General features: G+C 43.5%; 1 protein-coding gene across 2 annotated transcripts; it reads right to left on the bottom strand.

The window, feature by feature from the left end:
• Positions 1-4,165: 4,165 nt before the first annotated feature.
• ATP1B4 (ATPase Na+/K+ transporting family member beta 4) lies at positions 4,166-75,897 on the bottom strand. Of its 2 annotated transcripts, XM_040323943.1 has the most exons (10): positions 75,655-75,897; positions 66,913-66,961; positions 60,388-60,478; positions 51,080-51,227; positions 29,231-29,359; positions 20,558-20,662; positions 15,919-16,115; positions 13,887-13,943; positions 8,905-8,997; positions 4,166-5,506 (listed from the first exon to the last, which is right to left on the bottom strand). In XM_040323943.1, exons 4-10 carry the CDS (start codon positions 51,180-51,182, stop codon positions 5,348-5,350), a joined length of 843 nt encoding a protein of 280 aa, XP_040179877.1. In that variant the 5' UTR covers positions 51,183-51,227; positions 60,388-60,478; positions 66,913-66,961; positions 75,655-75,897; the 3' UTR covers positions 4,166-5,347. The 2 variants fall into 2 exon arrangements, with proteins under 2 accessions (XP_040179877.1, XP_040179876.1); XM_040323942.1 differs by lacking the exon at positions 60,388-60,478.
• Positions 75,898-105,855: the final 29,958 nt, after the last annotated feature.

The raw sequence follows: 105,855 nt of genomic DNA, 5'->3' as shown, positions 1-105,855 counted from the left end.
TTTTTTATTATTCAATCAAGATTCCCCTATATGTTGCTTGAGCTGCTCTGTATTCACATTTACCTGGAACAGTATACCCTCAGCAATAGCTTTGGAGGCCATATCGGTCCTTGCTGGACTCAAATGATTGGGGGGCTTTGCTTTGTAGTGCTTTCCAGACCTGTCCGTTATCCAAAGAAAGTTTTCTTGGTCCAAAGCCAAGGCACAGCCCCTAAAAAATCAGAGTAAGTTAATAGTGCTGTGACCCTGAGGTTTGGTTAAATTATGGTTTTGTATTGTTCTTGCTTTCCAACAGTATGATGATGGTATAACTATGGGGTATATAAATATTAGCTAGGCTTCTGAAAATCAAATCATTGTCTTTATCACTTTCACTTGTGATGAGGATTTACTATTGAAGTGCCACACCATAATATTCAAATCCAAAAGTAGGCTTATTCCAAACACACACTTTATATAAGAAGCCAACATGTTCCAGGGCTGTACACAACACTCTTTATCAGGGTTTTAGGAAACAAAGTATGAGGACTCAAGGATAGCTAGAATTGTTTGACTGTGTGTGGATTAGCACAGAAATTGTCAGTGGTTGGTTCCCATCTGTTTATCATGGAAAGGTTTAATACTGGGGAGTGTCATTGACCATAAGGTAACACATTCCCACCACAACCCCTTAGTGCAAGTGGAATCAAAGCGGTGGTAAACTAAAAAAAAAACAAAAAAACTTTTACCCTGCAAGGCAATTTTATAATGTGCTAGTATGCATTGCACTGTCACCGCTAACATGGCTTCCATCTTCACCCAGTCTTCGGTCTGGGTTTGCGGACTTCTATCCTTTGCATGCGCATGGGATTCAATGTTTGCGGCACAGGGCTCTGAAGAAATGGCACGGGTATGCCCATTGCTTCAGAGCATATGCGCCGCTGATGTCACTGGTGGCTTCACAAGAAAATATATCCTAAACGTTCCATGTGCTTACACTTTAAAGTGTTCAGGTGGCTTTTTGAGCTGCAGGTACCCCAAAGTTCTGTTGTTATTTTGTGGAATTAAAAGTTTTTTGTTGCCGTTCATCCCTCAGTTGAACTGATTTTGGATGTCCCAGTTCTCTGAACCCCAATGACTTAAAGACTAAATTAAATTTTTGTACTTACTGTAATATCCATTTGTTAAAGTTCATTAAGGGAAGCAGATCCCATCCTCTGTGTCTATGATCATGCTGTTAATATTGCTTTTATGTTTTAATAGTTTTTAATAAGTTTAATAAATACATTTTTTACAAACGTCCGTCTGTCAGTCTTTCATTTATGACACTTCATTAGCAAAACACGAGTATGAAATAGGTGTATTTAGCTGAGCATCATAAGCAGTCACTAGATCAATTCTAGCTTCAGAAGGTAGGATCCAAGTCTCAGCACAGCTGCTGTTTGCCCGTGACAGTACAAGTTAGGCCAAAGCAGGCTGGATCGATGTAGTGGATCTACTCCACACTTGAAGTCCAGTCCCAAACACTGATATTTTCAGAGCCATACTAGTAAGTCATTAGGCTGTTCTAAAGCCTTAAGGTTTTTCATATTAAGGTGAAAAACCTTATGTGCTGCAGCTTTCCCCTTTTCTTACCTGAGTCTGTTCAGATCCAACGATGTGCACAAAAACAGCGGATCCTGCTGCTGTTTCCCTCCTCATTGGGCAGCTATTGCTCCTGTTGCTGTCGATCAAATAATGTGACGCTAGCGCAGGGGGCTGGAGTTGGCCCTGCTGCCTGTATCAATGGAGGAAGTAGCTGGGCTCGAGAGCAAGCACACTCCAGGCCCCTCCTATTTAACTTTCAACTGTTAAATAGGAGGGGCCTGGAGCACTGGCAGGGGACCCCAGAAAAAGAGGATCAGGGCTGCTCTGTGCAAAAGTAATAATGGTGCGCTGTCTTGAATAGTGCACAAAAAATAACAGTGCTATGTATTCAAATAGTGATAAATCCAGTAATATGTGCCTATACCAAGGACATTACCTCCCTTAAATATTTGTAGTAGCACATATACCACTTATCCCATGTGAGAGTACATTCTAGTGAAAAATCAGAAAACAAAAAAATCCTTTTAAACAATGCTGTATTGATATACAGGGGCTGTAAATTGAATCCAGTCCTTCAATGAATCAAAAGAAATCAAGTTGTAAAAGTTCATAGGTGAATATAGTGTAGCCAACTACAGGTACCCATCCATCTCCTTTAAGAAATACTGCCTTAGTGTAGTTATGCTTAAAAGGGTTTATGCATCACCACCCTGCCCTTAAAAAAAGGATGACCACTTACCAGACCCAATAGATTCCAAGGGATCTTATGTGCATGTTAGATATCTCGGTTGAAAAACCACAACTCCTTGCAGACCACTCTCTGGGACTCGAGGTGAACTCAGGCTCCCTACTCATGGATTGTTTGGTGTTAAAAGTGATAGAGAGGACTCCTAGTGCATTACCATTAAAACCAAATGTTTAATATAAAATGTTTTGCACTTAGAGTAATCGTTTGTAAATAAGCAGAGAATTTTGTATCGGCGTGGACGGCTGCAGCACGGTCCGTGCACTTCGGACGTCACATTCTTTTCCTAAGACTTTTTTGTTCAAAATTCTATCCATCTATGGCCAGCTTTAGTTTGGGCATAGGTTTGGGACATGGCTTGTGACTAAACAATATTTTCAGTGTTGAGTTTAGGGGAGGGTATTTCATAATAAAATACTGTAACTTTTATTTTACCATCTTATTTACAGTACAGACAAAAAGTTTGGACACACCTTCTCATTCAAAGAGTTTTCTTTATTTTCATGACTATAAAAATTGTAGATTCACACTGAATGCATCAGAACTATGAATTAACACATGTGGGAATTATACATAACAAAAAAGTGTGAAACAACTGAAAATATATTTCATATTCTAGGTTCTTCAAAGTAGCCACCTTTTGCAGCAGACACATCTCTAGAACTGTTAAGAGGAGACTGTGTGAATCAGGCCTTCATGGTAGAATATTTGCTAGGAAACCACTGCTAAAGAAAGACAACAAGCAGAAGAGACTTGTTTGGGCTAAAGAACACAAGGAATGGACATTAGACCAGTGGAAATCTGTGCTTTGGTCTGATGAGTCCAAACTTGAGATCTTTGGTTCCAACCCCCGTGTCTTTGTGTGACGCAGAAAAGGTGAACGGATGGACTCTACATGCCTGGTTCCCATCGTGAAGCATGGAGGAGGAGGTGTGATGGTGTGGGGGTGCTTTGCTGGTGACACTGTTGGGGATTTATTCAAAATTGAAGGCATACTAAACCAGCATGGCTACCACAGCATCTTGCAGCGGCATGCTATTCCATCTGGTTTGCGTTTAGTTGGACCACCATTTATTTTTCAACAGGACAATGACCCCAAACACACCTCCAGGCTGTGTAAGGGCTATTTGACCAAGAAGGAGAGTGATGGGGTGCTGCGCCATGTGACTACCTCTTTAAGGCGCATCGAGAGAATGCCAAGAGTGTGCCAAGCAGTAATCAAAGCAAAAGGTGGCTACTTTGAAGAACCTATAATATGAAATATATTTTCAGTTGTTTCACACTTTTTTGTTATGTATAATTCCACATGTGTTAATTCACAGTTTTGATGCCTTCAGTGTGAATCTACAATTTTTATAGTCATGAAAATAAAGAAAACTCTTTGAATGAGAAGGTGTGTCCAAACTTTTGGTCTGTACTGTATGTGTAATATTTTTTTAATGTTCCAAGTCATCGCACACAAGAGAAACTAGGCAGGTGATGTGTCTCATTTACAGTGAAGGGAATTCACACGTTTAGGGAAAGAAAATGTCAAACAATATAAATAGGTTTGGCATAATTCTGTGACAGCCTTGAAGGTCATTGGCTGCTAATGTTCACAGTTCTAAGAAGACCAGCATCCAACTAAAGAGTAAGCAGGTTGTTTGGACAGGTTACAGTGATTCCTCATTGTTTTCTGGTGGCAGAGCACACATAAGATAGCACTGACCTTCTGTTCCTTTGAAGAGGGTGTCATTCATGCACTGATAATAGATGTGAATGTTGGCTGGGAAAAAGATCTTCTGAGTGTCTGATCATTTGACAAAATTGCAGATATAACTAACTTTCCATCATGAAAGACATAAAGCAAGTTGATTAATGTTAACTGGAAATTCAACTTTATTTTGACTTTTTTTGTATCTGTTTTCTAAGTGCACCACTGTTGGTGCATTAAATTTCAACATAAGACCTGACTGTTTTTTTTTTATTTTAATACACTAAATCAAAATCAAAGCATCTCTTGTGTTTTTATAGCTGCCTGTGTCTTTATTAGGGAGATTTTCCCTCACTTTTTGTCTATTTGAAGGATGTCACAAGAGACAGGAACACAGACAGTATTACAACTATTAATTAAGCAAATAGGGAAGGCGTAGAACCCCTCTACATTTTTTGTTGATTGGTTTTGAATAGAAAAAGAAGTAAAGCAAATCCTCCTAAAGGGCCACAGGGAGCAGGTAAAATTCAACGGATATTCTAGCCTTTCCCTGTATGGTTTAAAATGGAGGAAAAAAATAGACAAGTTGAACTTTAACTGGCCTCACCTTTAAAAAAAAAGTCATTATTTGCTATTGGTTAGCCCTATGGTTGGAAAAACACTTTTATTTATTAGTGCTCAATCTATTAGTATATACCCAGCTCCCCACACCTGTCAATCACCTGGCTCTTATCTTGTTATACTTACTATAACACACTGTAACACTTTAACAGAGAGAAAGTTGGGTGGCTGTATTAAGACAATACACTTTATGGAAGCTAAATAAACAAGTGAGCTACCAAAAATTCAAAGTACATGTTGCCTGTTGATTTTGACCACTGGTTTGGAGCACTTCATCATTTTGAAGTGTATGATGCACAGAAATGGCAGGTAAAAATATTTGATTCTACTATCATTCGATGTAATCTCTGTTCAGCTCTAGTATTGTTTTAAACATTCTGCCTGTCATAATCCATGTAGGTAAAAACAACGAAATTATCTTGAGCTGTTACTTTTTTTTGTGACAAGTAAATGTAAATTTATTGTGTGCTGTATATGGGTATGACATCATCAAGGCCATGTGTTGCTGTTTAGGTCAGTACTTAGGTTAAGACACAACTTATGTTTAGGACTAGGATTTGTGACCCCTGCACCACCACAAGGCTTCTAACAAACAACCTGTGAATCTAGAGGATTGACAAGCAGGTATATTGTCGATGTTTACTTTAAATATGTGTAGAGACTGATCTGGCTGCCAAGATCATTACTGAAGTTGCTGGAAAGAGATATCAGTTGGACAAAGATCATCGGATATTCATTGTGAACACTATTCTGCCCAGAAAACGGTCAGTTTTATGATCATTAATAATGTCTTTTCCATGTATTTTGCATTGTATGGTGACGTCAGTATTCTTTGCCAAGTCTGTGAAATGGATGGCGACTAGAGGTGATGTATAATTTACCTATAGAAAGAAAACAAAACTCAATTGAATTCCCACATTTCCAATGATTTAGGCATACAAAACACAAACACGTTATAAATCAATTACTGGAATTTCAGCCAGCTTTGGATTAATGCTGTGTCCAGAGAATTAACTAGAACTTCTAACCGTAGGTTTGAGTCATTATTTTGACAAGCAAAATACTAATACATTGAGGATGGCAGGGGTCCCCTTTTCAAGGTGGAAATTATGTGAATTTGAATGCAGGAATCATATATAATGGTAAGTCTACCAGGAAATGTGTGTCAGCCTATAATAAAATGACTTATTTAAACGTTTTCCCTTTGTGCTGTTACTGCAGAGAACATCAGATACCGCAAAGAAGATCTAGGACAAGGACCGTTTGTGACACTGGTCAGCCATATACACTGGTTTGAAGGGTGCATATAGGGTAGCAAAATAATGTATTTGATGTTTACTTTAGAAGTTTAAAGGGACTTTTAACATGTATGAGTATTTAGAGTGCATTGAAAAAGTATTCATACCCCTTAGGCCGGGTACACACGGACAAACATGTATGGTGAAAGCGGTCCGTCGGACCGTTTTCACCATACATGTCTGCCAGAGGGCTTCTGTACGATGGTTGTACACACCATCGTACAGAAGTCCGCGCGTAAACAATACGCGGGGCGTGTCCGCGGTGTCGCCGCGTCGATGACGCGGTGTCGCCGCGACAATGACGCGGCGACGTGGGCGGCCCGCCTTTAAAATGCTTCCACGCATGCGTCGAAGTCATTCGACGCATGCGAGGGACGGCGGGCGCCTGGACATGTACGGTAGGTCTGTACTGACGACCGTACATGTCCGAGCGGGCAGAATTCCAGCGGACTGTTTTAAAACAAGTCCAGGAATATTTGTCTGCTGGGAAAAGGCCCGGCGGGCAAATGTTTGCTGGAATTCGGCCCGCTCGCGCCCACACACGACCAAACATGTCTGCTGAAACTGGCCTGCGGGCCAGTTTCAGCAGACATGTTTGCTCGTGAGTATGGGGCCTTAGGATTGTATGTGATAGACCAACACAAAGTGGCACATAATTGTGAAGTAGAAGGGAAATGATAAATGGTTTTCAACATTTTTTACAAATAAATATCTGAAAAGTATGGTGTGCATTTGTATTAAGCCCCCTTTACTCTGATACCCCTAACTAAAATCTAGTGGAACCAATTGTCTTCGGAAGTCACCTCATTAGTAAAATGAGTCCACCTGTGTGTATTTTAATCTCAGTATAAATACAGCTTTGAAGCCCTCAGAGGTTTTGAGAACCTTAGTGAACAAACAGCATCATGAAGGCCAAGGAATTCACCATACAGGACAGGGATACAGTTGTGGAGAAGTTTAAAGCAGGGTTAGGTTATTTAAAAATATCCCAAGCTTTGAACATCTCATGGAGCACTGTTCAATCCATCATCCCAAAATGGAAAGCGTATGGCACAACTGCAAACCTACCAAGACCTAGCCGTCAACCTAAACTGACAGGCCGGGCAATGAGAGCATTTATCAGAGAAGCAGCCAAGAGTCTCATGGTAACTCTGGAGGAGAGCCACAGCTCAGGTGGAAGAATCTGTCCACAAGACAACTATTAGTCATGCACTCCACAAATCTGGCCTTTTATAGAAGAGTGGCAAGAAGAAAGTCATTTTTGAAAGAAGGCCATAAGAAATCCAGTTTGCAGTTTGTGAGAAGCCACGTGGGGGACACAGCAAACATGTGAAAGAAGGTATTCTGGTCAGAGGAGACCAAAATTTTTCTTTTTGGCCCAAGAGCAAAACGCTATGTGTGGCAGAAAACTTACACTGCACATCACCCTGAACCATCCCCACCATGAAACATGGTAGTGGCAGCATCATGTTATGGGGATGCTTTTCTTCAGCAGGGACAGGGAAGCTGGTCAGAGTTGATAGGAAGATGGATGGAGCCAAATACAGGGCAATCTTAGAAGAAAACATGTTAGAGTCTGCAAAAGATTTGAGCCTGGGGTGGAGGGTCACCTTCCAGCAGGACAACAACCCTAAACGTACAGCTAGAGCTACAATGGAATAGTTTAGATCAAAGCATATTCGTGTGTCAGAATGGCCCAGTCAAAGTCTAGACCTGAATCCAATTGAGAATCTGTGGCAAGACTTGAAGATTGCAGTTCGCAGAGGCTCTCCATCCAATCTTACAGAGTTTGAGCTATGTTGCAAAGAAGAATGGGCAAAAATGTCACTTTCTAGATGTGCAAAGCTGGAAGAGACATTTTACAAATATTTTTTTGTAAAACCATTTATCATTTTCCTTCCACTTCAAAATTATGTGCAACTTTGTGTTGGTCTATTACATTTAAATTCCAATAAAATACATTTACATTTTTGATTGTAACATGACAAAATGTGGACACTTTCAAGGGGTATAAATACTTTTTCAAGGCACTGTGGGCCTGATCCACAAAAGGGATACGCCGGCGTATCTACTGATACGCCGTCGTATCCCTGTTTCTATCTATGGAACTGATCCACAGAATCAGTTTCTCATAGATAGGCAGAAGATCCGACATGTGTAAGGGACTTACACTGTCGGATCTTAGGATGCAGTACCGCAGCCGCCGCTGGGGGCATTTCTCGTCGAAATCCAGCGTCGGGTATGCAAATTAGCACTTACGGAGATCCACGAAGCTTTTACGCTTTGTTTTTTCTCCGTAAGTATTAGTTTGCCGTCTCAAAATTAGGGCTGCTTTTACAAGGTGTAAACTGTTTACACCTTGTAAAAGTATACCCTTCTATCCCGCGTCGCTGTCATTTTTTTTTTTTAAATTTTTTTTTCCCGTCGCAACTCTTTTTTTTTTTTTTACGCCCATCGCGATTCTCAAAACCCGGCGCAACGTAAAACCGCGCAAAGCACGTCGGAAAAATAACGTCGGGAGCATGTGCAGTACGTCCGGCGCGGGAGCGCGCCTAATTTAAATGGGACTCGCCCCATTAGATTAGGAACGCCTTGCGCCGGACGGATTTAAGTTACACCGCTCAAAATTTCTAGGTAAGTGCTTTGTGGATCGGGCACTTAGGTAGAGATTTTGCGGCGATGTAACTTAAACGGGAAAAATTAAGTTACGTCGGGTTTTTGTGGATCAGGCCCTGTGTTCCTTTCATCTGACTTTAAATCTTAGTGACCTGGCTGTGGCAAGCCTTTTTCAGCTGTATGCTTTCTTAAGTCAGCTACTGCCTGCAATATCAGCCAATCCAGAATCACATCTGACAAAGCTTTGCTAAAAAGCTAATAAGAGGAAAGAAAACACTGGCTCAAAAAACAATTTTTAGAAAACATATAAGACAGTCGAAGCAAAAAGAGACTACATGCAAAATGTAAAATCTAAATAAACTTACATGGGTAAGCTTGCCATAGTATGGAAAATACATAAGATCAAAGTAATTCACTGGGTAGAAGCCAACTTCTCCTGTGAGACTGTGATTGCCTCTCTACAATAAAAAATATGGAATAATAAACTGTAAGGAAGGAAAGCACAATGTTGCTAATGATATGTTGTACAAAGAAATTATACAAACAACAAGAAGTAAGGCCACCGAGTGACATTTTAGAATTGAATTGAATATATTGCATTTAAATCGCTGCCTTTTCATAGATCGCCCATTTCCAAATGTATCCCTTCCAGGTCCTTTTGCTGCTCAATGTCATTCCTAAATGTCATTTTAAAAGCAATAAGGGCAGTCCTCCTAAGCTGGGTTCCACACTAATGGAATATTGTTTGAATTTTTTCATTTTAAGAACATTCATTTTTCTAGTCATTAGTGGGGTCAAATTGATGTTCGTTTTGTACCACAGTAATGATAGAATTCAAAGGACCAGGATTGAAAATGTATTGTGTATGTGGTAAATCAAATAGTGTATAACCAGGTTAAGGCTTCATGTACACAATGTCTACTTTGACCGCCGGTCGTGGTAAATCGGAAAATGTGGCAGAATCGCGCTACGATTTTGTCTTGGTTTGAGACTGGCAGTCAAAACATTGCTATCCTGAATGCGAAATTGACACATAATGAAGGAAGGATTTCTGAACAGCTGCATTCCAAAACTTGTTGCTTTTATTGTAAAACAAAAAACACAGGATACATGCCACAGCAAACAGGGTACAATTTGACGCGTTTCACACCAAACCTTAGTGCTTAATTAAAGCGACATATGACACATATGCTTTTATGGAATTGAGTTTAGGGGCTTTAGGAAAAAAACACCAAAAGCTCCTAAACTCAAGTTTAGGAGATGTAGTGTACATGAAGTCTAAGGCCTCGTACAACCGATAGGTTAACCAGAGGACAACAGTCTGAAGGATCGTTTTCATCGGTCAAAACCGATCATGTGTGGGCCCCATAGGTTATTAAACCATAGGTTAAAAAAAAGCCAACTTGCTTTAAAATTAACCTATGGATTCCTAACCGATAGGTCAAAACCGATCGTTAGTAGGCACGACCATCGGTTAAAAATCCATGCATGCTCAGAATTATTTAACCTATGGTGTGTAGGCGTGACGGACCATCAGTCAGCTTCATCGGTTAACCAATGACAACTGTCCTTCAGACCGTTGTCCTCTGGTTAACCTATCGTGTGTACGAGGCTTAAGGCTACATTAACTTCTGAATAAGTGCAATGTGTTAAAAAAAATCATACTTGCTGCATCTTTGATTGCTCCAAGGAAAAAGCACCTTCTATCGGTATAAATGTTATTTCATGTAAAACACAAGACTATACTGCACTGCAAACACACCACACAGGTGTAAAAGTAGTAGCTCAGCTTTAGCCCAAACATTTTATTTTGTTTTGAATAGAGCATGGAAGGGTTAGAACCTTTGCCATAAAGTTGTTTATTGAAATGTATATATGACACAAAAAAGCTTTTCCATTCTCAACAGTGGTTACTATTGACATATGAGGGATAGCACCATCAACTAGTAGTAGTACAGAATAAAAAAATACAACTTGCATTCCACATGTTCAGAAATTAGCATATAACAAATCTTAAAGGGTGGAAAACCTCATCTGTTCAGTATTAAACCTTTATATTGGTTTTGGAGCAAAGGAGGTTCATTGTGTCATAAAAGGGGTATACATAGTGTGGAGAATACAAAGGGGTAATGTAGGAGGGACAAGAAGAGAACCCCCACTTTTACTGGTGGGCGTGTGCCCAAATCCTTTCATGTCGAGGGGGGTTGCGGATAAACTGACATCGCTGACCACAGTGGGTGATCCACTATGGATTCTGCAGCTATTGTAAGCAGGGGTTGTTTTAAAATGGACTGCACAGAACCATGTAGTAGTACATTTTGTCTGTCCTGAGAAATGTGGATGAACTCTTCAATCTTTTCTATTCAATTGATTCCTTGGAACCATTCCTTTACTGTTGGAGTTCAGTCTAATTGCCAAGAACAAGGTATACACTGTCTGGCAGCATTAACCATACAACATCGCAAGTGACTTGGAGCACATTGTTTTTGAGAGAGACGTATGATACAGAAGATATTGCGTTGGAGAGTAGTCCAGGTTGTCAATAGTAACTGCAACAATTATATTGTGCACCTTTTTGTAGAAGGGTTAAAGCTTGGAGCATAACCACCAGATATGCAACATTGTGCCTTCCCCAACACAAGTTTCGAGAGTGAAGGAGTGAAGAAGAGGTTCTGTACCATCAGGTAAAGATTTTAAAACCATTTTCCTGGATCGATATGTTAAGAGATTGTCAGGAACCACGAATCGGACTGAGACAGAAAATGCAGTAAAAATCACATTGTTTAATATAATGGTAAAAAAGGTACAGATCAGTAAACGTAGTCAAAACATAGCCAGGGATCGGAAGCCAAAATGAATAGTCAGACAAGCCAGTAAATCAGGAAACCAGAGATCACCGTAGTCAAAGGCAGGAGAACAGGAACAGAAGGGATGTCACCCGGTCAAAGTCTTTAACAGGAACACAGCAGAGAATCTCCAGATGTGGAGATTCTCTCTAGTCTTAACACGGAGAAGGGAGCTGCTGAGAGCCCAGCCCTGACAGAGAACCTTTCTGAAAGTAGGTACAAATGGATTCTGATTCCTCTGCCATGCACCTACAGGCCCTTCTCTTATGCCAAACAACAGGAGCTCAGGAATGCAAAAGTGCCTATAAATAGGTATGAACTTATAGTCGAGATCACGTAACTCTGTGGGGTAACTCTGTGTGCCGATATAAGTGATAGCCTCAGAGTTTTACATGAAAGGAAAGTTAGCCTTACACAGAGCTACCTCAGCATCTGGGATCAATACAATCAGTGCCTGACACTTGGAATGGTTCACTTTCAAGTTGGATAGCACTTGGAAATGGTTCAGGTCATGAAGAAGATTGGCTTGTAAAACATGGAGTTCTGTAAGAAAGAGCAATATATCATCTGCAAAGGCAGCCAATTTATATATCATGTTGTGAACCCGATATACCCTAATATTGGGGGTAGAGCGCAATCTATTAAAAAGGGGTTCTAGGGTGAGTACAAAAAGCAAGGGGGACAATAGGCACCCCTACCTAGTCCTGTTTTGCAATTGGAAGGCACTCAACACGTTTCTGTTCACTCGTACTTGGGCCATAGAGTTTGAGTATAATGCTTGCACACATGTGGAGTAGAAAGCCTATTGATCTGAGAACCACCGCCATGTAATCCTAGGCAACTCTGTTGAACGCCTTCTCAGCATTAAGAGAGGGAAAGAAGCCCTGCTGGCCTTGGGAAGTCAACCAGTAATGTAGAATCAGTGCCTTCATTATATTGTCCTGTGCTTCCCTACCTGACAAGACCAGTGAGGGAAACAACAGAAGTAAACAATTTGCCAGGATTTCGGTGTACAGCTTGATACTGACATTAGGTAAAGGTATGGGTTGATATTTAGAAACCTATGAGTCCTTCCCTTCTTTTGGGATTACGGTTATATGGACTTTGAGAAACTGGCCAGGATGATGGGGCTGCTTTAATAAGGATCTGAAAGCCGCCCAAAATCTAGGCATGGGGACATCTGCAAATGTTCTATAGTATTGCAAAGTCAGACCATCAGGACCTGGGCTCTTGCCTGGTTTAATTTATTGAAGTGCCTTAAAAAATTCATCCACGTCGTTTCCTCTAGTTGTTCCGCAGTCACTTATGAGATGGGAGTAGGGCCATAGTTATGTAAAAACTCTGCAATAAGGGTTGTTCGATGACCTTCAGTCTTAGAACTAGAAGCTTACGATAGTATACCTTATTGGAATGAATAATGCCTAGAGAATTTCTATTGTGGTGGATTGTCAGCAAGGCTTTTCTACCTTTTTGTACTTCTCTCGCTAAAAGCCTCCCACATTTATTGCCCCACTCGTAGAATAATTTTTGGCCGAGGAGGTATTGCATTTTTGGTTGTCTTTCCCAATTCATCAAGTATAAACACTCTAGCACTCAAAGGTAAGAGTGGCTCTAGTGGCTTGTATGCCATTTCCAGACACTTAATAATGGAAATAAGGGAAGCAACCTTGGCTTGATGCAGATTTTTGGCTTTAGCTGACAGAGCTAGAAATTCCCCCCGAATTACACTTTTGTGCACTTCCCATCGGGTAAGAGATAGCGTCTTGGCAATTTAGTTATGCGTGAAAAACTGGCAGATGCAAGTATTAACCTGGTGTACATTAATTATATGTTTGAGAAGTGAGAAGTTAATCCTCTAGATCAGAACAGTGTGGCTGTGATGGAGTTATGGTCGGAAAGAAACATGGGCTCTATGGAGGCCTTTGCCAATGTTTTTATGGCTGTTCACACCTTCCTGTCCTTGGCAAAACCATACCACCTATTTCCTGTATAGGCATCGGAGGGACAGGAAGTGAAGGAAAGTCTCCCCAATGGGATCACAGACCGCTAAAACCTGGATAAGAAATAGTGACAACCTCCTGAAACAATACAAATTTATTTTATTTAACCTACAATATCAACTAGTAAAAATAATATATTCTAGAAGGCTTGTAGAATCCAACTACATAATCGTTGCTTCTATAATGCGAAAGAAACTTCTATATATCCTTTGAAAAATTGGAATATATATTCTCTGATTGAGTTCTATACATCTTCTTTGTGCTAGAGGTAAAACCTGTCACAAGTTTTAACTTTTCTCTACTTCGATATAAAAAAAAAATCACATTTTTACAATAGTATAATCTACAGATTGGAGAATGTTTCCTCTAATATATATTTGTATCTAGATTTACCCAGTCTGTAATAGAATATACATATAGATGAGAATCTTTACTTTTACTGGTTACTACATTTATCAGTACAAACTGCTTTATAAAGTGGTACTAATAAATATTACTTACATAAGTGTCACAGGTGACAGTTATTGGTGTTCCAGAGCCGGCCTTGAAACCAACAATCTAGTGGAAATAAGAGAGTTTGCTAGTTTTACATAGTAATTACATTATTCTTTATAAATATGACTGCAGACCTGACAAGGTTTTTCCCCAACTCTTGTGCAGAATGCCCTGTGAATGGAATATTTCCTTTTCTGTTTTCTGGCCTGTCAGAAGAGCTAGTAATACCGTGCATACACTTTATTGCTTGGATGTTAACCTCTCTATACTGTCATATTACTTCAAACAATTGCAGAAGTGGTTGAATCAATGCTAAATATTTGACTGTGTATTTGATGTCTTAAACAGTACCCAGGACATTAGATCATCCCATCACAGGACAAGGAATAGGGCGCTCACTTTTTCTTTCTTTTTTTTTTTTTTTTTACTACTTGGCAGCCAATGTCCCAACTAACCATCCAAAAACTTTTCCGTAAATATATCAGTTTTCCATTAACAATTTTCCGTTACATATACACTCAACAACCACTTTATTAGGTCCACCTTGCTATTACTGGGTTGCACCACCCTTTGCCTTCAGAACTGCCTTAATTTTTCATGGCATACATTCAACAAGGTGTTGAAATATATTCCTCAGAGATTTTGGTTCATATTGACAAGATGGCATCATGCAATTGCTACAGATTTGTCGGCTGCACATCCATGATGCAAATCTTACGTTCCACCACATCCCAAAGGTGCTCTATTGGATTGAGATCTGGTGATTGTGGAGGCCATTGGAGTACAGTAAACCCATTGTCATGTTCAAGAAACCAGTTTGAGATAATTTGAGCTTTGTGACATGGTGCATTACCCTGCTGGCAGTAACCATCAGAAGATGGGTACACTCTAGTCATAAAGGGATGGACATGGTCCACAACAATACTTGGGTAGGCCGTGGTGTTTAAATAATATTCAGTTGGAACTCAGGGGTCCAAAGTGTGGCAATAAAATATCCCCCACACCATTACATCACCACCATCAGCCTGAACCATGATGGATCCATGCTTTCATGTTGCTTACGACATATTCTTACCCTACCATCTGAATGTCGCAGATGAAATTGATACTCATCAGACCAGGCAATGCTTTTCCAATCTTCTATCATCCAATTGTGGTGAGCCTGTGTGAATTGTTGCCTCAGTTTCCTGTGCTTAGCTGACGGGAGTGGCACTAGTGTGGTCTTTTGCGGCTGTAGCTCATCTGCTTCAGGGTTCGATGTGTTTTTACGTTCAGAGATGGTATTCTGCATATCTTGGTTGTAACGAGTGGTTGTTTGCGTTACTGTTGCTTTTCTATCACCTCCAACCAGTCTGCCCATTCTCCTCTGAATTCTGACATCAACAAGGTATTTTTGTCCACACAACTACCGCTCACTGGATATTCTCTGTAAACCCTAGAGATGGATGTGCGTGAAAATTCCAGTAGATCAGCTGTTTTTGAATTACTCAGACCAACCCGTCTTGCACCAACAACCATGCCACTTTCAAAGTCCTTTAAATCCCCTTTCGGCCCATTCTGATGCTTGGTTTGAACAGCAAGTTGTCTTCACCACGTCTGAATACCTTAATGCATTGAGTTGCTGCCATGTTATTGGTTGATTAGCAATTTGTGTTACCAAGCAATTGAACAGGTGTACCTAATAAAGTGGCCAGTGAGTGTACTTTGTTATGTACATTTATTGGTGAAGCACTGGCAGGATCAACCAGCGGATATACAGTATGAACAAGACTAAATTGTCCGAATCCTACTATATCAATGCAAGGTGTTGCTGTTGGTAACCCTGGTTAGGAAGGCAGCATTTCCTGGATGTGTTTCAGTTGTGTGCACAATCTGTAAGTTTACCTCTTCATATATTACAACGTTCTTCAGAAAATCTATTTTACTTATTCATTGCTGCTTTCTTTGCACACTGATCAGACTACTTACTACATATTTTGACTACATTGCTGAGAAGGTTTATGGTTATTTTAATGATTCTGTAAGTATTTGATTTTACCCGATTCATCTTCAGTATGATACATGGCTTCCCTTGGGAAAAGCCAAATGATGGGTCTTCTATACCAGAGCAGTTCCGTAACATTGAGCGGCGGAACTGACAAGCCTTCCTTTCCTCATGTTCCTCTCCTTCCTGGATAAAATACTGTCCTTGTGTACAACCCACATTGTTGGCTATTTGCTTTTCATCATCATAGGCTAGAAATGAAGTGAAATATTTTTCCGGTTAATTATTCATACTTTATTGAAACTTTATTGAAACTAAAGGCAAAAATGTTGTTTTAGTTTTGGGTAGAATGCAAAAGGATTAGTAAACTTGTTTTTTTTTTTGCTGTCTGGGCCCCTATTGGGGAGATTCACTCTCTCTATTTGTCCTGTTTAATGTTATCATACAATTATTGAAAGTTAAAGTAAAAGAGAGGAAATCTTCCAATGGGACACTAGTTCTGGTGACCCACCAGGATTTCTTTTCACTTCCTGTTCTGGCTATGGGACAGGAAGTGAAGGAAAAAACCCCAGTTGGCCACAGTTTTTTTGCCATCTGATGGGGGTTATAACTTTTGTCTTTAGTTACACTTTGAGTTTCTGCTTTATGTACTTCTCAGGCAACCTCTGATTATGTATTTATTTATGAATTTGCCTTTGTTAAGATAAGTTTGTTTTAACCATTTCCCCCCCAATTGGATGTACCTTAAGCTGCAGTCATGACTAGGGGTGCAACGGATCAAAAAACGTATGGATCGGATCGATCCTCGGATCAGAGTCACGGATCGGATAATTTTTCGGATCAGCAGAAAAAAAAAAAGACAAATCTTGTTGCACCCACCGGAGTTTTAGATTTCACAGTTCTTTTCAGCACAAAACGGAGCTTATATGCTTAAATACAGTATATGTAAATCTGACGGACTGTTTACATGTTTTAAATTTTAAAAGCTAAACTAAATGTTAAATGTGAAAATCAGAGGGGTTCTGTCATCTTAGCAAGCATGTAAGGTTTGCTGCTGCTTTTAAAATTGAACATGTAAACAGTCTGTTGGATTTCCAAATACTGTATTTAAGCATATAGGCTCAGTTTTGTGCTGAAAAGAACTGTGAAATCTAAAACTCCGGTGGGTGTAACAAGATGTCCGCTTGCCCCCTTTTCACTATCATTACTGTGCAGGAGTGCAGGGTGGAGCAAGATGGCGGTGAGGAAACTTCACTAGAGCGGCAACTGCCGGGTGTAACAAGATGGCCGCCGCTCCAGAGCTAGGCCAAAGCCTCAGCCTTTCCTGTGGCCGAGGCTGCGGAGCGAGTGGTGTGCCGATCCGAACAGGGTGACCCGTTCAGATCACGGATTGGTGACGATCCGTTGCACCACTAGTCATGACCCTGGTATCTTTGTTTTTAGAGCTGGCGATATAATGTAAAGTGATCCGATTTGCTATACTGCCGCTGGATCATTTTTGCATGTGATTGAATCTGATCCCCCCCGCCACCTTCCCGGGCTCTCCTGTTCCACTTGGTAGCCTGGGACAGAAACCAGTGGACGGGGTGGAAAACCATAGAGATGAATGAGAAAATTCCATTACCTGATCATCTCAAACCAGAAGTGACATGGACTTTGTCATTTCCAGTTACTGGCTTGTAGAGCATCTGATCAAAACGATCTTGGTTTAATCAGATGCTTTTGAGGGCAGAGGAGAGATCTGGAGTCTAATAGACCCCAGATATCTCAGTAAAAAGCACCTGTCGCTGCCCCAGTTACCACAAATGATGTTGTTTATCCCTTGCGATAGCAAGAAAGTTGATTAAAAATGTAAGTGTACCGTGTAAAAATAAATTTAAATAAAATAAATAATAATAATAATAAAAAATGTTTTAAAGCACCCCCATCCCCCATGCTCACGCGCAAAAATGAACTTGTACGTTAGTCCTGCACACATATGTAATCACACCACACATGTATGCTATCGCTGCGAACGTCAGAGTGAGTGCAATAATTTTAGCACTACACTTGCTGTGTAACTGTAAACTGGTAACCTGTAAAGGCTTTTAAGGCGTCGCCTATGGAGTTAAAACGGAGTTCCACCTAAAAATGGAACTTCCGCTTAACCCACTCCTCGCCCCCTTACATGCCACATTTGGCATGTAATTTTTTTGGGGGGGAGTGGGGGCTTCAGGAGAAGGGGACTTCCTGTCTCACTTCCTCCTTCTGCCGACTGGCTGTAAAGGCGATTAGCTTAATCGCCTTATTGCAGCCCCTCCCTGTAGGCGAGCGCCTGTCCAATCGGACGGCGCCGCGCCGCTCGCACATGCGCAGTGCCGCTCGCGCATGCGCAGTGGGTGCCAGGCCGTGAAGCCGAAAGCTGTCACTCCTGGGTGCCCACACTAGGAATGAAGACGCCGGCCGGCGAGCAGAGGCGTCCCTAGGGGGGGGCCAGAGGGGGCCCTGACCCCCCCAACATTATGCTGTGCCCCACCATGTGCCCCCCCAAAAAAATTTTTTTTTTTTGCAATTTTTGTATTTTGCTCCCCGAGAGGGAGAGCGTCCCCAGTCAGCTCTGCAGGGGAATTTCTCCCCCCTCCCTGTGCTCGCCGACACAGCATAATGCGAGCGCTCACACAACCAGATATTCTAGCCTGGGCCGTGTTTAAGTGTGTGCACTGCAGACTGCAGTACACTGTAATCACTGAACTACATGGGTGGGAGATGGGGGGGAGAGAAGGGATGGAGATACCATCCCTTCTCTCCCCCCCCATCTGTCTCCCTCCCCCTCTCCTGTTCTTTCAAAACATTCACAATTTACTTTCACTTTCAGTTAGGCAGATAATATACAGTGCAAATTTCTTTCCTGCATCCACAGATTGCAGGAAAGAAACTTGCATGATTCCCCCATCAACACAGACAGTGCTGACAGGGGAATATCCCTCCTGCCCAGCAATTATATTCTCCCGACAAACAGTGATTATCACTAGTGACTATACAGCAACCACTAGTGATAATTATAAGAGAATCTGCTCATTAATGGTTCAAATCTCAGCCAGTTTCTGCTGAACCAGCTGAGATTTAAACTGTCTATGGCTGGTCTTAGCTCTTAGGCAGCTCATACATTGATTAGCACTGTGGAGTGTCAGCTTCCTGGCGTGATCGGGCATGTGGGATTTCAAACACACCCGAGCCCATCTCTATTGGTTGTAGACAGTTGAGCTCCCTGCAGGTTGCTTAGCAGCAGTGGAGCCTTCTCTGACATGCTGATCGGGATGCAATCCAGGTGATGCTCTTAGTCAAATCCTAGTCATAAATATCAGTGATTTTATTGATCAAAGCCCACACTTTACAGGCATAGAGCCCACATGGCTGCTGACCATACGGTTGATTATATTCATGTGGTTGTACTCTTGATGCTAATAAATACTGTGTTTATTAGATCTGACTGGGAGCATCACCTGGATCACATGCCGATCAGCATGTCAACAGAGAAGGTTATACAGCATTACTGCTGCTAGGTGACCAGCTGGGGGCTCGGCTCTCTATAGCCAACAGTGCCAGCCTTCCCCTGCATGCACCCATAATGTCACCAGCACTAGGTCCTAACAGACTGCCGCCGCTGCCAAGGAGACAGACGCCAGACCAGCGCTGTAAATAGCAGGGACAGGACAGCTGGGGATCCCCCACTGTGGCAGAACACCAGGGCCCGGTGGCAAGACAACCTTTGCAACCCTGAAAGTTCTCCCACTGCTTTGGACCCTTATATTTTCTTGGTGTGCTGGTGACATGTATCTCTTGTTTTCTGCCACCCTGGGGGGCCCCAGTATAGTAGGAAGGGAGCTCACTGCAGAACATGTGAAAGGGCCCATAGTGGGATCGTAGTAAAGGGCCCCAGGATATATATATATATATATATATATATATATATATATATATATATATAAAATTGCATTTTATAGTTGGCCCCCTACTTTTGTCCCTGTCCCCCCATGTGCCCCCCCTAAATATGAAAGCTGGAGACGCCACTGCCGGCGAGGGGGGGCGAGGAGCCGAGCCCCGGCCGGCGCGGCGCTGGAGCCGTGGAGCAGGTAAGTGTCTGTTTATTAAAAGCCAGCAGCTACACTTTTTGTAGCTGCTGACTTTTAAAAAACTAAAAAAAAGGCTGGAACTCCCTTTTAAGTACCAAAGTTTGTCAGCCTTGCACGGGTGTGCACAATTTTAACGCATGACATTTTATATTCTACCAAACAATAAGGTAATAAATTGTGAGCATTAAATGCATTAAAGTGTTTTCTTCCCAAACAATTTGTATTTAAAAAAACACTGCAAATATCGTGTGACATAAAAAACGGCCAACATTTTTTTCTCCAGGGCTTTTCCTTTCAAAATATATAATGTCTGGGAGTTCCAAGTAATTATCTAGTAAAAAAAAATAAATGCTGATTTCTACATACTGTATATGTGAGACATGTCAGAATTGGCATTTTTGTTATAAGGGCATATATACATCCAACTACTAGAGTTTTAGTTGAGGTGATTGTAGCCGTATCAGTGCACTTGCGACAGAAACATTTGAGTACTGTCTGTAATACTATTTGTTTATCTGCATTAACATACAGAGTTTCAGTTATAATTCATGTATAAATGTTTGTAAAATAAAAGAAAGTACCTTCCATAAACTTGTGTAGACTTTCTGAATATTCCAACCATGTTTTTTTTTCTGAAGCACTAAAGGAGTAATGCAAACCAGATACATGTGGTCTGATTGCTAAACCTGCAAAACAAATAAAACAGATTCCTGTTACTTTTTTGTTTGTCTGCTAAATGAAACCTAAAAGCGCAATATTCAGTGCCTTGAAAAAGTATTCATACCCCTTGAAATTTTCCACATTTTGTCACGTTACAACCAAAAACGTAAATGTATTTTATTGGGATTTTATGTGATAGATCAACAAAGTGGCACATAATTGTGAAGAGGACGGAAAATTATAAATGTTTTTCAATTTTTTTTACATATACATATGTGAAAAGTGTGGCGTGCATTTGTATTCAGTCCTGAGTAAATACTTTGTAGAACCACCTTTCACTGCAATTACAGCTGCAAGTCTTTTTGGGTGTGTCTCTACCAGCTTTGCACATCTAGAGAGTTTTTTTGCAAATTCTTGCAAAATAGCTCAAGCTCCGTCAGATTGAAGGGAGAGTGTCTGTGAACAGCAATTCTGTGGACTTTGACTGGGCCATTCTAATGAATATGCTTTGCTCTAAACCATTCCATTGTAGCTCTGGCTGTATGTTTAGGGTTGTTGTCCTGCTAGAAGTTGAACCTCCGCCACAGTCTCAAATATTTTGCGGTTTTCTTCTAATATTGCCTTGTATTTGTCTCCATCCATCTTCCCATCAAATCTGACCAGCTTCCCTGTCCCTGCTGAAGAAAAGTATCCCGACAACATGATGCTGCCACCACCATGTTTCACGGTGGGGATGGTGTGTTCACAGTAATATGCAGTGTTTGTTTTCTGCCATACATAGTGTTTTGCTTTTAGGACAAAAACTTCAATTTTGGTCCCATCTGACCAAAGCACCTTCTTCCACATGTTTGCTGTGTCCCTCACACGGCTTCTCACAGACTGCAAACAGGATTTCTTATGGCTTGCTTTCAACAATGGCTTTCTTCTTGCCACTCTTCCATAAAGGCCAGATTTGTGGCGTGCACAACTAATAGTTGTCCTGTGGACAGATTCTCCCACCTGCAGCTCCTCCAGAGTTACCTCTTGGCTGCTTCTCCCATTAATGCTCTCCTTGTCCGGCCTGTCAGTTTAGGTGGACGGCCATGTCTTGGTAGGTTTGCAGTTGTGCCATACTCTTTTTGTATTTTCGGATGATGGATTGAACAGTGCTATGTGAGATATTCAAAGCTTGGGATATTTTTCTATAACCTAACCCTGCTTTTAACTTCTCCCCAACTTTATCCCTGACCTGTCTGGTGTATTCCTTGGCCTTCATGATGCCTTCATGATGCTGTTTGTTCACTATGGTTCTCTAACAAACCTCTGAGGGCTTCACAGAACAGCTGTATTGATACTGAGAAAAAAAATTACACACAGGTGGACTCTATTTACTAATTAGGTGACTTCTGAAGGCAATTGGTTCCACTAGATTTTAGTTAGGGCTCGCAGATTAAATCGGGCTGAATACAAATGCATGCTACACTTTTCAGATATCTAGTTGTAAAAAAAAATTAAAAACATTTTTCATTTTCCTCCCACTTCACAATTATGTACCACTTTGTGTTAATCTAGCACATAAAATCCCAATAAAATACATTTATGTTTTTGGTTGTAACATGACAAAATGTTGAAAATTTAAAGGGGTGTGAATACTTTTTCAAGGCACTGTATCTTTTACATTGACTGTTCCTAGGCTCAGTAAAATATAGTTTTACTGGCAAAGCACATCATCAGAACACATAACTATAGTACATAGGAACCTTCTATTACTTTTTCAGGGTTAAATGTTTTTTTTTTTTAATATGTTCAGAATGGATTTCTTCCCAAAATAGACTTAAAGGGTCACTAAAGGATTTTTTTTTAGCTAAATAGCTTCCTTTACCTTACTGCAGTCCTGGTTTCATGTCCTCATTGTTCATTTTTGCTTTGATGTTGCTGTAATTCCTCTCTGTTCTGGACACTTCCTGGTTGTCTGTTTCCTGATCACCACAGTACTGGGAGATTTCTCACTGTGGCCACTAATCAAGGAGGTGTGTCTAAAACCCCCTCCTATCCCACTGCCCCCCTCCTGTCACACTGCCCAGATACTCCTTTTCTGTTGCACTGCCCTCCTCCTGTCAGACTCTCAGGACAAGTTTTGATCCCTTTACATATACCACTGACAGCTGAAGTGTATGTGCAAGCCTATGATATGGTCTGAGGGAGAGAGCCTTGCCAATGTGGTGGTGCAGGATAACATGGTGTCACCCCGGGGGGTTGATTGCAAATATGTTACAAAGTAGAATAAATGAAATGCAGAAGGAGTTCATGAGTTGACTATTCTAGGTCCAGTGTTGTCCTACTAACTTTGAAACAGTGGAATTCAAAATGCAGCGTACCACTTCCAGTGAGCCTAAGGCCAGAAATTCTTTCTTGGTACACAAATAGTAACATCCTGCTTTACATTGCAGCTGCTTTTATCCAAACAGGACAACTTAACTTACAAAACACTATCATTATTTAAGTAATTAAAACGCTGAAATCAAATAGCAAGGGCTGAACAATACTTATTCTATATGAAGGCAGTAGTTCATGGTTTTAAAATGTATAATAGAGATATGAGCCTTCAAAAATGTTCTTACTAATGGTTTCTTCCTGTACGTACACGTTATTTTAGTCTGCTTGATTTATTCTTATCCCTTTTAAAACATTCCTCCACTCTAAGTTATATGCCTAGTATACACAGGCCGAATGTTGGGTGACATTGCAGTCTGTCTGACAAAAGCTTCTGTTGAAGGGGCATTACTGAAAACAGTCTGACAATCGGCTCCCTATTATGGGGGTCCCCCTGTTCGGACACAATAGAATAGCAGGGAAGATTGCTGTACTAACATTGGATAGTTAGTGCATCGACTCCTCCTGAGCTGTCAGTTTTTTTTTCATTCAGCCCTCGCGCCTTTGAGAATATGGGAGCTCTAGCAGATACTATGAATAAGAGAATGGACTACCTCCTAAAGAAAACCTGGGAATCAACCATAGGAAATCTGAAAAACAGAAATGGCTGTCACAGTAGTGGCCTGTAACCTGGAGCATTGGCGTTCTCAAATTCAGGCTCATATTGAAGCGGGAACCACCAAGGAAACTATATTGTCATCTTTACCTACTATTCTGCGAGTCGTGTCATATATAGCAGATGCGTCCGCAGAGTCTGTCCGCATGTCTGCCAACTCAGCCAGAAGAGCCCTCTGGCTAAAAACGTAGCCGGACGATAGTGCCTCTAAAGTTAAACTGGGTGGGTTCCCATTGACGGGAGATTTACTTTTCGGCCCAGGTCTAGAAGCTGTGCTAGACTGCACAGCGGACGAAAATGAATCCTTCCCGGGTTAAACGCAAACCCCAGTTCAGACAAAGAAAGGGTTTCGTACACAGAAACAATAGGGGCCCCCAAGCCTGAGGGGGAAAAGAACACTTGGGGCCAAAGGGGCAAGGGCAGAGGATGTACAATTTTTCTTCCTCCTGAACAGCCCCGAAAAAAACAATGACATTGCAAACACGTTAAGAGAAAGACTGGGGGCCTTCCTCCCACAGTGGGAGGCGGTCTCCTCCAGTCAATTTATTTGGGGGATTGTAAGGAGGGGGTACTGCCTGAAATTTACAAGACCACCCCCATAAAGATTTATTGTCACACACCTTCCCAGGTGTGCGGAGTAGGCCGAGGCCCTACTGGGGGCGTTAAAAGAATTGGAGGAACAAAACGTAGTACGCAGAGTTACAAAGAGGGAGGAAGGTGGGGGTTTTTACTCACACATATTTGTTGTGCAAAACCCTCTGGAAAATACAGACGGATCCTGAATCTAAAACCCCTGAACCAGTCTGTATTCTACAAGATGTTCCTTATGGAATCAATATTTACGGTCAGAGCCCAGTCCTTTGTCCCCAGGTACATCAATGGAACCTAGCGGCCTGGCTACTGAGGAAGGGTTATTAAAAACCAAGGGATTTTCAGAAAGACTGATATCCACTCTCCTCAATAGCAGAAAGAAGTAAACGCGCCGGATCTACAAAAAGGCCTGGGTACGCTTTAATGAATGGTGCACAGGAAACTTCTTCGAGGTGTAGAGCCACATAGCAGTTTTGGAGTTTTTGCAGTGCGGGGCAGATAATGGGTTAGCCATGAGTACCCTAAAGAGCCAGGTATCAGCACTTCGGTCACTGCCACACCAATACAGTGTAGCCAGAAACAGTGTTCCTGATTGCAGCCACACCAGACCAGGGTAGCCAGGAACAGTGATCCTGATTGTGGCCAGACCAGTGTAGCCGCAAAACAGTGTTCCACCCCAGACCACTGCCACCACCAGATCAGTGCAGCCAGAAACAGTGTCCCTGAACACTGTCCCAATGTCAAAAAAACTGTTTTCCTGATCACCACTACACAATGCAGCAGCCCTAGTGTCACCAAACCAGTGTAAGCTAGTAACTATGGTCCTGATGATCCGTCCTAAAAAATGTCCTCTCAATCAGCGCTTTAGACCAGTGTAAGCCATCTAGTGAATCTTTAGTGAAAAAAATAGTAGCGTTCTGTTTCATAAAACAGTACTAGTAAAGTGATTATATTAAATAACATAAATAAACACATAAAAATTAGCACATAAAAATTAACAAGTGAAAGTGAATTAATAGTGCATGTGAATGATCCATAAACAAATAAAGAAAGTTGAAAAGAAAATGAATTCATATACAAGTGTCCATAAATCACACCAATCTTCAAGTGATTAAGCAGTGATTGATCAATGAATGGTATCTTTCTTGAAGAAATCTTGATACAAACTTTCCACCACACCTCATGTGCTTGTGAATCCACTCCCAAAGGAAAAAAACTCACCAAAACAATATGCCTCACATTCACATGTTCGGCACAATAGCTTGATAGCCCACCCGGGTTGATAGACAATTCCAACGGTGATCACAAATCAATCAAATCCACATGAAAAAAAAAAAAAATGCTTCCCATGGTGAAGTATGTAAAACCAATTTATTAAAAAGTGCTCACAAATCCTCACTCATTGTACTCACATGTTATAAAATTCACACAGACACTTCAAGCAAAAAAGTTCTCTAATGAAGGAAACTTGCAGTAAGAGGTTAGATTATTGCGGTCATGGCGGACACAGAACATCCAGCAGATCTCACCCTCCACTTGCTCGCTCACTTCCCCAGCCGGAACAGCTACCTCCCTCGGCGGTGATAGTCTGTATAGGAATCACAAAATTTGCAGGCCCCGCCCAGACATGTTTCGTCAGTATAGACTTTCAATGGGATTCATTGATCATTCATTCATCCCATTGAAAAAGTCTATACTGACAAAACATGTCTGTATCAAGAAAGATACCATTCATTGAATAATCACTGCTTAATCACTTGAAGATTGGTGTGATTTATGGAAACTTTTATATGAATTACATTTTTTTTCAACTGTCTTTATATGTTTATGGATCATTCACATGCACTATTAATTCACTTTCACTTGTTAATTTTTATGTGCTAATTTGTATGTGTTTATTTATGTTATTTAATATAATCACTTTACTAGTACTGTTTTATGAAACAGAGCGCTAATATTTGTGTTCACTGAAGATTCACTATATACATTTCTATTTAAGTAGCAGCTGTAGGTAATCAAGTTTATCCTGTGCGCAGTGGTGGTTTAGAAAGTTACTAGGGGGTGTTAATTAGCTTTGTTTACCAGCGTTTATTCAGTGTAAGCCATCAACGATGTTCCTGATCACTGCCACACCAGTGATAATGTCACCAGAGCCAGTGCAGCCATCAACAGTGTTCCTGATCACCACCACACCAGTGCAGTTTTGCTTCTTCTTGCCTCTTGTACTGACCCTGGACTGCTTAATAAACATGTTTTTGCCTGCTGCCGAGACCAAACCTTTACCTTTTTATTGACTATCACCCCCAGCCATCCCCTGTGGACAACTGGACTTCTGAAACTACAGGAACTCTTTTGTTCACCCTTTGTTCAGCTTCCTGGCCAGTGAACACGGCATCTACAGGGGGCATCCATGTACCAATAGGCTAGGCTTACTTGGCTTATAGAAAGGACTGCTATAGGTGATGCTACACTAAGCTAAATTCTGACCATTTGTTCAAAAGTAAGCATTACAGTACAATGTTTTTGATACAATGTTGGTTGATTTATGTGATACATGAGATACAATGTCTGGTAGATGATCAGTTCAAACACTAAAAAAGTCTCATGCATGTGGATTTCCCATATTCCAATAGGAGTAGCAGAATATGTTTTTGGTGACACTCCAAGTATGCCTATGCTATGTGTTAGAAATATCTTATTAAATTGACAACATTTGGCAAAAAATGAACTCTTCAAAAGACTCACTATACCTCCTAAAAAAATGCCTTGGGGTGTTTACAAACCAAAATGTGTTTTGTGGGTGTTTCTACTGTCCTGGTGCTCCAGGGCCTCCAAAGTGTAATAAGACACAAGTCCAGCTTATGTGTGTGATTATATGTCAGTATTACCTTGTATATCCCTGTATGTTGTGGTCGTTCAGGTGCTTATCTAATAGCTTCTTGAAACCATCGATGCCCCCCACTGAGACCACCACCTGTGGAAGGGAATGCCACATCCTTGCAGCTCTTACAGTAAAGAACCCTCTACGTAACTTAAGGTTAAACCTCTTTTCTTCTAATGAGTGGACACGTGTCTTGTTAAACTCCCTTCCGCAAAAAAGTTTTATCCCTATTGTGGGGTTACCAGTATGGTATTTGTAAATTGAAATCATATCCTTTCTCAAGCGTTTCTTCTCCATAGAGAATAAGTTTAGTGCTCACAACCTTTCCTCATAACTAATATTCTCCAGACCCTTTATTGGCTTTGTTGCCCTTCTTTGTACCTGCTCCATTTCCAGTACATCCTTCCTGAGGACTGGTGCCCAGAACTGGACAGCATACTCTAGGTGTTGCCAGACCAGAATCTTGTAGAGCGGAAGAATTATCATTTTTTTCTGGAGTTAATTCCCTTTTTAATGCATGCCAATATTCTGTTTGCTTTGTTAGCAGCACCTTGGCATTGCATGCCATTGCTGAGCCTATCATCTTCTAGGACCCCCAAGTCCTTTTCCATCCTAGATTCCCCCAGAGGTTCTCCCCCCCAGTGAGTAGATTGCATTCAAATTTTTGCCACCCAAAAGCATTATTTTACATTTTTCTACATTGAACCTCATTTGCCATGTAGTTGCTCACCCCATTAGTTTGTTCAGATCTTTTTGCAAGGTTTCCACATCCTGCGGAAAAGTTATTGCCCTGCTTAGCTTAGTATTGTCCGCAAATACAGAGTTTGTACTGTTTACCCCATCCTCCAGATCTTTTATGAAAAAATAAATAGGATTGGTCCCAGGAAAGAACCCTGGGGGACCCCACTACCCACCCCTGACCATTCCGATACTCCTCATTTATCACCACTCTCTGAACTTGCCCTTGTAGCCAGTTTTCAATCCATGTACTCACCCTATGGTCCATACCAACGGACCTTATTTTGTTCAGTAAACATTTATGGGGAACTGTGTCAAATGCTTTTGCAAAATCCAGATACAACACATCTACGGCGGGCCTTCTTTCATCTACTTGGCAACTCGCCTCCTCATAGAAGTTTAATAGATTGGTTTGGCAAGAACGTGTGGGGGGAATCGGGGAATGGTTGCAGGAACTGGAACATATTACATGTTCCACTCTCAAAACAGGTAGAACATGTAACATGTTTCCAAAGGTGAATCTATCCTTTAAAATTTAAAATTTGTGGTAAAAAATAAACTTTATTTACTTCCTTTTGCAAAAAATTGTGGCAAAAAATTACAACTTAAAAAAACAAAAACGTATTATCCTCTTAGCAAATGCCTTGGATTATCTGCTTTCCAAAAAGAGGTCATTTTGGGGTTATATTTGTACTGCCCTGGTATTTTAGAGCCAAATGTAGCCAAGTATATTTTGGCTTAAATTTATAAAGAAAGAATAATTTATAAGTTATATCACAGAAACTAAGAGAAAGTGTTTTTTTTTTTTAAATGCTGGTCTTTATTTCTTTATACAGTAAAAAAAAAAAAACAGACCTGGATGAATACCACTAAAAGAAAGCTCTATCTGTCTCAAAAAAATTGATAAATTAATATGGGTACTGTGTTGCATGGCCAAGAATTTCTTAGTCAAAGTATTACATCGCTGAAAACGGACTGGACATGCCTGCCTTAAAGTGGTTAAGGGGTCACATGTATTACAAGCGTATTAAATTTTTATTTTTATTATTTATTTTTAAATGTTTTGCTTATATCCAACTATGTACTAGACATGCCACAAATTTTGTACTGCAATGCAGCACAATGCACTATTACATTTATGTTTTTATGTCCAAGACATGGTGACTGATTGTAATTCAGATTACTAATGTTACTGAAGCCAGAACTGTAAAAGATGAATTCTTCGATGTTTGCAATGGGTTAGTATACTTTACCTCTTGCTCTTTCTTACCAAATATGTTGTACAGAGCCAAAAGAAAATGAAAGAGGAGGAAATATTTTAAGCTGCGGTAATATATAAAGAAATCAATTACTTACCTGGTGGGAAAACTCTCTCTCTGTATGTAGGTACGTATGGGCTTATTGTTGCAAGCAATCCATACATACATAAGACAAACATCCCAGCTAGAAATGCATACAGTGAAAGGTAAAAAAGCAAAATAAGACCTGAAATGATATAAATGAGCTCATTAGTAAATAAAATTGTTAATTTATACAAATAATTGTTTTGGACATAATTATGCAAAATGTCTTCATAACAGAGTGATGAGTCCTTTTGCATCACAAAAATTACTAATTATACATCAGACAGGAGGCTCCTATCTTATGCATTATCTTTCTTTAATAATGCCCATAGCAGAAATACAGTAAACATTTATTGTAACTTAAAAAATTCAAAGAACTACCCTTCCCAGCAGTCCCTGGGCCAGTGTAGCCCCTCCCAGACCGTAGCCTATATAAGGGACTGTCTGAGGTAACCTATTCCTCTTTCTTTCTGCTCATAGCCAGAACTCAGATAAGTACATTACTCTATGTTTATAATTTTTATGTAGGCTTGCTTGTTATTTGGTTATCAGCAGCCTTTTTAATTTGTGTAGATCCTAATGTCACATCGTCTTTCCACAGGGTGCTGGGGATCCCCCCCCCCCTCCCACTCCGGCTTTTATTACAGCTACGGAGGTTTTTCCCTCCTCCGCTATTCCCTTCAACTTCCACCTGTATCTGTATATACCCTCTGATCCCCTCAGACCTTCATCTGTGTGTTGTTCTATCAACCTTCTGTCTTATGAAGCACAACTGATATTTCTAAATATGATAAACGTTTAGTTTTTGCTGTATGCTTTTCCCACTTTGCTATCTGTGCCACCCGTTTTGTAGAGAACGCGGTTTCCTCTGATGTGTACATCTTACAGTCGTTGGGCTTCTTTATTTGTTTATTTTACAATATACCGCTGCTTTGCTTCTTTTGTTTCCCCCCGGTGCGCTCTGCACACTGCTCGTTTTCTGACTGGAGGTAGGACGGCGCCATTTTAACATCTCGGCGCCTTTTTTCCTACCTCCCTTCTTCTCCTTCTCCTCAGAGCGTCTCATCTCTGAGGGGGCCGTGGCGGTGAGGATCTCCCTGCACCAATCGCGCTATTGTCGCGAATCGACGGCGCCATTGCTGCGGACCTGTCCTGGGGACCCCATCCTCCGTGTGCTAGACCGTCTCTCCCCATCGCCGCCACGCCAGGGTGCGAGCGGCTGTATGGTTGGAACTCTGTGTAGATCTCACTGATCTATGCGAATCACGTTAGGCCATAGTCTCGCGAGACTACGGGCCCGAGCCTCACGTCTAGCTCCCCTTGTGGTGGGGAATATCTCCCCTCATCTAACTTCTGTCACTCACACCTAGCTGGTGGGGAATTCCTCCCCTCCCCTGCTTCTGTCACTCCTTCACCTTCAGTTACATTAACATCAGTTCTTGTTCTGGGAATTTATTCCCCTGTAGTCTATTCTACATATAATGAATATATTAATACATGTAAATAAATAATACATTTAAATAATTATACGAATGAATAAATTATTGACTTATTAAATAAATATAAATAAATCAATGAACATAAATGTCTATAAATAAATAATTTATACAATCTATATGATTGAATAAATAAATAAATAAATATATAAATATATATAATAAACAAATTTTAAAATATAAACTATTAAACTATACTTTATATATAATTGAATAAATAAATACATATATATATATATATATATATATATATATATATATATATATATATATATATATATATATATATATATATATATATATATATATATATAAATAAATAAACAAATTATAACAATAATTGAATGAATTATAGAAATTACTATACAAGTTATAGTACATAACTTCCGTATCTTCCTGTGCTGCACGGCCGTGCTGTCCGCAGACAGCTGACTCTTCTCCTGTGGCTGGCGACAGATCCTTTACTCCCTACTGGTGCCACTGAAGTGGTGGACGCAGCCCTGGAAGGCCCTACCTACCTCAGTGCTGCACTGGTTCCTGAGCTGGTCGATAGGTCCGTCCAGACTACCAGGGCATCGGTTGTTCCAACCCACATGCACCCCTATGTCCGGATCTCCCGGCAAGGATATAACGCCCCTGAGTAGGGCATGGCATCCCGTATGCGCCGTCACATTAATATGGCCTCCGTCTCCCCGGCAGGGGAAGTAATTAACATGCCCCAGGCAGTACCCTCCCAGGACTGCCGACCCATTGACTCCCCGACAGGGGAAGTAAATAACATACCCCAGGCAGTACCCTCCCAGGACTGCCGACCCTCTGACTCCCCGGCAGGGGAAGTACATAACATGCCCCAGGCAGTACCTTCCCAGGACTGCCGACCCACGGACTCCCCGGCAGGGGAAGTAAATAACATGCCCCAGGCAGTACCCTCCCGGGCCTGCCGACCCACTGCCTTCCCAGACTCCAATCGACCCCCGAGCCTCGGGGAGATGCACATGCAGAGGCAGCGATCCGCCAGACGGACTGAGCCAGACTCCTCGTGGACTCTTCCAGAGTCGTCCGCGGAGTATGAGGCGGCTAACACCTTTGAGTCTGAGGATGAAAATGATGATGATAATGATGATGATTATGTGAGCAGTGGGCACATGGCGCTCCATGACGACGCCAACCCTAGGTCCCAGGGTAAAACCTTATTGGACTCTTGTGGAGTACCATTTTTCGATCAGGAGGTGATTGGCCACCCACACTCTGGTGACTGGGCACCTCTACCTGAGGTGATCCAATAGATCGAATGCTGGACCCGGAGATCGATCGGTACGCTAACCGGACAAGTTGAGGGTGGAATACTCACCCTTCCATTACCAAATACGGTGGTGCTCACTCCAGAGGTGAATCCCATAATCATTCAGTATTCCAGGAAGGGAATAGAGAGGGCCTTTGGGACCTCACAGTACTGGGTCCTAGATCTCTGGACCTATCACCTAACCCTACGCCTTAGTGAGCAGGCTACCGCCTCTGTAAGCCGGTTGACCTAGCACAATGGGATCACGCTAATTGATGATATCTTTAAGACGGTAGGACAAATGGAGTTATATTACCAGGCGTATACCTGGTTCACCATCCCATTCGGTTTTTCAAACCTAAACACCGTCCTAATGGACAACAGGTTGCTAGACCTTGGACCAAACAGCCGATAGTAGAGATGGACCCGCTCTCTTTGAACTTTCTCAACAACATCTTCCCGATCAGGAAGAAGAAAGGCGGTTTTTCGTCCGGTGGGAGCTTGAGAAATCTCACCAACTTACTGCCCTGTGGAACAAGGGTGAGGTTGAACATCTACTTGAACGACCTACTTCTAATGGCTGGTTCCCCTCGCCTAGCGAGCGAACACGCCTCCTGGATGGTCGGATCGCTTCGCGATCTGGGACTCCCCATTTCAGGAGATAGAGTTTTTGGGGTTCTTGGTGGACACCAACCGAGCGATCCTTCGGCTACCCATACCCAATTAGCCGCCATCCGCAAAGACATCAGTATCATGCTGGGCAGCAGCGGGTGTCCTTACGCGGACTGACTCGCTTAGTCAGCCTGTTCCCGGTGTCAATCCAGGCCACTCTCCAGCCCCTCTTCACTGTCAAACCCTCCAGAGACTCGAGACTCTACATCTTCGCTAGGGGCTTCGCTATACAAACTAAGTGAAGCCATGGTGGACCTACGGTAGTGGTTACGTCATGCCGTCAAACGGAACGGCGAGACATTTTCAACTCCTCACCGGATTTCGTCATAGGGTCGGATACCAGCCGCCTCGGCTGGGGTGCTCGGTGCAGTCCCTCGTCCTCCGGTAGGACGTGGTCCGCAGAGAACCCTCGGCTGCACATCAACATGTACACCCCTGACGGCCTTTTTTGCCATCGGAAGTCTGTTGCCACGCACGTCCATCTGCTGTGTGCTATTGCGTTCGGACAACGTACCCGCAGTCCGGTACGTCGTTCGCTTGGTGGGCCCCTGATCCAAAATCCTAGCGGATCTAGTAAGACTTCGGGCACTTCTGCCTGGAATGCAACATCGTCCCGATTGCGGGATATGCCACAGACTATCCCTATAGGGTGGCAGATTGGATTCTCGTTACCTGACCGATTCCAACGATTGGCGACCGCACCGGTCAGGGTCCCTGATCCTCGCTCACTTTGCGGATCCTTCTCTATGGACCTGTTCGTTCCCCGTATCAGCCACCAGTTTCCGCGCTCTTACAACCGGAGGCCGGATCCGGAGGCGTACCATGTGGACGCCCTCCACCAAACGTGGTCACAGGGGACACATTACGCGTTCCCCTGTTCCCGGTGACCCTCAGGGTCCTCCTTCACTTAGCGAGCCGGAGGGCATCAGTCGTGCGGTTCACTCCGTGGTGGCCGACGCAACCATGGTTTCCCCTCTTTCTGAGGATGACGGTGATCAGGTTGTTTCCTCATTCCCCCCACCTCCTCGCTGGTCTGAACGGGGATCTGCACCCTCTACTCACGAAGCACATCCTACCTCTCCTCACATGGTTAGTATCGGGGTTCCGGTCGCAGACTACGACCTTTCAGGAACAGCTAGGGATTCCCTGCCTTGGACTGGGCCCCGGGACTAGATCGGCATCTCGATCTACCTGGGGACTCTGGGTTACTTGGTGTGATCAACGACGGGTCGCCCCCGTTCAAGCGCCAGGGTCTGTAATAGCCAATTATCGGGCGGACTCTTTGGATCCGTTGGTGTGTACATTTTGAAGGCGTTAAGTTTAAATCGCCCAATGTACCAGCACACTTGGGATTTTTCCAAGGTCATGATCATGTTCTCGGGCTGGGGGACGTTGACACTCTGTTTTGAGGTTACTGTCTTTCGAGCTTACTGTCTTCTTGTGTCTGATTTCCATCATCGTGGGTCAGACGTCAAGGCTTTTGACATATCCAGGCGTCATTCCTCGCCTCAGAGACTCAAGCCTTTTTCCGTCGTGCGTTGGACCAGACGGTACTTCGATCGGTTTTTCTACCCGTTCTTCCCCGCACATCCACAACTGTATGTGGTCCGCTGTCTACAGACTTATATGTCCTTGACAGCCTCGCTGCGATCTTCGCAAGTCTTTCAACTCCTCGTTTCCTACGTTAATCCTCTCTTCCCGGTTTCCTCTGTGACTTACTATAGCGGCGGACTGTTGTCAGCGACCGTTTTTCCGCCAATCCCGCTTTGAACAGGAGGTACACATATCTATGTCAGTGTTGTGGATTATTTTGATTGTTATTGGTCATATGCATTGTTATAGCTTTGAACTTGCATAAGATATGAGCCTCCTGTCTGATGTATAATTCGAGATTTTCCTAGCTTGTGACGGAAAATATTAATTATATGAAGACAGGAGGCGAGTATCTTCCCTCCCAACCCAACCCTGTCACGAGGTTGTCTCTCTCTCGTTCTAGACTGATGAACCACGCACCCTGCAAGTCGGAGGCTGGTACGCCCCGGGAGTTCGTTTTCACTATCCCCGTTGGGATTGCTGTCCGTTTCGATCCATGGGTTTAGTTCACCGCAGATGGAGGTTCCTACTGCGTTCCAGATCCGGAGTCGGGATGCCGTTGACTGAATCCGTTGGTCCATGTTCCTGAGGACAACTGACCGGTCGGCTCCGAATGGTTTGGGTTTCCTATAGTCCCCGTTGGGATGAAGCTGGTCCGGACGAAGTTGGTCCGTGTTGGCCTTGTCCTTTCGTTTCCTCCAGATTCGGATGTTGTGTTCCGGTCGGAAGGTTCCCGGCAGCCGCGGAGATGTCTAATTGGACTTTCGGTTCCTGTTTACACTAATTCGCATGAAGAAAGAGGAATAGGTTACCTCAGACAGTCCCTTATATAGGCTACGGTCTGGGAGGGGCTACACTGGCCCAGGGACTGCTGGGAAGGGTAGTTCTTTGAATTTTTTAAGTTACAATAAATGTTTACTGTATTTCTGCTATGGGCATTATTAAAGAAAGATAATGCATAAGATACTCGCCTCCTGTCTTCATATAATTAATATTTTCCGTCACAAGCTAGGAAAATCTCGAATTAAAAAACGGAATACAGTCAAAACTTTGTTTGAGAATAACTTGGTTTGAGAGTAAGGCCTTGTACACACGACCGAGGAACTCGTCGTAAATGAAACATTGTTTTCCTCGACGAGTTTCTTGTCAGGCTTGTCGAGAATCTTGACAAGCTGTAACGCCGTCAGCGTTACTTCCTCCTCATGGAGCGCAGACTTGTCACTTATGACAGTTGCGCTCCATTCAGATTCACGTCCGCGTCACTTCCGGTGCGCGGACGTCTGCGCTCCACGTTGGAACGCGGAAGTGCGTTCCAACGTGCGGCGCTCAGCTCAGCCACTGCCCGGGCTATTTAAACTCCCGGGGATGGCGGCAGGGTGTTCGGATATTCCTGTTGGACCCTGCCGCCATCTGGGAAACCCTGGACAAGCTACAGACTCGCTGTAGCACCTCTCTCCACAACTTACTCCTCCAAAGTCTCCTGTGTTTCACTATCCTGCTGGATACCATCACCACCTGTGCGGACTCCCTGGTATAGACTACCTCCTGAACTGCAAGTATATTTAAATACCAAACTACTGCTGTATATAGATACCACCACCACCTGTGCAGACATTCCGGTACAGACTACCTCCTAAACCGCAAGTATACTTGAAACCAGCTATTACAATAACATTGATTCCTAGTATATTCCAGAACTGTGTCTCTTACCTTAGACTTGTTATTATATACTAGCACCAGATACAGCAGACATATTTCACTCTATTGGTACCAGTGTGGAGATATCTTACTAGTAATACTACTACCCTGATTGTTGAATTTACTTAGACAAAGACTTATACTTGTAGTATCCAGATTGTTCTCATTAGTTAAGCTTAAGAGGAATTAAGCTATTACTCTTGTGTTTTGTTCCATAGAGGATATGATGATATAACCCCAAACTCTTATTGTTCAGTGAGAGTGATCTGGTGGTTCATTTCTGATAAGCCTCTACAGCTGCGGTCTAATCTCATATAGAGTCCTCTCACTGTCAGGGTCATAACATAATATCCGAACCCAAAAAAGATAAAGGATATAATTACATATATCTTTTAAATGGATCCAGCTGACCTTGCAAATCATTTAGTTGCACTCTCTCAAAGAGTTGATAATCTTACTAACAACATGAATGAGTTACGTATGCAGAATGATGCTTTAAGAGATCAAAATCTGGCACAAGCCAGGCAAAGACCTGAACCAAAGGCCTGTTCACCGGAACCATTTTTTGGAGATAGAAAAAATTACAGACAATTCATTAGTTCATGTCGATTGATGTTTGAACTACAGCCACGTACTTATCATTCTGATAGGATAAAGATCCTTACATTAATTTCTTTTCTTAAAGGTGAGCCCAGGGTATGGGCTGACACCTATGTAGAAGAACACGGAGATCTCTTAGGAGATTTTGACACATTTCTTGATGAGATGTCTTTGTTATATGAAGATCCCAACAAACAGTTAACAGCTGAGAATTCAATCAGGAGTCTTAGACAGGGAAGGCGTCCTGTTGAAGATTTTATTTCAGAATTCAAATGTTGGTGCAGAGAAACTCAATGGTCTGATATTACTCTCAGAAACCAGTTCCGTTTGGGTTTATCTGAAGCTATGAAGGATGAGTTAGCTCGTGTTGACCTACCCACTACTTTGGAAGATCTTATGCACCTCTCAGTCACTATTGATCGTCGCCTTCGCGAAAGAAAGACCGAACGTGCCACTACCTATTCTGTCACTCCCTTCAGGAGATCTAGATCACCTCCCAAAGATTCTCCAATGGATCTTAGTGTTATTAAAGGACCTTTAACCTCTGCAGAGAAACAGCGTCGCAGAGCTAACAATCTTTGCCTATATTGCTCTGCTCCTGACCACATCGTTTCCACCTGCCCTCTTCTCAAGAAGAATTCAGAAGGTAATTTCTCCCACATTAATAAATTAAATTCACCCGGAACCATATCTAATCATTATATTTTTGTTCCTCTCACCCTACAGTGGGATCAAGGAAAGATTTCCATTGAAGCAATGGTCGACAGCGGCGCATGTGGCAACTTCATTGACTCAAATGTTGTAAAAGCAAATAAAATTCCCAGTGTGTTAAAGCAGATTCCAGTGTCACTCACATTTATTGATGGATCTAACTCTTCTTTCGGTCCAGTTAAATCTCAGACAGTTCCTTTAATAGTTTCTTGTGCCAATGGCCACACAGAGACTCTCAATTTTGATATTATTTCATCTCCAGTTTTCCCTATAGTTTTAGGTTTACCATGGTTGCATCTTCATCAGCCTACTATTCTTTGGCCCACAAGATCTCTTTCTTTACAGTCTACTTACTGTACAGAATTTTGTCATCCTCCATGTATCATCTCCTTCTCAGAGATTCATCCTACTAATTTACCAGATTACTTACAAGATTTTGCTGATGTGTTCAGTAAGACTAACGCGGAGAAACTCCCTCCACATAGGATTTACGATTGTCCTATTGACTTAATTCCTGACAGTCCTATCCCTACTGCTCGGATCTACCCCCTTTCTCAACCAGAGCTTATACACCTAAAAGATTACTTGGATGAGAACCTTAAAAAAGGATTTATAAGGCCCTCCACTTCTTCTGCCAGTGCAGCTCTATTTTTTGTAAAAAATAAGGATGGATCACTTCGACCGATAATAGATTATCGATCCCTCAATAACATCACAGTAAAGAATAGATATCCATTACCACTCATTCCAGAGCTTATTGAAAGGTTACAGACAGCTAGGATCTACACAAAGCTGGACCTTAGAGGTGCTTATAATCTTATAAGGATTCGCTCTGGAGATGAGTGGAAAACTGCTTTTAAAACTCGATACGGGCTTTTCGAGTACTGTGTAATGCCTTTCGGTTTATGTAATGCCCCAGCAACTTTTCAGTGGTTTATTAACGATATTTTTCATGATCTGCTTGACATTTGTGTTGTTATCTACTTAGATGACATATTAATTTATTCTGATACTCTCGAGGAACATCACAAACATGTGCGTTGGATTCTGGAGAGACTCAGAATTCACTCTCTATATGCAAAACTTGAGAAGTGCGTCTTCAGTCAGACTACTATCTCCTTTCTTGGTTATCAGATCACTCCAGATGGAGTTCAGATGGACCATACTAAAGTGGATTGCATTTTGTCTTGGCCTTCTCCCCAGACCAGAAAGGCCCTTCAGAGATTCCTTGGATTTTCTAATTATTATAGAAAATTCATTAAAAATTTCTCATCAATTGTGAGACCACTTACTAGTCTAACCAGTTCTAAGATACCTTTCATATGGTCCAAGGAAGCACAGAAATCATTTGAAACACTTAAGCTTAGTTACTCTTCAGCTCCCATTCTCCAACTCCCCAATCCAATGTTTCATTTTACGTTGGAAGTTGATGCTTCACATTTTGCCTTGGGTGCTGTACTTTCCCAACGACCCACATTATCACATCCACTACATCCTGTTGCCTTTTATTCCAGAACTTTATCACCAGCTGAAAAAAACTATCCGATTGGAGAAAAGGAACTGTTAGCAATAAAGGACGCTCTCGCAAACTGGAGACACCTTCTGGAGGGTTCTACACACCCTATCACTATCCTCACTGACCATCGTAATTTACAGCATCTCAAAACTTGTAAAACTCTTTCTGCCCGTCAAGTCAGATGGAGTTTATTTTTTGATCGTTTTGATTTTGTCATCTCATACCTCCCCGGTACTCAAAATATCAAAGCAGATTCTCTATCTCGTATGAATGAAGATCAATCCATGGACATTCCACCACTTTCCATTATTCCTTCCAACCGAATTATTGGAACAACTTTGACATTCGATAAATTGCTCATTCAAACTCTTTCTAAAGATAAATCTCAACTCCCTAAAGGTCTACAACAGCAGTCTAATGGACTATTTACTTTCAACGACAAGATCTACGTTCCACCAAGTTTACAACTCACACTATTAAAACAACTCCACGATGCCCCACTTGCAGGTCATCCTGGTATTAGTAAAACCATTCTTTTACTGAAGAGAAGTTATTGGTGGCCCCATATGACAAAGACTGTTCATGACTATGTAAGTTCTTGCCACACTTGTGCAATCAACAAACATTCGAGGAAACCACCCTATGGGTTATTAACCTCCATCCCAATACCTGACAGACCTTGGGATGTTATATCCATGGATTTCATAGTAGACCTTCCTAGATCAAATGGATTTAACACCATCATGGTCACTGTTGACATATTAACCAAGATGGCCCACTTTGTACCTTTGAAAAAGTTACCTACTTCTCAAGAAACAGCAAGGGCTTTTTTATCTAATATTCTTAAATTGCATGGCCTTCCATCCCAAATCATTTCGGATCGTGGGTCACAGTTTATTTCCAAGTTTTGGAGAGCCCTTTGCCAAACCTTACAAATAGATCATCGTAGATCTACTGCTTATCATCCCCAAACAAATGGGCAAACGGAACGTGTTAACCAAACTCTTGAGCAATATTTGCGCTGTTATTGCACCCATCTTCAAGATGACTGGGTTGACTTACTTCCACATGCAGAGTTTGCATATAACAATGCTTCCAATTCATCTTCTCAGTTTTCACCCTTTTACGCAAATTATGGGTTTCATCCTAATAGTTTACCTTCTACTTTTTCTCCAAGTAATGTTCCGGCTGTTGAGAATTTCTTATCAACCATAAAAAACACTCTAAACACTCTTCGTTCTAATCTAAAGACTGCTCAAATTAGACAAAAGAAATATTATGACTCTCATAGAACAATATCACCTCCATACAAAATTGGAGATTTGGTATGGTTATCCACTCGGAATTTACGACTTAATATTCCTTCAAAAAAGCTTGGTCGTCAATATACAGGACCTTTCTCAATTTCTCATGTAATAAATAAAAATGCTGTTAGATTACTTCTACCTCCAGATTGGAAGATTCATCCATCTTTTCATGTTTCACTAATCAAGCCTTATAAATCTAACCCCTTTCCAAATAGAGATCCACAACCTCCTCCTCCAATTCAAGTTTTTGGTGAAACTGAATATCAGGTAGAGAAGATTCTTGATTCTAGGAAAAGAGGATCCTCTATTCAATATTTGATTCGTTGGAAAGGCTATTCTCCCACAGATGATTCCTGGGAATGTTCTTCAAATATTCATGCTCCTCGGCTCATTAAGCAGTTTCATCATAAATATCCTGATAAACCATGTCTCACTGGGCGCTCCGGAGGTGCCCCCTTGAGGAGGGGGGTATGTAACGCCGTCAGCGTTACTTCCTCCTCATGGAGCGCAGACTTGTCACTTATGACAGTTGCGCTCCATTCAGATTCACGTCCGCGTCACTTCCGGTGCGCGGACGTCTGCGCTCCACGTTGGAACGCGGAAGTGCGTTCCAACGTGCGGCGCTCAGCTCAGCCACTGCCCGGGCTATTTAAACTCCCGGGGATGGCGGCAGGGTGTTCGGATATTCCTGTTGGACCCTGCCGCCATCTGGGAAACCCTGGACAAGCTACAGACTCGCTGTAGCACCTCTCTCCACAACTTACTCCTCCAAAGTCTCCTGTGTTTCACTATCCTGCTGGATACCATCACCACCTGTGCGGACTCCCTGGTATAGACTACCTCCTGAACTGCAAGTATATTTAAATACCAAACTACTGCTGTATATAGATACCACCACCACCTGTGCAGACATTCCGGTACAGACTACCTCCTAAACCGCAAGTATACTTGAAACCAGCTATTACAATAACATTGATTCCTAGTATATTCCAGAACTGTGTCTCTTACCTTAGACTTGTTATTATATACTAGCACCAGATACAGCAGACATATTTCACTCTATTGGTACCAGTGTGGAGATATCTTACTAGTAATACTACTACCCTGATTGTTGAATTTACTTAGACAAAGACTTATACTTGTAGTATCCAGATTGTTCTCATTAGTTAAGCTTAAGAGGAATTAAGCTATTACTCTTGTGTTTTGTTCCATAGAGGATATGATGATATAACCCCAAACTCTTATTGTTCAGTGAGAGTGATCTGGTGGTTCATTTCTGATAAGCCTCTACAGCTGCGGTCTAATCTCATATAGAGTCCTCTCACTGTCAGGGTCATAACACAAGCTTTCTTTGCGTACACACTGTCAAGACAAAATCTTGTTCTCAAACGCGGTGACGTACAACACGTACAGCGGCACTATAAAGGGGAAGTTTGATTCCACTGGCGCCACCCTTCTGAGCATGCGGGGGTTTCTAAGCATACACACGAACGTGTTTCTCGTCGAAAACCAGCCCGACGGGGAACACGACGAGGAAATTGAGACTTCCGACGAGGAAAAAGAGAACTTGTTCTCTTTTTTCTCATCGAGTTCCACGACAGTTTTCTCGATGAAAAACATACACATGGCCGTTTTCCTCTGCAAAAAAGCTCTGCCACCAAGTTTCTTGATGGATTCTGTCGAGGAAAACGGTCGTGTGTACGAGGCCTAACTGGGTTTGAGAGCGTTTTGCAAGACAAGCAAAATTTGTAAATCAATTTTGACTTGCTATACAAGCAATATCTTGATATACAAGTAGCGTTCTATCACAACTGAGTATAAAAGAGAAGAGCAGTGCCTCTAAGTGTAGCAATATGGTTACATTTAATGAAGGTACAACATGTGACAGCGCAGACCAATTAGAAGGCTCCTAAATGTACCTGCTGACAAGGTACATTTTGGAGATTAAGCCAAGGGGATTTCTAAGCCCTGGACTGGTGAGGTGACTATATGAGGTGTAAGGTGTCAGTAGCACTGATTACTGTATAAATGTCTATGGTCCCAAAAATGTGTCAAAAGTGTCCGATCTGTCCGTCGCAATGTCGCAATACTGCTAGAAATCGCAGTATAAATAATAAAAATGCCATAAATCTGTTCCATAGTTTGTAGATGCTATAACTTTTGTACAAACCAATCAATATACGCTTATTGCAATTTTTTTTACAAAAAATATGTAGAAGAATACGTATTGGCTTAAACTGATGTAGAATTTTTTTTTTTTTTAACCACTTCCAGCCCAAGGCCGTCATATGACATCCTTGAATTTCAGTGGGAATATCTGAATGATGCCTGCAGCTACAGGCATCATTCAGATATCCTCAATTTTAGCCAGCGATTCTGTGCATCATAAAAACAATCATAGCGACAGTTCCGCTGCTTGATCGTTCTTACAGGCGACAGGAGCGGACATCCCCCCCCCTGCCACCATCCCGTGCTTCTTCGGGCTAGCCTGTACTATCGGGGACCCGGAGAAAGAATCGGCCATCACCGGATGATGACCATAGGGATTTCAGATGACCAGATGGTCACCAGTCATCTCTATGACGGTCGGAGGCCCGGGTTATGACATCACGTCTGGGCCACAGATGTAAACGAAGCCGCGATCGTGGCTTGTAAGCATGAGATCTTGAATTTTTTGGGGATCATATGCTTTCCAGCCTGGAGGAGAGATGTGGGGTCTTATTGATCCAGCATCTCTCCATAAAGAGGACATGTCACTAACCATTCCTATTACAAGGGATGTTTACATTCCTTGCAATAGTAATAAAAGTGATAAAAAAAATGTAAAAGAAAGTAAAAAAAAAAAAACACCCCTGTCCCCGGTAGCTTGCGCTCAGAAGCGAACACACACGCAAGTTATTTTTTAATTCATGACATTTTCTCCTCAAAAAAACACGTTTGAAAAATTGTTGCGCAAATACAGTGCGAGATAAAAACAACCGTTATCTCTCATATATGATGGCAACATAAGGGTAAAAAAGGAATTAGCATAGTTTAATACTGTAAAACAAAATGTATTTAAAAAAATGTGAGTGGAATAGTTGCTTGTGTTTTAAATAAATTTTGTTTTACAGTATTTCACTATGCTGGTTCCTTTTTTACCCTTATGTCGCCATCTTATATGAGAGATCACGCTTGCAGGAGTTTACTATTGGGAGCTTAAAGATCCTGGATTGAGACCCAAAGGGGAAGGTGCTACTTGGTCCAATTGGGGGCCGCTCTGGGAGGTGAGCGCATAGTGGAGGGTTAACGTGGTGTAAAGTCACTCATTTGTTATCATTCACCGTTGGATTGTGTGTGGACAGCATTGGTTCACAGAAGATATCACTGGATTAATGGACTTTTCCTGATAGATAGATATAGATATATATATATATATATATATATATATATATATATATATATATATATATATATGTGTTATACTTTTTGTAACCACTAGAGGTCACTGGTTGTACATATTAATGTTATTTGATATATGTGTTATAATTTTTGTACCCACTAGAGGTCACTGGTTGCACATTCCACTTTCATTGTGAAATATATAATATATTTTTGGTGTCATATGCAATACTCCCACTAGGGGTCACTATTTTATTTTATTTATTTTGTATTTACATCACATAAAAGTATTTTTTTGGAAAAGAGGGAGCGCTTCACATATTATTATTTTTTTACTCTAATCTGCTAATAACAGTTGGTGTTAAGCAGCAACCTCTTAGATTTATTATATAGCACTTACTTTATATTAGTAGCACAAGTACATTTCTTTTTATTTGTATGTCACAGTACATGTTGGCATTCATTGTTCCCTCAGTGAAATTGTAGCTCCTCTGTGCCGGCAGTACTCATCCAGCCCCAGACTATGACACTCCCACCACAATGCTTGACTGTAGGCAAGACACACTTGTCTTTGTACTCCTCACCTGGTTGCCACCACACACACTTGGCACCATCTGAACCAAATAATATTATCTTGGTCTCTTCAGACCACAGTACATGGTAGTAATCCATGTCCTTAGTCTGCTTGTCTTCAGCAAACTGTTTTCAGGCTTTCTTGTACATTATCTTTAGAAGAGGCTTCCCTCTGGGACGACAGCCATACAGACCAATTTGATGCAGTGTGCGGCGTTTGGTCTGAGCATTGACATGCTGTCCCCCCACCCCTTCAATCTCTGCAGCAATGCTGGCAGCACTCATTCGTCTATTTCCCAAAGACAACCTCTTGATATGACGCTGAGCACATGCACTCAACTTCTTTGGTCGACCATGGCGAGGCCTGTTCTGAGTGGAACCTCTCCTGTTAAACCGCTGTATGGTATTGGCCACCATGCTGCACTGGTGGGTCACACATTAGAGCCAAGGAGCAGTCCTCTTTCACAAGATGTGGGGCTTGTTTCCTACCCTTTTCCACAAAATATATACCTGGAGGTTACAATGAAGAAGAAATCTTGCGCAGCCCATTTTATTGCTGAACAATGTATAGGTCTTTACCAAATTATTTTCTGAATGAGACTTTCTGCCTCCTTTGATCATACAATCAGCTCCAATTTTGTAAAAAGCAACACCTGCATCTCAGCATCTCTTCTAATGTGTATGCCCTTGGCAAGTATTTCAGAAAAAAAGAAATAATAATTGCATCAAACCAATGGCATTGCCTGAAATGTTTCCTCAAGCCTTGTGCAATAATGGCAGTGAGCCAATCATACAATTGAGAAATAGATTGTAAACTCCCAGTGGCGTAGCTAGCACATCTGGCACCCGGGCTGGTATTTTTTTTGCAAAACTGTCTGATTCTGATAAACTGTTTTGATAAATTCCCCTAATGCCTCGTACACACGGCTGGACTTTCCAAGAAAGAAAGTCAGACAGGCTTTTTTTCTCGGAAAGTCCAGCCGTGTGTAGCCTCCATCTGACTTTTTTTGTTGTAAGTCTGACGGACTTTAGATAGAGAACCTGTTCTCTTTTTGTCCGTCAGACTTTCCACGGGTCACAGTGGACTTTTGCAAGGTCAAAATTCCAACCGTGTGTAAGAGGCATAAAGGCACATTCAGACAGACGCTGAGACAGGTCCTGTATGCTGTGCCACTTTCTGCTGCATCTGCATCCACCAGAGAGCTTCACCTATAGAAGAGGGTGCAAAGATCTAAATGCAGACACTGTGCGTTTAGATACATGTATCCCTTATCCCTTCCTGTCTGTGCGGCAAATTTTGATATTCGACTATGTCCATGCAGCTGCTCTCGGCTCTAACCCCCCCCCCCCCCCCCCCCCCCCCGCTCACTGAAACACTGGGCTGTGGAGGGGATGGGAGCAGGCTGTCGGGTGACTTCACAGAGCTGGTCCAGTCTGGAGAAAGATTGCAACCATATGGTCAGGAATCGCTCACATGCCTCCTGAACTGGCTCTGTGTCGTTAGCTGACAGCCGTTGTCAGCTGAAAATAGGTCACAGGGGGTCACAGGAGTGCAAAACTATCTGCACTGCTGTGATCCACAGGAGAAGTACAGCCAAACAAGCATTAAATCTATCACACGACATGTTTCTCTGCTCCTGTTTGACATTACTTGCAACAATTGATAAAGGGGCCTTTGCCACACCAACCACCATTTCTTGGTCAAGGGCCTCTTCTGGACCCACCTAACTCCCCCCGTTCCCAGCCTAGGGCTTCCTCTGCACCCCCATCAGCCCAAGGCCCCCAATGTACCCACCAGTCCAGGGCCTCCTCTGAGCCCACCCAGTCCGGGGCCTCCTCCGCACCTCCCCTTAGCTCAGGGCTTCCACTTCACCCCCAGTCCAAGGCCTCCTCTGGTCCCCCCCCCCAGCCCAGGCCCTCCTCCGTACCCCACCTCAGTAGAGGTTCCTCTTTGCACCCCTCCATCCAGGGTCTTCTCTGCACCCCCCCAGGCCCCCCAATCCTTTGCCATAACAACCCCAACTTCCTAGTCCAGGGCCTTCTGCACACAAACCCCTCTCCTTGTCCTAATGCCTTCCAGTTCCATAAAGGTTCTCCCATGCTGAAGCGTCACTTTGGAATTCCTTTCTATAGTGCTGGTGGGCAGGAGGAGCACAGTGATTCAGCGCTAGTGCATCTGTACAGTCTCCCTCCTATTTGGTTCTCTGGTATTTGGCAAACTATGCAGTGGGCACTGCCTGTCCATTACACTTAATTAGGTGGCAGTGACACCCTTAGAGCAACGCTTCCCAGTGCGGGTGGTGACGGAACCCCTAGTGTCACCCCTCTAAATGCGTCACCTGGGGCGTGTTCCCTCCTGCCCACCCTAGTTTCTTCCCTGTAAGCTCTAATGAGCAGGGCCCTGTGATTCCTCCTGTATTAAATTGTATTGTAACTGTACTGTCTTCCCTCATGTTGTAAAGTGGTGCGCAAACTGTTGGCATTATATAAATTCTGTATGATATTAAGTATACATATCTGGAAGCATTGTGTAAAAAGTCAGTGTATGGGACACCCCATCGTTGTCCTTGTTTACCATTGTTTGATACATTTTCTTGCTGCTGCAAGTTAGAATGCAGAGGTCATTTTTATTAACATTTAAAGGGGTTGTAAACCTTTGTGTTTTTTCACCTTAATGCATCCTATGCATTAAGGTGAAAAAACACCTTGCACTCTCCGGCCCCCCCCAGGCCGAATCATACACTCGGCAGCTATGGCCACCGATTGTATGACACAGGAGCGCGCCCACAAGGTAACCCCCTTCGGAAGAGAGCTTGCCAGAGGGGGTTAGCTTATGCGGGGAGAAGCCACAAGATCCGCCGTGGGACCCCAGAAGAGGACTATCGGGGCCACTCTGTGCAAAATTAACTGTGGAGGCAAGTATAACATGTTTTTTTTGTTTTTTAAACTGAACCTTTAGTATCCCTTTATGTCCCTTTCTGGCTATTGTTTTGTTTTATTGCGTTCGTCCACAAACTTTTGGATGCTTTTGCCTATATGTTCCTAGAAGCAAAGATCTCCTCTTCTTGGTCCCTTTATCATCTGTTCAAGGGCCAGGGAGGCATGATCTGAGAGGGCGCTGTGCAAATCTGCCTACAGTCCCAGGGCACCCTCTTGGATCACATATCTGATCGGCTTAGGATTTGGGGAGGGGTGGTGGTTATTAGCAGTGACAATGCTAACCCTCTTTATGCACAAGGAAGAAACTTTACAGGGTAACAACACTGCTGTGAATTCACTGCAGGGCATTTATTATTATGGTCACCTTGCAGAAGAAAGGCCATTCAACTGGCAGGATCACCATGTATTTTTAAGAGAAAAGAAAAGAAAATGTAGGAGGTAAGTGAAAATGGACTTCTGTTTACATTTAATCTAATCTCCAGTCCAGACTACTGTATTTATATTTGTGTGCATAGTTGTATCTTAAATTACAAAATTACTAGTTATATTAGTAGTTTTTCAGGATGTACACTTTTGATACCACTAATATTACCTTTGTTTTAAGATTATGAACTATAGGCATATATACATTGCTTTTTAGAGCTAAGGCTCCTTATAACTACTTTTTTTAAACATGTATAACATACCAACAGCAGTAAGTGCAAGTATCCAATAGAAAAAACATGTAGCTTCAATTGAAGCTAGGAAACACAGATGTTCTCAGCTGTATTCCCAGCGTGCAGTGAGTGTAGCAGTGTTGCGTTGGGAATACTCAGTCATGGGAATACACAGTCATGGAAACTTTATCAAGCTGAACTTCCCCCCACAATGAGCGGCTGGCAAAAAACATATGGACTGAGGCCAAAAAATTGCACATGGCGCTATCTCAAAATAACATTATTATGTTAAAGAAATAACATGACATAAATAATAGCAAAAATAAATATGAAATAATAGATAATTAAAAAAAAACACCCATAGCTCTCAAGTCCTGTCTGAAAAGTAGCACATAGTGAATTAATAAATGGTTGCATAAAACACATGACTAGCTCTCCTCCAATCACAGAGCTCTTCCTGCTCCAATGTATGAACTTCAACAGCTGTATACAGTGGCCAAATTTCTATGAATAACATCGGCCACAGTGTGTATAGCAGAGTGGTGCATAACAGAGAGCGAATACTCAGAGAGTAGGGCAGGGGCAGCAATAAAGAAAATTCAAAAGAAAATGGATTCCCCACTGCTGGGACATTGTATTCTGACAGTGCCTCCCACTGGTGTCAACATAGGCTAGCGCACAGGGTGTGCCAGATGTTCCTGGGCACATCCCAATCAACCCATGCACATTAGCATTAGCGTTTTGTGTGCAAGTGTGAAGATAGAAAAGATCTTCCTCTCACCGGCTCTGCCATAAGAAAAGTGCTCATGTTCTTCTATTTCACTGTGTCAGCAGGGAGATCAATGTGCCAGTGCCATATATATGTAGACAGACACACACATGTGTTTTTGAGCTTTAGGTGCACACCCTAATACAATAGGCTGTGTACACCTATGGCTGTCAGATTGTGCTGATCAGCGACTGCAGCCACTGGTTGAGAAGTTTTCCAACATTCTCCTGTGACAGAAGTTAATCAGATAGTCCACTTCTGTCAAATAGGGATGGGCGAATGGTTCTGCCTGAGTATAAGTTTGGGCCGAACTTTCGTTGTTTGGGAAACAGCCGAACTTCCGGGACGTTTGACCGTTTGTTCGTCCCCCCCCAAACCGACCACAATGCATTGCAGCTCTGAACAGTGCATTGCAAGCCCTGATTGGCTGAAGCAGTGAAAGCTTCAGCCAATCAGGGCACAGGGCACTGTCAGAGTCATTATTGGACACTGTCATCATGGCTTTATCCAATCATGGCTCATTCCCACCCCACAGTATAAAAGTATTCTTGCAATTGCAGCCATTATCAGTGTGATTTGGGTGTGGAGAAAGATAGAACAGGGCTCTGTTCAGTGCTATTATTTAGTTAGTGTGCTATACTGTGCTATTTTGCTTAAATTGTCAGTGTAGAATATTAGTTTAGTGTCAGTCTAGGGATAGTGCGAGTGTAGTGAGGAGGACCATCATTCAGCTTTGCATATTGTGCAGCTAGAGTAGGGACAGCTCAGATAGTTTCACTGTAGTGTAGTGAGACCGTGTCATTTATACATATATTAGTGTAGAGTAGGGACAGCTCAGATAGTTTCACTGTAGTGTAGTGAGACCATGTCATTTATACATATATTAGTGTAGAGTAGGGACAGCTCAGATAGTTTCACTGTAGTGTAGTGTAGTGAAACTGTGTCAGTAATCTTGACATTAGTGTATAGCTAAAGTAGGGACAGTTCAGATATTGTCAGTGTAGTGACAGTTGAACACCGTCTATTTGCTTGCGTTACTGCCAGTTTAGCGCCATTTACTTCTGTGTGCGTTACTGGCAGTTTAACGCCATATAGTATTGCGTGCGTTACTGGCAGTTTAACGCCATATAGTATTGCGTGCGTTACTGGCAGTTTAACGCCATATAGTATTGCGTGCGTTACTGCTCTCTCTCTCTCTCTCTCTCTCTCTCACTGCCAGTTTAACGCCATATACAAACATTTTGCCTTTTAGAACAATCTTATACTTTAACACAATGCCTGGAATATTTTTCCAGGAGGCAGTGTTAATAAAAGATATTGTCAAGCCCTATTTAATAAGGCAAAAATCTGTCCTATTCTTTGCACAATTTTACAGAATAAGCCTATCTGAGCAAATGCATGTTATGCCTTGAACTGCGAACTGTTCGAGGCACAAGCTGCACATACACACTAAAATGATTTATATAGAGTTGTACCATCCTAAACATTGTTCACCCCAAGAGCTGTTTATTGGTATGGGACATCATGAGTCCCATACCAACATGAGGGGGGCGGAGTCACCCGTGATGCCACGGGGAAACCGCCGGAAACCCTGTTGCATCAGAGGGGAGCGGGGTCACACGGGCACATGACGGGTGGCCCCGCCCTCAGATATTTAAGAGCTGTCACAGCGAGTCTCCCGTCATTCGGCGGGCGTCTCCCATGGAGGCGGAATCGATCGTGGTGTCGTGTATCATCGGGTCGTAAAAGGATTACATCGCTGGAATTTTTTTTCTTTTTTATTAAAGGACTTGTCCCAAGCTGTGTGTGTGTGTTTTTTTTGACAATTTTTTACACTTTTTTGGGGTGAAAGGGTAGGGGTAAATTGTACCCCGTTACCAATTCACATAGGGGGGCCCCCTCTTTTCCTGCGGCCTGCCAGGTTGCGTGCTCGGATAAGGGTCTGGTATGGATTTTTGGGGGGAACCCCACGCCATATTTTTTTTTTAATTTTGGCGCAGGGTTCCCCTTAAAATCCATACCAGACATGAAGGACCTGGTATGGAATTTGGGGGGACCCCCACGCATTTTTTTTTATATTCATACAAGACCCAAAGGGCCTGGTAATGGACTGGGGGGAACCCAATGCCGTTTTTTTCAATTACTTTTATCTGTATTGCAGAGACCCGACAATTCACACGGTCCGAATTTCCGACTAAAAGCTCACATTGAACTTTTCTTGTCGGAATTTCCAATCGCGTGTACGCTGCATAACAAACAAAGCATAAGAATTGCATAGCTTAGCCATTAAAACAACGTTTATTTGCTGTTAGTATTCTATACTGTTATAAAAGGTGTAATAATAATTATTATTACATTAATTATTCAGTTTCTCTTGATACATTAATTCTCACTAAAAGAAGTTAAGATTAATGCAGGAATGGAATTTTAGAGAAACATGATGCCATAGGGTTAACATACATTTAGCACCTACAATTACAGTCAAGATAAGAAATCCTGAGGAGTTTAAGTCAATGAATCAATTTCCACTTTAACTAAGATGTTGAACACAGGGATAGTGAGAATTGTATGATGTGTGGAGGAGATAACATTGTTAAGTTCTATTTCATAATTGTGGTTACTAACACATCTATTTCATAATACAAGTAATGTAATTGTGGTTACTCACACCAGCTTTTTGCATTTCTTCCTAATACTTCCTTTTTTTCTGGGTTCCATAAATAATGTTTAAAGTCTTGAGCCCATTCTGCCCAGGTTCTCTTCTGCTCCATCTTGTTCTGTCCCTCAGCCTGTGCATATCTTCCATCCCGATTGTCCTGAAACAGTGAGAAAGAGAGTTCCTCCCATCAGCACAATGTTTATTACCATGGAAATGTTAAAATAACATCCTACTGTGAGGATAAGTCAGTGAAGGCACACAGTAAATTTTGTTACTTCAAAACAGAACGCCAATCATGATTATAGTACAACTAATGGCAGTCTAAAAAAGTCCCAAATCTGTGTGACGCACAAGCGTGACCATCATTAGAAATCATGGGGCTATGAGCATACTTCCCTTTTTTTATAGTGGGGGGGGGGGTCACACTGATAGACCATGATAATGACCTTAACTTTGTAATATAATATTTCCTCTGTCTGTGTGTTCGCGTCTGTTCAAGCTTATTGGAATATGATCCAAGATATGCACTGTGGAATATCTTTTATAGATTGTTGATGTCTGCTGAACGTTGTTCTCCTTTTGATTGTGAACTGTCTACTGATCCATTTCTGGGTACTTTAAATATAGAGCACAGAGGTCAAAAGCTGGTAACATACAGTGCAGGGGTCAGAAGTATTTAATTACATGCTTACAGGGCACTTAAACCCCCCTCCTGCCCACACCAATTTTCATCTTTCAGAGCTGATGCACTTTGAATAACAATTGCGCGGTCATACAACACTGTACCTAAATACATTTTTTTTTTTTTTGGTATTTGATCACCTCTGCGGTTTCAATTTTTTTGTTAAAAAATAAATAAAAATACAGATTTTTTTTAAAATTATATTTTGTTATATAATTTTGCAAACGGGTAGTTTTTCTCCTTCATTGATGTACGCTGATGAGGCTGCACTGATGGGCACCGATAAGGCGGCACTGGTGGGCACTGATAGGCGGCAATGGTGGGCACTGAGAGGTGACACTGATGGGTGGCACTGAAGGGCATTGATAGGTGGCACTGAGAAGTGGCACTAAAAGGTGGCATTGATAGGTGGCACTGAGAAGTGGCACTAAAAGGTGGCATTGATAGGTGGCACTGATGGGTGGCAGTAATGGGCACTGATGGGTGGCAGTAATGGGCACTGATGGGTGGCAGTAATGGGCACTGATAGGCAGCACTGCTAGGTGGCACTGAGGAGGCACTGATAGGCAGCACTGCTAGGTGGCACTTGTAGGCATTGATAGGTGGCACTTGTGGGCATTGATAGGTGGCACTCTTGGGCATTGATAGGTGGCACTGTGGGCACTTGCAGGTGCCACTAGCTGGGGGTACTGGCAGGGGTTACTGCTGGCACATGAGGCAGATGTGCCTCCTTCCTCTTGGGACCAATGTCCCTTTCACACAAGCCAGTGATCGGCTTTTTTTCTCCTCACGCTGTTAGCGTGAGGAAAAAAAAAACAGATTACGGGCTTTTGTTTACGTCACGTGATCAGCTGTCATTGGCTGACAGCTGATCACATGGTAAGGGGCCGGGGCCGGCCTCTTACTCGGATCCATGATCACCCGAGTCTCAGTGACTCAGTGATCACAGAGCGCGCTGCACGCGAAGGGGAGGACGTCTATTGACGTCCTCCCGGCATTTGGGTTCCACGCTGTAGCCGCCATTCGGCTATGGCGTGGGCGCCAAGTGGTTAACATACAAAGGGAAGGTGCAAGTAACATACAAAATGCAAGTGTCAGAAATATCTTATGTACAGAGGGCGGGGTCCAGAATATATAAAGTACACAGTCCAGGTGTCAGAAGTATGTACCATACAGTCTACAGGAGCCAGGGGTAGGTAACATACGTACGAAGTTCAGTGGTCAGGAATGTGTATAGTGCAGGGGTCAGGAGTGAGTAACATAGTACAGTGGTGAGAGCAGGGCCGGCCCTACCATGGGACCCAATGGGACCATGGTTCCAGGCGGCATTTAGGAGGGGGCGGCAAGATGTTTTTTTTTTTTTATGAGAGGAGACTCGTAGCAGAGAGCAGAGCAGAGCAGATGCTGGTCGGCGTTGCGCTGTGTGCTGTCTCCTGCACTGGTTGCTAAAATTGCTTGCCGACCGTCACCTAGCAACCAGTGATGTCAGAGACTGCGGCCGCCCCAGCATTTACAGCGCTCAGCCTCCGCGCCAATCAATTGGTCCGCCCACCTCTTCCATCTCCTGCGTGAGGGAAGTGTGGGTTTAAGGAGAGCTGCCTGTGCGGCTGTGGCCGGCCCCGGTGACAGAGAGGGGGAGGGGGAAATCGGGGGAGATATACAGAACAGACAGCCCGCAGCTCTCCCTTCCCTGTCACAACGCCGCTGCTCCATTTACCAGAGAACTCGGCAGTGGCGCTGTGACAGGGAGAGAAGAACCACGGGCTGTCTGTACTGTATATCTCCCCCGATCGCCCCCTTCCCCCTCTGTCAGCTGGAGCTAGAAGAAAGAGAGCGCTCTAATTGGACTTGCCAGGCTGCCACCTTGCTTCCTGCTTTCCTCACCATGATTGGCCACAGCAGAGGGCCAATCAGAAGACTCTGGAGACTGGGGGCATTATGGGAAATGTAGTCCCTTAAGAGTGGCGGCCCCAGCGTGTCCACAGACACCATGCTAAAGCCCCCAGCATGCAAGCACTCTGCTGGGGGGGGGTTACAAAAGGAAAAAAGAGAATACTGTGCTCATGCTGGGGGAAGCCAGAGAGAGCCACGCTGTACCCACACAACCAGTGAGCCACGCTGTACCCACACCACCAGAGAGCCACGCTGTACCCACACCACCAGAGAGCCATGCTGTACCCACACCACCAGAGAGCCACGCTGTACCCACACAACCAGTGAGCCACGCTGCACCCGCACCAACCACAGAGTCACGCTATACCCACACCAACCAGAGAGCCACGCTGTACCAGCACCAACCCAGAGAGTCACGCTGTACCCGCACCAACCAGAGAGCCACGCTGTACCTGCACCAACCAGAGAGCCACGCTGTACCAGCACCAACCAGAGAGCCACGCTGTACCCGCACCAAACCAGAGAGCCACGCTGTACCAGCACCAACCAGAGAGCCACGCTGTACCAGCACCAACCAGAGAGCCACGCTGTACCAGCACCAACAAGAGAGCCACGCTGTACCAGCACCAACCCAGAGAGTCACGCTGTACCCGCACCAACCAGAGAGCCACGCTGTACCTGCACCAACCAGAGAGCCACGCTGTACCAGCACCAAACAGAGAGCCACGCTGTACCCGCACCAAACCAGAGAGCCACGCTGTACCAGCACCAACCAGAGAGCCACGCTGTACCAGCACCAACCAGAGAGCCACGCTGTACCAGCACCAACAAGAGAGCCACGCTGTACCCGCACCAAACCAGAGAGCCACGCTGTACCCGCACCAAACCAGAGAGCCACGCTGTACCCGCACCAACCAGAGAGGGAGTCAAGCTGTAACCGCACCACCAAAGCTCCCCGCTGGTGGCCCGAAAAGTACAGCTAAAACAAAGGTAAAGCACAGGGGGGGGGGGGGGCAGCAATTCATTCTTGGTCCCAGGAAGCACCATGTCTTGGGCTGGCACTGGGTGAGAGGTGTTTAATGAACAAAGTGTAGTTGTCAGGAGTGGGTAATGTGCATAGTTCAGGGACCTAGAGTGGGTAAAACATAGCCTTCAGGGGTCAGAAGTGTGTAATGTATGTATTATAATACTAGTAGTGAGTGTGGGGGAACAATCTAATGTAAATACTGCAAATAAATGTTGCCCAGGGCATCACCCTATGAAGTCAATAAATAAATACCTCAAGCACAGGGACTTTAAATAACATGCCACTGGTGGAACATACATAATAAAAAAAAAAACAAAAAAACACAATTACTATTTGAAAAAAATATGGGACCCTTGAATACTTTATCTTTCAGCAAAACATTGAGCAGAATAACTGACTGGCCTCCTGGAACGAAGACAGAGATGGTAAATACACCCCTTGTCTTTTTTTATGTCCCTGTATGGCATTTCTTCAATCTATCGATATTTTATAAAACAAAAACTTGTCCAAAAAGATCCGTACACCCCCCTCTTTAAGTACCACCACTGCGCCAAAAGTAACCTAAATCTGTTACAGCTGCTACTTAAAATAAATATAAATAAGCATTTTAAAAACTAAAGTAAATAGTAGCGCTAAACAGTATAAATAAATAAATCCAGTGACAGGTGATAGTGATCAACACTAATACAAACATAAACAATAATAACGTTTGTGCAAAAATAGTCCATACATGAGACAGGATCGTCTCAAACAAAGAAAGCTGAATATATCCTGATGTAAAATCTTCAAAACTTTCACCACACCGCGAGTACTCAGTGTTTCCATTCCTCTTTGGTTAAACACTCACCGAATGGCGATGCCTTGCACTCTCATGCTCGGCAAAACAGCATCAACCCTTACAGGGTTAAATATCCACCGATATCCAGACTTGACACCCGATATCATGGACTCTCCATATGTAATGAAACAAAGTGCTCCAATAGTGCAGTATTGTTGTAAAAAGTTTATTCTATTAAAACATTTCACTCACATAAGCTCAAATCAATGAAGCCTAGAGGCATCCATTTGCAGCAGCAAGCACCGGTGTAATGTGGTCTCAACAGACACAGCATAGGTGGACTGAATGTCACCAGAGAACGATCGTGATCTTCTGAGCGTCACTTTCGGTATGGCGCAAAGTGTAAAAAAATGGGTGCCGTACAGCCATGTCCCTATGTTTCTTCATAACGTCTGAAGCCTCGTACACACGACCGAGGAACTCGACGGGCGAAACACATAGTTTTCCTCGTCGAGTTCCTTGTTAGGCTGTCGAGGAATTCGACAAGGCAAGTTTCTCCATTCCCGTAGAGGAAAAAGAAGACATGCTCTCTTTTTGGCTCGACGGGATCCTCGATAGTTTCCTCGTCGAAAATGTACACACAACCAGTTTCCTCGGCAAAAAAAAAAATCCCAGCAAGTTTCTTGCTGGTTTTTGCCGAGAAACTCAGTCGTGTGTACGAGGCCTTACTCATGGGATTCCCATTTTTACACCTGACGCTATACCAGAAGTTAAATTGGTTTATCTGTCTTTCTCTTGGAAATTATTAATTAAGTCTCTGCTTGCATAAAACCACTAGAAACCCCCTCCCACAGGCCTACCTCATTTGCATTAAAAAAGAAAAAAATCTTAAAAAAAAAAAAGAAACAAAAAAAAAAAATCCCAGCACACTGGGTTTCAGAATGTTACACTTGAGTAGTTAATAAAAAAGGGTCAGATCTAATATCACACATGTAGTGACTTGTGTGGAACAGGTGTTAGAGTGTCAGTCATTGACCTCAGGGTCCTTGAGTTCCAGACCTGTGCTGGTTTATATCTGGATCTCTCTAGTTTTCCAATACAGGAGTAGCTCTTCACACAGGACCGGATGATTCTGTATGCTGCAAAGTCCATTGTTTATTATATATTTCTCATTTTTAACTTGTGCTACTAATCTGAGAGCACTGCACTGCTGAGAAAATGTGACTAAAGTGACAACAGGTAATCCTTTGGCTAATCTATTAGCTGGATTCAGAAAGATTTACGCCGGCGTATCAGTAGATACGCCGACGTAACTCTGAATCTACGCCGTCCTAAATTTAGGCGTATTCTGGAAACCAGATTCGCTTAAATTAGGCTAAGATACGAGCGGCGTAAGTCTCCTACGCCGTCGTATCTTAAAGTGTAATTTTTAGGCTGGCTGCTAGGTGGCGCTTCCGTTGAGTAGAATATGTAAATGACTAGATACGCCGATTCATGAACGTACGTGCGCCCGGCGCTGTTTCCGTAAGAGATACGCCGCGTAAAGATAAAGCTGCCCCCTAGGTGGCGTAGCCAATGTTAAGTATGGCCGTCGTTCCCGCGTCGAAATTTGAAAATTTTACGTTGGTTGCGTAAGTCGTCCGTGAATGGGGCTGGACGTAATTTACATTCACGTCGAAACCAATACGTCCTTGCGGCGTACTTTGGAGCAATGCACACTGGGATATGTACACGGACAGCACATGCGCCGTTCGTAAAAAACGTCAATCACGTCGGGTCACGAGTAATTTACATAAAACACGCCCCCATCCTCATTTGAATTAGGCGCGCTTACGCCGGCCCCATTTACGCTACGCCGCCGTAAGTTAGGAGGCAAGTGCTTTGTGAATACAGTACTTGCCTCTCTGACTTAAGGCGGCGTAGCGTAAATACGATAGGCTACTAGGGTTGCCACCTCATCCCTTTAAAACCGAACACATATGAATTACACGGGTTCTGTGGCTGATTAAGGTGGTAATTAAACTCATTTGTTGCCTTATCTGCATTAAATTAACCTCAGAACCTCTGTAATTCATCTGTGTTCGGGTTTAAAGGGATGAGGTGGCAACCCTATACGCTAAACCGACTTGAATATGCGGCGCTCTCTGAATCTGGCTATGTTTTTCCACACATATTGCAGCAGTTGCCCTCATTGTAGGTTCTTGCTCCTGAACCTCTAGGTTTAGGAAATTAAGACATTTTTTTTTTATTGCATTTTAATCTAAATATGAGATATCTCATATTTAAGAGGACCTGTCATGCTTTTTTCTATTACAAGGAATGTTTACATTCCTTGTAATAGGAATAAAAGTGACCCATTTTTTTTTTAAAACAGTGTAAAAATGTATAAAATAAATTAAAATAAATAAGAAAACACAAAAATATGTTTTTAAAGCGCCCCGTCCCGACTAGCTCGTGCGCAGAAGCGAACACATATGTGAGTAGCGCCCGCATATGAAAACGGTCTTCAAACTGCACAAGTGAGGTATCGCCGTGATCGTTAGAGCGAGAGCAATAATTCTAGCCCTAGACCTCCTCTGTAACTCAAAAGTGCAACCTATAGAATTTTTTAAACGTCGCCTATGGAGATTTTTAAGGGGGAAAAGTTTGACACCATTCCACGAGTGGGCGCAATTTTGAAGCGTGACATGTTGGGTGTCATTTTACTCGGCGTAACATTATCTTTCACAATATAAAAAAAAAATGGGCTAACTTTACTGTTGTCTTATTTTTTGATAAAAAAAAAAAATTAAATTAAAAAAAAAGTGCGCTTGTAAACCGCTGCACAAATACGGTGTGACAAAAAGTATTGCAATGACCGCCATTGTATTCTCTAGGGTGTTAGAAAAAAATATATAAAATATTTGGGGGTTCTAAGTAATTTTCTAGCAAAAAAAACAGTTTTAATCTTGTAAACACAGAGTCTGAAAAACAGGCAAGGTCCTTAACCACTTCCCGATGGCCGTACGAATATGTGCGGCCGCGGGGTGGTTCTAAATCTCTGACAGGACGCATATATGCCTCCTCCGCTCTTCCAGGCCACTAGAGGGCGCGCACATGCCCACTGCATTCCAGAGCACTCGCAATCGGCGGTTACAGGGACAAGGACATGGATCTCTGTGTGTAAACACAGAGATCCATGTCCTGTCAGGGGAGAGAGGAGACCGATCTGTGTCCCTTGTACATAGGGACACAGCATCGGTCACCTCCCCCAGTCACCCCCCTCCCCCCACAGTTAGAACACACCCAGGGAATACATTTAACCCCTTCCATGCCCCCCTAGTGTTAACCCCTTCACTGCCAGTCACATTTATACAGTAATCGGTGCATTTTTATAGCACTGATCGCAGTATAAATGTGAATGGCGCCAAAAATGTGTCAAAAGTGTCCGATGTGTCCGCCATAACGTCGCAGTCCCAATAAAAATCGCAGATCGCCGCCATTACTAGTAAAAAAAAATAATAATAAAAATTAATAATAATTCTGTCCCCTATTTTGTAAGCGCTATAACTTTTGAGCAAACCAGTCGCTTATTGCGATTTTTTTTTTTTACCAAAAATATGTAGAAGAATACGTATCGGTCTAAACTGAGAAAAAAAAATTTTTTTTTTTTTTTTTTTTTTGGGCTATTTATTATAGTAACAAGTAAAAAATATTGACTTTTTTTCAAAATTTTCGCTCTTTTTTTGTTTATAGCGCAAAAAATAAAAACCGCAGAGATGATCAAATACCACCAAAAGAAAGCTCTATTTGTGGGGAAAAAAGGACGCCAATTTTGTTTGGGAGCCACGTCGCACGACCGCGCAATTGTCAGTTAAAGCGACGCAGTGCCAGAAGCTGAAATTTCACCTGGTCAGGAAGGGGTATACGTGCCCAGTAAGGAAGTGGTTAAAAAAAAAATGAGATCCTGGATCATAGCAAAAATGCATATAAAATATCACAATATATTGTAGACATTTAACAAATCACAAAAAAAATGATATTTTGGGGCTCCAGCAGGCCCGAGTTGGGCATTAGGTCTGGAGCCTGCCTCTCATGTCTTCTTTTTGGTCTGTGAGCTTCTATTTTCTGGTCCAACAGCGATGTATGAGAGACAGGATTGCTGTGCCAAACTGCACACTTCATTGATTCATTTTGTAAACCAAACTGTTGGTGCTATAAAAATCCTGCATAATAATAAAAGTAGTGATTATATAAAAAGGCACTCCTCAGGTTTTGGGGCTCTTCCCTTCAGGTACGTGCGGGTGTCTCTAGGTTCCTGCTTTTAAATGTTACTACCAATTTACCCAGCTGTAGCAAGTGTTTAATGCTGGCCATACACTCCACGAAAAATCGTCCGAACTTTCGAAAAACGAAAGTTCGGTCGTGAGCGCAAACGATACTGCCATCATGTAATGACCGCTAAATCGTTTAGTGGACATAAATAAAAAAAAATGGTTCGTTTTTTTTACATATACCTAGTGCAGAAAGTTCGGACAGGAAACACATTAACCTTCCGATTTATCGTTTGTTCGGCAGAAAATTTCCAAACTTGTCCTTCGTTTTTTTTTGGCTCAAAAATGTCCAAACGATTATGTGCCCATTAACTGTTCGAAAAACAAAAGATCTTTCTTAACGACCGAATGTCGGCCGAATTTTCATATAGTGTATGGCCAGCATTAGTTACAATTCATTCATATAAAAGCTACCAAGCTAAACAGTTTGTCCATCTTCAGTGATACCAGCTGCTTTCAGGAGGACCTAAATGATGGCTAATGACATTCCAGCACCCAGCACAGCAATAAAAAGTCCCAGCTGAGTCTTTGCACCATGCCAAGTTAGAAATGAAAGCAAACAATGTCCCAGGAGTGAATCCAACACAGCAAATATGTCCTGGCGTTACTGGCTGTGATACTGACCTGCTAGAACTGGCTGTAGCCTGTGTTACTGTGTAGCAGCAAGCAATTCTGGAACAGGTAATCAGCTGCGTATAAAATTACATCACACTGCCTAATGATGGAACAAATATATATTTTTAATTTTATGACTCATAGGCCCCTTTCACACTGGGGCGGGAGGCACGGTGGCGGCCGCTAGCGGTGCGGTATTAACCCCCCCCTAGCGGCCGATAAAGGGTTAATACCGCCCGCAATGCACCTCTGCAGAGGCGCATTGCGGGCGGTATTGCCGCGGTTTCCCATTGTTTTAAATGGGAAGGAGCAGTATTTTTAGGAGGTATAGCAGCGCTATTTTTAGCGCTGTACCGCCTGAAAAACTCCCCAGTGTGAAAGGGGTCTTAATCTGGAACTATGGGCAAAATAAAAAGTGACACATAAGATGCAAGTTGTAGTTTTATTACCTGTTGATTCTGTCAGTAAGTATGTTATTTTTCAACTTCCTTTAACATATCCAGCTGTCCAGTAAAAATGGCAGTTAAAGGGTTGAGATTTATTATATAACTCCGGCAGGGGTGCTTACAATGGTCAGCTTGTATTCATTAAAGAGGAGTTCCACCTAAAAATGGAACTTCCTCTTAACCCACTCCTCGCCCCCTTACATGCCACATTTGGCATGTAATTTTTTTGGGGGGGGAGTGGGGGCTTCAGGAGAAGGGGACTTCCTGTCCCACTTCCTCCTTCCGCCGAGGGGCTGGAAAGGCGATTAGCTTAATCGCCTTTTCACAGCCCCTCCCTGTAGGCGAGCGCCTGTCCAATCGGACGGCGTTGCGCCGCTCGCGCATGCGCACTGCCGCTCACGCATGCGCACTGCCGCTCGCGCATGCGCAGTGGGTGCCCGGCCGTGAAGCCGAAAGCTGTCACTGCCGGGTGCCCACACTAAGAATGAAGACGCCGGCCGGCGAGGGGGGGCGAGGAGCGGAGCCCCAGCCGGCGCGTCGCTGGAGCCATGGAGCAGGTAAGTGTCAGTTTTTTTAAAAGCCAGCAGCTACACTTTTTGTAGCTGCTGACTTTTAATAAACTTAAAAAAAAGGTGGAAAACTCCTTTAAGTTAAAGTGGTCTAAAGGCAATTATTATTTTTTTTGCACTAATGCATTCTCTACATTAAAGTGTTTACAAACCATCACTTTGTAAAACAATCCATTCAGTTTAAAATATAAATGAAAGGGAAAACATTTGTGTATAGATTTGTTCAAAAATAAGCTGCGCTCAAATTTCATAACATGTAACAAAATGAATAAAACAAAGAAAGATGATCTAATAACTATGGATGTGCCAATAGCCAATTTAGATCAAACCAGTGAGAATAAATTCAGTAACATAACTGATCCAATAAAAGCCTTTGGTGGTGTTAAGTCACAAGATCACTTTCCAAGGTGTTGGATGGTGGTGAAGATCCATCAGAATTACTGAGCACTTTTATTGGATAATTTATGTTACTGGACTTATTCTCACTGGTTTGACCTAAATTGGCTATTGGCACACCCATAGTTATTGGATCATCTTTCTTTGTTTTATTCATTTTGTTACATGTGTTTATATGTTATGCTAATTGAGCGCAGCTTATTTTTTAACACGTTTTTAGCTGAGGTTCAATACCACTGCACAGAACAGGTAAGTATATCATTATTTAAAATTTTAATAAAAAAAATTGTGACTTTATTTTAATTTTTAAAACATTTATCCCAAAAGGAATAAGCACAATTTTTCTAGCTGCTAAATAATGTTAGCTTAAAGCGGAGGTTCACCCACAATAGATAGCTAGATTCACAGAGAGTTACGGCGGCGTATCAGTAGATACGCCGTTGTAACTCTGAATCTACGCCGTCGTAAATTTAAGTGTATTCTGCAAACCAGATACGCTTAAATTAGGCTAAGATACGAGCGGCGTAGGTCTCCTACGCCGTCGTATCTTAGGGTGTATATTTACGCTGGCCGCTAGGTGGCGCTTACGTTGTTTGCCGCGTTGAATATGCAAATGAGCAAGAAACGCCGATTCACGAACGTACGTGCGCCCGTCGCAATTAGTTACGCCGTTTACGTTAGAGATACGCCGGCGTAAAGATAAAGCTGCTCCCTAGGTGGGGCAGCCCATGCAAGGTATGGACGTCGGAACAGGCCTATCTTTTTACGTCGTTTGCGTAAGTCGTACGCTAATAGGGCTGTTCGTAAGTTACGTTCACGTCGTAGGCAGTGTTCGACATATCTTAGGCATTCTATCCGACGCATGCGCACTGGGATTCTTTCACGAACGGCGCATGCGCCGTTCGTAAAAAAATTCAAATACGTGGGATTACACTAAATTTAAATAAAACACGCCCACATCATCCACATTTGAATTAGGCGGGCTTACGCCAGACCACATACGCTACGCCGCTGTAACTTAGGGCGCAAGTTCTTTCTGAATACGGAACTTGCGCCCTAATTTACGGCGGCGTAACGTATATGAGATACGTTACGCCCGCCGACAGATACACTCCTGTATCTGAATCTGGCTAATAAACGTTGTCTTAATAAGATCTGCAGCCTTAATACATTTAAAATCCACAGGGTTTTTTTCCGTCATCATTTTATTAACTTAATTCGGAGGGATTAAATCTTGCTTCCGGGTACTGTTCCCTGCGGGAGTGGGCGTATCTATCCCTTTCCCCCCCCGACGCCTCAGAGTGTGCAGGGAACTGTGCGCAATGTCTCCAGGGAGTTTTTTGTCATGATTCCCAGGAGACGATCTGTACCTGTAGCAATAGAATTCTCGCGTTATGTCCCTTGTCACGTGATTCGACAAGCGGGTCACGTGACTCGACATCACCGCTTCCCGGAAAGTCTTTGCTTGTGGGCTTCAGAATGCCCACAAGCAAGATGGAAAACGCCTGCCTGATTTTTTATAAGTTGTTCTTCCACACGGAAACCGATGGGATCGTTTGACAAGCGGCTAACAAGTGGGGCTTATAATGATATATGTAACACTAGTTATTGAATCTTAATAGAAAAAAGTGAAAAACCGCGGAACCTCCGCTTTAAATTAGACTTTAAATTATTAGTCACTTATGTAAAATGACAATGCTGCTGTCCAAGTGTGTCTAGGTTGCTCATCCATAGACAAAGGCGAGAAGTGAGTGTAACCACCTGCATCGCAAGCTGAAAAAAAAAAATGAATGCAGCCACCACATCTAATGATTGGTAAGCTGAAATAAAAATTGTGTTTTCGGGTTAATAACTTTGAAGATGTTATGAAGCCTGTTTTGCAGTAGCTGCTTTTCTGCTGCATTACGTCTGGTTATATGGTTGCATTCGTGTGTGGCAGAACCCCTAATAAGGCAAGGAACCAGTGAATGGAGAAAGAGGGGCGGGGGAGGGGGACACAAGAAATCAACACTTCTAGAGGTGTCAGTTCTGACGAAAATTCAGTAGGCTCTACATCAAAGCGATGTTTGGCAGTGTGGCATAAGAAGAGGTATGTATTATACAGTATATATATATATATATATATATATATATATATATATATATATATTACAGGTACAGCAGTAGTAATTTTAACTTTCAATTTTGTGACAAAGTCACTTTACTGCTTAGTTAAGATAATCTTCTGGATATTGGTTACTGTATGTCATTATAAAATCTAAGCTATAAACTCCTACCATAAACCCAAAACATGCCTGTTATTCATTATATGATTCCCTGCCTTATTACAGGACAACAATATACTTTATTCATCATTATGTACAAACTTGCCAACTGTCCCGTTTTTAAAGGGACAGTCCCGTTATTTGGGACCTAGTCCCAGCTAATTTAGCCTGCCGGGACTTGTCCCGGCTATTGGGGAAGGCAGGTGCGGCTTCTGGGTCTCGGCAGGGACCTGAGCCTGCGGTGTGTGTTTGGGATGCAAAGCTCCTTTCTGTTCCCTCCCCTCTCTCCAGTCTCGTGCTGCCTGTGCGGGGTCCTTGTTATCTCTGACTCAGCCTCCCCTCCAATCAGCAGCGCGCTGTGCTGTGAGACCTGGGAGGCGGAGCTCACTGTAGCTCCTGTCGGCTGGCCAGAGGAAGGGAGGAGGTGAGAAGCTGAACTTTTCTGGGAGAAGTTTCCTAGGGTGGATAGTAGTACACACTTTCAAGGAGATTTTTTCTTAGGAGAAGAATCGGGGGAGATAGTGAGTTTGAGTGTGGGGGAGGGGAGGGAGGGATGAGGTCTGCAGCCCAAACACATTTTGACAGATCACTTCTAAGCATGAACACTCTGTGCAAACATCATCCAATCCAATTGCTCAGACTAGATAATGTGGGGTCATTTATAGCCATTCATGTAACCTGTGTGTGTATGTGGTGAGTTCACACTTCTCATTGCACAGACTCAGAACCTGTATACATGTACAATCAGAAGTGTGAACTCACCACATACACACACAGGTTACATGAATGGCTATAAATGACTCCACATTATCTAGTCTGAGCAATTGGATTGGATGCAGAGTGCTATAAACTGGATTACATAGATCTGTACTTACATCTAGTACTGTTGTAGGATTCATTGTTTTAAATGTTTTTAGTGGATGAGTTTTTTTATTATTATATACATCGCTATCTGACCACTTCTCAGTCCCCCTCTACTGTACATACTGCCCCCAGCTTGCATCACCCCCAGATCACATCATACAGACATCACTCCGAGCGAAATACCCCCCCCCCCCCCCGCTGAGGGACATCATTCCATGGTCACTTTCCTTCCCTTATCTTCCCAACATCACTTCCTGATTACCCCATAGACACCACAAGAAATAACTCTCCATTATGCCATACCCTCCAAACTCCTCTCCTGTACTAACTGTGCCCATCATACCCTCTGCACTCCTCCTCCTCTCCTGTACTAACTGTGCCCATCATACCCTCTGCACTCCTCCTCCTCTCCTGTACATACTGCCCCATTATACCCTCTGCACTCCTCCTCCTCTCCTGTACATACTGCCCCAGCATACCCTCTGCACTCCTCCTCCTCTCCTGTACATACTGCCCCATTATACCCTCTGCACTCCTCCTCCTCTCCTGTACATACTGCCCCAGCATACCCTCTGCACTCCTCCTCCTCCTCTTCTGTACATACTGCCCCAGCATACCCTCTGCACTCCTCCTCCTCTCCTGTACATACTGCCCCATTATACCCTCTGCACTCCTCCTCCTATCCTGTACATACTGCCCCAGCATACCCTCTGCACTCCTCCTCCTCCTCTTCTGTACATACTGCCCCAGCATACCCTCTGCACTCCTCCTCCTCTCCTGTACATACTGCCCCATCATACCCTCTGCACTCCTCCTCTCCTGTACACACTGCCCCCATCATACCCTCTGCACTCCTCCTGCTCTCGTGTACACACTGCCCCCATCATACCCTCTGCACTCCTCCTGCTCTCGTGTACACACTGCCCCCATCATACCCTCTGCACTCCTCCTCCTCTCGTGTACACACTGCCCCCATCATACCCTCTGCACTCCTCCTGCTCTCGTGTACACACTGCCCCCATCATACCCTCTGCACTCCTCCTGCTCTCGTGTACACACTGCCCCCATCATACCCTCTGCACTCCTCCTCCTCTCGTGTACACACTGCCCCCATCATACCCTCTGCACTCCGCCTCCTCTCCTGTATACACTGCCCCCATCATACCCTCTGCACTCCTCCTCCTCTCCTGTACACACTGCCCCCATCATACCCTCTGCACTCCTCCTCCTCTCCTGTACATACTGCCCCCATCATACCCTCTGCACTCCTCCTCCTCTCCTGTACACACTGCCCCCATCATACCCTCTGCACTCCTCCTCCTCTCCTGTACACACTCCCCCCATCATACCCTCTGCACTCCTCCTCCTCTCCTGTACACACTGCCCCCATCATACCCTCTGCACTCCTCCTCCTCTCTTGTACACACTGCCCCCATCATACCCTCTGCACTCCTCCTCCTCTCCTGTACACACTGCCCCCATCATACCCTCTGCACTCCTCCTCCTCTCCTGTACACACTGCCCCCATCATACCCTCTGCACTCCTCCTCCTCTCCTGTACACACTGCCCCCATCATACCCTCTGCACTCCTCCTCCTCTCCTGTACACACTGCCCCCATCATACCCTCTGCACTCCTCCTCCTCTCCTGTACACACTGCCCCCATCATACCCTCTGCACTCCTCCTCCTCTCCTGTACACACTGCCCCCATCATACCCTCTGCACTCCTCCTCCTCTCCTGTACACACTGCCCCCATCATACCCTCTGCACTCCTCCTCCTCTCCTGTACATACTGCGGAGTGGGTGGAGCTTCGGGGAAGTGAGTGTGGTAATTAATTAATAGCTGTGCTGCAAAGTGTCCCTGGAATTTTTTTTCAAATGTTGGCAACTATGATATGTATGGTCTTCAATATAGTGCACTATGTTGCTAGTGCAACACAAGCACAGTCTCCAGCCCTTTTCAGATTGTAAGTACAGTTATTTATATACTCACCACTGGATGAAGTAAGATACCATGTTGGTCTGAGGAATTCCTTTCCATACTACATTGAAAAAAATACAAGAAGGAACATGGAATATGATCAGACACTGGAAGCATAATAAAGAAATCAAATGTTATATTCTGCTATGCATGCCTTGCATACATATGTTTACATTTTTTTATATATATATATATATATATATATATATATATATATATATATATATATATATATATTGTATTAAATAGTTTGCAAGGTTACATTCAAAAAGCCTATAGTCTGGATTGTCTTGATCCCATATATCACAACATTATTGAAGCTTGAGAAGGACAATGCTTTCTAATACAGTATTTTGAAGATCAATATAAATATGTCTTATCACCTATTCAACAAAAATATACAGTATCTCACAAAAGTGAGTACACCCTCACATTTTTGTAAATCTAATTGCGCGGTCATGCGACACTGTACCCAAATACATTTTGATAATTTTTTCCCCCACAAATATCGGTATTCGATCACCTCTGCGGTTTTTATTTTTTGCGCTATTAAACAAAAAAGAGCAAAAATTTAAAAAAAAACACAATATTTATTACTTTTTGCTATAATAAATATCCCAATTTAAAAAATAAATAAAAACAATTTTTTCCTCAGTTTAGGCCGATATGCATTCTTCTACATAGTTTTGGTAAAAAAGCACAATAAGCGTATATTGATTGGATTGCACAAAAGTTATAGCGTGTACAAAATAGGGGATAGAATTATGGCATTTTTATTATTATTATTTTTTTTTACTAGTAATGGTGGCGATCTGCGATTTTTGTCAGGACTGCGACATTGCGGCGGACAGATTTTTTACACTATTTTTGGACCATTCACATTTATACAACGAACAGTGCTATACATATGCACAGATTACCGTATAAATGTTACTGGCAGGGAAGGAGTTAACACTAGGGGGCGATCAAGGGGTTAAATGTGTTCCCTAGGGAGTGATTCTAACTGTGGGGGGAGGAGACTGACTGGGGGAGGTGACCGATCGGTGTCCCTATGTACAAGGGACACACCATTGGTCTCCTCTCCCTGACAGGATGTGGATCTCTGTGTTTACACACAGAGATCCACGTCCCTGCTCTGTGACGAGCAATCGCGGGTGCCCGGCGGACATTGCGGCGGTCAGGCACGCGCGTCGGGCCCCCAGTGGTGTGAAGAGTGCGCACTCTCAACACTGCAGGGAATCCCAGGACGTTATATGACGGCCACCCGGAGGGGTGAAAGGTTCCTGCGGCCGTAATTTGACTATGCTTCGGGAAGTGATGAGAAGAAAAGTAACCGCTCAGATGAACCAAGGAACTTTTACTCACTGGATCCAAACCGTGGGTGCCGGCAAACAATCAGGAAAAGGCTAACGCGTTTTGCACTGTGCTTCGATGCTTATTTTAGCTATGAATAAGCACTGAAGCACAGTGCGAAACGTGTTAGCCTTTTCCTGATTGTTTGCTGGTTTCAGAGGAGCTGAAACTTTCTTTGGAGAAGTGCCAGTTCTGCCACCTCTCTATCATCTATCTGAATTATGTTGTTGTCAGGATCTCTACCGTGCCAAACAGACAGCGAGGCGTGGTCGTCCCCCAGTTGGCTCTGGGTGGAATTGAACCCAGGACCTCTCCATTGCTGGTCCAGGTCTTTGCCTCTGAGCCACTGCTCAGTGTTATTCTTCTTGCTGTCCGTCGGTGCCTGGTTCTGAACTCGTGCTACTTTGGACCAATCAGTGGCCTGAGCGGCCTATTTAAGCCAGCCCCTTCCTCTTTGCAAATTGCTGGTTCGTTACAGCTTCTGGATTTACCTTGCTGCTGAAAACCTTGTTTGGATATCTTGTTTACCTGACCCTTGGCCTGCTTTTGGATTGTCGCTTTCTGTAACCCTTTGACCCCGGCTCGGACTTGGACTACCTGATCTCTTTATTCCCTGACCTTGGCTTTGAACTTCGGATACCCTACCTGCTCCAACCCCTGACCTCGGCTTGTTCTCTGGATTATTTTTCAGCCTTGTTCCTGTTTGAGCACCTTCTGTTTGGACTATTTCCCGTGTGCTTCTGAACAGCCTCCAGTGAGCTTTGGCTATCCAGTTCCCGGTCCACCTTGGATTCCCTCCTGCCACTGGACCCGGTGCCTCTTGGTGCGTCCTTCCTTCTGTCTCAAACCCCAGCGGGTGGATCGCATCGAGTCGCAAAGGTGAGCCGCCCTTGGCATCTCGGCCTCGGTAAGTAACATTCCTGACAGTTGTTTTTTCACCAGTGGGTGTAGCCATGGACCTCAGGAAGTTGGAAGCTGTTGTTACTTGCCAAGACGAAGGTTTGTGGAAGGTTTTGCCAAGATAGCCTTATCCCTCACTAGCATTCTAAAGAATGTGGAAAAGAATTTAAAGTTTTCAAAGCAAATTCACCAAACTAAAGGGCTGAATAAATCCAGGCTGTTGATACAAGAAGAGTGGTCCAATTAATGCAAACAGGCCTTTAAACAGCTAAAGCTAAAGTTTAACTGGCACCTGTTCTTCTAACCTATGCTGATCCTGCTTGGCCCTACAAAATACATATTAGTAGTGGGGGGTTTGGTGGAGTATTGTATCAAGAACATGATAGTTGTCTAAACCCCATTGCATACGTTAGTCAGAGTCGTACCCTGCTGAGAAGAGCTATCCTGCTCACTAACTGCAGTTCTTGGTCTTTAAATGGGCAGTGGTGGGCACACTGAATGATTACTTATATGGGGCAGAGTTCAAAATCAAGACAGACAACAACCTACTAACTTACATTCTTACTATTGCCAAGTTAGACATTACTGGACACTGATGGCTGGCAGATTTTCAATGGCATGGAATTGAGTATCAAGCCTTTAGGGTGAAAAGGGCAGAGGCCATTTTGATTACTGCAATAGAGTCCCCAAGCTTTACTGTAACCTGACTCAGATCCTTGGTTAAAAGGAACTAAGGAGGGATCAAGTGGAAGACACCATCTGCTATCTAACTTTGAAATCTCTTGAAAGTCACTGAACAGGGCTTTTACTGACTAATTCTTCAAAGGGAACCATGTTGATTCATAGTGAGTAGAATTTGCTCTTAAGCCCTGTACACACGATCGGTTTGTCTGATGAAAACAGACCGATGGACCGTTTTCATCGGACAAACCGATCGTGTGTGGGCCCCATCAGTGAAAAAAATAGAACATGTTTTAAAATAATCCTATGGATAAAAAACCGATAGAAAAAAAACAATCGTCTGTGTGGAAGTCCATCGGTCAAAAATCCACGCATGCTCAGAATCAAGTTGAAACTTCATTTTTCTCAGCACGTCACAGTGTTTTACATCACCGAGTTTGGACACGGTCGGATTTTTGACCGATGGTGTGTAGGCAAGACCGATGAAAGTCAGTTTCATCGGATATCCGACGAAAAAATCCATCAGATTAGATTCCATCAGATATCGATCGTGTGTACAGGGCTTAACTCTGATGTACTGATCAAACTAGCAGGAGGAAAGTTCAAAACAAATTTTAGTATTATTTTACTGAAAGGGTAGTTGATGCTTGGAATAGAATAGAAAAAATAAAGTGGGCCGATTGATGGCCCACTTGGACTTTTTTTCTGCCATCACTTCTATGTTTCTCTTTACAGAATGGCCCCCTTTGATGAAAAAAAAAAATACAGTAGTACAGTGCTGCCAGACATAGTATAAATGTAGGTGCAGGAGCATAGTGAGGACTATGTATAGGTAGTCCATATAAGTCTTTGTGGCCCTTCGGGGGGTTAACTTGCTGGTTCCAGAACATTTAAAACAACTTTTACATGCTTTAGCATTTTTGCTTTACTGTTTTCTCTGCAGTTTTAAAAAAAAAAGCTAAAATTAAGCGAATAAAGAGCCAAGCAGGTCCAGGATAGCTAAAAAAGGCTTCTTTACCCCAAAGGATCAATTTAAAGCTGATTATACCCTTAGAAAACACAAAAAAACACCTTAATGATTTTTGTTGACATCTCTGAAAGAAATGAATCTAAAGGTGGGTACAAGCGGATCAAAATTCTGCTGAATCAGACAAATTTGACCGAGCTCCTCTTCTTTCCTCCTATCAGTTCAGCCGAGTACCGCGCGGTACAGGAGATTCAGTGTCCTGTTCCCGGCCGGACTGACAGGAAGTGCACACTGAGTGCTCACTCAGTGTGCAGCAGCAGCAGAGAGCAGCAGCACTCACCGCTGACTCTGAGTCCTCCCTCCGACCTCCAGTCCAGTCAGTGCGGCGGGCGGCGGCGGCATTCTGCCATGCCAGACTAGTGCCTTAGAGCCAGCTGTTCCCTTCCCGAGGACCTCCGCTGCAGCCCAGGGCCGCAAATCTCTGACGCGGCCTCCTCCAGGCTCCTCCTCCTCCCACCCGAGAGGCCCAGCCAACTGCCTTCCTGGACCAGGAAACCAGGAAGAGAAGACCGGCGCTGAAGTTTGCCCCACCAGACCAGACTGAGTGACAGAGAGCCCAGGCAGATAAAAAAGTGAGCAAAGCGAATGAAAAACAGTAGCGGCAATTTATGGGCACACTGGCAGCATTTGATGGGGCACAGTAGCGACAATTGGTGGGCACACTGGCAGCATTTGATGGGGCACAGTAGCGAGAATTGATTGGCACAGTGGTAGCATCTGATGGGGCACAGTAGCGACAATTGATGGGCACACTGGCAGCATTTGATGGGGCACAGTAGCGGGAATTGATTGGCACACTGGCAGAATCTGATGGGGCACAGTAGCGACAATTGATGGGCACACTGGCAGCATTTGGGGCACAGTAGCGACAATTGATGGGCACACTGGCAGCATTTGATGGGGCACAGTAGCGACAATTGATTGGCACACTGGCAGCATCTGATGGGGCACAGTAGCGACAATTAATGGGCACACTGGCAGCATTTGATGGGGCACAGTAGTGACAATTGATGGGCACACTGGCAGCATCTGATGGGGCACAGTAGCGGCAATTGATGGGCACACTGGCAGCATCTGATGGGGCACAGTAGCTACAATTAATGGGCACACTGGCAGCATTTGATGGGGCACAGTAGCGACAATTGATGGGCACACTGGGGGGGGGGCCTCCATGTCCATTTTGCTTGGGGCCCCCTAATTCCTTTAAACGGCCCTGTGTATACCAAGCTTTAGGCTCGATTCACACTAATGCGTTTTTTGGTGCATTTTGCATTTTGCAGTAAAGCAGGGACATTTTTTAACATGGGTTCCTATGGAACATGTTCACACCAATGCTTTTTTGTGCCTCAGCATTTTTGGAAAGCGTCAGGGACTTTTTTTCCCGCAAAAAGCATCGTTTTGCATGCAATAGAATTCAATGGACCCGCATCCAAAACGCAAGTACCGTGTTTTTACCACGTTTTTACAGCGATTTTGCTGCGATTTGCGTTTTTTTTTGTTTTTGCTTTTTACCTGTTTATAGCTGTACAAAAAGCACTGCAAAAACGCTCAAAAGCAACATGCATAGGTGTGACTCGAGCCTAAGTGCACCAGTTCAGGTGTAATTCAGGTCCATATTTTTGCCTGAATTTGAACCGGAATCGGACCCGAAGATGCACATGACCCTTTTTGAATGCGGACGGTGGCTGCCACGGGCCTCAGTTGAGAGACAGTCACACTCGCCTGTCATGCGATGTGGATGCGGGGAAACCCGCATCCAATTCGCATATATGTGAATCCAGACTAAAACGTACCCATCCGAGTTGATCTTTGTTATAATATACAGTATATCTTCATAATTATTAAATGAATCAAGGAGTCCAATTGATCACCATGGACAACTTCTCCATTTTGTGGGGAACTTTTTTCTGCACTTTCTATAAATAGGTTACTTTGTGTAAAGTGTTACAGCAGCAAATGCCAGTAAAGTAACTGCGATGATGTGATAATAAATGACTGGAATTGAAATTGCGTATAGCTGTGTATCCAGTAGGATATTTAACCCTAATGACATATTTACAAGGTAATAAGAGCCAATTACAAAAATGAATTAATGCTGGCCATCATTTAGGCATAAAGCATGACATTACAGAAAAGCTGGTCACTTGTCTTTATCTTTTCTACTTTGTTATCTTTACTAGCGCAACATTGGTTATGGTAAAGCATACAGTATAAGAATAAAATTGATAAAATAAATAATAGCCCATATCTGGGCAGAAGCTTGACGTACAAGCAGCAGTCCATCACTGCTTACCAGTATATTGTATAGGCTGTCAAAGACTAACCAAATTGGTTCCCTAGATGTGAACATTGGATAAAATGAAAGTTAGTTCATAGCAGGTCCCTTGGGAATAGTAAAAGCAAGAATCAATACCATATTTTTTTTATCTTTTTTCATGCTCAAAATACACAATGCTCAATATACAGAATACAGGCAAAAGACAAACATTACCCAAAAACACAGATATGAACATGTAAACTATGATTCACAATTTAGCACAATTTAGCATGGTATAGCAAAACACCTGCCGATTGATTATGTTCCTATAAATTGCTAATTTACAATATTTTTAAACTGTTGAAAAAAGTTGGAGCCTGTGCTTTGTATATTTGTATTCCTTTACTAAATACAGTACAATATCATTTATTTTCATTAAAGCAGCCTTTCTCAAACTTTTTACCCTGGAGAGACCCTTATGACTTTTTCCATCGGATATTCCGATCGTGTGTAGCCCCATCTGAGTTTTTTCATCGGATATTCCAAGGAATTGCGTCAGAGTTTAAATATAGAACATGTTCTCTTTTACTCCGATGGAATTCTGTCGGAATTCCGATGTGATTTGGCTGGGCAAAAGCCTGATTGTGTGTACAAGGCATTAAAATATTTTACAGGAACCCCTGTTAAATTATATACAAGCATACCCCACTTTTAACTAGTAGCCGACCAGCCACCGTCATTATACGGCGGCAGGTCGGCTCTCCTGGGCGAGAGCCCGTAGCTATACGTCCTATCGTATAGCCGCCACTAGGGGGCGCGTGCGCGCCGCCGGAGGCGCGCGCGCGCGCTCCCCGCTCGCCCCCGACTCCCGTGCGTGTGCCCGGCGGGCGCGATCGCCGCCGGGCACACGCGATCGCTCGGTACAGAGCGGGGAACGGGAGCTGTGTGTGTAAACACACAGCTCTCGTTCCTGTCAGCAGGGGAAATGCTGATTTTCTGTTCATACAATGTATGAACAGAAAATCAGTGTTTCCCCTAGTGAGGCCACCCCCCCCCCCCACAGTAAGAACACACCCAGGCATACTTAACCCCTTCCCCGCCCCCTAGTGTTAACCCCTTCACTGCCAGTGGCATTTTTATAGTAATCTAATGCATTTTTATAGCACTGATCGCTATAAAAATGCCAATGGTCCCAAAAATGTATCAAAAATGTCCGAAGTGTCCGCCATAATGTCGCAATACCGAAAAAAAAATCGCTGATCGCCGCCATTACTAGTAAAAAAAATATTAATAAAAATGCCATAAAAATACCCCCTATTTTGTAAACGCTATAACTTTTGCGCAAACCAATCAATAAACGCTTATTGCGATTTTTTTTACGAAAAATATGTAGAAGAATACGTATCGGCCTAAACTGAGGAAAAAAAATGTTTTTTTATATATTTTTGGGGGATATTTATTACAGCAAAAAGTAAAAAATATTCATTTTTTTCAAAATTGTCGCTCTATTTTTGTTTATAGCGCAAAAAATAAAAAACGCAGAGGTGATCAAATACCACCAAAAGAAAGCTCTATTTGTGGGAAAAAAAGGACGCCAATTTTGTTTGGGAGCCACGTCGCACGACCGCGCAATTGTCTGTTAAAGCGACGCAGTCCCGAATCGCAAAAAGTACTCTGGTCTTTAGGCAGCAATATGTTCCGGGGGGTAAGTGGTTAAGTACACAATGGGGTTTATTTACTATCGCTGGAGAGTGCAAAATCAGGCTCACTTCTGCATAGAAACCCTAGCTTGTTAAATTAAGCTTTGGTAATAAAAACTGGAAGCTCATTGGCTTCTATGCAGAAGTGAGCCTAATTTTGCACTCTCCAGCGATAGTAAATAAACCCCATTCTGTACTTAAAAGTGGGGTATGCCTGTAATGCCATCAGTTTGCGGTATATTAGCATAATCACTAAATTGTAGAACATTTTATAATAAGAATGAATAACATAACAAACCTAGCATATTTGATACACAATTGGGTTGATTTATTAAACTGGAGAGTGCAAAATCTGGTGCAGCTGTGCATGGCAGCCAATCAGCTTTTAACTTCAGCTTGTTCAATTAAGCTTTGACAAAAACAAAAACTGGAAGTGGATTGGTTTCAATGTAGAATTGCACCAGATTTTTCACTCTCCAGTTTTACTAAATCAGCCCCAATGTTTACACCCTCCTTCACTATACAGCAATATATGCAGTAATAATCTAGAAATGAAATGAATAATAATAACAGAAAAGAAATGCAGACAGCACAAAAATGTGGCGTCCCCTGATATTAGATGTCAGTGTAAATATGCTCTGTTGCATTGCTGGTTAGTATAGAAAGGAGATTCATCCAACATTGCTCATGGAATCTTCTTGCATCCTAGAGAGGAACCCTGGTTGAGAAATTCTTCAATAGCGTAGTTAACATTACTAGCATATGTTCTAAAGAATTGTTGAAAAAGTGATAATGTTTTAGATATAAATTCTGCACATTAAGCACATAATTGTTACCTTATATTGTGTTCTTGACAGAGGCTGGAATAGTGAATTTGAATGGTGTCAAATGGCAATAGAAAATATCATATCTTTTCTAACATCAATCTGGAATGAAGAGTTCCAAAGGAGAAGAACACAATCCGAATGTTGTAGACAGAGACTGTGAAATGGGCATTCACCTAGAAGACCTGATCCTGGAGAACATGCAACATGTTCCTGTCAATCAAAGGGTCCCACGCTGGCAGTCAGTTCAAAAATTGTCACTATTTTTATCTCGACACATCAACCCTTGACAGAAAAAGAGTTGTTTGACCTGTCATTTCCCAGACAGAAATGAATTAACTGGGCTGGCACTGATATCGCTGTTTAGGGTGAGACTGGGACAGAAATTTGAACTTCTGCTAGCTAGTACAGGTTTAATCAGGTTCAGTATTAAAAACTCTACTTGGTAAAGGTTACACATGATATGGAGCGGCACTTTGAATGCCCTATGTAATCATACCTCTCAACTTTCTGACATGAGAAAGATGGACAGAGCACAAAGTAGAGAATGTGGGCAGAGGACATATTCTTCTTACACTCCTGTTATGCCAACCACGAAAAGCAATATGCCAAAAATAGTTGGTTAAATCCACAAATACTATTTTCTCAATTGCCTCTTTTTTTCTTTATACCTGCCTTTCAAAACAACAAGCACAATCATTTAGAGGAAGAATGAAAGGTTTATCAAACACTGTATAAAAATGATAAGTACCATATATACTAGAGTACAAGCCGAGTTTTTCAGCAATTTTTTTTGTGCTGAAAATGCCCCCCTGGCTTATTATCGAGTCACCTTTTTGCGCCTGATCTCCCAGAATTTGGGGACCCGGTACCGGCCGGCCATAGGTCCCCTGGACCCCAATCTTGGCACACATGTATCTCCACTCTTCCTCTGCAAGTGTGCAAAGGTTGTTGTCCGAGGGACCTACGGCCAGGGAGCACCGATTTTTCAAAGCCGGGCACCCCATAGACTCCCATGTTAAATGGTAATTTCTCCGGTGAATTTGGCAACCCGGTACCAGCCGGTTGTAGGTCTCCTGGACCCAGAACTTGGCACAAATGTAGCCCCATTTCTCCTCTACAAGTATGCAAAGTTTGTTGTCTGGGGGACCTACGGCTGGGTAGCACCGATTTTTCAAAGCCGGGCACCCCTTCTATAGACTCCCATGTTAAACGTCAGTATAATCTTGGACACAGTGAGGCATGGGCACAGTGAGGCATGAGCACAGTGAGGCATGCACATGGACACAGTGAGGCAAAGTGAGGCACAGTGAGGCATGCAGATGGACACCCTAGGCTTATACTCGAGTCAATAAGTTTTCCCAGTTTTTTTGTGGTAAAATTAGGTGCCTCTTGTATTCGGGTCGGCTTATACTCGAGTATATATGGTAATATATTTTTATTACGATATTCATCAAACAAAAAAAGAGGTGAAGGACGTAAGAATATGATTCCATTTGAGGAACAAAAAGATAAAAATGTGGGAGTTATGATGCAATAAGCATTTTTTTTTAACAGTGCCGTGGACAACTGCCCACTGTATATATACAACTTTACTTTAATGTTTTATAGCGGCTGCCATAACCCCAATGTTTTTTTAAACAGCTGGCGATCCCCTTTCACATAAAAATGGGTCCCGGTGGCAGTTTCGCTGCAGAATCAATCTTTTATGGGTAGCGGGAAAGTGCTCCCCCCGCCACTTCCCAGTCATTTCCCCCACTTACCGGTGCCGTCGGTAGGGGGGGGAAACAATCTGATCCCATGGCGAGATGGGCAGAAAGTCAAATGAGGGCAAGATGGCCCCCACTCAACTCTATGCCCTTGGAGGACCGGAGCGATGTCTGACGTCACTTTCGTCTAACGGCCTTAAAGGGACACCTTTTTTTAATTAGAAAAAGTAAAAAAAAATTGAAAGCACCCCATCCCTCCAAGCTTGCACGCTAAAGGGAACGCATACGTAAACGTGTGAGGTATCACTGTGATCGTTAGAGAAAGAACAATAATTGTATATACCTCCTCTGGAACACTAAACAGGTAACCTGTAAAAAAAATTAAAGCGTCGCCAATGGGGATTTTTAAATACTGTAGTTTTTTGCCATTTCACAAGCATGCGCATTTTTGAAGCATGACATGTTAGGTATACATTTTCTCTGCATAACATCAGCTTTCACATTATACAAAAAACATTGGGCTAACTTTACTGTTTTTTTTTTAAATTCATGAAAATTTATTTTTTCCCCAAAAATTTTGTTTGAAACATTGCTGCGCAAATACAGTGCAACATAAAATATTGTCAAACAAACAACCACCCCCCCAGGTGTCTAATAGGATCGCCTGTCACTTCAGCCAATCAGGTGACGGGTCTCACGACCCGCTTCCCGATTGGACAGAAGGAGGATTAGTGTGAGAATAGCGAATATTAATTTGCTATTCTCACACAAATGGGTGGGCTCGGAGCGCAGTGCTCTGCGCCCCCAGCCCACCCTTTTTTGAAGCCTATTAAAGCCTCACGTGCTTAAAACCACCTCCCCCTCAGCGTGAGAAAAAAATTATTACCGATACTTTGTTTACATCACGTGATCAGCTGTCATTGGCTGATAGCTGTTCACGCGGTAAGGGGCCAGGACCGGCCCCTTACACGGATCTGTGATCACCCGAGTCTCAGTGACTCTGTGATCACAGCGCGCCGCGCGCGAAGGGTAGGATGTCTATTGACGGCCTCCTGTCAATTGGGGTCCGCGCTGTGCCCGTCATTCGACTATAGCGTGGACGCCAATTGGTTAAAGATCTGAGACTTTTTCTATGTACACAAAAGGCCTATTTCTCTCAAATATTGTTCACAATGCTGTCTAAATCTGTGTTATTGAGCACTTCTCCTTTGCTGGTATGGATACACATGGTCTGTGGTTGTGAGGCCGTTGGATGTATTGCCAAATACTCTCAAACGCCTTTGGAGACGGCTTATGGTAGAGAAGTTAACATTCAATTCAAGGGCAACAGCTCTGGTGGTCGTTCCTGCAGTCAGCATGCCAATTGCACGCTCTCTCAAAACTTGCGACATCTGTGGCATTGTGCGGTGTGATAAAACTGCACATTTTAGAGTGGCCTTTTATTGTGGCCAACCAAAGGCCCCTTTAACAGTGGAGGTGCGGTGGTGGTATAGCGCCGCTAAAAATAGCGTCACTATACCGTTGGAATTGCCGAGGAATTCGGCTGCTAGCGGTGCGGTATTAACCCCGCTAGCGGCCGAAAAAGGGTTAATACCGCTCGCAATGCGCCTCTGCAGAGGCTCATTGCGGGTGGTATTACCGCGGTTTCCCATTGTTTTAAATGGGAAGGAGCAGTGAAGAAGCGGTATACACATCGCTCCTCTCACCGCTCCAAAGATTCTGCTTGCAGGAGATTTTTTTCTCTCCTGCCAGCACATCGCCTCAGTGTGAAAGCCCTCGGGCTGCATTGATGAGCACTGATGAGGTTGTACTGATGGGCACTGATAGGCTGCACTAATGGGCACTGATGAGGTGGCACTGATGGGGCGGCACTGATAAGCTGAACTAATAATGCTGCACTGAGGGGCACTGACAGGCTGCATTGATGAGCACTGATGAGGCTGCACTGATAGTTGTTGTTAATATTTATTTTTGTAACTTAATTTTGCACAAAACATTTAACATTTCATCAGATAGTTTATGAGGGTGTGTTTAAGGGCGGAATTAGGGGCGGGCAGGATAAGGGATTGGTGGGGTAACTGGTGGCATGTAACTCTTAAGGCCTGGCTGGTAGCTCAGGACTTGACATTTTGAGCCCTGACCTAAACGTACACCCTTGCAAAGGTCACGTTTGCCTGCATGGGAATGTACAGGTGTTCTGTGCATTCATGTGCAGGCAGTCCCATGTATGCCAATGGGATGAAGCTGCTGCAAGGAAACAGCCACTACATCCAATTTGACATCTGTGTGGGTGCCCGTCAAAATGTCAAATTGGGAGCAGTGGCTGTGTCTGTGCAGCTCCTCTATCCCAATTGACATTAGATGGTGTGCCTACATGGGGATGCACAGAACACATGTGCATCCCAGTGCGGGCAAACATGGCCCTTGCACGGGTGTAAGTATGCCCGTGTGAACGAGGTCTTAGGCCATTAATATGGGCTGTTGGTACATTCAGGATGTACATTCCAACAGAAATTAGATGAGCAGTGAAACAACAGTATACACGGAAAGTACATAAATGATTGTAACAACTTGTGCAAGCTTTTCTAGAAGGTTGAAGAATGGTGATTTGCAATGCAAAACAAATGGCAGTGAGCCAATGAAAAACTGTTTTGGATTTATTTCATAACTGAGTTAAAGCAGTTGTATGCGGTAATCCTTATGCAGCCAATCTGCCTTCAGGTTTCAGCTGAATAGTATAATTAGATTGTTGAAAGCTAACTGATGCTCATTTAATGTCTATTATTACATGCCACTGCTACTAGCATGCTGCTGTTAAAGTAGATCTAACCGTATCATTTCCCTATCATTTCGTTTTCTAAAGCACTGAATCTTATAATCAACCTGGTATTTGGTGAAGGTTGAAGGCTCAGTAGTTTGGATGACAGCTTCTCATCAAGCCATGCAGCTTGACATTAGGTGAGCACAAAGTGGTGTTGGCTAAGAGGACATTTCAGGTGCAGCACTTTTCTTTGATGGTGTGTAGCGCCCTGCTACTTTCATAGATGGCGCTGCCTTAAATTTAGAGGGTGGTCAGAGACTTAATTACCTCAGACTGTATTGTTTTACCAAATTTGGGCCTCTGTTCCAGCCATGGCTGTACTGTGAGTGACCACTATTGTTGTCTGGGGTGTCGTTACCACCCCAGGCCAAGGGTGGCAGCAGTCGGGTCAAGGTGTTTTGGGTGTTCCCCTTTGGCAGCCAATTAGTGGGGGTTGATTGCCTCGCTGTGCATGCTGGGGAAGAGTACCTAAGGGACAGACGTCATTAGCTCTGGGTCGTCAGTCGTCGATCGCTGGTCTTTCGTCCCAACAACCCCCGTGTGTAGGACTCATGGCTGGGGGTGCGTGTTCAAGTGTTCCTGGCTCCGGGACCATGTTGGTCCGGGGTTGTGATCTACTAGGTAGGCCTGGTAGTAAGACTGGGTCTAAAACCACAGAGTGGTCCTGTGCTATCCGTCCTGAGGGAGGAAGCCACCCGATGAAGAACCTGTCTTGGAGAGCACCGAGCATGAGGTTGGTATCTCAGGAGAGGCCTTGAACTTCATCGAAGGACGCACCATTACTGAAGGGCTGAATGATGGTCGCCTGTCAGTTCTGAATTCACAAGTTTATTCAAGAGAGATCCGGGTGCTTAATCCTGTGTTGAGAAGGATTCTGGACCGAATATATCTCCACCTTTGGGAAGGTCTGTGGCAGAGACTTTGCTAAAGTTTCCGTGTGACATCCTGGCTACTAGGCTGGTGATAGAGGCCTATCTAGGTGCACAATACCCACACTGGCTAGAGTGGCGACGAAAGTTACATTGCAGGAAGCCGGATTGTTTCCGAACAAAGTTATACACCTGAACCTACTACCTATTACCTTCCCACCTCTTCAACTAATACTTTTATTATTTTACCCCAAGCACAGAAAAAGACACCTAAAGTGTGGACATTGCAGTTCTTCTCAACTCTCATCGTATACCCTAGACAGCGAAGGAATAGAGGTAACGTGCCACCCAAAACAAACCAGCAGCTCCTTCAGGGGTAGTGCTACAGGTGGAAATTTAAAAAATACAACAAGACCTGGTTTTAACAGAACTTTATTTTATCATAATACAAGGATTGTTTGGAGGAATAATTTATTCACTATAATGGTGGACTATAATATTTTCACTTCGGGGATGCTATATTATTTTTTTTTAACTCGGAAAATGTTTTTATTTGTTTTTTCATAGTGTAAATACATAGTATACAAGATAATGCATTGATAGAGAGACACAATTTGTCCACACAAAATAATTTGCTAACCAATACAGAATCACCCAAACAGAAAAGAGTTGTGTGCCATGAGTGTCAGTACAAAAAAATACATCAGGAAATTAGAAAAAATGTAGTCAAAATAACCAAATAACTTTGGTTAACATAGAAATAAAAGAAAAAAAAAAAGATATAAAAACAAAACAGAAATAAGTAAAACACTTGAAATGTAGTATCACACCATACCCAGCCCCAGTGCCCTGGGAACTTGTATCATCCAAACAATCCGCCCGACCCAGCAGGGCCACCATACGTCCTCCATAAATTATATAGCAACCAAACTAATCATTCCCTAAAACCACCTCTGCCCAAGTACTATCCTTGTAGGAGTATGTCCTTGACCAACTGATGGGGTGCCAACCCCGGAACATCCAACCAGGCCCGCCACATTGTATAAAAATTTTGCGGTGCGTTTCTATGTTGGTATGTCAGTTTTTCTCTGATTAATAATTTATTTACCTGGTCAATCCATTGTTGCCTAGTGGGAACCCTGGGAGTGATCCAAAGTTGAGCAATCAGCTTCTGTGCGACATAAAATAGACGAAGGATTGCAGTTTGAGTAGAAGGGGTTAATGTCTCCTCATCCAGGGCACCCAGCAGGCACACCGTTGGATCTCTCGGTATGACAAAGGCAAAGACCTGAGATATCACGTCAAGGATTTCCTTCCAGTAACGAAAACGTTTTGGACATTTCCAGAGCATGTGTATGAGGTCTCCATGATCCCTCAGGCCCCGTACACACGAGAGGATTATCCGCTGGGAACGGTCCTCCGGACCGTTCCCGCGGATAAATCCTCTGGCGGATTTGGATCTGATGGTTGTACTAACCATCAGATCGAAATCCGCGCGGAACACATCCGCGGTGACGTGGCCGCGCCGTCGCCGCGATGATGACGCGGCGACGTGCGCGACGCTGTAAGATAAAGACTTCCACGCATGCGTCGAATCATTACGACGCATGCAAGGGAGGGAATCGGATGGATTGATCCGGTGAGTCTGTACAGACCACCGGATCAATCCGATGGACAGGATTCCAGCGGATGGATTTCTTAGCATGCGAAGAAATTTTTATCCGCTGGAAATCCATCGGCCCGAAAAAAATCAGCGGAGAAATATCCGCTGGGCCGTACACACCACAGGATCTATCCGCTGGAACTGATCTGTGGATAAATACCAGCGGATAGATCCTCTCGTGTGTACGGGCCTCACACACTTTGGACAGACAGAGGGGTGTATCACACATTCCCCATTTATGAAGTTTGGAAGGTGTTCTGTATGCCCTATGCAGCAAATAGAGGTGTGATCGTTTTTAAAAAGGGGATGCTATATTATTATTCATACAACGCTTAATTTGTTCACATTTTTTTTTTTAATTTGTTCACAAATGTTATATTATGTACTTTTATGCATGGTATTATACACAGAGGGGGTTATTTAGTAAAGGCAAATCCACTTTGCACTACACTACAAGTGCAAATTGCACCTTAAATTGCACTGAAAGTGCACTTGGAAGTGCAGTTACTGTAGATCCGAGGGGGACATGCAAGAAAAATAAATAACAGCAATTTAGCTTGCACATGATTGGATAATAAAATCAGCAGAGCTTCCCCTCATTTCAGATCTACCCCTCAGATTTACAGTGATTGCACTTCCAAGTGCACTTTCATGGCAGGATCACCAAGTATTTTTAAAGAGAATAGTAAAGATTAAAATGGCTATAAAAAATTACATTTTAAGCTTATGTGAGTGTAGTACCCTCCTAATGTAGGATTCTAAGAAAGCTTTTTGGCTCCTTCTGTAGTCAGGGGAACAGTGATTGTTTACTCTGGTCCGTTCAGGGTTTCACAGGCTGGGAGTTTGACTGCTCCCCCCTGTTTCTGGAAGAAGTTACCAGAATATGGGGCTGGGAGAGGCAAATGACCAGCCTGAATATTTATCATGCATTAGCTAATCCCTGAAGGGGAGTGTCCAGAAGGTGGCTGGGGAGGTGATAAAAGGTCTGGAGCCCTGGAGAGATTGATGAGAATCATGAGATTTTAGTGTTTGGGTTTGGATCTACTCCAGGGGGAATATTTATAAAGCAGTGAGTGTGACATTCACCAAATATTCACTGCAGGTGAATCTTACTGGCACATGTGTTTTAAATTGGAGGCAATGAAAAACCACCTAAGAATCGTTTGTGAAGTGTTGTGTGTGTGTCCACAGATTTTACTGTTAAAATGTCTTGTGGATCCACAAAAAGCATCTATCTATGCAAACAGATGTAGTAGTAAAAGAAATTTACTAATACATGTAGCACTACCCCCGGAGGAGCTGCTGAATATTTCGGGCTGCACATTACCTCTATTTTCTCGCCGTCAGGGTAGTAGAAGAGAGTTGAAAAAGTTCAATGTCCACACTTTACACTTCCTTTTCTTATATTTATTTGCAGAACTTGGTTAGAAGAGAAGAAATTGGTGGAGGGGTGGAAGGGTGAATTGGTTCAGGTGCATAATCTCAAATAGGAAACACTCCTGCTCCCAGCAAACAGTTCTCGTCGCCACTCTAGCCAGAGTGGGTATTGCTCACCCGGATAGCTCCCTCTCACTGGCCTAGCAGCCGGAATGGCGCACAGAATAAAGTACAGTCTCTGCCACAGACCTTCCCTTATGAGGAGACACTTTCAGTCCAGAATCCCCTAACACAGGATTCAGCACCCGGATCTCTCCAGATTCACTTCTGTAGAACTCAGATCTGACAGGCGATCACCATCAAGCCTCTCAGTGTATGGTTCATTCTTCGATTAAGTTTCCAGGCCTTCTCCCAAGATACCAGCCTCTTGCATGGTCCTCTCCAGGATAGGTCCTGACTACTGGGCCTACTTAGATAGATCACAACCCTGGACCAACGTGGTCCCCGGAGCCAGGATTTCAGGAGCACGCACCCCCGGCCAGGTGGGCCACGAGGGGCTGGGACGACAGACCGACGACCTTGGTCCACTGGCGTCTGTCCCTTAAGTACCCCTCCCCAGCATGCACAGCGGGATGATCACCCCCACTGATTGGCTGCCGAGGGGGACACCCAATACACCCTGACTCTGCTGCTGCCACCCTTGGCCTGGGGTGGTAATGACACCCCCAGGTGAACATTGGTGATCACTTCCAGCACAGCCATGGCTGGAACAGGGGCTAAATTTGGTCATAACTACACATGTCTGAGTCAACTAACACTCAGACCCCCTCTAAATTTAAAGCAGCGCCTGCCCAACAGGAGAAGCCCTCTACATACATTTATTGTAAATACTGCAAATGCTAATGTTAAATATTTTAAAATACCTGTGCAACAGTACAATATTACTTTGCTGCTTTGTTAATGCTCTCAAAGTATTATTAACTGAATAAATATTTTTTGATAATGCAGAAATATGTATTTAAATATTTTTTTTATTTCTATAAACAATATCAACACATTAACTGGGTAGAACTAGAAAACAGCATAACAGTTGAAAATGGTGTTGATATTTTTTTTTATACACAAGGGGGAGCCATTTAACAAACAAACTTATCAGTCATAGAAAAGGCGACCCGATAGTAAATCCTCCGTTTCCAAAACTGTTATACTGAATTTAGGACACAAACAAGCACTATTAGGGCTGTAAAATATTTTAAATGAAAATTCAAATAAGTGATAGGTTGTGGTGCCAAATTTAGAGGATATACAAATTATGAGTACAGCTGTCCCCTTTGAAGTGGTGAAACGGCTAATTACTTCTCTTTGTAAACAAACAGCCAGGGATTCCTCTAATTTATTCCAGACCCTTATCTTAGATGATGGTCTGATATAAATATTAATCAGGAACAGTTCATGTCTGGTGTTGGGTTCCCTCAAAAAGATCCATACCAGTCCCTTATTCGAGCATGCAGCCATTCGAGCATGTAGCCATACCAGGCCACATGCCTTAAACATGGTGGCCTTTTACCTACAACCCTGGCCCGGGGGTTGTGGGGGTCTATGGGCTAGAGGCTTTTTCGGAATCTGGAAGTACTCTTTTACAATATCCCCAAATACCATCCCTCAATGTGAATCATCTGAAATACTCTTTAACAATATCCCCAGCTACCGCCCCCCAATGTGAATGAGTAAGTGATACATAGTCCCCCTACTCATTCACAAAACAAAAGTGAAAAGTGAATAAACTCATACACAGCTTTAACAAGTCCTCTATTATAAAACATAGATGGGGGTTTTATGGTGTCAGCATGTTATATTCATTGCAATATCCAGTCATTCAACTATTCACTCTTAAAAAGTCTTTTAATAAAAGCTAAATATTTGAAAAGAACAATATTTCAGTTACAAAAGAATATTCCCTTACGGATGCCATCTACCATCCAGCTATGCAGTGTCTTATATTCTAGGACAGCAGTCTCTAAACTGCGGCTCGGGGGCCAGATGCGGCCCTTTGCTTGCTTCTATCCGGCCCTTGAGGCACATGTTATTCACCGACACCAACGTAGGGGCACAACTCTTCCCAATGACACCAACAATGGGGCACAATTCCTACCAATGATGGAGCACAATTCCCAATGATACCAATGATGGGGCCCAATTCCTCGCATTGACGCTAATGATCTCCCACTGACACAAGCGATAGGGCACAATTCCTACCAATGACAACAATGATGGGGCACAATTTCTACCAGTGAAACCAACTTTTGGAGTTTACTCCAACTGATGCTATTACATTTTCTACTCCCAATGGCCACAGTTCAGCCCCCCTGAAAGACAGTAAACTTGCCCTTGGTTTAAAACGTTTGGAGGCCCTTGTTCTAGGATATACAACACATGAATATCTATTGCTAAATATACCTAAATTTGTCTTATGCATGGTGTTTGTAACTGTAAATATTATCCTATGAATGTCATCTAACATCCAACTATTGAGTGTTCAATAATCTAGGACATGCATCAAATGACTATCACAGAATATATCAAAAAAATTCAGATGGATAGTAGATGTAAGACCCGGTTCACACTGGGGCGACACGACAGGTAGCTCAGCCGCCTGACGTGTGGCGTCCCATTTAATGCAATTGGAACCGTTCTAATAGGAGCGACGCAAGTCGCTCCGACTTAGAAAAAGGTTCCTGTACGACTTCGGGGGCGGCTCGGGGCGACCTGCATTGACTTCTATACAGAAGTCGTTTTGCAAATCGCCTCTGAAGTCGTCCTCAGGACGACTTGCACCCGAAGTCGTGCCGCTGCTATGTGAACCGACTCTAACTGTAACATGTTTAACAGATGAATACTGCTTCTTTAGACAGAAATGGGGATAATCATCTATAATTTTATAATCTTACATTAGATACAATACATTTTATATACCATTGATCATTAATAATTTTAATATCAAAGAATTAACTTACATAGGACATACTGTATATTATGACTCTCTGTTATTGACATAACCGGATCACGGTGGGAGTACAAGCAATCAAATAGACAGGAACACTTTGGATCCCCAGGAAACCCGCTTCCTCTTTCTCTCCCATTCTGTCTATTATGGCATTCTGTGACAAAGCAAAATAGATAGGTTAGTTTCTTACCAATTCTGGCATGCCTCTGTAGGTAGTTTAGGGTTGAGCCCACTATGTGGCCCATTTAAGAGTGTGTCCCTTTTAAATGCTTGCAGGCAGGAGAGTGATTGTGCTTCCTGCATGGAAGGATCCCTTATATAAGGGGGAGGAGTCTAGAAAGAGAGTATGTTGCTGGCCATGGGAAGGAGAACCATGAAGAGAAGCTGAGACTTTACCCTTCCTTTCTCCTGGAGGAGTCCACCTGGATGTGGGCTCAAGGGATATTTCACCAAGCCTATGGAACTGTTTTATGAAGATAATCCTTTTCTTTTGAACTATGTTTGCCCCCAATGCCTGAGTGACTGTTGTATACTGCAATTCTTCAGTAAAGGAGAAGTTGAACTACAAGTGGCCTCTGTGTGAGTTATTTTGCTAACACAGTAGATGGGGTGACATAGTACAATTACAATGTTGCTACCTGGCTGTCGAGCCCTGGGAAAATTGGGCAAGCTTCCTGACACCCCTGAGAGTGAGGGGGTACAGCTGAGCAAACAATAGGGAAGGCAGAGCCGGATCCAGTTACCGGCCCCCACCCATTCATCAAGAGGAAAAGTGGGAGAGATACAGAACAAGGGCTAGTATGCCCAAGAAGGTCAGTCTTATTTGTTAGGGGTACTCCGGCTGCCACTGTGGCCACGATTTAGGAGCAAACTATAGTTATTTGTGATACTTGTCTACTATTGCTGCATTGTAGGGCCTTTTACTTTTCTATGCCAGGAAAACCATCACCCTATATTGGAAGCAACAGGCTCCCCCATCCATTTCTCTATGGAAAAAAAAAATGCTGCCTTTATACAAGTACACCAATCTACATAAAAGCTGTCCCAAAAAATATGACAGAGTGTGGGCTAAATGGTTGGCAAAACCCTCTACCACTGCGGCCGACTAGGTGGGTCACTTGGTAATTGTTGGCCTCCCTTGAGGATCCAAATAGAAGGCCCTTTGGTGCACATTGTTTTGTCTGGGCTGTTTCATTACGGGTTTAGGTCTGGAGCATGAGCCATACCAGTTATTTGATGTTACTTGTCTATAGCAGCGTTTCTCAACTCCAGTCCTCAAGGCGCCCCAACAGGTCATGTTTTCAGGCTTTCCATTATTTTTCACAGGTGATTTTATCAGTTTCACTGCCTTAGCAGTTACCACAGCCGTTTCATCTGAGGGAAATCCTGAAAACATGACCTGTTGGGGCGCCTCGAGGACTGGAGTTGAGAAACACTGGTCTATAGTACCTGTAGAATATCTGACACCTTACATAATGTACTGCTTCCCCGTGACCCCTGCGTGGGTCTCCTAATTGGTGCTGTGACAAGATATTGGCTGTGCTAAAATACGGTTGTGTTTTAGAAACAAAAACAAATAACCCCACTTTTAAAAAATAACAACCTCCTCTGGGTGCAGATTCCTACCTTTTGTTTTTCTGGCGAAAAAGCAATAAGAGTGAATTTGTCTGTAGAGTGAGCCTGAATGACTTTTTCATTGTCAGTCAACCGATGCACTTGCAGTGTTCTAATGAGAAAAATACAGGATTCTGAATAGTTACATTTTTGGGAATATCTCACAAAAATTACATTTTTGTTACAGAGGATAGCTAAAATCTGACTTGTAGCTTAGTGCAGACTTCTGAGAATATCAGTGAGCCAATCACACAAGCAGGAAATTCCATTTCTGAGGAAGTTCTATGGACCAACAGAATATAGAACACCTGCAGATTGCCATATAGCTTTGAATTGTACAGAAATGTACAGAGCTGCAGATTGAAAAGGAAAGTCAAATGTAATAACATTCAATTACATTATGTCTTGCGTAGCATATTCATTTGTTATGCCATTTTTTATTTGCTATTTCTTTTTCCCACAAAAGTGGAGTTACCGTTTAAGTCATATGGCCTTATAAATAGTTCTTATAGCAGAACTAAACTCTCCTGCACCCAGATGCGTATCCTTATCGAGTGCTTTCTAATTTCTTTCTTATAGATTGTATTCCTTATTTTATAAGGACTTATAAAATCTTTCTAAAAATATTTTGTCTTGCTGCCTTATTGGCAGTATGGTCAGAATTATATATATATATATATATATATATATATATATATATATATATATATATATTTATCAATACATTTTTTTACTAGTCATTGTGTTTAAACAATGATTGTGTATGTAACATATATAAAGATTTGTAAAATTGTTGTACATTTTTACAGAGTACTACCCTCTGCTGATATTTTCTCCCGGGATGACATGGTAACTAGCACAGTGTTTATTTCTTTATTTTTAGTTTTGTGACATATCCCATATATAAAAACAATAAATAGAGAGCAACAAAAAAGTGTCCAGTATATATTGTAGCAGCGCTTTTGTTTGTGTTGAAATGAACAAACTTCTTTATGTCATAATCTTCATAAAGGAAGTAAATAGAGAGTCAGATGAGAGAGATGTGCTCAGAGAGATGTAGATCATTAGTGACAGCGATGCAAAAGTCTTCTTTACACTCCATCTTTCACCCATATATCACCTTGTGAACACAGGAAACCCCTCTCGGGGATGCACTTACCACAAGGATAAGTATAAATTGCCTTGAAATCCAAGCAACCTTCCTTCTCCCTTTTGAACCTCCTTAGACTGTCATACAGGGCACATAAATAGATGGGGTCCAATGGGCTCATGTAAACAACAACAGAATGCAGACCATAGCGCAGAGGCTAGGGGGGTGCGGGGGGTGCGGTCCGCACTGGGTGACACCATCCCGTTTTTTTTTTTTTTTATCTGTACCACCCCAGCCTGCCCTGTATCACCCAGCCTGCCCTGTACCACCCCAGCCTGTCCTGTACCACCCCAGCCTGCCCTGTACCCCCCCCAAACAGCCCTGTACCAGTTAGGACACCAGATGGTTAACAATTTATATAAAACAGTGACAGTTATTCATGGCATGCCTTGAATGTGACTATTTTGTGAAATAGTTAAATTGATGGATTTCGTTATGTTTTAAATTCAGTAACCCATGGCAACCAATCATAATCTCTCTAGTACCGGGTTGATTTCAGCAGAGTGAATTCTGATTGGGGTAGGGTGTCCTCCTTTTTCATATTACCATGTCTTCTTTTTCTGATATGATATCAGAATAAATAACAATAAAGCCAGCTCGTTCTCTTTTTGGCATAACATTTAGAACACAATTTTACTTTAGCATAAAACTATAAAACCCCTTTCACACTGAGGCGCTCAAAAACTGCCCATAAAACATCAGGCGTTTTTGCGGCGTTAGCGCGTGCTTTTTTTTTTTAAGAAAAAAAAAAATGCCATTTTGCGGCGCTTTGGAAGCGCTTCTTATTCACTTCAATTGACAGGGACAGTTTTGGGGTCCTTTTTAAAGCACTCCAAACATGCCTCAAAGATGCTGCTTGCAGGACTTTTTGCACCGCCAGCACACGGCCCCAGTGGGAAAGCATCCATTGAAATGAATGGGAAGCAGTTTTCAGGCGCTTTTCAGGTGCAAAAAGTATGTTCACCATCATGCAGTACAGTGCCTTGAAAAAGTATTCCATATTTTGCCATGTTACAACCAAAAACATAAATGTGTTTTATTGGGATTTTATATGATAGACCAACACAAAGTGGCACATAATTGTGAAGTGGAAGGGAAAATAGTAAATGTTTTCAACAATTTTTACAAATAAATATGTGAAAAGTGTGGCGTGTATTCAGCCCCCCTGAGTCAATATTTTGTAGAACCACCTTTCGCTGCAATTATAGCTGCAAGTCTTTTTGGGGTGTCTCTACCAGCTTTGCACATCTAGAGACATTTTTGCCCATTCTTCTTTGCAAAATAGCTCAAGCTCTGTCAGATTGGATTGGATTGGACCGTCTGTGAACAGCAATTTTCAAGCCTTGCCACAGATTCTCAATTGGATTTAGGTCTGGACTTTCACTGGGCCATTCTAACACATGAACATGTTTGATCTAAACCATTCCATTGTAGCTCTGGCTGTATATTTAGGGTTGTTGTCCTGCTGGAAGGTGAACTTTCTCCCCAGTCTCAAGTCTTTTGCAGACTCTAAACAGATTGCCCTGTATTTGGCTCTATCCATCTTTCCATCAACTCTGATCAGCTTTCCTGTCCCTGCTGAACAAAAGCATCCCCACAACATGATGTTGCCACCACCATGTTTCACAGTGGGGATGTTGTGTTCAGGGTGATGTGCAGTGTTAGTTTCCGCCACACATAGGGGTTCATTTATTAAAACTGAAGAGTACAAAATGTGGTGTACCTGTGTATGGTAGCCAATCAGTTTCTAACTTCAGCTTGTTTAATTGAACTTTGACAAAAAAAATGGAAGCTGATTGGTTTCTATGCAGATCTTCACCCAATTTTGCACTCTCAAGTTTTAGTAAATCAACCCCATAGCAATTTCCTTTTAGGCCAAAAAGTAAAATTTTGGTCTCATCTGACCAGAGCACATTCTTCCACATGTTTCCTGTGTCCCCACATGGCTTCTCGAAAACTGCAAACGGGACATCTTATGGCTTTGTTTCAACAATGGCTTTCTTCTCGCCACTCTTCCCTAAGACCAGATTTGTAGAGTGCATGACAAATAGTTGTCCGGTGGACAGATTCTCCCACCTGATCTGTGGATCTCTGCAGCTCCTCCATAGTTACCATGGGCCTCTTGGCTGCTTCTCTGATTAATGCTCTTCCTGCCCGGCCTTTTTAGTTTAGGTGGACGGCCATGTCTTGTGGTAGGTTTGCTGTTGTGCCATACGCTTTCCATTTTCCGATGATGGATTGAACAGTGCTCCGTGAGATGTTCAAAGCTTGGGATCATTTGTTATGGCCTAACCCTGCTTTAAACTTCTCCACAACTTTATCCCTGACCTGTCTGGTGTGTTCCTTGGCCTTCATGATGCTCTTTGTTCACTAAGGTTCTCTAACAAACCTTTGAGGGCTTCACAGAACAGCTGTATGTATACTGAGATTAAATTAAACACAGATGGACTCTATTTATTAATTATTTACTATCTAGGAGACTTCTGAAGGAAATTGGTTCCACTATATTTGTAGTTAGGGGTATCAGAGTAAAGGGGGCTGAATACAAATGCACGCCACACTTTTTCACATATTTTTCTGTAAAAAATGTTGCAAAACATTTATAATTTTCCTTTCACTTCACAATAATGTGCCACTTTGTGTTGGTCCATCACATAAAATCCCATTAAAATGCATTTACGTTTTTGGTTGTAACAAGAGAAAATTCAGAAAATTTCAAGGGGTATGAATACTTTTTTAAGGCACTGTATATACTGCATATCCTTACTAGCGCAATGTATATTTACCACCCTATTTATATATTAATGCACACATTATGTATGTATTCGTTTACATCAAGATAACTGATAAGCCGTTTATAAATAATTTACATGACATCTCTACTGAAATATTTATGACTTTTTAAAATAAACAGATCTTCTTTATCAACAATTTGTGCTTTTTTTTTTATTAATTATTCACTACGCTGGTTAACAGGCAAGTATTACAAATCTCTGGGAAGTTACCATAGGCTTCCACATTACTGCAATACTCTTTGTTGTTCTGTCAATAATCACGCAGCTGCTTTCATCTGGTATGAGTTTAGTCTGAACCCTCTATAGCACCAGCAGTAGGCATTGACAGCCCCCAATTGCAAAGTCTAAGGCCAATTTCACACCTTTGCATTAAGGCAACGCACAGTATCATACCATGCATTTATTAGTGTAATGCGGTGCCACTGATTGAATTGCACTCAAGTAACACACCACCTGCCTTGTAGGAGGAAACCGACGCAGGCACAGGGAGAACATGTAAACTCTGTACAGTTAGTGCCTTGGTTTGATTTGAACTGATGTCCCTATTGCTGATAGGCAGAAGTGATAATCACTGTGCTGCAATTCCCTGTACAGTGGAACCTTGGTTTACAAATAACGTGGTTAACAGGGGAGGGCTGGCAGCCTTAGGCCTGGGGGGCAAGTCCAGTCAAGTGGCCCATTAACACCTTGCCGATCAGCCGCCGTCGTTATACGGCAGCAGGTTAGTTCCCCAGCGCCCACGGCCTGACGCTGGAGCTGATGTGCGTGGCCAGCGGCTGCGATATCCACCGGCGACCCTATGGAACACTTAAACCCTTGATCGCCCCCTAGTGTTAACCTCTTCCCTGCCAGTGACATTTATACAAAAATCAGTGGGTATATTTAGCTCTGTCGCTGTATAGTTTTCACTGGTCTCAAAAAAGTGTCCAATCTGTCCACCCCAATGTCGCAGTCCTGCTAAAAAAAAAAAAAAAAAAAAAATCGCTGATCACTGGCATTACTAGAAAAAAATTAAAATAATAAAAATTTCAAATCTATTCCCTATTTTGTAGATGCTATAACTTTTACGCAAACCAATCAATACACGATTATTGCGTTTTTTTTACCAAAAATATGTAAAAAAAATATATATATCTTGGCCTAGACTGATGAAGAAATATATATTTTTTGGGGGATATTTATTATAGCAAAAAGTTAAAAATATTGATTGTTTATTTTTAAAATTTCTATTTTTTGTTTATACCGCAAAAATAAAAACTGTGACCAAATACCACCAAAAGAGAGCGCCATTTGTGGGGAAAAAAAAAGGACGTAAATTTTGTTTGGGTACAACATCAAACATCAATTGTCAGTTAAAGCGATGCAGTGCCGTATTGCAAAAAATGGCCTGGTCAGGAAGTGGGTAAATCCTCCCGGGGGCTAAAGTGGTTAAACCACCGAATCAGCTCACCATCACCAGTGCCCATCAATGCAGCCTCACCAGTGCCCATTAATGCAGCCTCATCAGTGCAGCTTCACAACTGCAGCCTGATCAGTGTCGCCTCACCAGTGCAGACAGTACCCATCCATGCAGCCTCACCAGTGTAGAGTGCCCATCAGTGCCGCCTCACCAGTGCAGAGAGTGCCCAGGCATCAGTGCAGCCTGATCAGTGCTCATCAATGCAGCCTCATCAGTGCCTATCAACGCAGCCTGATTAGTGCACTTAACTGATTAGTGCCCATCAATGCAGCCTCACCAGTGACTATCAGTGCAGCCTGATCAGTGTCCATCAATGCAGCCTTTACGGTCACCAGTGCAGACAGTGCCCATCAGTGCAGCCTGATCAGTGCCCATGGGATGTGGGTGTCAGCTGGGGCCCAGGGTGTCAGGGCCTGGGTCTGTCTCACAGCCCTCTATACAGAACTGGGAGCTCAAAATCTCTCCAGCCAATGCATTCTTGTGGGATAACAAACTCACAGTTCTATGTAGTATAGCAAATCCGGGGGGATGCTGGCTGAGTCTGCTGGCCAGGGGGTGCATGCAGTCTGCTGGTGGGGGGGTGCTGGCTGAGTCCGCTGGCCGGGGGATGCAGGCAGTCTGATGGTGGGGAGGGTGCTGGCTGAGTCCGCTGGCCAGGGGGTGCAGGCAGTCTGCTGGCGGGGGTGGGGGGGTGCTGGCTGAGTCCGCTGGCCAGGGGGTGCAGGCAGTCTGCTGGTGGGGGGGGGGGTGCTGGCTGAGTCCGCTGGCCAGGTGGTGCAGGCAGTCTGCTGGTGGGGGGGGTGCTGGCTGAGTCCGCTGGCCAGGGGGTGAAGGCAGTCTGCTGGCGGGGGTGCTGGCTGAGTCTGCTGGCCAGGTGGTGCAGGCAGTCTGCTGGTGGGGGGGGGGGGGTGCTGGCTGAGTCCGCTGGCCGGGGGATGCAGGCAGTCTGCTGGTGGGGGGGGGGTGCTGGCTGAGTCCGCTGGCCAGGGGGTGCAGGCAGTCTGCTGGCAGGGGTGGGGGGTGCTGGCTGAGTCCGCTGGCCAGGGGGTGCAGGCAGTCTGCTGGTGGGGGGGGGTGCTGGCTGAGTCCGCTGGCCAGGTGGTGCAGGCAGTCTGCTGGTGGGGGGTGCTGGCTGAGTCTGCTGGCGGGGGTGGGGGGGGTGCTGGCTGAGTCCGCTGGCCAGGGGGTGCAGGCAGTCTGCTGGTGGGGGGGGGTGCTGGCTGAGTCCACTGGCCAGGTGGTGCAGGCAGTCTGCTGGTGGTGGGTGCTGGCTGAGTCTGCTGGCGGGGGTGGGGGGGGTGCTGGCTGAGTCCGCTGGCCAAGGGGTGCAGGCAGTCTGCTGGTGGGGGGGGGTGCTGGCTGAGTCCGCTGGCGGGGGGGGGGGGGGGTGCTGGCTGAGTCCGGTGGCCAGGGGGTGCAGGCAGTCTGCTGGTGGGGGGGGTGCTGGCTGAGTCCGCTGGCCAGGTGGTGCAGGCAGTCTGCTGGTGGGGGGTGCTGGCTGAGTCTGCTGGCGGGGGTGGGGGGGGTGCTGGCTGAGTCCGCTGGCCAGGGGGTGCAGGCAGTCTGCTGGTGGGGGGGGTGCTGGCTGAGTCCGCTGGCCAGGTGGTGCAGGCAGTCTGCTGGTGGGGGGTGCTGGCTGAGTCTGCTGGCGGGGGTGGGGGGGGGGGTGTTGGCTGAGTCCGCTGGTCAGGGGGTGCAGGCAGTCTGCTGGTGGGGGGTTCTGGCTGAGTCTGCTGGCGGAGGGGGGGGGGGGGGTGCTGGCCGGCTCCTATGCGATGCATACTACTGAATGAAGGGGATACAGACTATACAGTAATAATGTTTTGACAGAGGCAGGTCATCACATCTTACCTTTGCAGCCTCTCAGTCTCAGTCTCAGTCTCTCTCTCTCTCTGTCATGTCTACCTGCAGCCAGCCCCAGCCTGCTTGTACTGTGTCCCTCCCCTGACGTGCCACATGAGTCAGGTCATGTCACATGACCTGCCTGCCTGGTTGCCTCTGAGACTCCTGGGAGGTGGGAGTTGTAGTTTGCTGCGCTGATAACTTCCTTAACTTCAGCGCGGCCAAACTACAACTCCCACAATGCAGCACAGTCTGTGCAGCAGACAGCCAGCCAATCGGCGGCCGCGGAGGCCAAACTACAAACTACAACTCCTACGATGCAGTGCAGCAGTCAGCCAATCGGCGGCCGCCGTGGCCGAGTTATAGTAAAAAAATAAAAATAAATTTACAGACAGCCAGCGCCGCGGCCTTTTTTAAAGATAACGTAAGCGGCCCGGGGGGAAATCTCCACTTTTCCACCTGGGCCAGTCCGCCCCTGGTGGTTAACAAGCTTTTTGAAAGACGAGCAACTTTTTTATTTTTTTTCTGACTCAGTTTGCGAGTGTTGTCTTGCAAAACGAGCAGAATTCAAGCTAATGGGGTGTGCAGTACCGCATTTGGCCAGAGGTGACACTGGCGGTGGTTCGGAGCCGTTCAGAAATACTTGGAAACACTAGGAAATACTCAGTTCCCGGGTGTTTTCGAGGGTTTCTGAGATCAACCAAGCTGTCCCCGAGTATTTCAGAGGCTCTCCCGCGCTCCCCACCTCTGGCCACATGCGGTATTGCATGCCATAGAAGTCAATGCGGAACAAAATATCTTAGTTTCTATTGACTTCTATGGGGAAACTCGCTTTGATATGTGAGTGCTTTGGATTACAAGCATTCTCCTGGAACGGATTATGCTCGTAATCCAAGGTGCAACTGTATACTTGAGCATATTGATGTATCTTAAAATGCAAGGTGATGTGTTCTAACATGCATACATTACCACACAGGTGTGAAGCCAGCTTAATGGACTGATTTATATGTAGCACTACCCCCGTAGGAGCTGCTGGTTTGATTTTGGGTTTTGGGTTACCTCTCAGTTCGTTGTCAAGGGAAGAAAGTCTGTAGAAATTGCAATGTCCACACAAGATGTAAACCCTTCAACTGTTAGGTTTTATTTTTGCTGCATAAAACTTGTGAAGAAAGTGAAGAGTATAGAGAGAAGGGGGAAGGTTCAGGAACGCAGTACAGAGAACACAGAAAAATGTCTAAAGTTCCAGTATTCACCATTCACTCCTGAGTGGGTGTTGCTCACCCGTATAGGCCCCTCTCACATGGCCTAGCAGCCGGGATGATGCATGAACAGTAGGAGAACAGCCTCTGCCACAGGCCGTCTAAGAACCAAAGATTGGTAATCAGGGATCCTCTGCCACAGGAATAGGTCCCGAACTTCCAGCCTTGCAGCAAAGGAGCCTTTAAGCTGACCTGGCGGACTGCAAGACAAATAGAGTAGTGGATCCCTTTATAACAAAGTCACCAGGCCTATCCCGAGACATCAGCTTGCTTTGCTTAGTCTCCTCCAGGCCAGGTCCTTCCCCGGTTTCCTTGGTTGAGCAGCTTCCCCCACTTGGATGGACAGCTTTGGATCCCCTTTTGCATCATAGGCCCCAGCCAGCATAACTGGGCCTACTCCATGGAAATGTGACCTTGGGCCACCGTGGTCCCGAAGTCAAGATCACACACACGTGCCTCGCGCCAGGAGGGCCACGAGGCGAAGGACCCAGAAAAATACGACTGGGCTGCTGCTGAGAAGGGTCACTCAACACATCATGGTTCGCTTGTGTTCCAACATGGGCCTGAGGTGGTAACGCCACCTACAGGCAACAGGGAAAAATACTATCAAGCGCAACCATAGCCAGAACAGAGGCTCATTTCAACTAAATTCAACAAAGTCTGAGCCCACTATTGGCTCAGACACCCTCTAAATTTAGAATAGCGCCCCAGTCATTGGGAGCAAGGCTCTACATATAGATGAGCGGTATAGCCTAACTGTGGTCATACTGCTGCCTTTCATAAGAAAATACTCTTTCACATTTATAAAGCAGAGTGCTATGTTTTACAAACTTAACTTTCACTATTCTATCTATTCAATCTATGCTATGGGCAAATATGAACTTAGCAGTCTCCAGTGTATATGCAGCCAGAGCAGCCAATACTGGAGGCAAACCATCTGTATCCAGGCTTGAGAGGTAATGATCTCATGTATCGTAAGAGCTTAAGCAGGAGTGACACTGGGGAAAAAAAAGACCATGCTTTTATATTGTGGACTACACTTTATGGACATTTGCACTTTAAGAATTGGTTATATATATTTATTAATTGTCTTTGTATAAGGTTGACATACTTATGAATCTTTGCTATATCACTAATACAGCGAGTGTCTTATACAATTAGGGTAAGCGCAGCTTTTTTTTTTATAAATCGATCTTATAGTGGTATTATGCACTATTAAAGCAGGCGCTACCCAAATTTAATTACACATATTTCACAGAGGATATAATTCTTAATTTATTGTTGTATGGGTGGTTTTGATTTACACCTGTGGCCAGAGGCCCAGGATGCTCCAACAAATCTTATGGAGTGTGTGCGTAACATTGCAAGAGGAGGTGTTTGTTTAAGTATATGCTCTAGTGATCAAATTCTTTATCTATTATTAACTAGAAATGGTGGACTTTGAAGCAGGGTGTCCCTTGCGGGCACCCAAGGAGAGCACAAACAAGGAATTTATTTGTCCTAAGAAGCAGTTGCTCTGACAACAGTGGCAGCCCGTCTATTAGGGACGCCTGGGCGCCGCCCCCTCTCTCCACTCCACCCCCTATATGGTAATGAATAGATTCACGCATAGCATGAATCTATCCATGGCCACCGCAGTCACCCCCTATTCATGCTTTCCGGCCCCTTTTAGGATACTGGGTGCATGAATTACAGTGGCAGGTTTTTTAAGCACCTGATTAGAGCCAGAGGCTCTAGAGGCTTCAAAATCGGGTGGGCTTGAGAGTATGCGCTCCGATCCCACCCAGGTGTGTTACAAAAGCAAATGAATGTTCGCTGTTGAAACACTGATCCTCAATCCAGCCAATCAGAAGCGGATGTGAGACCCGTTTACCAATTGGCTGAAAGGAGAAGGCTCCTAATTGGCTGCCGAGGAGAAGGGAGGAAACGGAAGGCGCTGTGATGACCCAGAGGCCGCAGGAGAACAACAGGAGAACGGGAAGCTGCCGAGCAGGGGAAGCCGCTGGTGATGGGTACCGACTGGTATCGCCGCAATCGTTAGAGAGAGAGAAATAATTCTAGCCCTAGACCTCCTCTGCAATTCAAAATATTCAACCTGTAGAATTTTTTGAACCACGCCTATGGAGATTTTTAAGGGTAAAAGTTTGTCACCATTCCACGAGCGAGCGCAATTTTGAAGCGTGACATGTTGGGTATCAATTTACTCAGCGTAACATTATCTTTCACAATATATTGTAAGATTGGGGGATCATACTCCAATGGTAGATGCGTTTTTCAGTGAGATGCCAATCCGGAGCTGTGTTTTAAGGGCCTGGTAGCCCACTTTTATTTAAAAGAAAAGTTCAAAGTTCAGAAGAAACAAAAGCAGCCCTCGCAGGGGATTTCATCATTTCTGTATCTTGCAAAGAAAATCAGCAGTCGCACACAGCGACTTATCTGCACACAGCATTTGATTCGCACACAGCGACTGGTCCTCTTAACGTACACAGCCTCTATCTGCAACCCATGCAGCCTCTCTCTTCTCTCAGAGAGATGGGAGCTCACCTGGCTCCCAGGAACAGACTTCCTGTCTGTAGGGTGGGGCCCTGAATGCGGTTTAGATCAGCCTTCAAAAGCCCAAACCACAGCTGGCCAATTAACTTGTGTTTGTCTCTCCCAAAATATGGCAAAAAACCGCCATCATTCAGGTAAGACAGACCCAAACCACCACAATATATAAAACAAATTGGCTATCTTTACTGTTGTCTTATTCTTTAATTCAAAAAGGTGTATTTTCCCCCAAAAAAGTGCGCTTTTAAGACCGCTGCGCAAATACGGTGTGACAGAAAGTATTGCAATGACATGAACTAAATGAAACAGGGTCTAGAGCTCCATCTTTTGCCTCAAAAGAAGGCAAAATATTGACATGCAAAATATCATATATAGCTGAATGAAAAAATAAAAATAGAATGTTGTCAGTCCTAAACATAGTAAAGAAAAATAGTAGATAGATATGGGGTCATAACTGACCTCAGGATTGACTAACTAACCTGTGTAAAAAAAATATATATACTTCCCTATATTCAGCCCGCCCTGGTCACATGATCCCCTGTGTCAGCCATTCTTGGGTCTAAGGCAGGATTTGTCCACATTGGAGCAATCTAATTAATCCCAAAGGGGAGATCTCCTCTTCTAAATAGGTTCTCTCTGTTTGGATCTAGTTAAAAAATTTAAATGTACAAGGGGGTGCTTTTTAGCTCATACATATTATATTGCTATTGATCTCATATGCTTAAAAATAGTTTAGATATGAAGAAGTTCTGGCAGAAAATATTTTTTTTTAATGTTGATTCTGCAAGCGTAAGTTTTAGTTTATTTCATAGTCTGCAGAGATTGTATACTGCTCTCTGGTACAATATATATATAACCGTGTAACCAGAATTAATTTTACTCTATTTCCTCCACAAGATAGAAGCAGTAGATATACTTATTGCTGGGATTGAATTTAGACTGCAGAGTACTGGGAAATGTAGTTTGGGCAGAGAGTGGAGCCATTACTATTGCTGGGGAAAGGACTACTGAGTCTGTACCCAAGTGGGAGCAGGAGTAGCAGACAAGGGAGAGGGGTATAAAAAAAAAAAAAAGGAAGCAAGAGGGCAAGTTGGAGATTGCAGCCAACCGGAGAGCAGTTCATGACTCGCTAGGGGAAAAGTAGACAATAGACTTTTAGCTGGATTCAGTAAGAGTTAGGCCAGCGTATCAGTGGATACGCCGACCTAACTCGGAATTTGCGCTGTCCTAAGTTTAAGTGTATTCTCAAACAGAGATACACTTAACCTATCTAAGATACGACGGCATGCGCCGTCCTATCTTAGGGTGCAATATTTAGGCTGACCGCTAGGTGGCGCTTCCATTGCGGTCGGCGTAGAATATGTAAATCACTAAATATGCCTATTCACGAACGTACGCCCGGCCGACGCAGTACAGATACGCTGTTTACGTAACGCATTATCAGGCCTAAAGTTATTCCATCAAATACCTAGAATAGTAATGTTAAGTATGGCTGTCGTTCCCGCGTCGAAATTCAAAAATGTTACGTTGTTTGCGTAAGTCGTCCGTGAATAGGGATTTACGTTATTTACGTCCACGTCGAAACCAATAGGACCGTGTGGCGTACTTTGCTGCAATGCACACTGGGATATGTAGGCGGACGGCGCATGCGTCGTTCGTAAAATACGTCAATCACGTAAGGTCACCCCCCGTTACCATAAAACACGCCCCCTCAGCTAAATTTGAATTAGGCGCCATTACGCCCGCCCGATTTACGCTACGCCGCTGTAACTTAGCAGGCAAGTACTTTGTAAATCATGTACTTGCCTCGCTAACTTACGGCGGCGTAGTGTAAACACGATACACTACGCCGCCGCAAAGTTAGGATGGCCTTTCTGAATCCAGCTATAATTATGTGCTGAGTGCTGCGGTATCCCTTCACAGACTGCTGGACTGAGCTAGACAAAGTCTGCACTGTTGTCCTCACCTGTACTAGACTGAACCATCAACCCAGGATCCAGACCTCCGCTGCCAGACCTGCTGCAGGAGTAAGTAAGACCCCTTTCACACTGGGGCGGTTTGCAAGCGCTATTGCGCTAAAAATAGCACCCACAAACCGATCTGAAACAGCGGCTGCTGTTTCTCCAGTGTGAAAGCCAAGGGCTTTCACACTGGAGCGGTGTATTAATCCTTTTTAATCCTTTTTCGGCCGCTAGCGGGTGTAAAACCGCACCGCTAGCGGCCGAATACGCCGCAATTCCGACGGTAAAGTGCCGCTAAAAATAGCAGCGCTTTACCGCCACCGCACCTTCCGCCCTAGTGTGAAAGGGGCCTAAGGCATCCCACTGCTACAGTCTATATCCTCCTTCCCAGACAGCTTAAAGATATCAAAGGGGACCCCTCCATGTTTCTGGCTGGTGATCCCGGGGTAGAGCGGTGAGAGGGTCTAGGACCCCCAGTCATGCTGGAATACTGACATTGTTTATACTGTTCCCATAGGTGTGCGCAGCCTATTGTATTAGGGTGTGCACCCCAAAGCTCAACATACTACTGATCACTCACCATGTTCATTCAGAAAGGGAAGGGGCTGATAAATACATATTTACCAGCCCCTTGCCTCACTCATCCTAAAAATCCCTGCAGCAACAGCCGGCAAGAGAGGAAAGGAGGGAAGCCGGTAGTGCTGTGGAGGGGGGAGCCTGGGCAGTAGGGGGAATCTGTGCTGCACAGGGTGATTAGAGTGTGCCTGGGCACACCTGGCACACCCTGTGCGCACGCCTATGACTGTTCCTCTTTTAAGGAATTTGTGCTTTCTATCCAGTACACACACCTGCCCTGTATCTCTGCTGTTTTACTGAACTAGGCCCAAATTGGCCTTTCTTATCTGCTTCATCATCCAATTTGCTAACATTGTATCATAAAGATCCCTTCCATATTTCAGCCCAGCCCACCGGGTGCAGGATTATAACGACTTACACCATAGACATATATTATTCATGCGCACAAACATCTTCAAGGGCCCCAACTTAGCAGGCAGAAACTATTTTTTTCTCTCCTTTTATGTTAATAATCTGTATAAATAAATATTATATGCATTGCATAATCAGTCAAATGTTAGTTTCCTCTTTCTGTGTTATTCAAAAAATATGACAGAAATGGCTTGTTATGGGCTGTTTTATTTGGCACAAACATCTCTTTTTTTCCATAAGGTATTTATAGTGTTTTTTTTTTTAATTATCTTAAATGATGGAGATACAAAAAGACACGCCTCTTCACTTACAGCCCAACTCTGGAAAATTTCCTCCCTTGCAATAGGGCTGTGTTAGCACTGCAATGGTTAATTGCTCATTTAACCTAGGGCAGTGGTCTCCAAACTGCGCCCTGGGGGCCAGATGCGGCCCTTTGCTTGCTTTTATCCGGCCCTTGGGGCACCATTTCATCCACTGACACCAACAATGGGGCATAGTTTATCCTACTGACACCAACAATGGGGCCCAAATACACCAACAAAGGGGCCCAATGGCATCAACGATGGGTCACATTTCTTCCCAATGACACCAACTATGGGACACAATTCCTCACCGTGACACCAAGGATGGGGCACAAGTCCTTACAATGACACCAATGATAGGGAACAATTCCTCACGATGACACCAACAATGGGGCACAGTTTTTCCTCAATGGGACCCAATGACGGGGCACAATTACTCCCACTGAAACAAACAATGGGGCGTTAATTTTTCCCACTGATGTCAGGACCTTTTCGACTCCCACTGACCACAGTCCGGCCCTCGTAAGCTCTGAAGCACAGTAAACTGGACCTTTGCTTACACAGTTTGGAGACCCCTGGCCTAGGGGATAGTAGACACACTTTTACTTACCTAATCCTCCTCTTCAAAAGAAAAAAAACAGCTCCCCTCTATGATCAATCCAGCAGTGGACAGCATTCTTAATGATGTTGGAAACATCCAACCACTGGAGGGTAGAAGAGGCAGCAGAGACTGGACTTGCAGCACAGAGGAGAATCAGGTATGTAAAAAATTCTATGCATTAAACTGAAAAACCTTCTGTGCTACAGCTGCCCCCCAGAACCCCCCTTTTTCTTACCTGAACCCGATCGTTCCAGCGTTGAGCACAAGCCCAATGGCTCTAGCAGCTGTCTCTGTCCTCATTGGATAGATTGAAATCAGTGGGAGCCATTGGCTCCTGTTGCTGTCAATCAATTCCAGTGACACAAGAGCGGGGTCGGACCTGAGTCCTGCTGTCTGTGTCAATGGACGCAGCAGCGGGATTCGTGAGCGTGCCCGCATGGGTGCCCCCATGGAAAGTGTCTCTCTAAGGGGGCACCCGATGAAGAGGAGGGGCCAGGAGCGGCGCCGGGGGGCACCCCAGAAGAGAAGGACTGGGGCTGCTCTGTGCAAAACCCATGCACAGAGCAGGTAAGTATAAAAAATATTTTATATAAAATACACAAAAATGAACCTTTACAATGACTTTAAGGGCCGGTTCCCACCAAGATTTCTGCTTTTCGGATGCATTTCTGCATGGGCATCTTTGATGCCTTTTTGATGCATTCCAGTGCGGCCTTTCCCTTCTTTTTTCCTTCATCTCAATTAAAGCGGAGTTCCGGCCACAATTTCACTTTTTAAATATAAATACCCTTGTAATACACAAGCTTAATGTATTCTAGTAAAGTTAGTCTTTAAACTAAGGTCCGTTGTGTTAGGTTGTTACAGCATTTAGACACTTTATAAAATAGAAATTGAGTGGGGCCATCTTAAGTGTGGGCATCATGAAGCCAGACTGTATGTCTTCCTGGATTTCAGCCTTGCAGATCTCGCACATGCTCAGTGCTGCACAAGCCGTGTAATAGGTTTCAGATCAGGTTTCAGCACCTGTACTGTCCAAGTCACATGATTCTTCGAGACTGGGGAGTGCACAGACTCCTGGAAAGTTACACCCACTACATTCCCAGGAGTCTGTGCGGTGTAGGTTAGGAAGCTTAAGCACCTAGGTGCAGGAAGAGGGAAGATTAACTATTCTGCCTAGCAACAACACTTTGAAGGCATCTAAAAAAAAAGGACTAATGACATTTTTTTAAAACTACTCATGTAATGTTATATTTATGGGTGGAACTCCACTTTAAGGACATGTCTGTTCCAGTATGTTTTATTGTGTTGCAGACACTCTACTTTTCTTGGCTGCACTGGAATACATTGCTCTGGCGTGAGCTTGGGGCGTTGGAATCCATGTTATACACTGTCCATGCGTTTTTGATGCAGAATAAAAATGCACTGTATTGTGCTTGGTGCAATTTCAGGTGCAACTTGCATAGACATCTGTGCATGAAGACGCAAGTCGCACCTGAAGTTGTAATGACACGCAGCTTTAAAATCATTCAATTCCAGATGAAGTCATGCGATTTCCAAGCCGCATTCAATGTGAACAAGGGCCAAGAGTTTTAAAAACGTAATCTTCATGCTATGTTCAATGCAAGTTTGCATAGCCATAACAGGAGCTGCCCTGTATAAATGCTGGGAAACAAACACAAAGAATCTAATGCACACATACTGTATATGTCCAGCACACCTTCCAGATAAGCAAAACCAATAAAGAATAAACAAGCTCAATCTGCTATTCCACATGCACACAAGTGGTACTCCCAGATATATACAAATTGGAGCACTCTTGCATCCCTTTAGATGGGCATCCTAATCATTCCTGTCTATCTACTTACATTGAACCAAGAATGCTACTTTGAAATAACTATTTGCTAAAGCCTCTGAAAAAAGAGTATGTATCATGGACAGGGGGAGGGGATATCATATGATGGGGTTTTGGTGTTTGCATGATTTATTACCGTGTTTCCCCGAAAATAAGACACCGTCTTATATTTATTTTTCCTCAAGAAATCACACTATGGCTTATTTTCGGGGGATGTCTTATTTTTATTACCGGCAAGTATGGTACAACAGTATGGTACAACAATCTACATTTATTCAACTATCCCCTGGTGTTTGTGTGGGGTGAGAGACTGTTGCTGGTCAGTGCTGGGGAGAAGCTTTACTTCTTCCCCTGAGTACAGAGCGTCCTTCTCCTCGCTTCACTGAGGAGACTTTTTA

The sequence above is a fragment of the Rana temporaria genome, chromosome 9 (genome assembly GCF_905171775.1).
Source record: "Rana temporaria chromosome 9, aRanTem1.1, whole genome shotgun sequence".
Lineage (NCBI taxonomy): Eukaryota > Metazoa > Chordata > Amphibia > Anura > Ranidae > Rana > Rana temporaria.
Note: the sequence above shows the minus strand (reverse complement) of the source record. Positions and strands in the feature narration are given on the sequence as shown.

Coding starts and splice junctions, on each gene's coding strand:
- ATP1B4 (XM_040323942.1), bottom strand. CDS start 66,960: ATGGAAAGGAATTCCTCAGACCAACATGGTATCTTACTTCATCCAGTG. Junction 29,360..51,079: donor AAGAAATGCAAAAAGCTGGT/GTGAGTAACCAC, acceptor ATATCATTTCAG/GTCTTATTTTGCTTTTTTAC. Junction 20,663..29,230: donor AGAGAGAGTTTTCCCACCAG/GTAAGTAATTGA, acceptor TTTGTTTTGCAG/GTTTAGCAATCAGACCACAT.